This window comes from Pelecanus crispus, chromosome 1, assembly GCF_030463565.1.
Source record: "Pelecanus crispus isolate bPelCri1 chromosome 1, bPelCri1.pri, whole genome shotgun sequence".
Lineage (NCBI taxonomy): Eukaryota > Metazoa > Chordata > Aves > Pelecaniformes > Pelecanidae > Pelecanus > Pelecanus crispus.
Window position 1 is genome coordinate 11,053 of NC_134643.1, and position 105,935 is coordinate 116,987.

The window sequence follows — 105,935 nt, forward strand, 5'->3', positions numbered from 1 at the left end:
GTCATAGAAAACAAGTTAAACCTTCACACAACTATGCATACTTGATATCTGCCTGGGAGCCAGAAATGCGCATCCTTTCTTTTAACCTTGCAATGGCTACATTTCTCTATAGGAATCGACAACTCTCCCTCTGACACCTACTTCTCCTGTAAATTATCATTTACAAACTGTATTGCAACAATAGTCCCCAGGTGACAGCCTTCAATGCTGGTAACAGTATTCTTTTTTCCCCCCCTCTAAAGAGCTACCTGTACATCTAGGTGCTAAAAGACCCGCTTATCTTTGCGCTTTCGCTTTCTGTGACCGCAGTTCTGACACAAATACCTTATGGCTTCTTTTTTTTTAAACATACATTACATTTAAATTGGTCCATTGCTCACTCCAAGTAAGCTGTCTACTCTCATTTTTTACGTTTCAGCCCTATAATGTACTTACACTACAAATATGACTTACTCTCCAGTTGACCAAATGCTTGCTACAATTACCTTTACTCACTTTGGACTCATTGGTTTTTTACGCATAGTTGACCTCTAAAAATTCACCACTACCTTAACATTGCAACTACTTAGTGCCTCTAACTCTCTACCTAGTAATATTTTCCACATTTCTCACTCCCATTAGGTACTCAGTCTATTGCTTTACATGTCTCACTTTTTCTCTTTACAGTGACACCATCTCTGCAATTTCTATTCCTGGGCACAAAGCGACCCAGCTCGGCTCCTCTCAGACTCTATGCTTCCAGGCCACCACACAACACAAAAATAAAAATCAAACGATATCATTACATCAGAAACTAAAGCCCCTCATAACAGCTTACACTCCTACCAATACACAATACAGCTAAGCCCACCTGGTTCGCAAGCTGTCCCTCTTCAACACTATTGACCTACTCCAATTCCACACACCCTTCAGCTGCAAGATTGTCAATAATCTTCCCATCACCACTGGCTAGATGACATACCTCTTGGCAATACCAGGCAAACATCACATTGCAGGACGGTGCTCCCCAGGAACGCTGTTCCCAGGGGCCTCAAAAATCGCCCTCCCTGCAAAAACCCCGGCCCAAGCCTGACCTCCGCCCAAACATTGGCAATGACCATCGCCTCGCAGAGCGGCCGGGACTGGGGAAAAAAAACCCAGCCGGGGGAGAAAAAAAAATCCCCCAGCTTGGGTTTTTTTATTATAATTTCTTGTAAATGCCTGCAAAATATTCACAACTCCACATGCAACCTGCAAACAAACAGCAAAAAATCCCCACCACACAACCATACAAGGTTAGGTACATTCTAAACACACCACTCACCTAGCACACCAGCCAACCCTCCCTCTTAACACATGCACTCCACCACCAGCCTGCAGTGCTCCCCAGGAACGCCGTTCCCAGGGGCCTCAAAAATTGCCCTCCCTGCAAAAACCCTGGCCCAAGCCTGACCTCCGCCCAAACATTGGCGATGACCATCGCCTTGCAGAGCGGCCGGGACCAGGGAAAAAAAACCCAGCTGGGGGAGAAAAAAAATCCCCCGGCTGGGTTTTTTTTATTATAATTTCTAGTAAATGCCTGCAAAACTATTTCACAACTCCACACGCAACGTGCCAAACAATAATAAAACCCCACCACAAAACCATACAATGTTAGATACATTCTAAACACACCACTCAGCTACCACACCAACTAACCCTCCCTCTCAACACGTGCAACTCTACCACTGGCCTGTGGTGCTCCCCAGGAGTGCCATTCCCAGGGGCCTCAAAAATTGCCCTCCCTGCTAAAACCCTGTCCCGAGCCTGACCACCACCAAAACATTGGAAATAAACATCACCTCAGAGAGCACGCAGGACCTCGGGGGGAAAAAAACACAGCCAGGGGACGAAAGACAAAAATCCCCCACCTGAGGTTTTTTTTATTAGTGACTTAAAATTACTTTCAACATTCAATGCAACCTGCAATAAACTACTTCACACTTGCAACATTATATACTTTCAGAAACTAATGCTCCTTCAACAACCGCTCACTCCACCTATTACTCAAAATGCATTTGTTTCACGACCCACCTGCCACAATGGCAGAGCGCCCCAGGTCTAAAGGCCATCCCCGGAACCGTCTCACCGTGCATCTTCGTCACGACACATTCCGGTCCTGCTCCTTCTTTGCCTCAATTTGTATGCTCTGGTAATGCACTCTTTGGGATTTTCTCTGGGGATCCCAATCGCCCAGGGGCACGTGCAAAACGCAACAAAAGCGACTGCACACCCTTGCTTGCTGATACCTACTGGCTATCCCAAAACCCAGCCTGGACAAGCTCTGCCCAAACGAGCCATGCTAATTGAACCATGTAAATCAAGTCACCTGAATGCTGACCAACAGCTTAACAAGACTAAAAGTCTGTCTTACTTTTGCATACATCTTCCAACCACAGCTAAAAATAAACAAAGCCCACACCCAGATATTTAGCCCTGCATATACATGAATCAAAATTCAACCCACTCAGCTACTGGGAAAACTGCCACTCCCCAAAGTCCAGACTCCTACCTTGAGCTCCCGCAAAACACAATGGAAGTAACTGGGGCAGCTGACAGCGGCCACTGACCCATAAACAGACTTTACAGCCTTTGCCTGAAGACTATTGCCAGATCAACATGTAACCTTATCGCCATAAGCTATTCTACCAGGCAGGGTGGCTCTGACCCCAGCACGCAGACACATAACACACAGACACCACCACCAACGTGACCGTGATACGCAACAGGAAAGAAAGCATGATGCCCATAGGAAATAAGCCTCCGGCAGAGAAGTCCCACGGTGCTGCGATGGCACAAATGCTCTATAGCATCCCTGGAAAGGAGAGGCAACAGCCCCAGCCCATGACATAAAGCTAGTATCAAAACCAGACCACTAGATGGATGAGAAGATGGCAGGCAAGACCTAAGACCGGCAGGGATGCAGGCAAGACCTAAGACCGGCAGGGATGCAAGGACAGAACCCCTAAAGACAACTGTGGAAACAGAACTCGCAAGAGCAGAGCTACGGGCGCCACCCGGCTTGCCACCACAATAGATGAGCGCTCACAACCATCTATGATGGAATGCTTGCCAGACTTGTCCACACTTTAATGGCAAGATAAGAAGCACTCAACTGCTGCTACCCTGGTGAGTCAATCCATTTGAGACACATGTAAGTGCTATGGAGGTGCCTACTGATCAAACACCTAGAGACATCAATACCCAAAGCTATGGTATAATACACAGAAAACAGACTTACAGAAAATACACAACAGGACAGACACAGGCTGCAACCGCCCTGCCCGGCGCACGCAAGTCTCATGCTGACACGTAACCTGCGCCAATTACCTGCCCAAAGGGGACTATTCCTGGACGGCCCCTTCTCCTATGTTAACTTTAGAACCCCTCCCTGCAATTCCCAACCTTGTTCCCTCCCTGGGTCTGGTCCCTTGGTTTATCTTCCAGAGGGCCAGAGCTCTGAATCCATCCACAAACAAAAAAACCAAACCACACTTATGCAACAGCCCCATGCTCTTCTGCGGTATGACCCAGATCACCTGAACTGCTCATCCAATTGTAAAGGCAGCCGGCACAGCTCCCAAAAAACCAAAAGGGAAATTCCTAACTGAGATGCCATATAATATTTTGCTATTACATGGTGACCCAGTCAACAACCGCCTCACCACCTCCTACCACTCCTTACCTGCTGGTACGCCCCTCCAACGCTGTCTGCCGGACATGGAAAAAACCAAAGTGACAGGCACGTGCGGAGATGCTTCACAAAACCACAGCCTGCCTGTGGGGATTCCCATCTGCTGTTCCTTTACCATGTCCAGTCACACACCTGGCCTCTGTTGTTCGCGGCAGCCACGTCGAAGCTCGTGTACCACGTGTCAAACCATAACAACGGGCTACACTTAGAACTTCTGACAACAGAACACCTGAAAAATAATTGCTACTTCAGCCTGCTAATCATTACTCACCTTGCCTGAGTCAGCTCCCGTGTCCATGTTACAAATACACATATATGAATCGTGATAATTATGTGACATTATCTAGAATGAGTAACATCACACACATACAGTAACAGATGAGATTTTAACTGTAACACATTGCAATATTTGATGGGAATGTCTTAATAGCACTCAGTCGTCAGTGATTAACAAAGCGATTAGACAAAATTGATCGAAACAGGGACTTTGTTACAGAGTCAAAGATGGCAAGGTTCACTCTATTACTACATGTAAGAATTGCATAAAGGCAAATTAAGTTACACGGACTTGTAATGATTCACAGAGGGACTGTGGGTGTGGGCGATAAGGAGGACCCTCCCGTTGAGTCACAAGGTTCAGAATGGACCCCCTTGCTTTCTAAACTCCTCCTCGGAGAGGAGTCTAGGGGCGGCTCAGTCCAGTCTTAGTCTCAGACTTGGTCAACAGTTTACAAGAACAAGGATAATATATATACACGTATATCTAGTACAAGGAATAAGTGCATAAAAGACAGTTAGGTAACACCAGAATGAGAGACATTCTGTATGCAGGGAATAAGGAGGACCCTCCTGTTGAGTCACGAGGTTCAGAATAGACCCCCTTGCTTTCTAAACTCCTCCTCGGAGAGGAGCCTAGGTGTGGCTAGGTCCAGTGTTAGTCTCAGACGTGGTCAACGGTTTATAGCAATAAGGATAAGGCAGCAGTATGTCAATCCCTTTGTAGTTAAATCATACATCTACAGACAACTGATTCACACATGCATACACATAGACATGATTACATGTATATATACACATACATATACATATAAGCTAAACCTGTTAAGAATTCCCCTCCAGTTCAGTAAAGTATTCACATCAAATGTCTTGGCATTTCTCAATGGTCGAGTGTTGAGCCTCGAGGAGTGAAGGGTTTCAATCTGGGCTCCACCAGCAGTCTTCGAGGATACACCTCTGATGGTAGCAAACTCTTAGTTTGCTGGTGCCAAGAGGCATCCCGCTCAGAGGGAATGCTGGTGAGGGACGCTGCGGTCCAGGACAGCTCAAAGGAACTCACCTAGGACTGCTGTTTTAGAGGACCTTGAGATGATTAGCTTTAGTCTTTCCAAGTCTCCATCTGACCCTCCATCCAGGTCAGTCATTACTACAATTCCACTAATCAGGATATCGCACTGCTTCAAGTCTGTTAGGGGGAACCGATTGTTCTCGCTCCCCTGATGAACCATAATACACAGTTTCTGATAAGGACAGGGCTGGTCTCTGCATCAGCCACATCGAAGTTTCTGATACAATTAAGGGACACCCCAACTGAACAACTCACTACACAAGGCCATGATCAGGCAGTAATATATGAGGTGATAAAGCATTCAAAGAGAAAAAAGTCTGAGGGGCACACACCACCACAGTCCACACCCTGCTTTGCTCATTGCTTTGCAGACTCAAAAAACAGCCCACCAAAAAAAAAACTCCCAGGCACCAACCTTCATGTGGTCACCTACCGACAAGACTCCTCTTCCCTCTGATGCTGCAGTATGACCTACCTTAATTGTAGAATACCAGCTGGTGAAGCATGTCAAGGATCATCTGGTACTGCCTTTCTTTGCAAAATAAAGTCTAGACAGGACGGCCCAGCACCCTGTCCGGCCAAATCTTAACTGTCCAGTGTTGGGAAATCCACTGCTTCCCTATGGAGATTATTCCAATGGCCAATTGTACTCACTGTGAAAATTGAGGCGGCAGCTGTGGAAAATGTATCAAAAACCATGGAGAAATCAAGGTACACAACAGCCGCTGCTGGCTGCAAATCAAGTGAGCGGGTTACTTGGAGAAAGCCATCGGCTTTGTCAAGAAATATTTGCCATTGGTGAATCTGTGCTGCCTTTTCCATTCATGTACTTCATTTGACTTGCAATAGCCCCCAGAAGCATTCATTCCAAAGTTCCAAGGGACTAAAATACAACTGATGATCCCATAATTTCCTGGATCCTGCTTAAGGCCGTCCATATAGATAGCAGCAACAACAGCATTCTTCAGACCTTCTAGGATATCAGCAATTCCCAACAACTTGTCAGAACTTCTGAAGAGCAGCCTCAAACCAAGATTAAGTGACTCTGCTAACCTCCACTGTCACTCACCAGTACGCGACTCATGCATCTGCAAAAATAAAAATATCGGATGAATCACCCAGATGCAGAGCAATACCTTGACAATTCCAGAGGTCTCCTTCCCATTTACAAATACAATCTACAGCCCAACCACATCCTGCCAGTATAAAAAAACCCACCCCAAAAAAAAAACATTTAAGCACCACATGAAAACTATGCCATAACACCTTTGAGATGGCATCAGCTTCACTACCCCTGAAGTGCCCCTCCCACATAACTCAGCTCAGGCCCAAGAAACACTATTCAGAGAGCTGACCACCCAAGCTTCTGACAGCTACTCCATCCGAGATGACCATACAACTTCTGCCTCAACAGCCTAGGCATAATGACATATTAACCCTGCACTCTTACAGCTATTCCACCTGCCCCTGATGCCACACCCCCAGGCAGGGCAGCTCCAAGCCAAACACACACAGACTGACATTCCAAAGAACACTAAAAGCGATGGTCCACAAGGGTGAGAGAAAACTCTCAGAGAGAAGGATGACACCTGAACAGAAGACGCCAACACGCAAGATGACCTGATGGACCATAACGCAGGGAATATATATGGCAACTTCAAAAAAGACTAGATCGTCACATCCTTTAAAAAGAGGTTACTCACAGAAGTACTGAGATGGACACGCAAGAAGCCCGGCATCAAGACCTAAGAACATAACGACACAGGGAAGAAATCCCACTCCACAGAAACAGGTACCTGGGGAACAGAAGTACTCACGCAGCCGGGAACGACACCACAGAAGAGGACCATCCGGAAACTTCCAAGATGCAAGACCGATCCACGCCTTAAGCTCATAGTGCATTAAAAGAAGCACCAGATGGGTGCTATGCCAATGACTGCAGGGGTTCAAAACCCCTCTAATGCAGGGGTTCTAGACCCTAGGGGTGGCTTCTAAGGGGTGTGCCACACCCCTTGATCACAAACAGGATGCCAGGAGGCAACACAAGTCTAAGACACAGAAAACAGACCACAGAAATGACACAGACAGGCTGGAGCCGCCCTGCCCAGCACACCCTAACATCATGCTGTCATAGAAGCCACTGCTCCCTTGACCTGCCCAAAGGGGACCATCCTTGGACGGACCCCTCCCGTACGCTCTCTTTGAAACCCCTCCCTGCAATTGCCAACCTCACCACATCTCCCCCCACTGACCCCTCTTCTCCAGCCCCGGTGCCTCTACTTAGCTTTCAGACGGCCAGGAGTCCGCATCCATCCTCAACAGCAACAGCCACAGTCAGCCCACTGGATTAATCTGCCTGTTGCCAGGTTCCTCTCCATCTTCTGCAAGACAAAACCAAGCCACGCACACAAACGGTGCCGGTCAGCCAGCATCACATGGGTCAACGCGGACCTTTCCCACAACATCCCCCAACTCTGACGCACCGTGGTGTTCCGCTCCCATGCTCCACACCAATTCCAGAGTCGAAGGCTCCCGCTGTCATCGCTTGAGGCACCTAGGATACCAAGAGACACAGATACCATTACGCTTGTGAGAAGTCACTGGCCCTGGGCTCCTCCTCTCTACTACCCAGCTCACCTCAAATGCTCCTCCAGTCCAAAGGCAGTCCCCACAGAACCTGCAAAATGAAAAACAGAAACACTTCAACCGACTTGCCATATAACACCATGCCATCAGAGTCCACCCCGGCCCACGACCGCCTCACCTTCTCAGACCGCTCGTCGGCATGTGGTGTCACCCCTCCGAGCCTGCGTGCTGCACCTGCAAAAAGCCAAGCAAAAAGGAACCTGCTGAGACACCACTCAAAACATGAGCCTTCCAGCACCAATCCCCATCTCAGCCTCCTTTATCACCACGGCTTGCCAGCCCAGGCTCCATCAGGTTGGGTGACCACATCGAGGCTTTCATACCACCTGCAAGACCCAAACAACAGGGGTTGCTGAGAACTTCAGCGGGAATACAACACCTGGAAAAACAGCCACCACTTTACACCACGAATCGCCGCTCACCTCGCCCAAGTCTGCTCCGGTGCCCTCGTCACACCTCACTTTGGACCTGCAAGTAAGAAAAAAATATCCATCCTGTAGTCCCATAGCCAGCAGTCACCTCCGCCCTCTAATACCATGCACTGACCCACCTTCTTACAGCACATTGCTCGGCTCTCCTGCATCGCCCCTTGGTGCACACCTCATCGCTCTGCATCTGCAAAGCCAAGAATATATGAAACAAGTCACCCAGATGCAGAGCAATACCTTGACCGTTCCAGAGGTCTTGTTCCCATTTCAAAATGCCATCTAGAGCCCAACTAGAGCCTGACATTAAACAAACCAAAACAAAACCCTCGTTTAGGCACAACACAGAAAAATGCCTTACCACCTTTGAGGTGGCACCTACTTCACTAGCCCCAAACAGCCCCTCCCCACATGGCTCTCTAAAGAGCTGTCCGCACAAGCTGCTAATGGTTACTCGATCCTAGATGACCATACACCCTTTGCCTCAACAGTCTTGGCAAAGTGACATACTAATCCTCGACTCCCACGGCTATTCCACCTGCCCCTGACTCTGCACCCCCGGGCAGGGCAGCTCCAAGCCAAACACACACACACACAACCCCGACTGACACTCCACGGAACACTACAAGCAACACGGCTCAAGGGCAAGAGACAACTCTCAGCGAGAAGGATGACAACCGAATGGAAGATGCCGTCAGGCAAGGTGAACTGCGGGACCTTTTGCGAGGAGGCTCTACGGCAAGCCCCCACAGAGAGTAGAATGTCACGTCCTGTGACAACAAGGTACTCCCAGAAGTACTGAGAAGATGGACATGCAATAAGCCTGGCATCAAGACCTAGGAACATAACGACACAGGGAACAAATCGCACTCCGCAGACATGGGTGCCTGCGGAGCAGAACTGCTCACGCAGCCGCGAACGAAGCCATAGAAGATGACCATCCAGAAACTTCCAACACGCAAGAGCAACCCTTGTTTTAACCTCGTAGTGCAGGAAAAGCGGCACCGGATGGGTGCTATGCCAATAACTGCACGGCTTCAAGACCCTAGGGGTGGCTTCTGAGGGGTGTGCCACACCCCTCGAGCACAAACAGGTCCAAAGCAAGGTGCGATGAGGGCACTGGAGCAGACTCGGGCAAGGTGAGCAGCGATTGGTGATGTAAAGTGGTGGCTGTTTTTCCAGGTGTTGTATTCCCACTGAAGTTCTCAGCAACCCCTGTTGTTTGGGTCTTGCAGGTGGTGCGCAAGCCTCAATGCGGCCAGCCAACCTGACGGAGGCCGGGTGAGCTGTGGAGGTAAAGGAGGCCAAGACGGGGTTCGGTGCGGGCGGGCTCATATTTTGAGCGGTGTCTCGGCATGTTCCTTTTTGCTTGGCTTTTTGCAGGTGCAGCACGCCAGCTCAGAGGGGTGACACCACATGCTGACAAGCGGTCCAAGAAGGTGAGGCGGTCGTGGGCCAGGGTGGACTCTGATGGCATGGTGTTATTATATGGCAAGTCAGTTGAAGTGTTTCTGGTTTTCATTTTGCAGGTTCTGTGGGGGCTCCCGTACGCTCTCTTTGAAACCCCTCCCTGCTATTGCCAACCTCACCACTTCCCCCCACTGACCCCTCTTCTCCAGCCCCGATGCCTCTACTTAGCTTTCAGACAGCCAGGAGTCTGCATCCATCCTCGACAGCAACAGCCACAGTCAGCCCACTGGATTAATCTGCCCGTTGCCAGGTTCCTCTCCATCTTCTGCAAGACAAAACCAAGCCACGCACACAAACGGTGCCGGTCAGCCAGCATCACATGGGTCAACACGGACCTTTCCCACAACATCCCCCAACTCTGACGCACCGTGGTGTTCCGCTCCCATGCTCCACACCAATTCCAGAGTCGAAGGCTCCCGCTGTCATCGCTTGAGGCACCTAGGATACCAAGAGACACAGATACCATTACGCTTGTGAGAAGTCACTGGCCCTGGCCTCTTCCTCTCTACTACCCAGCTCACCTCAAACACTCATCCAATTGCAAAGGCAGTCCCCATAGAACCTGCAAAATCAAGAGAAATACTTGAACCAAGCTGCCATGTAATGCTTTCTTGTTCAAAGCCAAGGAAGGCTCACCTTCTGATACAGCTTGTCAGCCTGCAGCATGACCCCTCTGACCCTGCATCCACCAACTGCAAACACCCAACAGAAGATACATGCTGATATACTGCCCAAAACAAGAGCCTGCCTGCACCCATCACAGTCCCCACACCAGTTCACCTTGGCCAGTTGCATGCACTTCCTCTGCTGTTTTCAGGTTGCCATGTCAATACTTGCACAGCACCTGTAAGACCCAGACAAGGGATGATTCTAACTTGAACCAGCAGTACAACCCATGAGAAATAGCCACTGCCTCAGCCCACTGGTCACTGCTCACCTTGCCTAGAGACAGCTCCTGTGCCCATATGCCACATTGCTCCTCCCTTCAGACCTTCAAATAAAAAAACAAACTACCACCAACCAAGTAACATCTAGAGCATAGCTAGATAGCCACCAACCAGATATTCCTTTTAATACCATGCACCAACCCACCTTCTTACAGTGCTCCGCTCGGCTCTCCTACATCACCCTTTGGAATGCCGCTTGTCACCCTGCAAAAGCAATATTATCAACAAGTCACCTGGATGCAGAGCCATACCTTAATTCCAGAGGGGTGGTTCCCATTTAGGAATACCATTGAGACACCAATTAGGGCCTGCCATTAAAGAAAAAAGCCTCAACAACCTAGGCATATCGACACACTAACCATAGACTACTAAACACTATGCCACATGACCCTAGCTGCACACCCCTGGGGCAGGGCAGCTCCAACCCACACATGCAGACAGACACCACATGGAACTGCATGAACGACACGCCTCAAACATGGCGAGAACAACACCTTGACAGAAAACACCATCGAGCAAGACAACCTGGAGGACTGTGATGGGAGGAGGATCTACAGCAAGTCCAAAGGAAAAAAGCCTCACAGCCCATGACAAGAAGTTTCTTGCAAAACTGAGAAGATGAACGCTCAAGAAGCCTGGCTTCAAGACCTATGAAGGTAAGGACGCAGGGAAGAAATCCCAGTCCGCAAAAAGGGACAGCTAGAGAGCAGAGCTGCTCAAAGCAAGGAACAACACAGCAAAAGAATGCCATCCAGAAACTTCCGAGATGCAACACCAATCCACGCTGCAAGTTGGTAACGCAAGACAAGAAGCACCCAACTGGGACTGAGCCGATGAGTCCAGATATTCAAAACCCTAGTGATAGTGCCCAAGGCACATGCCACACTCCTTGACAGCAAACGTGACATCAAGAGCCAAGAGAAGTCTGATACACAGAAGACAAACCAACCAAACAACACAGCAACAGACACAGGATGGAGCCACCCTGCCTGCCACAGGCTAGTATCACACTATTATGTAACCTTCTCCCATTACCTGCCCAAAGGGTTCCCTTCCTGGACAGCCCCCTCCCCTACACTGTCTTTTAAGCCCCTTCCTGCAACTGCCACCCTTGCCTCCTCCCTCCACAGACCCTTCTCCAGCACCCAGTCTTCAACTTAGCTTTCAGGGGGCCTGGAGTCTGAATCCATCCTTGAGAAGAAAATCCACACTCAGTTCACAGGATTGATCCTGCAGTCGCCAGGGTCCTCTTCATCATCTGCAAAGAAAAAAACACAAAAAAGAACAAACCCAAACCAAAAACCCACCCACAGACAGCACCACCAGCAGTCAGCATTGCTTACATCAGTACTGACCTTGCCCACAACATCTCCCACACCTCTGACACATCGGGATGGTCCTGCTCACCTGCTTTGCGCTGATTCCACACTCAGATGCTGTTGCTGTCATCACTTGGGACACCTAGAATACCAAGAGACAAAATTACAGTTCCCCTTGTAAGAAAAATCACCAGCCCCATGCTCTTCCTCTCTGCCACCCAGCTCACCTCAAATGCTCATCCAGTTCCAAACACAGCTCCCACACAATCTGCAAATTCAGACACAAACGCTTCAACTGACTTGCAACATAATGCTTTGCTCTTAAATGCCGAGCCAGGCTCACCTGCGCAAACTGCTCATCTGCCTGTGGCATCACCCCTCCCAGCCTGCATGTGGCACCTGCAAGAGCCCAAGCAAAGAAGCACACACTGAGGTAATGCCCACAACAAGAGCCTGCCCGCACCTATTCCCACCCCATGCCGCTTCACCTTTGCCATTTGACTGCGCTTCCTCTACTGTTGTCAGGGTGCCACATTCATGCTTGCACACCACCTGTAAGACCCAAACAACAAGGGATGATTGTAACTCCAACCAGCAATACAACCCCTCAGAAATAGCCACTACTGCAGCCTAGCAATCACTGCTCACCTTGCCCAAAACAGCTCTGGTGCCCATATGCCACATTGCTCCTCCCTTCAGACCTTCAAATCAAAAATAAAAACACCAAGTAACATCTAGAGGGCAGTCAGATATCCATCAGTCACATCTGCCCTCTAATACCATGCACCGACTCACCTTCTTACAGAGCTCCACTCTATGACAGCTATTGGGGCACCACTCGTCACCCTGCAAAAATAATATTATCAGTGATGTCACCCAGATCCAGAGTGATGCATGAACAATTCCAGAAGGCTTGTTCCCATTTAGGAATACCATCAAGAGACCAAGTAGGGCCTGCCATTAAAAAAACAACTCCAAAACCATGAGACCAAACCTTTGAGCCCCCCATAAAAAAAGCCTGCACACCTTGAGATGCAATCTGCTTCACTACCACTGAACACACCCTCCCACATGGCCCTGCTCATCCCCATAAAACACTATTGAAATGAGCAGTCTGCACAAACTGAGGATGTCTGCTCGATCCCAGAGTAGCACACGACCTTCGCCTCAACAGCCTTGGCATATCAACATACAAACCATAGACTACTAACACTATGCCACATGACCCCAGCTGCACACCCCCAGGGGCAGGGCAGCTCCAACCCCCACAAACATGCACGTAGACAGACACCGCATGGAACTGCGTGAATGATGCGCCTCAAAGGCAAGAGAAAACTCTCGGCAAGAAGAGCGACACTGCAACACGAGATTCAATCAAGCAAGACGACCTGCGGGAACATGATGGGTGGAGTATCTACAGCAAGTCCAAAGGAAAAAAAACCATCACAACCTGCAACAAGGAGTTTCTTGCAAAACTGAGGAGATGAACGCTCAAGAAGGCTGGCTTCCAGACCTACAAAGGAAAGGATGTAGGGAAGAAATCCCAGTCTGTGAAAAGGGACAGCTAGAGAGCAGAGCCGCTCAAAGCCACAAACACCACCACAAGATAAGATCATCTGGAAACTTCTGAGATGCAACACCGATCCACACTTCAAGCTGGGAATGCAAGACAAGGAGTGCCCAGTTTGCACCATACTGATGAGTCTAGGCATTTGAGACTCTAGGGATAGTGCCCGAGGCATGTGCCATGCTCCTTGAGCACAGATACAGCTTCGAGACCCAAGGAAGTTCTAAGATGCAAAGGACAGACTGCACAAACAACACAACAGACAAAGGATGGAGCCACCCTGCCCGGCACATGCTACCGTCACAATCAAGAATAACCTGCTCCTGTTACCTGGCCAAAGGGTTCGCTTCCTGGACAGCCCCCTCCCCCCTACACTGTCTTTTAAGCCCCTTCCTGCAACTGCCAACTTGGTGCCACCCCCTCCACAGACCCTTCTCCAGCACCCAGTCTTCAACTTAGCTTTCGGGGGCCAGGAGCCTGTATCCATCCTGAACAAGATAAATCACACTCAGTCCACAGGATGGATCCTGCAGTCGCCAGGGTCCTCTATCATCTGCAAAAGAAAACCCAATGACCTAACAAACCCAAACCAAAAACCAATCCGCAGACACCACCACCAGCAGTCAGCATTGCATCAGCCAATACAGACTTTCCCACAACGTCTCCCACCTCGGACATGCCAGGATGGTCCTGCTCACATGCTCCATGCCAATTCCAAACTCTGATGCTGTTGCTGTGGTCACTTGAGGTGCCTAGGATACCAAGAGACACAAAATTACCTTTCCATTTGTGAGAAAAATCACTGGCCCCGTGCTCTTCCTCTCTGCTACCCACCTCACCTCAAATGGTCATCCAGTTCCAAACACAGCCCCCATTGAACCTGCAAATACAAAAGAGAAATACTTCAATCAAACTGCCACATGATGCTTTGCTGTTAAATGCCAAGACAGGCACACCTCCTAGGCCATCTTGTCAGCCTGCAGCATCACCCCTCTGAGCATGCTTGGGGCACCTGCAAAAACCCAAGCAAAAAGGCGCATGCTGAAGTATTACCTAAAAGGAGAGCCTGCCCACACCTATCCCTGGCCCTGCTGCTTCACCCTGGCCGGTTGCCTGCACTTCATGTGCTGCTGTCAGGGTGCCACGATGACAATAGCATACCACCTGTAAGACTCAAACAACAAGGGATAATTTTAACTTCAAGCAGCAATACAACCCCTCAGAAATAGCCACTACTTCAGCCCACCGATCACCTTGCCTAAAATAACTCTGGTGCCCATATGCCATGTCACTCCTCCCTTCAGACCATGAAATAAAATAAATACCATCCATAGTAAATATATAGCCACTAGTCACATCTTCCCTCTAATACAATGCACCAACCCACCTTCTTACACCACTCCGCTCAGCTCTCCTACATCACCCTTTGGTAGGCTGGTCATGCCTCTGCATCTGCAAAAACCATATTATCCAAGAATCCACCATGATGCAGACTGATACCTTATCAATTCCAGAGGGCTTCTTCCCAATTGGAAATACCATTGAGACACCAGCTACAGCCTACCAGAAAAAAACCCAAAACACTAACATGAAAACCAACCCCCCCCCCCAAACCTTTAAGCCCACTACTGCCGATCGCTACAGGCATTCGAGACCCTAGGATAGAAACCAAGGCACATGCCATGCTCCTTGAGCTCTGAAAGAACATCAAGAGCTAAGTAAGTCTTCAACACAGAAGACATACTATACAAACAACACAACAGGTTGGAACCGCCCTGTCCAACACATTAGCTTCATGCTGAAGACTAACCCACTTGCTTTCCCTGCCCAAAGGGGACCATTCCTGCACAGTCCTCTCCCCTACGCTGTATTTGAAACCCCTTCCTGCAACTGCCAACCTCATCCCCTCCCTCCACAGACCCCTCTCCAGCACCCATGCTTTGACTTGGCTCTCAAACAACCAAGAGCCTAAATTGATCCTCAACAAGAAAACCAACACTCAATGCACAGGATTAATCTGGCAGTTGCAAGGTTTGTCTTCATCATCTGCCAAAAAACCCACAGAAAAAACAAAAAACCACCCCAAACCAAAAACCAATCCACAGACACCACCACCAGCAGTCAGCATCGCAAACGTCAATACGGGCCTTTGCCGCAACATCCCACACCTCAGACGCACCTTGGATCTCCACTCCAATTCCAGAGTTGGACACTGTTGCTGTTGTCGCTTGAGGTGCCTAGGATACCAAGAGACAAAATCAACTTTGTGCTTGCAGTAAGTCACCAGCCCCCTGCTCCTCGTCACTACTACACAGCTCACCTCACAGGCTCACCCATTTCCAAAGGCAGCTCCCAAAGAACCTGCAAAACCAGAGACAAACTCTTCAACCAAAAGCCCTAATTACCTACAAAGTCCCTTATGGAATTACCGAGCCTGTCATCCAACAGAAAAATCACCATGGCATGACATGTGGGCTTAAATATCTAAGATAGACACCTTACAACTACAAAAACTGACAATAAAACACAATAGAGGAACAAGGACCATAGAACATAACTGCCATTACTGACACTAGAGCAGACCTCATGGGGCACTTGGAGAGAAAAAAATGTCAGGGTAATAGAAAAAGCTCACGTGCCCAGGACTGTAATAAGAGATGAACCCCTGGGTGGAGACTGTTACAAGGGCACTTAAGACGCATCTTCTTAGAGAAATACCAGGTAAGACAGTGACAGAAGCCTGCACAGAAAAAATATGCCTAGTCAATGCCTGTAAGTAGCAATGACCGTGACACAGGGACCAACAGTGAAGGGATGGACAGGAAAATTAAATCAGGAAATGAAATAGCCAAGAGGCAGAGAAACATAGACCTCAGTTCTGGAGAATATATCTTAACATACCTTAATGCAGCTAATGCTTTCCGAGATGAGCCTCATCCAACACTCAGAGCCACGTGAAGCTATGCAGTGGCCCAGGCAGTTCACACCGTGTCTCATGTGAATGCGGTCACACCTCCCATCGGCTGTGGCAAGACTGAAATAGAACAGGCCTCACTGACACCCAAAACTAACTGTGAAACTCATCCAAGAAATGCTGATGAACCCACCTCCCTTTCCCAACTATCCCCTGGTCCCAAAACTTTAGAAGCCCCTTCTCCTCTCCTGAACTGTCAAGGAAGGAAGGCCGCTCCTGCCCGACAACTCCTGCCCTGTATTTGCACCCCTAAACCCCCTTTATCAACTGCTCCTTAGGAGCTGTTCTTCAAATCCCTATCCCGCATGCTGTGACCACCTCCCATCTTATGTCTTCCCATAGACTCTGGGTTCTGTCACAAGCCTGCAAAATAAGCAAAGTCCCAACACCTACAATATAAGTAAAATCTACTATGAACCATAAAGATTCCAACAGTCAATTAGTACTCTGTGGACAATTGGGAAAGATAGCAAGCTGTTCCATATGCTGAAAAGTGTTATGGCTTACATCCCTGCTGCTTTCCTGAGAAATGCTTAAACTCTATATAAAGATATGTCTAAGAGGCTCATCTGAACCCATAACTAAATCATTTCACTAACAGTCTTATTAAGACATAGTATCAGTAACTTACATGGTATACAGCAAAGCCAATTAATTAATAAAGTTATGCCTTGAACAAAGTCAGGAAGTCCAGCAAAACACAAAGTACTTACAATTAGAAAAAAATAATTACTGTTAAGCCAACTGGCCACCCCTAAAAACCTGATACAAAATTATCAAACTGAGAAAGAAAAGAGAGACAGATGTAAACATACTTTCTATTACATGTGAAGCTGAACATCAACAGGCCCTGAATTCATTACCTCAAACAAACACCTCTGCTTCTTTAAACCTCAAAAGATACCTGCCCAAACACATAAAAAAAGCCCAAAAACTCCTATTAACTGAAAAAACAGGGGAATGTTGATACTGCAGAAGCCCAGGAACAGAATGAGCTCCCTGAGCCGAGGCTGTGGCTTAAATACCCCAGGCCCCGCCCACCACCCCACCCACAATCACCTGGGAGAGGGGAGGGGCAAAACACCAGAAGGCATAAAGGCTGTCAGAGGAGCAACAGGGATTGCCTTACCTGCCACAAGATAACAGCGTGCAAAGCGCTGAAGAGAGGAAGCGGCCCTCGCCAGAAACAACAATATCTGCTGTTTTACCACATCTACGGCATCAGCAATGTGACCGGGTAGGAAATTAAACTTCATTTATCTGGAGTATAAATAGAAAATGATAGGTGCTATACTAAGCTATGTAGGAAAACAGCTCATTACATGCAATAACAGTGTTGCTAATGAAAATTATGTGCTTTAGCGTCCTATCAAAAAAGACCAAAATACTATAGGGTTGGGCTTCATTTCTAGCAATACCACAGGTGCTACCTAACTGTCCTGGTTTCACTAGTATAGCAAAATCTACTAGCAAAATCTACTACTTGAAGGCAACATTTCCCCCCCTTTGGAAGTTTCAACATCTTCTTTTGAGACTTCCACCTCTCCTACAAAACCCAACTACACAATGAATAATAACATAAATGCACACTAACAAAATCACTACAACTATTATTAATCCACTTATTTTCTTAATTAACAAAGATAAATCCGGAATCCAGGAAGTTAACCATTTCCAAACTTACGCAAACCCTAAGGACGTGTCGTCTTTCTGAATTTCATGAAAAAGCCGAGTTTGTTCCCAAATCTTATTCAAATCCATGGTTATCCTTCCCAATTGGTTGATATAGGTACAACAACTGCTGTTAATAATGGTACATGCTCCTCCTTGAGAGGCTAATATCATATCTAGTACCGTTCTATTCTGTGTTGTAATAGTAGCTAGGCCTAAGGTAACCCAAGTTTGTTTACAGTCTGGTTCAAAGTAAAATACCCACAAACTCCATGTTCGCTTCATGAATTGTTCTTTTTAAATGTTAACTGCAGAGAGCTTTCACTTGGTTTTTCCACAGTCCACTTATCTGGTGGAAGTCCCTTCTTAATCCAGGTGTAATGAATGCATGGTCCTATTCCATCAGGCTTGACTGCAGTATATGTAGTCGGGAGCACTTGAAAGGGTCCTTTCCAATGTTCTTTTAAAGGTTCATCATTCCAGGTTCTCAGATAGACCCAGTCTCCTGGTTGAATCTTATGGACTGCAGTATCTAAGTTCAAAGTTGTTCTCGACTGTAGGTACCTGTAGAGAGAAGACAAAACCTTTCCTAGAGAGATCAAATATTCCTTAAGGTACTATTTTCCCATTAATTCTATAGATCCTGGCTCATGGTTTATACTTTGGTAAGGTTTCCCATATAATATTTCAAAAGGGCTAACCTTTTCTCTAGATTTTGGTGTAATCCTTGCTCTCAACAATGCCAATGGGGGAGCATCTGGCCACTTCAGTTGTGCCTCCTGACAAATTTTATTGAGTTGTCTTTTAATTGTTTGATTCATTCTTTCTACCTTTCCGCTAGACTGCGGCCTCCATGGTGTATGTAAATCCCATTTTATTTCTAATATTTTTGCTAATGTTTGAAGTACCTTTGCTACAAAATGTGGTCCTCAATCTGAGGACATTCCAATTGGAATCCCAAAACCAGGTATTGTTTCTTTCAATAATACATTAACTACCTCTCTAACCTGGTTGGTGGGACAGGGAAAAGCTTCTGGCCACCTGGAAAACGTATCCACCGATACCAATAGATACCGATACCCGCTTTGCCTGGGAAGTTCTGAGAAATCTATTTGCCAATACTTGCCTGGTGTATTTCCCTTTTTAGTTTTCCCAGGCAGAGGTCTAAGTTGTGTTTGTGGATTGTTTCGCTGACAGATTTCACACTTCTGAATGGTGCTCTTGGCTACATTTTCCATCCCTATGCTTAGAACATAAAGTTTAACGTCCATAACAGCTTCTATTCCCCAACGTGTTTTCTTATGCTCTTCTTCCATGAATCCTCTCATAACAGTTGGGGTCGCTACCGCTCAGTCATCATTTGTAATCCCCAATCTGTCTCAATTCTTTTCTGCATTAAGCAATTTAGCTAACTGATTGTTCTCCTTATTATAGTTCAGTGGTCCCTTCAGGTTTTCGTATTTTTCAGGCCATATCCCAAGGACCTGTTCTGCTGCTGCTCTCTTAGCCGCCAAATCCGCTTGTCAATTTCCAACTGCTGCAGGAGCATTCCCAAATTGATGAGCTTTACAATGCGTAACTGCCACTCGCTTGGGCAGTTTGATAACTGGCAACAATTTTCCTATTAAGTATCCATAATTAACGGGTGTACCTTGTGATGAAAGGAGACCTCTCTCTTTCCATATGGCCCCATGTGCATGAACAACCCCAAATGCATACTTAGAGTCTGTCCATATATTCACAATCTTTCCTTCAGCAAGTTCTAGGGCTCTTACTAGGGCTACTAGCTCCGCCTTCTGGGCTGATGTATTAGCCGGGAGAGCTTTAGCTTCTAATTCTTGTATTTCCTTTCCTCCAATCATGACAGCATATCCTGCTCTCCGAACTCCATCGATAGCTTGACTGCTTCCATCTATGAACAGATTTAGTTCGGCCTGTTCCAGCAGGGTATCTTTCAAGTCCACCCTGCTGGAATAGACCCGTTCGACTGTTTGTAGGCAATCGTGTTCTAATTCTGTTTCTCCAGGCAGCGGTATTGGGGTGGCTGGATTCAGAGTTGTAGTCCCTTTTAGCTCCACATCATCTCGTTCTAGCAGCACGGCCTGATATTTTATCATCCGGCTAGGGGACAGCCAATGTCCCCCCTTTTGTTCCAAAATGGTCGTAACTGCATGTGGTACTTGTGCTGTTATCTGTTGTCCCAAAGTCAGTTTCCTAGCCTCTTGAATAAGTAGCACTGTCGCAGCAACAGCTCGTAGACATGAAGGCTGACCCTTACTCGCTCGATCCAGTCGTTTAGAAAAATATCCCACAGGGCGTTTCCAGGATCCAGCTTTTTGAACTAAAACACCCAACCCGACACGCTGCCTCTCACCTACAAACAGCTCGAATGGCTTCTCCAAATTTGCAAGTCCCAAGGCCGGTGCTGACATCAAATCTCGTTTTAGTTGACGGAAGGCTTTGCGGCACTCGGGTGTCCATTCCAGGATTTCTCCCGTTCCTTTCGCTGCTTCATAGAAAGGTTTAGCGGTCAGTCCAAAATTAATAATCCATAATCGACACCCCCCCTGCCATTCCAAGAAAGGCCCTCAGTTCTCGTTTTGATCTGGGTTCTGGTATCTGACAAATCGCTTCTTTCCTCTCAGTCCCCAAACTTTGCTGTCCTTTGGTAATGGTGAAACCCAGATAGGTGACTGTTTGTTGGGCAATTGGTGCCTTCTGTTTTGACACTCTATATCCCATTGTTCCCAAGAAGTTCAAAAGATCAACAGTATATTGTACAGATTCCTCCTGTGTTTGAGTTCCCAGGAGGATGTCATCTATGTATTACAGTAAAGTCACTCCCTTATTGTCCTGCCAGGTTTCCAATTCCTTAGCCAATTGATTCCCAAAGATTGTTGGGCTATTCTTGAACCCTTTGAGGGAGGACAGTCCAGCATAATTGAGTTTTTTGACTCGTTTTAGGGTTTTCTCACTCAAAGGCAAATAATTTTTGGCTTTCAAATTCCAAGGGTATACAAAAGAAGGCATCTTTTAGATCCAATACTGTGACCCACTGATCAATCTCTTTAATGGCAGTCAGTAAGGTATATGGATTTGCTACCACTGGGTGGACGTCTTGCACTGTTTGATTAATTGCCCTCAAATCCTGTACTAACCGATACTCATCTGAGTGTGGCTTTTTTCACTGGTAAAATTGGGGTATTATATTCCGACTGACTTTCCCGTAATAATCCATGGGTTACAAATGTCTCTATTAGATGTTCCAAACCTTTTCTACTTTCCAATTTTACAGGATACTGTTTTCACCTTACTGGTCGTGCCCCTGGCTTTCATATGACATTCACTGGTTCTGCAGCACGGGATTGTCCTTGTATCCCGGAGGCCCGTACCGAGGGGGTTACTGCATTCAGTAGTTCTTCCGGAACAGTGTCGGGTTCCGAGTTCTCTCGTATTTCTTCCTGTAACAGAAACAATTGCACCCCCAAGGCTTTTTCTTCAAGTATTTGTACTTGTATATTATCACCTTCAAACACAATCTGGGCATTCAATTTACTAAGTATGTCTCTTCCCAGCAAAGGCATGGGGTAATTGGGAATATACAAGAATTTGTGAGTAAAAATTCGATTACCAATTCCACACTTAATTGGTTGAAAGAAAGGCCTTACTTCCCTTTTTCCTGTTGCCCCAATAATAGGCATACTTTGCTTACTTATTTTACCTTTACAGGTGTTTAACATTGAGTATGCTGCCTCCATGTCAACTAAGAAATTTATTTTATCATTCCCCAACTTCAGGGTAACCAGGGGTTCTGTTGGGAGTACTTTTGAGTCATCCCCTGGTCCCCTTCAGTCGGAATCTTGACCTAAAGTAAGCAATTCCTCTACCCGAGGAGTCTCTTTCTGGAAGGGGTTTCGATTTTGATTTAGAGGGCACTCCCTTTTCCAGTGCCCCCTCTGCCTGCAGAGAGCACACTCATCTCTACCTAAAAATTGGTGTTCCCTCGGCCCCCTGGGAAGTTTTGTATTTCCTTTTAAGGGGGGCCTCTTGATCCCTACCCATTATTTCTCCAATTACCATTCTGATTGCCTTTTGATATTGCAGCAGCTAGCAATTGAGCCTTGCGACTCTCCTTTCTCACTTGATCTTCCTCCTGTCTTTTCCTTTCCTCCTCATCCCTATTATTGTATACCTTCCAGGCCACTTCCAATAACCTGTCTATAGATCTAGCAGCTGCTCCTTCTACCTTCTGCAACTTCCTTCTCATATCCGGGTTTGACTGACCCACAAACAAAGTAACTAATGTCAAAGCATCAATTTCCTTTTCTGGATCTAAATCAGTCCATTTTCTAGCCACTTCACATAATCGCTCAAAAAAGGCCAATGGAGTCTCATCTTTCCCTTGCACCACCTGATACAGTTTTGACACATTCTTTGGTTTTGGAATAGCATTCCTTATTCCAAACAATATTAACCTTTGGTATTCGGTTAGTAGCAGTCTTTGTGCCCGATTATTAGGATCCCAATTTGGGTCGGTGTCTGGGAAGTGATCCTCCAATCTCCCTGCCTGAGCATCCCGGGCATGCACCTTTTCTGCTTCTTCCCTAGCTTTGACCAACACGGTCCTCCGTTCCTCATATGTCAGTATAGTACTTAACAATACCTGAATATCTCTCCAGTCTGGATTATGATTTTCCGCAATAGTTTCCAATACTTTTGCCACCTTTTCCGGATCTTCTCTATAAGTTCCAGCCATCTCCTTCCAAGCCATTAGATCAGCTACTGAGAAGGGTACTTTGACACAAACGGGTTCTCCCTCTGGACCCACTGCCTGTGTTAAGGGTGCTTGCAATGCCGCTCCCCTCCTTCTAGTTTGCCCTGCTACCGGGCTGAAATTCTCTCCTCCGTTTTCATTCTCACTTAGATTTCTACTCGAATTTCCTTGCCCTGGTGCCATCAATAACCACAGCTCATCATCCTCCTCGTTTTCCGATTCCTTATACTTCTTATTATACCGCTTTCTGACGCTACACGCTGGGCAGCATCATTTTGGTCCCTTATTTTTCACTTGCTCTAAAGCGAGACTATTAGAGTCCTTAACAACTAACCCACATTCCTTCCAACTTTTCCAATCATTTCTTAGGGTAAAGAACAAATCCACATATGGCACTTCATCCCATTTTCCTTCTCATCTACAAAACAGCATCAACTGTAATACAGTGCTATATTTCAAAGTTCCATTCTTTGGCCACTTTTCCTGATCCTCTAGCACATAGGCAGGCCACCACTGATTACAATATTCTATCAATTTCTTTCGTGTCAGCGGATCCCTTCCAAACTTGTTCCAATTCTTTAAAATACAACCTAATGGGGAAGCCTTAGGTATTCCCCCTTCCTGGGAGGATATCACATTTCCCATTCTTACAAATAGTATAACACAACTTTAACCAAAATTACACAAAGTTACACAAAAGAGCTCTTACTTATTCAATTATATACGATAATACAACCAATACCAATGCCACTGTGCACAGTAATACAACCAATACCAGCGCCGCTCGCTCCGGTCATCACCGTATTAACGCAAATAGCCTTATGCAGCTGCAATACCAATAAAACCAATACCACTATTCCACCGACACATGCTCCGATCATCACGATTTACTTGGGGAACTTTTCAATATTAAGCAATATCTCTTAATTTCGGCTACGGCGTATTACTCACCACTCCGGGGAATCGCTCGGGGGAGTCCCTGGATAAACAGTTCCGGTGCGCGCCGGAGTTCCCGCTGCAATCCCCGGTCGTGGGTGCGAGCCGCAGAAGTCGAAAACTCAGGGTCCCATCTGGGTTGCCAAAACCGTTACCTGGAAATAAAGCTCCCAAAACCAAAAATGGTTTTGAAAGGAGATATTGCTTTATTCTGCGCAGGGTGCAAGGTGGAAGAATTCCACAAATCAAGCACACCAAGTTTGGATTCTATGCCCTTACTTATACATTGAATATACAATCTACACTCCTTTCTAATACATAATCATTAACCTGTCTTTGTGCGCTCATCTTCATTGGTTAACAGTTTTCTCGCATAGTCTTTAAAGCTATAGTGTCTTTTTAATTCACCGCGCTTGCGCAGGAGGAGTATGTTGGGGGGTACTTGCTTCAGTCCTTAATTGGGTCGGTGGTCATGATCTCTCCCCTGCCCGAATTACCTCTTAGCCAGTTTCTCCTATTTTGTGCATGCCCATTTGTTCTGCCTTCCCCTTATCTTTATCTTTGAAGGTCAGCAACCAGCTGCTTAGCCATCCTCCCTTCCTCCTTCAGTGTAGCAAAATATGCATTACTTCACTACTACTGTGGTGGTACATCCCCCCCCTCTATTCTGTTCTGTTTTTCCTCCTCACTTCGGCCGCTTTACAATCTCAGGAACTCCAGGCCGCAGCTTTTGTGTAGCAAGTTGGTCAGTTAATTGTACCAGAAACTCCTACATGGCTGAAGCAGAGAGCGTCCCTGTCCCTATCAAGATCTTCATATTATGGCTAACGAGGGGAACGAGAACAGCTACCCCAGACAACCTTGAAACAGAGTGGTATCGTCGCTGCTGGAATTCCAACAACAAGCCAACCCGAATTGTGGCTCGGATGGAAATTTACTGGTGATTAAAGTCAATCATCTCACAATCCTATAAACAGTAGTCCTAAGCGAGGCCCTTTGAGGTGTCCTGGACTGCCGCGGGCTGCACCAGCATCTCCCTCCGATCAAAACGTCTCTCAGAGTCAGCGAAAACTAGCAGACTCCGAAAGTCTGCTGCAAGCAGAACGCCATTGCTGAAGGTCAACAACGGAGCCTGGGTTGCTGAAATCCTTCACTCCTCGAGGCTCTACTCTCGCCCATTGAGAAATGCCAAGGCATTAGACATGAGTATTCCACTAAACTCGAGGAGAATTTTGAACAGGTATACCATTTTCATATATACATTCATATTTGTGAGTGTGCATGCGTGAATCAATTTAAGTAGTCTGTAGATGTATGATTTAATTTTAAAGGGAGTTGTATACTGCTGCATTATTCTTATAGCATTACTGTCATAAACCATTGACCAAGTCTGAGACTGAGTGGGCCCAGCCGCACCTAGACCTCCTCTCTGAGAAGGAGTTTAGAAAGCAAGGGGGTCTATTTTGAACCTCGTGACTCAACGGGAGGGTTTCTGTATCCCCTACATACGATTTCTCCCCCCCCCCCCCTCTTGTGCAACCCAATTTCCTTTATACACTTTCCCTATGTACTAGATATACATATATATATATTATCCTTATTCCTATAAACCGTTGACCAAGTCTGAGACTAAGATTAGACCTAGCCACACCTAGACTCCTCTCTGAGAAGGAGAATAGAAAGCAAGGGGGTCTATTCTGAACCTCGTGACTCAACGGGAGGGTCCTCCTTATTCCCTATATATGCAATCCCTTTATGAATCATTCTAACTCAGTGTGATTTAATTTTCTTTTATGCGCTTCCATGTAGTAATAGAGTGAACATTGCCATCTTCGAATCTGTAACTAAGTCACTGTTTTCATCAATTTTGTCTAATCACTTTATGAATCATTGATGATTGAGTGCTATTAAAAATCTTATAATCAAATTCTGCTATTTGCTACAAGTAAATTCTAACTGTTACTAAATCAAACCAGATTTTTTGGGGTGCCGTAGAGACTAAACAAGTCTCTGGGAGGCAATGAGCTCAAAAGGGAATTGAACAAAGCACAGATGTCCTCAGGGCACTGGGGACTGAACAGAGGTGCACCGAATGGGTGAGAGGACAGAAAGACCAACTGAGGTAACAGATGCAGACTCAGGAAGGGTTCTGAGGGGAAAAGAGGACTGCAAAGTGAGCTGAGCTCCTGAGGTAGAACGGGGCTCTGAGGCATAGTGGGTGTCTCGCGAGAGCTCAGCAAGGGGAGCGCACGAGTTCTGAGGGGGCCTGAGAGACTAAAGAAGCCTCAGAGATAACAATGAGGAACTCCAAAGGGGATTTCAACAATGTACAGGTATGGTCAGGGGGCCGGGGGCTGAATGAAACTTTAAAAGTAACAGTGATTAAAGAAATAAGGAAAAAAATTAAAAAGTAGTGATGGTGAACTAAAACAAAGATGTAGAAACAAAATTTTATAAGCAAAGGGATTAAGAACAGAGAGGAAAAAAGTTACAATGAGGGTCACCAAACTAAATAAATGAAGACATTGAAACAAAATTTAAAAAGTGATGAAGTAGAGGACAGGGAGGATAAAACCATGGAACTGGATAAATGGAGACACAGAGAAAATTTAGAAAGCAATGGGGTACTGGCCATACGGGTAAGAAGTTATCTCTCAGGAGAGGGAGACTGATGGACAGCCACAGGCAAAGGACATTGGAAGAGCGACGGGTGCAGAGCAGAGGGAGTAACCGAAAAGAGAGACAAGTCGCTGGGTAGAGGGAGACCTAGAAATACAATTTTCACAAGCAACAGGGACAACGGCAGTGCGGGAAGAATGAAATAACAGAGGGTGGGGAGCCAGAAAGAGAGAGGCACAGAAAGGAAACGTAGGAGGTGACTGTGTACAGGGCAGTGCTAGCAGAAGAGCAAAAAGCTTTGGGGAGCTGGGCAGCCTGAAAGGGAAATGGAAGCAGGCGGAGATCTGAAGAAGCACAGCAGGATGGGCGCGGACACACGGAAGGGGACGTGTGACTCACCGCAGCTCCTGGTGCCATCGGAAGACCTTCGCTGCCCCAAGGCTTCTCTCTCTGTCTCTGTACCTTCCTCCTCCGCAGTGCCAGCTGTCGGACCCTCGCCTGCTCAGGAGCGGGCGGCGGGTGCCTCGATGCTCCTCTCCCAGCGAGGCTTCCCGGATGCACGGCGGCTCACATGTGCGGCCAACTGAGGCACTGGGCTCCCGGTGCCGTGTGCTGGTGGTGCGCTCTGTCTGGGATGGCCGGGAGGGATCCTTCCTCGCTGTGGGGACCGGCCATTCCTTGCTGGAGGCAGCAGCCTGTGGAAGTTCCTTTGTCTCACTCCTCAGCCAGCTCCAGCAGGCAGGCATGTTCAGGCAGCCCCCTCCCCAGCTAGAGCCCCTTGGTGCAGCAGGGCAATCTTCATCCTCAACAGTTGCACCTGGGGCTGCCCAGACCTGCAGCCTTTTTAAAGCCTTGTCCCAGCCCCATCCTGACCTCACGAGTCCCACCTGGGCTGCCCCAGCCCACAGCTGGAGCCCACTGGGAACAGAGAGCCATCACCCCAGCCCCACATCAACATCACTCCCTCCCCTGGTAGTGTAGGTTAATGGTTGGACTGGATGATCTTAAAGGTCTTTTCCAACCTAAATGATTCTATGATTCTATTCTATGATTCTATAACTGCATCTTAGCTGGGAACTGTTCCAGCATCATGACAATGCTGGCAATGACAGCTAAGCAAGAACCAGTTTTCTGTAATGTCTATTAAAAAAAAAAATTAAACTCTGCTTACAAATATTCAGGATTTTTATTGAGAAAGTACTGTGTACATGCCCTTCTCCTTTATGTACATCAAGAAGATTCTGTACAGTGTGTATAGCAGCTTGCTGCAACACTGCTGGCAGCTACAACTTCTTGGTGATTTCTTTAATACATCAGCTGCACTTACAGAAATTCTTTACTTTCCTAAGAACTAAAAATAGGGTTTTTTCTGTATGTCAAATGATAATAAAAATGCAGTTTTATGTATAACTGGCCCACAAAACTGCACGAGACTAGAGGACTTGTAACAGGTACAGGACAGGTTCAACAGAGTCTTGAAAAAAACCCTCTGCCTTCCTCAGTCCAAAGGGACAGCAAAGTTCAACAGCATACACTCACAATAATCCTCTGGAGAATGGAGCAATGTTTGCCAATACCCAGGTTGTGATTCCTCTCAGAAGCTCCAAGACTGCAGATGTGTATATGCCAGTGGGACCTGGACTATGAGCCTGCCTGGCAAAATGTTGGCACCCACTCTAAACATGATCACTCACTCTCTCAAGCTCCAGTGACAATACTGATTAAACGTCCCTTGACTTAGATGAAAGCCTAGACACTTTGTTCAGTGTACATATGTACATCACTGTCATGGTTTAGCCCCAGCCAGTAACTAAGCACCACGCAGCCGCTCGCTCACTCCCCCTGCCCTGGTGGGATGGGGGGAGAATCGGAAGAGTAAGAGTGACAAAACTCCTGCGTTGAGATAAGAACAGTTTAATATTTGAAATAAAATAAAGTAAAATAGTAGTAGTAATAATAACAATATAATAATAATAGTAATAACAATATACAAAACAAGTGATGCACAATGCAATTGCTCACCACCCGCCGACCAATACCCAGACAGTTCCCGAGCAGCGATTGCTGCTCCCCAGCCAGCTCCCTGCAGCTTATATACTGAGCATGACATCATATGGTATGGAATAGCCCTTTGGTCACTTTGGGTCAACTATTCTGGCTGTGCCCCCTCCCAGTTTCTTGTGCACCTGGCAGAGCATGAGAAGCTGTAGTCTTTGACTAGTGTAAGCACTACTTAGCAACAACTAAACCATCAGTGTGTTATCATCATTATTCTCATACTAAATCCAAAACCCAGCACTATGCCAGCTACTGGGCAGAAAATTAACTCTATCCCCGCCGAAACCAGGACAGAAGCTTAAATATAAGCAAGATTAAGTCCATTCTGAACTCTTCTTGTTACAGATCTGCAAGTTCTTCCTCCTGCACAAGAAAAACATGCCCAGCTATGGCACAGGCACTCTGCTGAACTTTTCCTGCATTGTTCTTACGTTCTGGCTCTCTCTCCGGATTCAGAGGAGCTTCTGACTGTGACCTTACCTAATGTTAGTGAACAAGACACAGTTTGCTCAGTTTCTATCTATGCTACATCACTCTTCCCATTGTGTACAAAGACACAGAGTGATTTGTGGCAGCACTGATCTAGAGTATCAACTTCACTCCAGTATCCACATGAGCAGCAGAATTCGCAAGTCACCTTGCTGAATTGTTTGGTTTGCTTCTTAGGTTTTCTTCCCAAGAATAGAAAGAAAGAACAATAAAGGATGTGTGAAGCAACAATATTAGGATCATCTTCACATACTTCATTTATTCAGTTGTATGAGAGGAGAGTAGTAGGACAACGAGTGTAAAAAACATTCGATCTGTCAGGTAATTCTTCTGCTTTGGGAAACTGAGTAGCATATTTTCTCTGGCTACAGAAGCTGCTCCTAAACTGTTGAATTATTTGGTAAAGAGTTCTTTGATCACAGAAAGCTGCAAACAGCAGCATTACTGACAGTGCAGCTGGGAACAGATTTGTCACTATCAGCCTTAAAGACTGATTTTTTTCTTTCAGCTCTTGAGATCTTACAAATCAAGCTACTTCCGTAGAGACTACCAAATCCAAGCACATCTGGTACAGACAAACATGCTGGTGTTTATGATCTAATACCATGACAAGAACAGCAGAAGTTACATTCTTTTGATAGTTCTCTACATTGATAACAGTTTGAAGCTCTTTTGTATGCATCAGAAATTCTCCACACTCCATCATCCAGTTCTACTAGTGCTCTTCACAAACTTAGTGTTACTTTTAGTCCATTGCAAAGTGACAATCTGGGACACAGAATAAGGAGGAAATTTGTGCCCTGAAACTCGGCCTTTAAATTTTAGTCAACTCAAATACTGCTACCCAGATCCAGTTTTTCTGAACCTGCCCTGCATGTATGTGGCCGAGCTTCAATATTTGTACAGGAACATGCACTCAGATACACAAATATAGCAGTGTCTTTCTGTTCCTACTTCCATACGTGTGTTTATGGAAATTTTGTTTGTTTTAAAAAATGCTGTCTCTCCTTTCTGGTGTGTGTGCACACTTCTGTCTATTGGCACGGCATTTTCTCCCAGCTTGATTTATATGCTATGCCGACGGTTGTTGATCATGGCCACAATGTGTGACAGGTCCAAACTTTTCATCATAACCTCCATGAACTCCTCGTCTTTCCTTGCTCCCTCCACAAATTCATCCAGAGAAAGTTCACCTGTGTCAGACACAGACAGAAGGCATCAGAATCACACCGATCCACATTTGAACAGGAAAAGGAGTACAGTAATGTAAGTTTAGAGACCACTTAGTATACATGCATTGTTCTAAAGCACCAAGAGGCCTTAGAGAGTCTTTTTAAGCTTAAGTGAAACTTCCCTGATATCCAGGCAACTCCATCTTCCTTCCCCACCCCCCACGCACACAAGGGAAAGGGTACATAAGAAAGAATGGAGGAAGTGCGTAGCTAAGGAGTGGGATCATAGCTTCCTATAAATAAGGCTGGATTATCTGCCTCCTTTTTGGCCTAACCTGTCATAGTCCTAACCTGCCCCATACTTGCTGGTTTTCATGTTTAAAAGAAGTGACAGAAGGAAGCTGTGACAGGCAGAAATAGGTTCTCTGTCCTAGGCCAAAAAGCCCTTGTGCACGGAAGCAGCTCGGCAGAGTTCTTCTGGAATAACAAAAAAACATGTCAGAAGGTAATGAGCCCATGAGGTAGCAAGGAAAGAAATACCTCTCAGGGACATACAGCGACTACAGTGGCATTGACCAAATTTTGACTGACTGGTCCATAGTGCTTCATGTGCTTGTTGTACTGCCTGTAGCAGACCCAGTGAAGAAACTCTGAACTTCAGCATTAAAGTCCAGTTCTTCCTTTCCCTGCTGCTGAAATATTTAGGAGCAGCAGGGGGCATCTGTTAATATTTCCCGCTTCTAACTCTGACATAAGCTACACAGCAACATACAAAAAGGCAAAACTAAACGCCACTCCAAAATCCAACTACCAAACTCATGTGGACAGAACATGGCTGAGACTTAGTACAGGGAACAAATCCCATCATACTGATTATGTATGATGCAAGGAGAAAAATGCCTCAGCAAAATTAATGGAGAACGCATTGCTGGATGAGAATTCATATAACAAGCAAATATAAAATGAAAAGGCATAAAGTTCAATCAAGAAGGGAAGACATGGATGTCTCTTTGTAGCACAGAGACCATCTGAGTTGGATGAGAAAGACAGGAATCTTACCATCTCCATTCACATCAATTTTATTGAAGACTCGGTTGGTGAACTCTTCTGCACTAGTTTCATGGTCACCACCATTAATAGCTCGAATAGCCTAAAAGAAAAGAGGAAGAATAGGAAGCTGCCTAATGGCTCCCAAAATGATAGACAGATTCCATTGCAGCCTGTCAGCGTAGATTCAGAACAAGACAGTCCTGCCTGGTATCTTCCCCATACAAATGAACCAGCATCATAGGAAAACACAGAAGAAATCATCAGGCCTTATCATTGGCACTGAAGGGTGCAAAGGGAACATGGTTCTGGAGCACGGAATGAGCAGTGATGAAACCCAGAAGATCATCCTAAACCCGCTTAGGTAGAGGTTAAGCACCACAGAAATGGCAGAATCAGGATCCACCTAATTGATCCACATTCTATTACCCTATGGTCCACCAAGCCCAATAAACACTGTAAAACACCCTCTGCATTTGACATTATGAAATTTCTTTTTTATATGCTGTGGTCATTTATTCCTATTCTTGCTTTCCCTGTTTCCATTTATATACTGCTTCCTGTGTGTCCTGCTTCTCCCTAAAGCTCACTGAAAATTCATTTTCAGCTTCAGAAAGTTCAAGCATTATTCACTACTGTTTACTAAAATTCATCTTATTCATAACCATATAGTGCAGGGTCCTCTTTTCCTTCCATGCCTAATTGTTTCCTTTGTTTAAGGCTGTCCATGAAATATGTGATTCCAGAGCCTTCATACTGATTCTAAGACTATTCATTTTGTAGTATTTACCTTCTGATATTTGGTAAGTTTCTTCATTCTTTTTCAAATGCCATTTTACTAAAACTCAGCAACTTCCTAAGGCTGCCAAAAAAGACACTGAACTACACCCACAAAATTCAAAGGGCAGTAAATCAGTTGCCACCAATGATTGCCCACGGGACTTGTTTCTCAAGAGGTCTGTGTTAAACAATTACTACCTGTTGCTTCACTGTGATGTCTGAGTATTTCTATTGCAAGTTATTAGTAGGAGGCTGTATATTATTACAGTTATTGATTTGGTTTGGTCTCTTCAATGCCCAGCAGTAAAATTCATATCCAGATGAGAATGCATTACTAACATCTTATCAGTGGGTTTATTTGTGAACAGCTCAGATTTCAAATCTTTATCAAATCCATTTCCTGACCTTTCTTATTCAGAACTGTAAATTATTTAGGGCCATTGAATCTTTTCTGCATCTTTCCAGTTTCCCACTCTCTACAGAATAATCTGAATTTCCAGCATAATTCATTCTGAGATATTCATAAGGTCATGTATACACCTGTAATTTCCAACACCTTCCACAACAGCTATTTGCATACAATTTTTTCCATTGACAGTCATTCTTCTTCAAACTATTTGCCAGAGTCAGAAATGTTTTATTACATTGACATTTAGGAGCTGGTTCTAAAAAGCAAACTGGGAGTAACTCTCCAACTACTATTTGCATGGGGAAAAGGACATATGAAGGACACATTACAGAGACCGCAACTGACAATCACAGAGTCTGAAGTCTTGGAAAGTACAATTTAGGTCCTAGGCAGCTAAAACAATTTTATGGAGTTAGCTATGCTGTAACATATGCTGTGGTGGTAAAGAAGAGTCTGTCAAGTCTGCTTACTGGACTATGAGATTGTGGGGAATTCCGCTAAAAGAAAGGATGCTGTTAAAGAAGGTCTCATCCATGATCATCCTATGGGGAATAACAAAAGTCTTACTTGTGTGGTGGAATTTGTCTTTGAGGAAAGAGGAAAGAACACAGACCCCCTGGAGACTCACCTTAATGATGTTGAGCAGTTCATGTCGATCAATGCAGCCATTGCCATCTACATCATAGAGCTTGAAATACCACCGCAATTTCTGCTCCATCTTCCCACGGAGAACGAGGCTGAGGGCAGCCACATATTCCATGAAGTCAATATATCCATCCTGTTGGAAAACGAAAACCAAACTGTGACGGGAACAAACCGAGGGAGTTGTGGCTCTGGAGCTGTTTTACCTTATTGCTCTTCAGATTCACAGCTAAAAGAGAAAGAAAAACAAATGGCACAGTGACTTGGACTGAGGAAAAAGCTTTAGTACACACACACACACACAGACACACACATGTGCACGCACTATTTCTCTGGCCACCTTTAAGATCTCCTAAATACCTGGATTCCTAAAGTTATGATATATTACATGTCTAGGCTGCTCTGTGCTCGCCACCTGCAGAGATGGAACCTGTCACTCCTCATGGCCAGGGTGAACGAACCCCTCTCTGTCCACCAGAGTTGACTGCCTGTGGCCTGCTGGGAGGGAAAATTGATCCAGAGCCCTGGCCGCAAGAAAAGTGGAAGGTAATTCTACCTTAGGTTTTCTGTACCAGTCTGCTTTGTCTTTGTGGGAAACTACTGCTATTTCAGTAAGCCATAGATGTCTTCTCCATTCTCTGAAAAAAAAAAGTGACTGAAGATATTTTTTAAAATACATAGAACATGATTTGACAGCTGGAAAAATTGTTCTGTATTTAGGTTTTTAAACATTCTATTTCTTGAATCTACAAAGAAACTCAAAAAGCTCTTGCTTCCTCTGCAAGAAAAATGCCAGACAGTAAAGGTTCATAATCCTTAGATTTAACACTGACTAAAATTTGAAGTTGTTAAAAAGAAACAACAAATGAAGAGTGTATCTCTGCCAAAGATTCTGAATAAATACTTCAACAAATTACAGAGCAAAAAAATTAAACTTTCATTTATTGAAGTATTTAAACAAAGTCAGATACCTTTCTGGAATGGATGTAAATAAAAATATGTAAAAGGCGAATGTAGGTGGACTAGCAGAGCACTGCTGTTTTACAGCAAGGATCACAACATTTTACAATATTCGTTCAGGATCATTGTAGTACTCCCCTTATGTGAGTTTTTCATAACTTCATTGAGCAAAGTCACAGAAAACAAAGGTAACCAGCTCTAAAGGAGGGCGTGATTGCAATTTATAAAATAACTCTATTGAAAATTTATCCTCTTTGTCCTCAGCAGAGTTCTCAGAATCTGAAGGTCCAGAGGGAAGATGATTCCATCCACCATCAATGTCTGCATTACTACAGGGTGGCTCTTCCTCTGGGTCCTCTTGTTCGTTGCCCTTGTTTATAAAAGGAGCTTAGATTAAGTGGCTAACTATTAACAGGCTAAGATTAACTCATGTAGGTCCATCTCCACTAGTTGCCACACTCTTACTTCATTCCCCTTGAGACCACTATCACTTTATTTAGAAGATACCTTTTTATCTTTGTATTACCAAATTTGAATTTGAGAGTCGTCTTAAAAAATTGTTCACTGCGTAACATGGGGCCCACAGGAGAACTCTGGAATGAGTAATATCTTTGAACAAATTTTAAAGTCCTTAAACATCCCCAGAAATGACAGAGGTAAAGGGATAGACTTGTGCAAGAACTGTAAACGTGTTGGTTTAGTTTATAAAACTGCATCTCATCACTATCATCATCCTGGGCACAGAGAACTTCAGGATGACAAAGGATATACTTTGAGATTTGCAGTCATTTCTAGTTATTACATCCACCACAAGACCTCAGCTACCCTAACGGAGCCTGGCTGCTCCTCTCTTACCTTTAAGAATTTTGTAATATTCCTTAGCATTCCTTAGCTCCTTATGCCTTCTCACATGTTGTCCAAACCAATGTCCTTTGCTTAGTCCCTAGGCTTTCCTTCTTCAAAACTGACCCTGTGATTTCCCACCTGTTTCACATGTCTCTGTGACTAGTTCCTCCTTGACTCACAAACGTTTGCTCCAGCCATTTGAGAACCTTGGAGCAGAGAGCAAAGCTGAATTTTCCCAGGCTGCCATAAAACCATATTTCTCTGTCATTGAGATTACAGGCCTACAAGCATAGGCTTAAGTATATATGGATAAAAAACAGGCAAAAGTGAGGGGCATTGCATGCTTAAAGGAATTATGGGGGCCACTGTTTCTTACCTTAGAGACAGCCAGTGGTTGCCTGTCACAGTGAGCAATACTACCTAGCCCCCAGCTACAGCTATATGCTATACCTCCTAGCACTGAGGAGAGCCACATAGATTGTCTGTCCATGCAGCATTAATTTCAGCTGCCCGATACCTGGAAATTAGTTCTTCTGTGAATGTTATAATGGTTTCTATTGTGTTTGATTCCTGTAGTCTCTACTATTTAATACATTTTTGAATAATAAGAATAAGAACATACAAGAATAATAATGAAATCTCCTTTCATTAGTATTTTGCTAGTCAGACAAGGTCATGTCAATTAATACACAAATAAAGAATTCTCAAAATTCAAAGATGAACTTGCACAAGGTAGTTAGATAATAAGGTGTCATTACCTATGGTTATGCAATCCATGTCATGATCTATGCACATTAATTTGCTCCTTGCATTTACCTACTTTATATTAGTGTCCCTCAGCAGCTTTCCACACAAATGTTTGCAAGAGAAAACCAAGGACTCTAAAAGTGCACGAGTTGGTTTGCTTTTAAGCAGTACGAGGCAGTTAATTTGCTTGCTAGAGAACTCACCTTGTTCATATCAAATGTGCGGAACATCTGTTCAATGTACTCATTGGCCTCTGGATCCAGCCCTCGAAGCCCAAAGAACTGTTTAAATTCATGCTCCGTCAGCTGTCCAGAAGGACATTCCGTCATGAACTTTTTGTACCAGTGGTGGATCTCAACAGCCTGCAGATCATCCACTGTGGAGCTGCTATTGTTCCCCATGCATATATGTGGTCAGCAGAATGATGCTACAGGAATGATCCTCTTCCTCCTGTTGCTCTCACAGCACTACCCGTCTGCTCCAGTCCACGTTCGACATTAATGTCAGTTAAGTGAGGGATCTAACTTTCCACAAGCCAATTATAAATGTTAATCTGCTTAGAGGCTGATTTACAAACCTGAAAATTTCAATGATGCAAACAGTCATCTTGGAATGGAAAGGAGGTGCAAGATAATCTAGCAAATCACTGCTATTTCAGGAGCCAAATCAGAAAGGGTGAGAAGGTTAATCAGACACTGGCATCAGGAGCTATACTGGTTTGGTACACTACCCTATTTTTAACCTTGATATAATTATATATGAAGATAAGAGGAAAAAGCTACAGGATGTAGGATTTGAGGTGAATTAAAGATCTGCTTCTCTAACTGGATCTGGGAGTCTGTTTTCTCAAATAGAAATGTTGGATAACTTAGTGTATGGGACCAGAAAGTGTTACAGAAGTAGCACATCATAAATGTTAGGCTATGTGGGAAAAAGCTCATCTCCACACACACAAAGGGGCACAGAGGAACAACGGCAGGTGAGGGAACCCAAATAATCCCCTGACCTGGCTAATCCCAGAACCACCACAGAAGTGCAATCGACCCATGAAAGACTCATCTGCACAAACAGGAAGGAGCAAAAAGAGACAAATGCAGGCTGGGGAACCCAAACAACCCAATAAGAGAAATGAAGCCCCTGTCCCAGCTCCTTCTAAGGCTATCAAAGGGGAGCCATCAGCCCCATGAGCCTGGAGGTGACACCCACCACAATGAGTCAATGGGAGAAGTTGTCAAAGTGCCTTACAGACTGAGTGAGGTTACTGCCTAGGGGTATGGAGAACATTGTGGGGTGCAGGGGAAGAGCATTTGGGGATTGCACAAGACTTACAATGGGATATTTAGGGGAGGAGCCAAAGGTGGGGAAAGGAATGGGTCTAGGTGTTTTGGGGATGAACAAGCATGGGAAAACGGAGGGAAAGGGGATACAAGGGGCTGGCTGCATGTAAAATGGTTGCTAGTCAGTATGAGTGTCTAGCCATGCCCAGTTCCTGATTGGCACAGTCTTTCCTGTCTTCTAACATTTGTAACTCTTTTTCTGGCCATGCAGCTCTGTTCTCTGTATATGTGTGTGCACGGGGATTTGAGTGCCCACATCCGGAGTGGGGACCGTGGGTCACAGCAGCCTGCATGTATTTGGTGCCAGCAACTGGAATCAGTGAGGATCTAAGTGCCAGCAGCTGGTGTCAGACAATGGATCACGGGGTCCCGCATGTCTTGGGTGCTAGCAACTGAAGCGAGTGAGAGTATGTACGTCAGTATATGATCACTAGTGAATATCAAGCCAGACTAGCCAGCAAAGAGGTTAAGTGGTTTGGGAATCAAGTGGGTGTATGTCTCTGTTAGTGAGACAACTGGAGGAGTTCGCTATCGGAAGGACCAGGGGTCCAGCCCAACTGCTGGAGAGACTGTACACTGTGGGGTTGAGGGAGACCCACTTGCCTGTGTGTGTTTCTTTGTGCAGGAGACAGACAGCTGGAGAAAGCAAGGATCCTGTGAGTCTCATCACAGTTACCGGAGGGACCCACAGTGTACGTGTCTGTGTGTATGTTGGTGTGTGCAAGGGGATCTGTACCAGCAACTGTAGTGGGGCTGTGGGCCTTGGGGGTCTGGCACATCCAGGTGCCAGCAGCTGGGGAGACTGGGCATCCAGAGCCAGCTACTGGGTAGACTGAGTGTCTAAGCCCAGCTACTGGAGCGATCTGCATTGTGCATATGTGTGTATTTCCCACTGATGGATCTTCATCCTGATAAGCCAGAGAGGTGGACAGGATGCAGCCATTGGTGCTGTTTGTGTTTGTGTGAGTGCTGGGTGCTTCTGTCTGTGTTGCTGGCTGGGTGCATATGTATGTATGAGTTGTATACATGTGTTTGTGTGTGTGCCTACTAAGAATACATGCCCAGCTTTGCAACTCATTGGACCTGGCGGCATGGAACTGTAGCAGCCTCACCTCTATCAGGCAACCAGATGTGGCAACTCATAACAATAGCACAGACAAATCAGAGGCAATCACTATCTTTTCTTAGCAATGGTTATCATTCCAACGTTTTATCCTCACAAACCTGTAGCTGTTAAAACACAGTGATAGCATACTTTAAAAAAAAAAACCTTCCAAACCCATAAACATCTAATAATAAAACAAAGAGAAGTAATTTTAGATCCTGAAACAATGAACAGTGCTGAGCAGCCCATGTGCTTATCTTTTGTGGCCAGCATCATATAACAATGTAAGTAGTACCACCTCAAATTCACTTTCTCAAGAGCATACTAAATCAATGCAACAAGACTATGCATCACAAATGTTTCAGCTACTTATACTGAAGCTGCAGATAAGCATTATTAAGACCATTAAAAAATCGTTTGTGTTACTGAAATGTAGTGAGATACTGGTGTAACTGAGCCTTCAAAATTATCACCAGTAATCCATTTAAGAAGGACAGTATCTAAAGGAGATGGAGGATTTCTATCTGTTAGATACCATTACTAAACATTCTTAAACTAAGAACTCAGTGATACATTCAAAATCTTGTTTATGAACAAAGAGGAAGTATACCTTATGTATAGAATCATAGCTCATAGATCATAGAATGGTTTGGGTTGGAAGAGACCTTTAAGATCATCTGGTTCCACCCTCCTGCCCCTCACCATGGGCAGGGATACCTTCCACTAGATCAGGTTGTTCAAAGCCCCATCCAACCTGGCCTTGAACACTTCCAGGGATGGGGCATCCACAACTCCTCTGGGCAACGTGTTCCAGTGCCTCACCACTCTCACAGTAAAGAATTTCTTCCTAATATCTAATCTAAATCTACCCTCTTTCAATTTAAAACTGTTACCCTTCATCCTATCACTACACTCCCTAAAAAGAAGTCCCTCCCCATCTTTTCTGTAGGCCCCCTTGAAATACTGGAAGGCTGCTATAAGGTGACCCCAGAGCCTTCTCTTCTCTAGGCTAAACAACCCCAGCTCTCTCAGCCTGTCCTCACAGGGGAGGTGCTCCAGCCCCATGTTCATCTTCATGGCCCTCCTCTGGAGCTGCTTGAGCAGGTCCATGTCTTTCTTATGCTGGGGCCCCCAGAGCTGAACACAGTACTCCACGTGGGGTCTCACCAGAGTGGAGAAGAGGGCGATAATCACCTCCCTCGCCCTGCTGGCCACACTTCTTTTGACGCAGCCCAGGATACGGTTGGCTTTCTGGGCTGTGAGTGCACATTGTGGGCTCATAGTCAGTTTTTCATCCACCAATACCCCCAAGTCCTTCTCTGCAGGGCTGCTCTCAATCGACTCATCGCCGAGCCTGTATCTATGTTTGGGATTGCCCCAACCCAGGTGTAGAATCTTGCACTTGGCCTTGCTGAACTTCATGACGTTCGCACAGGCCCACCTCTCTAGCCTGTCAAGGTCCTTCTGGATGGCATCCCTTCCCTCTAGAGTATCAGTCACATCACTTTACATGTATATGTAAAGCCAAGAATTTATTGTTAGTATAATAGAAATTTTAACAGTCTAGTTCAAGAGTCATAATTAGTCTTGATCTAATTACAGAAAAGCAAAGGAAAATAATGTAGGTCGAGTACTTATATACAGGAAAAAGGTTGCACTAATAGCAGTAATACAATTAAAATTGCAACACACACACTTAGTTTCTATGACTTTTCTGCTGTTACACTCACCTGACTGCTGCTCCTCTAGATATTAAGATCTGTGTTTCTCTCTGATGTTTGTAGTGGTACGGTGTCATGACAAATTGTCAGCATCTGGAGTCCTTCACCGGGAGGAATGCGATGTTCTTGTTAATGGTTTCCTCATTCTCTCCTTTTTGTTTTTTTCTCCTTTCTTCTCTTTCCTTCTACTTAGGTTCATCTATATATGTTTGCTAACATAAATTTACACCTTTCTCTTTCTTTTTTGTCCTCGTTTCGGCTGGGATAGAGTTAATTTTCTTCTTAGTAGCTGCTATAGTGCTTTGGTTTGGATTTAGTATGAGAATAATGTTGATAACATGCTGATGTTGTAGTTGTTGCTAGGTAATGCTTACACTAGTCAAGGACTTTTTCAGCTTCCCATACTCTGCCAGGTGCACAAGAAGCTGGGAGGGGGCACAGCCAAGGCAGCTGACCCAAACTGGCCAAAGGGCTATTCCATACCATATGACATCATGCTCAGTATATAAACTGGGGGGAGTTGGCGGGGAGGCAGAAAACCGCTGCTCAGGCACTGGCTGGGCATTGGTTGGCAGGTGGTAAGCAATTGCATTGTGCATCACTTATTTTGTATATTATTATTATTATTATTATTATTTTTCCCGTCCTTTTATGTCCTATTAAGCTGTCTTTATCTCAACCCATGAATTTTACTTCTTTTTTTTTCCCCCTGATTCTGTCCCCCATCCCACTGGGAAGGGGCGGGAGTGAGTGAATGGGTTTGTGGTGTTTAGCTGCCTACCGGGTTAAGCCACAACATTTGTACATTTACCTTTGAATTTACTCTATATGGTGCTCTGTACATATCTTAGATCTGTTTACTTTGTTACCCCTAAAACCAGTTTTGTCCAGCTCTGGGTCTGCATTTTTTTAACTAATCATCAGTTAGTTGTTTATAGCCATGGGGTCTCCAGCACAAAGCCTGTACCCCATCTCTTATCATCCCATGTCTGTTTTCCTCTATGTTAAATCCTGCATCTCCAGTTCTAAGACCTCAGCTGTTTTACCAGGCCTGTATTTCTCTACACTACATCATTGTGTTAAGAGTTGTAAATATCTCATTCTTCCTAGAATAACTACTTGCTAATACTACCTATATAAACCCTTGGTTGTACCACACAAGGATAAGTAAGTAAAATAAATTAGCCATAGAAACATGATAATTAGAGAAATTGCTCTCACAGCTAAACCAAGTGAAACAAAGCTGCAGGCAGGTTATGGAAAATTCAGAGCAGGCCTGGCAAGCCTTAGTCCCGAGGCATTGCAAACTCAGTACAGAGCCTACGGCAATACCCTATGACAGGACTACATGCTCACATCAGAAGCAGGAATACGAGTGCATTCAAATGTATATGCTAACAGATGATGAAGACAGATGAGAGGTGAGGGAGACTGCACTGCTGGGACTTCATGAAGTTCCAAAAAGCCAAGTGCAAGGCCCTACACCTGGATTGGGGCAATCCCCAGTATCAATACAGACTAGGAGAGGTGAATGGATTGAGAGGAGGCCTGAGGAGAGTGACTTGGGGATATTGGTAAATGAAAAATTGGACAGGAGCTGGCAATGTGGGGTTGCAGCCCAGAAAGCCAATCATATCCTGGGCTGCATCAAAAGAAGCGTGGCCAGCAGGTCGAGGGAGGTGATTCTGCCCCTCTACTCCGCTCTGGTGACACCCCACCTGGAGTACTGTGTCCAGCTCTGGGGCCCTCAGCACAAGAAGGACACGGACCTGTTGGAGCGGGTCCAGAGGAGGGCCACCAAAATGATCTGAGGGCTGGAGCACCTCTCCTATGAGGCCAGGCTGAGGGAGTTGGGGTTGTTCAGCCTGGAGAAGAGGAGGCTGCAGGGAGACCTTATTGCAGCCTTTCAGTACCTAAAGGGGGCCTACAGGAAGGATGGGGACAATCTTTTTAGCAAGGCCTGTTGTGACAGGACAAGGAGTAATGGTTTTAAACTAAAGAAGAATAGATTTAGACTAGACATGAGGAAGAAATTTTTTACAATGAGGGTGGTGAAGCACTGGCACAGGTTGCCCAAAGAGGCAGTGGAGGCCCCATCCCTAGAACCATTGAAGGTCAGGTTGGACGGGGGTCTGAGTAACCTGATCTGGTTGAAGATGTCCATGCTCACTGCAGGGAGGTTGGGCTAGATGATCTCTAAAGGTCCCTTCCAACCCAAAGCATTCTATGATATCCTGGGCCACATCAAAAGAAGGGTGGCCAGCAGGCTGAGGGGGACGATTCTTGCCCTCTGCTCTGCTCTGCTGAGACCCTACCTGGAGTACGGTGTCCAGTTCTGGGACCCCCAGTATGAGAAAGACATGGACCTGTTAGAATTGGGTCCAGAGGAAGACACAGAAACAGCCAGAGGGCTGGAACATGTCTCCTGTGAAGAGAGGCTGGGGTTATTCAGCCTGGAGAAGGCTCCAGAAGACCTTATTGCAGCCTTTCAATATATAAAGGGAGTCTGTAAGAAAGATGGAGAAGGACTTTTTACCAAGTGCTGTAGTGACAGGACAAGGGGCAACAGTTTTAAACTGAAAGAGGGGAGGTTTAGATTAGACATCTCTGTAAGTGTTCAAGGTCAGGTTGGACTGGGCTTTGAGCAACCTGATCTAGTGAAAGATGTCCCTGCCATGGCAGGGAGGTTGGACTCGATGGTCCTTAAAGGTCCCTTCCTGCCCAAACCACTCGGTGACTCTGCAGCACTTACGGCGCTCCCCGACAATGCCACAGGCCCGCCCACGCGCACCGCCAAGACACGCGGTCCCAGCCACGGTCTCGCCACACCTCTATATATGCTTCAGAAAGCCTTGGCTGATTGGTTGCTTCCTTGTTATTGGGCGGGTCCCCAAGCCCTACTTGGGATTGGTGATTTTGTGCCATGTGTCAGGATAACCGTGGCGCCGAGGCGGCTGCTTCGCCGCAATTAGCTGATGATCACATCTATCCTCGTATCTCCATAGCTGACTGGCTGTTCTCCTGCGGGGAGGCGGGGCCCTCTGAAGGCGGAAGCTGCCGTGGCGTGTTCCGGTGCTGAGGTGGCTGGGGGCGGGACTGGCTTTACACTGCGGAGCTGTGGCAGGGGTCGCCAGGTGCGGGCTGTCGGCAGGTCAGTGCCTCTCCTCTCCTCACCTCTCGCTCTTTTCCTTCCGCTGTGGTGCGGTCTGCGGGGTCGCTGCTATCGCTCGGCTCTCGGTGGTGGTCCTGGACCCGGCTCCTTCCGCTGTGCAGCGCTGGGACACCGCTGCCGGTCCCGCTGGGAGTGGCCCTGCCGGATCGCAGGGCCCAAGGAACCGGGGCGCGTTCGCAGTCTGTTGGCATCCAGGGCCGTGAGGAACAGCGGGGCGGGCTGGGCCGGCGGCCGTTCTCTCTCCCCCGGGCTCCGTGGTCCGGCCCGGCCCCACCATGCCGCTGCCTGCGCTGCGACCGTGCTGCCTTTCGCCGGCTGTCTGACCGCCATGCCCAGATGTAACCGGCAGCGGAGCCCGTCCTGGGAAGGTTTCTGCTGTGAGGCCCGCCGGAGGCATTGCGGTCAGCTTCGCTCTCGTCGGTAAATCTGCGGGACCGGTGGGCAGCCGTGCGTTCCTGTAGCTGCGTCGGTGCTGGTTTCCCCTTCCCATGGTGGAAGGTTGTTGCTAGCTCCTGAGGCCTGGGATCGCAGGTGACAGCAGTGGTCAAGATCTGTTGCTCTCCTTCGATCCTTCTCCTTTTCAGAGCCCCTCTGCACAGTGTGAGAGGTTTCGTCTGGGGCTTGTGTACAGCAGCAGTACCTTCCATGCCTGTTTGCCTTCAAGAGAAGGGAAATGCAAAGAATTAGACTTAATTTATGTATAACAAACTTAGAATAAATTGGGGAAAAGCACTGTCAAGTCTTTCTTCCCTATGGCTGATGCCTAGACATACAAATGCATGGATTCATGCGCTGCTTGTGACTTGTATTCAGACTGTCCTATGACTAGTAATGGACTTAGGCTGTTTGGGTCAGTAAAGGAAGTATATTTCAGAGTAAAGGAGCCTTTTCTAGAATACCACTGGTAGTCCCAGTGTTCAAAGTAAAGTCTCACGAGCAAAAGTTCATTAGTCATTGGAATGCTGAGCGAAACATTATTTTCAACTACAGCCAGAATACAAACTATACTGGCTTACATCATGAACACAGTGCAGGTCTTTTGTGTTCTGCTATTAATTACAAAAATGGAAATCCACACCAAAGTCAGTATGACCCTGGAAGAGCAATAGTCTCTCTCTGAGAGCTGTACTGTTTACTTTATTTGGGTGAGGCAGTGGAACACAGAATAACCTCTGTCCTTTTGTGTTTGTCTACTTCTGTTTAAGAGGAAATGGCCAGCATTGTATAATGCTTTCCTGCTATAAGCTCAAAAGTAAATACAAAGCACAAGCACCAGCGTATTCCTGCCACAAGTCCTTGAGGCTGATGCATAAGACAGCTACCACCTTGTGTGTGGACTGTTGGCTTTGGGACAGTATTTAAAGCCATGTTATGCTTGTTCCTGGTTTTATTCTGGGGGAAGGCTCAAAGATGACTGAGCCAGGCTCTTTACAGTGGTGTCCAGTGACAGGATGAGAGGCAAGACACACAAACTGAAACATAGGAGGTTCCCTCTGAACATCAGGAAATGCTTTTTTTTTTTTTTTGCTGTGTGGGTTACTGAGTGCTGGCACAGGTTGCCCAGGGAGGTTGTGGGGCCTCTGTCCTTGGAGATACTCAAAAGCTGTCTGGACACAGTCCTGGGCAACTGGCTCTGGGTGGCCCTGTTAGAGCAGGTAGGTTGGACCAGGTGACCTCTGGAGGTTTCTTCTAACCTCACCCATTCTGTGATAAGATCCTCCCTGAGCCTTCTCTTTGTTGTCCTTCACTGAATTTGCTCCAACAAGTTCCCACCTCTCTTGTTCTGGGAGCCCAGAACTGGACACAGGACTCCAGGTGTGGCCTCACAAGTGCTGAGTAGACAGGAAGGATCACCTTCCTCCTGGCAATGCTCCTAATGCAGCCCAGGATGCTGTTGGCCTGTGCCGTGAAGGTGCATTGATGGCTTATGGTCAGCTTGTTGTCCACCATGATCCCCAGGTCCTTCTCTGCAGAGCTGCATTCCAGCTGGTCTGCCTCCAGCATGTGCTGGTGCATGGGGTTATACTTCCCCAGGTGCAGGAGTTTGCATTTCCCTTTGTTGAACTTCATGAGGTTCCTGTTGGCCCATTTTCCCAGCCTGTCCAGGTCCCTCTGGATGGCAGCACACCCATTTATTGGGTATCAGCCACTCCTTCCAGTTTTGTGTCAGCTGCAAAGTTGCTGAGTGATATCAGCCAGCCACCTCTGCACGTCTGCGTGCATCCTATAAGGCCCTGTGGACTTGCGTATGACCAGTTTGTGCTCTCTGGCCTGGTCCTCTTCCACATAAGGTAAGTATTCTTTGCTCCAGACTTTCCATCAGGTGTTGGTGGACTGGGATTCCCGAAGCCTGGTCTTGCCACTAAAAACTGAGGGAAAGATGACAGTGAGTACCTCAGCCTCTTCTGTGATCAGGGCCCCTGCCACATTTAGCAGTGGGGCCCATGTTTTCCCTGGGCTTCCTTTTGCTGTTTCTATAATTGGCAGAATCACTATTAATTCCCCTTCACATCCCTTGCCATATTCAGCTCACCTGAGAATGTAATTTAAAAGTGAGTTCAAAAGATGTGAATCTATGGGACTTGAGTTCAGGTTATTAAACACAGGCCTGTGCAAATGGGTGCAGACAGGCCTCAGTTCCTCTGTTTGCGTTTTGAGGAGGCCAACAGTGAGCCAAGCCCAGCAAGGCATATTAGCTTGAGTTCAGTATCAGGTTAATGGAGCCAGCCTGGACAAAGGCCAGGGAATCTTTTCTCAACATAGTCCCTATAAACATGTTCAAAATTGTAATGCCTGTAGCATGCAGGTATGTGCTGAGCCCCATACATATTTCTCATTACAATGGATGTCTGCAGATGCCTCGATTCTACTTTTTTCCGTATTTCTAATACCGCTTCTAATAATTCATTTATTAGTTCTATCAGTTGTAAATCATGTTATCTTATATTACCTCATGTCACATCTCAACCACATATTGTGCATTTGTGACTTTAAGAAGCTGTGGCCTAATGCTCAATAGGAAGATCAGATCCATCCTCTTCAACTATTGGTGACAGTCAGAAAGAGGCATTTTTGCATTTGGATGACTTTTTTAAAATGTGCTTTTACCACTGCCAAGGCAGCAGGTTCTGTTCCTCATTGGAGCATTGTGTGCGGGTGGGGGTCGTTTACAAAACTGTAAATACTTTATTATTCCTATAATGAACCAGGGATTCCAGGTCTTTAAATGAATCTTCCATATTGCCAGCTTGGTGAACAGTTGATGTTGACAGAAGAAATTTCTCTAGCAGGAACTGTAAAACTATCTTATTCTGGAATTCCATGCCTCAGTCTCACCCAGGGCCAGCTGAGAAGTAAGCAAAGTACTAGTACTTTTTTCACTGGCTATTGTGTTGATACAGAATGTTTCTGACAGTATGCTTCTTGAGTAGTTTCATCCTCTAGACTGTCTTGAGGCCTGGCTTCTTGCCTCATGTCTTTTTGCTTCACTAACTGCTTCTCGAGCATTTTATTCTGTAGGTTGAAGAGACTAAGCTCATGCTATACAGCGTAAAAAACCAGGGTATGTCTCTGCAAGAACAGGAGAAATCCAGTTTCCCGAACAGGGAAGACCTTTCACTTTTTATGCTTATTGCAAATGACTGACTGTAATAATCCCAAAGTGTACTGTGTAGGATGAAGAATGGGCTTATTTCTTTACTGTTGGATAAATTATTTTCTTTTTTTTTTCCTTCCCCCCACCCCCCCTCTCCATCAAGAGTCTTGGTTCATGCAACTTGTCAGTACCCAAGAGATAAAAAAGAATGGTGTGAAGGACCTCCGTATGACTGCTCTGCCTTGGAAACCTCTGTACTACTGATTAAGCAGACCTATGAGCTACTTGGTGCATAAAAGAGGTTGGTGTTCACATGCCCTTTTCTGCTATTGATACTCTAATGTGCACTGTGACATTTTCTACTTCTGCAAAATCAGATGGTTAGAAGGTGTACTGCTACAGAAAAATTATGCACTACTGTTCTCTCCATTGTCAATATTTGCACACTTCAAGTGGCAATCTAAGAGCAAAGATTTGCTTACTAAGATAAAGGAGGTCAGGAATGAGTGGATCACTGTAGCCAGCTGTAGAAGCCTACTTCTAGCTAAACAGAGACATCTTTTCATATTAAAAGATTCCATTTGATGGAGATAATTATTGTAATGTAAACTTGATCTTATGGCTAATGCAAGTTTGCCTAGTTTCAGTTTGCACTGTTGGAGCTGCTTCTATCTTTGTACAAACTATTTTACCATTTGCAGGCATCGACTTACAGTTGGGACAGATCTATAGCTTTTCTATTAAGACGTATGTCAAGTGTCACATGTGACCTTTCTTCACAGATGTCGTGGTTTAGCCCCAGCCAGCAACTAAGCACCACGCAGCTGCTCGCTCACTCCCCCTACCCCGATGGGATGGGGGAGAGAATCGGAGGAGTAAGAGTGAGAAACACTCCTGGGTTGAGATAAGAACAGTTTAATAATTGAAATAAAGTAAAATAGTAATGCTAATAGTAACAGTATAATAATGATATACAAAGCAAGTGATGCACAATGCAATTGCTCACCACCCACCGACCAATACCCAGACAGTTCCCAAGCAGCGATCGCGGCTCCCCGGCCAACCCCCCCCAGTTTATATACTGAGCATGACGTCACATGGTATGGAATAGCCCTTTGGTCGGTTTGGATCAACTATTCTGGCTGTGCCCCCTCCCAGTTTCTTGTGTACCTGGCAGAGCATGGGAAGCTGAAAAGTCCTTGACTGGCATAAGCACTACTTAGCAACAACTAAAACATCAGCGTGTTATCAGCATTCTTCTCCTACTAAATCCAAAACCCAGCACTATGCCTGCTACTAGGAAGAAAATTAACTCTATCCCAGCCGAAACCAGGACAACAGAATACTAGAATGATTTAGGTCTGAGGGACCTTGGGAGTTTATTTGGTCAAACCCTCTGCTCTTATCAAGGCTAACTTCAAAGTCAGATCAGGTTGCTACGAGCCTATTCCAGTATTTTTTTTTATTTTCCCTGTGCATATTTTTTTTTTCTGATTGAAATTTCTTATGCTGCAGCTTGTGTCCACTGCCTCATGTCCATCTGCTGTGCACCTCGTAAGAAGTGTCTGGCCCTATCTTTAATAGGCAATTATAGGGAAGACAGCAATTATACTCCCCCTCCTTACCTGCTGTTCTCCAGGCTGAACAAGCCCAGCATTCTTAGCTTCTCTTTATGTCTTGTAATCCAACCCCCAATCGTCCTGCGGGTTTTCTGCTATACTTGCTTCAGATTGTCCCTGTCATTTTTGTGTATCAGGGAGCTTGACAGTGGACACTGTACTTCAAATGTAGTCTTACAAGTGCTGAATAGAAGGGAGTAATTTCTTCCCTCAGCCGGCTGGCTGCAGTCTTACTAATACAACTCAGTATATAGTTGACCTTCTCTGCTGTGAGAGCACACTGCTGACTCATGTTGAGCTTATCTACCAGCATCCGTAGGTTGTCTTCTGCAACACGGTTTGTCCTGGTTTCGGCTGGGATAGAGTCAATTTTCTTCCTAGTAGCAGGCATAGTGCTGTGTTTTGGATTTAGTAGGAGAAGAATGTTGATAACACGCTGATGGTTTTAGTTGTTGCTAAGTACTGCTTATGCTAGTCAAGGACTTTTCAGCTTCCCATTCTCTGCCAGGTGCACAAGAAGCTGGGAGGGGGCACAGCCAGAATAGTTGATTCAAGCTGCCCCAAGGGCTATTCCATACCACATGACGTCATGCTTAGTATAGAAACTGGGGGGGGGTTGGCCAGGGAGCAGTGATCACTGCTCAGGAACTGTCTGGGTATTGGTCGGTGGGTGGTGAGCAATTGCATTGTGCATCACTTGCTTTGTATATTGTTGTTATTATTATCATTATTATATTATTATCATTTTACCTTATTTCAATTATTGAACTGTTCTTATCTCAACCCAGGAGTGGGGTTTTTTTTCCACTCTTACTCCTCCGATTCTCTCCCCCATCCCATCGGGGTAGGGGGGAGCGAGTGAGCGGCTGCGTGGTGCTTAGTTGCTGGCTGGGGCTAAACCACAACACAGTTTTACAGCCAGTTGGTCCCCAGCCTGTACTACTGCATATGTTTGTTCCATTCCAGGTGTACGAGTCAGTGTTTGCCTTTTCTGAAATTCATGATGTTTCTATCCATCTATTTCTCCAGCCTGTTGAGATCCCTCTGGTTGGCAGCTCTATACTTTGGCTGATCAACTGCTCACTAGAGTTTGGTGAACTTATTGAGGTGGATTGTATCCCGTTGTCTGGGTTAATAATGGAGAACTTAATCAGCCACTCTCCCCAAAATGGCAAATTACGTATTGCTGGTTGGTCCTGCTGCATTTTTCTGGTTCTTGACCTCCACTTGCTGGATCAGTTTGGCTCCTGAATTTCAAGAAAAGGAAAGAAGGTATGCTAAACAGCAGCCAGGGAACATATGCCTTCTCCAGACTATTTCCCTATGTCAAGGTCCTGTCCTGTCATATCACATATGTGACATGCAGAGGTTTCATCATTTCTCTAATGTGACACACTTGCATCTACTTAGCAAATGTCAAGGCTGAGTTCACCATTCACACCACTTATTAACAGAAGGCTTCTTTTATGTATTTACAGGTCATGTTTGGCCTGTAAAGAAGTGACTTCATTTAAAAATCACTCTTCTTTTGAGTAAACTGAACAGATCATGGTTCTGTAGTGTCATTGTTAAGAAAGATCAAGAATGAACTATCAGGGTGAATTGAAATCTGGTATAAAAATGTATTTTTCAGTCATACATGTAGAGTGGTGAAGGTATCTTTGCATGTCTTACACACCCTCTGCTTTTATGTTCAGAGAATCTGGCTGCTTTTGTTAACACGATCATTTCTTTATTCCTGAGGTTTTACTTTGACTTTTCTCTCTTGGCAGGGGAGATGTGTGCCCTGTAAGCCTGGTCATCTCTATGACATTAGAAATCATCATGAAGCGATGCTTATTCTTAGCAGTTTTGACTCTGTAACTGTATTCTGACTCTTTGTTTTGTTTTAGGCTGAAAATGCTGAGCCGTTTGTCAGGTTTAGCAAGTACTGTTTTACAAGAGTTGTCAGGTGATGATGGAGACGCAGTTACTGAATCCTCTATTGCTGTAAGTACAGTGTTATCTAAAGTCTTTCAGATCTTATTGAGAGTTATTTTGGGGATTGTGAATCATTTGACTGCAGTGAGAACTGTTTCCTGCTTCTTCATTGCGGAGCACTAGGCTGAGCCGTCATTCCACTCTGCTTCTCCTATATTTCTGACCTCTTAAGTCAGCACTTTGTGGGGCAGACCATAGTCTCCTTAGTTTCCACATCTCAAGGTGATCCTAGAAAACAAACTAGAATTAGGGTGAAGAAAGACTTTCAAGAGTACTAATGATTCTGTGTAGCAGAAAGGGGAGCTCTGCATGATTGGGTGACAGTGGAAGGCTTGATCTGTATGTTGCCCTTTGATACTTGAGACAGTGGATGGTGTGTGAGTGGTAGAGTCTTTCCAGTGCCACTCATTTCAGATTTGCTGGTGTTGTGTTCAGCAAAGGTGCTCTTTTTTTTGTGTGTTGGCTCATGGGTATCCTGAGCTTTCCTCCTGGTTTCACCTAATTGTGGTTAGTTCTATAGGCTACACGAAATGCTTGCAAGGAACAGAGTGCAGCATTTAGGATCGGAGCTGAAGATATGATTTGGATGCTATGCTGCAGTCTGTTTGGACTTTTCTCCTCCAGAGCACTCGTTTCACTGTTTCAGGTACAAGCTTTAGAGCCAGAAGCAGAGCGCATGGAGGAGGCACCTGAGGAGCTATTGGAGCGCCTAGCCCAAACAGAAAAACTAGTTGTTCAGCTGAAGGATTTGATCCGAGAGAAGGATGACCTGCTCCAGCAAAAAGAAACACTACTCAAGGTATCATTTCTTTCACTGGGGACCTGGGAACAAGAGTAAAATGCTGCTTGAGCTTTCTGTGCAAGCCAGTCTCTGGTTTCTTTTTGAACATTTGAGACACCTGCACTACTAAATGCATCAATTCCAGAGAACTGATCTGAAGAATCCAAAGAATGGACCGTAACCCAAGAGGTGTAGGATAGCTTCTGTTCATTTTGCTTAGGGGTAATTCCTTCTAGAGTAGATAAGTTATATCCAAGCTATGTAGCATTTTGTCTTGGAGCTCTTCAAGGCCCGTGCAGATTCCTGGTGGCTCTAATAAGTACTAATATTTTTTGTGTGAGATTTTTCTTTCCCCACTTCAGAGTGTTTGAGACAAAGAGTAGGCTGTGCTGCAGTCACCCAGCAGTCCAGTGGTTTTATGGCACGTAACCAAAGATACATATTGCATACCTTGAGGCATGACATGAGAGAAAGTGCAGTTACTTGAGACAGTGTTGAGGGACTGCATATAGTAGAGGAAGTTGAACTGAGTTTGTACTAACTGCTAGGAGAGGTTCCTTGAGTGATCTATCCCTTGAAGAGGAAGTACTAGAGCAGAATCTAACTATTTTGCTGTGTATAGTGTTTTGGAGCAAATTTGTTTCCTGGATGTGTTTTAATTAGCACTGTTACTGGGGAGGCAGGTCTGGGCAAAGAACGGCAGACTGACAAATTATGTAACTTTTCCAAGTGGTGCTTTCAGGGTGATAGCACTGGAATTTTAAGTGCATTCAGTTTGTATCCTTCTTTTACAGGAAGAGCGAGAGGCTGCAGATGCTAAGCTGATGAAGCTTAAACTTCAGGCCAAAGCCAGACTGACCTCTCTGAACAAACGCATTGAGGAGCTGACAGAGAAGGGATCACCATTGCCTGCACAGACCTTATCAGAAGAGCAAGTGTATCCCAAGGTAGGGAGAACAGGGCTACTTAAAAGATGTTAGCTTCTACTGATAATCTGGTGCCGCCCTACATTTTAGGTCCCAGTGAGCTAGCAGGTCCTATCTCTTTTGTTAGCAGGACATTCATAGTGAACAACTTGATCTCCTCAAGGGTATGGGCCAGTTTCACTTTGCATATCTTCATTAATCTGCTATAGCTAAGTTCTTTCCTGCAGAAATCACATGTCTATCTGAGCTGTAAGTTTCAAAACGTTATCTGTCATGTGAGTACAGCAAAGGAGAGGGAAGGTTGGCTAAATACAAGAACAAGGAGGTAGGGAGGTCATTAAAATTGAAAGGCAGTAACTTAAATATTTAAAAAAAAAAAAAATCCAGCCATGTAGCTTCCTGTGCCACCACAAAGTTTTATGGTTAACAAGCCATAATTATGTAAAGCTAGGTAAAAAAATGAGGGGAAAGTGTCCTGTACCAAGACATTAAGTAAGCTATTAGCTACTAGCTAGAAAGTCCCATTGGAGCTGGTAATTTTTGAAAATTTAAAATTGTTCTGCTGACCACATAGTTTTCTTTAAAAAGGTAGTAATATTAGGCAACGGATATTGTGATAGAAGTCCAAACAGATTGCAGGACATCAGATGATGTTCATTAAATCAGAGAAGATAAGGATTATTTGAAACATGGAAAAAAAAATTTAAAAGATTATAGGAAACATTAAAGGGTGAGTGTGAGAGCTGTCAGGTGAGAGGTGACTACTAATGGAGTAAAGACTGGTTCTGAGACTTGTGCTTACTATTTTTGATTGATGGCATCATAAGATCATAGAAATGTGCTACTGTAATTCACTTTACAGTACAATCTTGAGAATCTTTCTCAATGCAAAGCAGCATTTGGTTTTCATACAGGAAGAATCGGATGATCTTGAGGATTGATATAATAGAAAATTAAAGAAAAATTTACAAGTGCAAAATCAAGCACTTGTGGTATACTGCCACTGTATGCTGCAAGGCCATGAAAAAAATCCTCTGGCTGCAGAGGACAGAAAAGGCTCTGGAGGCTGTTTAGCTATGTCACTTTGCATTGTTGTCCTGCTGCTGAGGGTTTTTTTAGCTTATTTATATGTAGCGTGTGTAGGCCTGTGTGCTGTTATGTTACTTTGTAGAAACTTGCTGTTATGGACTAATGAGTGTTCTTGCTTCCAAAATTCAGATTTATCAGTTGAAGAAGGCAAAATGAGAGAAAGCTCATCATAAGTTAATCAGTGTGATGTAGATTTTTTTTACGTAAGGCAAACAGTTATCCTTCCAACTATTGTACTAAGAGTGGCAAGACCTCATGTGGAGTGTTGTCATGTTCAGTTCACTTGGAATTAGGAAAGATAAATTCTGAGAGCAGCAAAAGACTTTCCATTCTCCCATCATGTTAGTAGCTGTTTTTACTAGACACTCAAAATAGCTTGGTCAACCAGAGGTGGAGAGGAAACATAATTTCTTTCTATAGTTGTATGAGGAAGGTAAGCACCAAGAAAGTGGGAGTACTTTTAAAGTGAAAGGACAGTACTGACAGGTGAATGGATGAGTGTAAATTAGCCATTAAGAAAAATGGCCTTCTAATTAGAGGAATGAGGTCTTGATACAGTGTCCAGTGGAAATGGTGTGGACCAGAGCCTTATTTGTTTTGGGTTAGAACATCGTTTAAGAGAAATTATGTTAGGGCAGTTACCTGCAATATTATGTATTTGACCTAGAAAGCACTTTCTAGATACTTTCTTGTAAGGTTAGACCTACTGAGAAGCTACAGATTCCTTTATTTATAATTATTTCCCCAAGTAGATGCTGTCTTGAGTAATGGTGATATTTCGTAGACAGATACGCTGCCATTTGAAGATGAAAAATTTAGGTTAGGGTTGTATGTTGTGTGGAGGTATTGAACGTTAGTTTAATAGTTCCCTTTTGGAAATCACAAAGGATAAATATAGCAAAGGGTTTTTATTCCTCAACATGAAATTGCTACTCTACCCTTAATTGGTTTAGTGGTGGACTTGGTAATGTTAGGTTAATGGTTGGACTGGATGATCTAAAGGTCTTTTCCAACCTAAATGATTCTATGATTCTATGATGGGCGCCCCATGGGAAGGCTGTATTTTAAGTTTCTAATTGGTACTATTACTTTCTGGGCTTTTAAGAGAGTGCCTCATTTTCAGGAGAATAGAAATATTAGCTTCTATCTTTCTGTTAAGTAGTTGGTATTTGTTTACAGAACAATTGAGGCTCCTCTTAAACTTTTAAAGTGGGTAAACACAAAATATGTTCAGATATAAAATGCAGACATTTTGGAAAAATGTGATATTTGAAAGCTTGAGCTCTGGGAACTTGTGGCTGTGCTACTGTCCTTAATTGTGTCCTCCATGTAGTGGCCAGTGTGCAAGGACTCTGTCAGAAGCTTTTCCAAATCCAACTGTAAATATCAATCCTGAAAGCTAATCCCAAGTAAGCAACCTAATCCACCCATCTTTCCTCCCTAGCAACTGCTTTGCCCCAGCCTTAGAAATTATGTATGTCCCTGGCTTCTTAAAGCTTCCTGCACTTCTGTTGTTTCTTTTTTCTTCCCTGTTCTACTTCTAAGCTTAAGGGCAGTTAAAGCTTTTCTTGTCTGTCTATTCTACCTGCTTCCAAAGAGCTTCTCTGTAGGTGACACATCTTTTGAGGAAGAGTAGCTTCTTACTTATTCTTATTAGACTGACTTAAGTCCTTCTAAAAGCCTTCATCAATTTTTCAGAATGGGTTTAAAGGACATAAATACTCTGTAGACTCCATATGTTATTGGTGATCTTTGATCCAATAACTCTAACAAGGAAAAGGAAAGAGACGTTTTGTATATATTCAGTCAAAAATCTCCAGCACTAAGTGCTTGATGTAGTTGGGAGTGCTGAGACGGTAACAATAGAAGGGTGGTTTTCCTGCTTCTGAGTGACAGTGTTGATATGCTGGACCTAATATGTGACTGTCTTAAGTAGGTGCATAACTGGTATTAGAGAATTGCCTGCCATACAGATGGTCTTTAAGAGACAAAAGAAGAGTGCAGGTGTAGTGTGCTAGTCTGTCTGAGTAGACATGGCCTAAGCACATGTTTTATGTGAAATGTTGTCTCAGTTTAAATTTCATGGTCATAAACAGAGGATTTTAGTGCCTCAGAGTGGAGTAGAACTGATAATTGTTTGCATGTTCCCTTTGCTTGTTTCTAACAGCTTCAATGCTATAAATCTCTTTAGTCTAAAGAGATTCCCATGGGCATTTTCTGTAGTCTAGAATGTTTAATGTCTGCCCCTTTGTCATGTGGAGAATATTCTTCTATTGCTAATTAAAAAATGTTTCATTTCTGGTATTAGAGAAATCTGTGAAATTAAAAAGCATCACAAATCAAGGTGGTCATATCATAGATTATGTATTATATTTTACTTAATAATATGATTTACCTTAGTTTCTGTCATAATCATTCATGGATAATTAGCCATTCCAAAGTGATTTGACACTTCCCCAATTAAAGACATCTTGTGCATAACTACATAGAAATAGGGAGAATAGTTACTTAATGTAGGACAACTTCATGTAAAGAAACAAAGAAAATGTAAAGTTAAGAAATTAAGAAATGTAGTAGAAATAAGTATCTGGTTAGGAGTCAAGAGTGCAGCAACATTCTAATTTTTTTTAATTGACTAGTAATACTGATCAGTTTACTTTCTTTTGTTTCTTTTCTTCCCACTTCTTTCCTCTTGCAATGTCAGAATAACCAAAATACAAGTGAAGGACATAGAGAGGAAGCCAGAGCATTAAAAGAGCAGCTGAGGGAGCGAGAGGAGACTGTTCAGGATCTGAAGGAACAGCTGGCTCTCACCAAAGTGAATATGAAAGATGCTGAAATCAAGTATGCAACACAGGTACAGAAAAATTTTTCTGTTCATCCGTGTGTGTGTGTGTGTTTCCCACCCCACCACTTACACGAGCATGATAGAATAGAATAGTTCAGTTGGAAGGGACCTACAATGATCATATAGTCTAACTATCTTACAATTGCAGGGCTGACCAAAAGTTAAAGCATGTTATTAAGGGCATTGTCCAAATGCCTCTTAAACACTGGCAGGCTTGGGGCATCGACCACCTCTCCAGGAAGCCTCTTCCAGTGTTTGACCACCCTCTTGGTAAAGAAATAATGTTGTCTGAACCTCCCCTGACGCAGCTTTGAACCATTCCCACATGTCTTGTCAATGGATAATTTAAGAGAGACAGTTGTTCCTGAGGCTCTCTGATCTGTGGTCCCACTGCAGTTGCTGGCACTTAAGTTCACTTGCTCTAATCTCTTCAGTTGCTGGTACCATGGACACACAGGCCTTTTGACCCACAGCCTGATTCCAGTTTACTAGCACTTAGACACCACCACCACCCCCCAAATGCACACGGAATAAAGACCCTCTCCCACAATTAAAGAGTTAGAAATGGTGTTTAGTAAGAAGACAGGACAGACTGCTGATCAGGTGTAGGGCATGGCCAGACAAGCATATTGAGCAGCCACTGTTTACACAACTGGCCTTTTTTGATTCCCTTACGCTCTTGTTTTTTCATTTTTGTTCCTCCCCAAATCACCTAGATCCATCCATTTCCCTGCCTTTGGTTCCTCCTCTACACATTCCATAAGTCTTTTGCAATGCCCAAATGCTCTTCACCTGCATCTCATAATATATCCTATACCCCTAGGCAGTAACCACCCTTGGTGCAAAAGGTGGTCCGCAGTTAAATCATCTTAATGCGTTTCATACTTGGACAATGGGACTGATGGCTCTCTGAGGAGCGGGGGAACAGCCCCTGGAAGGCCCCGGACAGGGTGTCCCTTCCTCCGAGTCAGAATTCAGGTTCTTTCCTGCCTGCCATTGCTGTTCTGTGGTGGGCTTTGGAATAGCTGGGGCAGAGTATTCTTTCAGCTCCCAGTTGTGCCATTGCCTCTCTGCATTCTGCTGTGGATGTGCAGAGGAGCTTTCTGTCACATAATGTAACAGCTGTTATGTTACATTGTATTTACTTATGGAAAGATTTTTGTGAATAGTCTGAATTGCAGGTTTAGCTTTTGATCTGGGAATTGGGCTGCATCCTATACAAATGAAAACCCAGATGTTTTATGAACTTGTAATTATATAGTAATCATATATTTTATCATTATGCATATTTGTAGATTAGATTCTGTGGGTTTTGCTTTCTGGGATCTGAAATATTATCGGTTAATATATACCTATTAGTAGGATAAAGATACCATTTGACCAAGGTGACATACAGGATTATCAAGCTGAAGACTTCATCACACACATGCTGGTGCATGTTGAAAGCAAGTCTGCATGTCTGTCAAGCTCATAACCTTCTTGGTTTTTTTTATTTTGTGGCTTATGTTTTCAGCTGAGCGCTCTGCAAGAAGTAATTCAGGAGAAGGAAGCTCTGCTAGCAGAGCAGATTCACCAGCACCAAGCGGAATTGCTCAAGATAGTGGCACAGTCAGATCTGGAAGTAGAGATGCAACAGGTATATTTGATATAATAATCTTATTATGGGAGGAGAAAGGAAAAGAAATTTTACCAGTCTGAAGATACCCTGAGAGAGCAGTTCTCATCAAAGTAACTCAGAAGGGGTGAGAAGAGATATGATTTGATTGTTTGGGCAGTTTTGGGATGCTAGTTTGGACTTTTAGAGTCCTAGCTTCAATCTGCTGATTTGCTATCAGTTGAAAAGAAAGAACAGTTAAAAAGAAGTATTAAATTATTGTGCTCCAGTTGCCTATTTGTGAAACAATGGTGAGCTCTTCCTACTGTACCGGGACTCCAGAATAAGTGTCAACAAAAATGAAGTTATTCAGGCTATTAAAGTAACTGTGTTATGAAAACTTGGTGTATGGATGAAACCATGAAATCTAGCCGCCTTATGTTAGCCTCCCAGATACTGGTATAGCACTGTCTCTCTCGCAGAACCTGCGTACACTTCAGAGAAAGCTAGAGGAGCAGGAAGCAGCTCTGCTAGGACGAACTCAGGTGGTAGAATTGCTGCAGCAGGAATTACGTACTGCTGAACAACAAAACCAGGTACCTTTTTGTGTTTTGCTTATTGCCTTACTCTCCTGTGCAAGTGGTGGATGGGGCCTTTGTCAGTAGCTCAGAAGTTACCAGATTAACTTGTTTCTGGCACCAGGTTTTGAGCATGAAATCAGCTGGGGGGCTCCCTCAGGTCAGGCTTTAGAGCTGCAGGTCTGTATGCATAGTTTATAGTAGGTCCAGCCAAACAACAGGGATAGGGACGCTGCAGCAGCCATCTCTAGTGACCCAGATTCTGGGCAGGTGGACAGGGACAAAATCTATCCATACTCCACACTGCTGACTGATATATTCAAAGCCATCAAATTACACAATGCTTTGCCTAAGGCAAAAGTGCCTAACATGGTGCTGCTGTAGCTACGCTGTTTCTGGACTGCAGTATCCAGGCCAGATCAGAGCACATAAAGATATTCTTTGGTATGTCTTGCTGAGAATTTGCTAATATGGTGACACAGCTTCTGGAGTGGTATTGGCTCTCACTTAATCATTTTGGAGTGTGAAGAGAATGAGATCAAGTTTGTGCATATATGACTATATATACATGTGCCCCTTGAGACAGGGTTTAGTATGCAATACCTTAAAGGGCTTGTTTGCAGATACAGGATGAGTGTATTTTTTCTTTCCAATATCTGAATTTCTGAAAATAATTCTCCATCCCTTTAAAAGAGATTTATACTGTATCAGTCTCATGTTAGTAGGCTGGACAATCTACAGCCAATCTAGTGCTGAACCTTGCTTTGTTAAGTTTTACACACATATGCATCACTCTGTCTTCTTTTCCCATGTGTCCCAGCCAGGCACAGTGGTGGGACTTCTTATTACCAGGAAGAGGTGAAGAACCTCAGTGAGCTGACTTGTACTCGCTACTGATTACATTAAACACCAGGGTGTTTCATGGAATGGTGGCACGGATATCTTCATGGCATGGTTGTTGGGGTCCCCTGACCCCTCCTCTGTGTCTTTGACTCCCCTCATGCACATTATATGGTCGGAGGGAGACCTTGGTACATGTATAAACCTGAGGCCATGTGGCTGAAGCTTCTCTTCCTACCCATAAAGAAAAGGGAGCTCCTCATCAGGCTCCTCCTGAAACTAGCTATGCTGACCATCCACAGGTCCAGGAGGAGGAAGTTTGAGAAAAGAATTCTGGCAAGTGTAGGGCCTGTTTCGGTTTCTTGGTTGTCTTAAATCTCTAGTCAGCATTGACCAGCTTTCTGGGATCTTTCTTGAAGCAGTGGGCACTGTGTGGAGCACTCTGTTAGCTCCAGTTTCCTATTTCAGCATTTTTTGACCCCCTTTCGCATACACACTTTTGTTCTGTTTTTTAATTGTACTCTGTAATTGTTGAGTTCCCCTCTTTCGTTGTAGTTCTTCCTCCCCTTTTTGTGAAGCTTTCTCTCCTCTAAAAGGGAACTCAGGGTCACTGTTCTATTGTTTCCTTCCTCTACGTTCCCCTGCTCTAAATTAAGACTTTTCTTTAAGACTCTTTGCTTTACCAAAATTGAAAGTTCTTATTTCTCCCAGCATTGCTTTCTCGCAATTGGCAAATAGTAGGGCAGTTTCTTTCTAACAAATTGAGATTTCATAGAATCATAGAATTGTTTAGGTTGGAAAAGACCTCTAAGATCATCCAGTCCAACCATTAACCTAACATTACCAAGTCCACACTAAACCAATTAAGGGTAGACTAGACTAAACCATGTCACAAAGTGCCACGTCTGCCTGTTTTTTGAACTCTTCCAGGGATGGTGACTGCACCACCTCTCTGGGCAGCCTGTTCCAATGCTTGACTACCCTTTCCCTGAAGAAATTTTTCCTAATATCCAATCTAAACCTCCCCTGGCGCAGCTTGAGCCCATTTCCTCTTGTCCTATCGCTAACTACTTGGGAGAAAAGACCAACACCCACCTCACTACAACCTCCTTTCAGGGAGTTGTAGAGAGCGATAAGGTCTCCCCTCAGCCTCCTCTTCTCCAGACTAAACAACCCCAGTTCCCTTAGCCACTCCTCATAAGACCTGTGCTCCAGACCCTTCCCCAGCTCCGTTGCCCTTCTCTGGACACGCTCCAGCACCTCAATGTCTGTCTTGTATTGAGGGGCCCAAAACTGGACACAGTATTCCAGGTGTGGCCTCACCAGTGCCGAGTACAGGGGGACAATCACCTCCCTGCTCCTGCTGGCCACACCATTCCTGATACAGGATTTCTGCCATGTTTATTTCCTCCTTTCTGCTACTTAGGTATTTGAAAAGGATTTAATGGTGTCGTGGTTTAGCCCCAGCCAGCAACTAAGCACCACGCAGCTGCTCGCTTGCTCCCCCTGCCCTGGTGGGATGGGGGAGAGAATTGGAGGAGTAAGAGTGAGAAACACTCCTGGGTTGAGATAAGAACAGTTCAATAATTGAAATAAGGTAAAATGATAATAATATAATAATGATAATAATAACAACAATATACAAAGCAAGTGATGCACAATGCAATTGCTCACCACCCACCGACCAATACCCAGACAGTTCCTGAGCAGTGATCACTGCTCCCCGGCCAACCCCCCCCCAGTTTCTATACTAAGCATGACGTCATGTGGTATGGAATAGCCCTTGGGGCAGCTTGAATCAACTATTCTGGCTGTGCCCCCTCCCAGTTTCTTGTGCACCTGGCAGAGCATGGGAAGCTAAAAAGTCCTTGACTGGCATAAGCAGTGCTTAGCAACAACTAAAACATCAGCGTGTTATCAACATTCTTCTCCTACTAAATCCAAAACACAGCACTATGCCTGCTACTAGGAAGAAAATTAACTCTATCCCAGCTGAAACCAGGACAAATGGCAATTTGAAAATATAATTCAGGTACTTTGGTTTGGCAATGTATTGAATTAGTTGAGAGTGAAATTCATTTCTATATGCTTTTACAGACACTCCTAGATCAGTGCCAGAAGATGGAAGTGGATCTAAGCTCCCTGAGGGATGTGCTAGATGCAGAGAGACGAGAGTTTCAGAATCTCAGAGAGAAGATGGAGCTGGAACTCGCTGAGAGGAAGCTGTCTTCCCATCGCTTGCAGGAGGAGGTGCAGTGTCTCTCAGAACAGCTGGAAGAGGCAAGAAGAGCACAAGCTGAATTAGAGGTGAAGTATAAAGACCTGGAGCAGGAACAAAGGCTGGAGGTGGAAGAGAAGAACCTGCAGATCAGTTGCCTTAAGGTGGCTGAGCAAGAGCTGCAATCTAGCTGTGCTGCCCTTGTAGCTGAAAATGATCAGCTGAAACAGGATGTTGACCGGCTGTTGGTGTTGTCTGCCGAAAACAGTGCTACAATACAGAAACTACAGGGTGAGCAAGCGCTGCAGAACCAACGAAGCAGGTTCTCAAGAGCCTAAGGATCATTGGGTTGCCTTCTATTTGGCTTTGTTTTTATAACAGCTCATAAGAAAGTCTCGGTGTAACAATTCCTAATTGCATAGGAACATAGGAGTGGTTGTACTGTATCAAACTAAAGGTGTCTCTAGTGCGATCTCACCTTTCTGTCTTTGGCAGTGACCAAAGCCAGTTGCAAGAGGAGGAGTATGAGTAGGGTAGCATATATGGTGCTTTCCTTGTGTACTGTCCCAGCCTATAATCTTTTGAGGCTTACGGATTTATTGAGCCAGATGTATTTTTTTAATTAATTTTTATAACTTGCTGGATTTTTTCCATCAACTTATGGAAGTTCTTTTTAGATGTGCCACATTCTTCAGAGTCTGAATTTCTACTGAAATTAGAAGTAAAACAACCAAGGAAAGCAAATTGTACCATTTTCTCTGTAGTCTTGCATTAGAACTAATAACATTGATCTTGCCTCAAGCTATTATTTCGAAGTGATATTCTTCCAGCTCCTTTATGGCCCAAAACTGAAGCAGTGACTGAGAGATAAGGGATCTGATATACTATTGTGCATACGTGTAAACTAGGTATATTTCAGCAAAAAAAGGCAAGAACAGACCTTAACTCCCTTTTTTCCCCCTCCATTAGATGAACTTGTACAGAAATCTGAAGAATTTGTCTGTTGTCAGAATGAGCTGAACTCCCAGTCAGTAGTGCAGGTCTCTGAATTGAAGAAACAGGTATGATCTTTTCATGAGTCTCCTGAAGCTTTCCCATATGTTGAGGAACTGAAACCGAATGAAATGTCTGGAATTTCTTTCTTTATGATGTATTGCTTGAGAGGCACTTACGCGTTCTCTCAGCTGATGGGCAGACATGTTACGACTGTGGAAGCCTGGGAAGAAATAGGAGTCAATCTGAGTAATTTAAAAGTTGCCAATTGATTTGTAAAAAGTTAACTGAAAGATCAAAGACTAATGTGTACTATAAACTGTATTGAAATTTATCTTTCTCCCCTCCATCCTATGTTTAAACAGGATGAAACAACTTCACAGGAAAAAATAATAGATCAGGAAGATCAGAATGGGACTTCACTCCTACCTACAGAAAACTTGGAAAGACAGAAGACTGAAAGTGGTACGATTGTCTTACCTATTTTAATATTCTTAAAATATTTAAGAATTATTCTTGCCTATTTTTAGATAATAAACATGTCCATGGTTACTGGTTCATTATGCTTTCATTGCCAGGATCTTTAAAAATACTATATAATTCTTTCCAGTGGGTAAAGTAGAATTTAATTCTAAAGAGAAGAGGAACTATTTGAATCTCAGACAGTGAACAGACTGACAGAAACCAATAAGTAGACCATCTGGAATTATTACAACGACTGGGCTGTGCATCATAGGCCTGCCTGCATGGTGTTGTCTTGTGATATGAAGTGATGGTTGGTGTTTTGGCCATGAGACAGAGCGGGTAGGACTTGTTACCTATATGGTTCATGTGCTTCATGTTCCTGCATGTATGATCTGTGGTGATAGGTGCAAAGAACATGGAGAAGACATGAAAAAGCTAGGATGAAGGCAAGGATGGTAATATTGTGTGATTGCAAGCTTTTCCAGAAAAGGGTGCCAAGATTAGCTTTATTGTGATAAGGCATATTAAGTTCAATGAATAGTTTTGGTTTATTGGGTTTTTTGTTCCATTAATGTCAGTTATGCGCAAGGATGGTAGAATAAATTTTGTATTCCAAGACGCTGTGCACACGCACATTCTTAGATTGTACAAAATAAGAAGTAAATTAAGTAGTAGCTCCTCCCTGATACAAAATGCTGACAATCTGCAGGTGGTGCTTCGGGGGGGCGGTTCTTTTTGATAGCTTTTGCTGAAACAGTAAAGGGCCCATACATATGCCACATTAAAAAAAAAAACAACAAAAAAAACAAAACAAAAAAAACCCAACAAAAAAACCAGACAGACAATTAATTTGGTTTTGAGTGTCTAGGCATGTAGACTGGTAGCAGTAATATCACCACTCTATCAGAATTATAGTATACAAAGATGGGTTCCCACAGTTTTTTACTTTAGGGTATGGTGTGTTATGGCAGTAGGCTGTCTTGATTTTTGCAGAAATAGATTCCTTTTGCTTCCTGTCATTCAGGGATATACCCTCTTCGTAAGAATCCTGATGGGGGAATAATCACCCATAAACCAGATTCCTGCAGTCCTAGAACATCTCCCTTCTCTTTTTATTCCATGAACTCAGAAATGCAGGTCTTTAACAGACTTCAAGACACCATTTAGAATCATAGAATGGCTTGGGTTGGAAGGGAGTTTTAAATATCATCTAGTTCAACCCCCCTGCCCTGGGCAGGGACATCCTTCACTAGATCAGGTTGCTCAAAGCCCCATCCAACCTGACCTTGACCATGTCTAATGACGGGGCAACCGACAACTTCTCTGGACAACACAAAGAGAAGCCCTCTCAAAAGGCTGCAATAAGGCCTCCCTGGAGCCTTCTCTTCTCCAGGCTTAACAACCCCAACTCTCTCAGCCTTTCTTTATAGGAGAGACATTCCAGCCCTCTGATCATTTTCCTGGCCTTCCTCTGGACTCATTCTAACACATCCATGTCTGTCTTGTACTAGGGGACCCCAGAACAGGACACAGTACTTCAGGTGGGGTCTCATGAGAGCAGAGTAGAGGGCGAGAATCGTCTCCCTCAACCTGCTGGCCACGTTTCTTTTGATGCAGCCCAGGATATGATTGGCTTTCTGGGCTGCAAGCACATATTGCCACCTCCTGTCCAATTTTTCTTTTACCAATACCCCCAAATCCTTCTCTGCAGGCTTCCTCTCAATCCATTCACCTCCTAGTCTGTGTTGATACTGGGGATTGCTCCAATCCAGGTGCAGGACCTTGCACTTGGCCTTGTTGAACTTCATGAGGTCCACACAGGCCCATTCCTCAAGCTTGTCAAGGTCCCTCTGGATGGCATCCCATCCCTCTAGTGAATCAACTGCACCACTCAGCTTGGTGTCAGGCTTGCTGAGGGTGCACTCAATCCCACTATGTCATGAATGAAGATAATAAATAGTATTGATCCTGGTATGGACCCTTGTCATGATCCAAACTGGGCTGCCCAGGGGGGATCGTGGCAGTTCTGTGATTCCTTTGGGCTAAATTAAGGTGAAATAACACCAAACAATCGATTAAACACTTTATTGGTGGCAAAAAACAACCTGAACTTGGAAAGCGTAACGGTAGGCAGTGTGGGTTCTAATTGGAATACTTACAAGAAGAAAGGGAAAAAAAGAGGAAATGGGGGGGGGGGGGGCGGGGAGAGATCACCACCATTGGATCCCGCAGTGTCAATGGTAAACCTGGCAGTCCTCTGGTAGTGGGCGTGCACATGGCTCCTTGGAGTTATGTGTTTTATAGGCTAGTCTATGGGGTTGTTCCTCCCCAGGTGGAGAACTTTGCGCTTCTCCTTGTTGAACCTCATGAGGTTCCTGTCAGTCCATTTCTCCAACCTGTCCAGGTCCCTCTGGATGACAGCACAACCCTCTGGTGTACCAGGAACTTCTCCCAGTTTTGTGTCATCTGCAAGCTTGCTGAGGGTGCAATCTTCCCTACCATCCAGATCATTCATGAAAATGTTGAACAGGATTGGACCCATTATTGACCCCTGGGGTACACTGCTAAGTTACTGGCCTCCAACTAGACTTCATGCCGCTGGTCACCACCCTCTTGGCTGGCCATTCAGCCAGTTTTCAATCCACCTCGCTGTCTGCTCATCCAGCCCATACATCAACAGCTTCTCTGTGAGGCTTTTATGGGAGACAGTGCTTACTGTCTCCCAAAGCCTTATGAGGCTTTTCATAGAATCATAGAATCATTTAGGTTGGAAAAGACCTTTAAGATCATCCACTCCAGCCATTAACCTAACATTGCCATGTCCACCACTAAACCAATTAAGGGTAGAGTAGCAACCCCATGCCTCCTGGCTTGGTGGCTGGATAATTTATAATGCAAGTAAAAACTAGGAACCATTAAGATTGGAAAGGATCTCTAAGATCATCATTCCAGTCATCAACCCAACACCACCATGCCCACTAAACCATGTCACAAAGTGCCACGTTTGCCTGTTTTTTGAACTCTTCCAGGGATGGTGACTGCACCACCTCTCTGGGCAGCCTGTTCCAATGCTTGACTACCCTTTCCCTGAAGAAATTTTTCCTAATATCCAATCTAAACCTCCCCTGGCGCAGCTTGAGCCCATTTCCTCTTGTCCTATCGCTAACTACGTGGGAGAAGAGACCAACACCCACCTCGCAACAACATCCTTTCAGGTAGTTGTACAGAGCAGTAGGGTCACCCCTCAGCCTCCTCTTCTCCAGACTAAACAACCCCAGTTCCCTCAGCCGCTCCTCATAAGGCCTGTGCTCCAGACCCTTCCCCAGCTCTGTTGCCCTTCTCTGAACACGCTCCAGCACCTCAATGTCTGTCTTGTGCTGAGGGGCACAAAACTGGACACAGTATTCCAGGTGTGGCCTCACCAGTGCCGAGTACAGGGGGACAATCACCTCCCTGCTCCTGCTGGCCACACTATTCCTGATACAAGCCAGGATGCTGTTGGCCTTCTTGACCACTTGGGCACACTGCTGGCCTCATACAGCTGGCCTCGGCCCATCAGTCCAGCCTGTCCAGGTCCCTCTGCAGGGCCATCCTACCCTCCAGCAGATCGACACTCCCACCCAGTTTGGTGTCATCTACAAACTTACTGAGGGTGCACTCAATCCCCTCATCCAGATCGTTGATAAAGATATTGAACAAGACTGGCCCCAAAACAGAGCCGTGGGGAACACTGCTTGTGATCGGCTGCCAACTAGACTTAACTCGGTTCACCACTACTCTCTGGGCTCGGCCACCGAGCCAGTTTTTTACCCAGTGAATAGTACGCCTGTACAAGCCATGGGCTGCCAGCTTCCCAAGGAGAATGCTAAGGGAGACAAGCCTTACTGAAGGCCTTCATGATATCCACTGCTCTCCCCTCATCTACCAAGCCAGTCATTTCATCATATACAGTGACACACCTATGATAAATGGGATTTATATGCCAGTTTACAGAAATAACAGGTGTAAAAATATCCAGTCAAACAGCAGCTGAGTTCTTGTACCAATCTTGACTTGGACCGCGGCCCTTGAATATTTTATTCTTCTCTAATTTTAACGATTTCTCATTTCATTTTTATCCAAATGAAATTTGAAACATTTTGCTACCGTAGTTCGTTCTTTTCCCTTCTTTATAAAAATGTTTCTTAAAACTTGAAACTGTCAGCTGTCCTTTAATCTTAGTCTGTATAACAACACTTGTTCTTTTCTAAAAGGTGCTTAAAACAGCATGTTGTTTTCGTGGTTTGCCTATAAAAAAACCCAAAACATATCCAGTGACAATGTTGTATATCTCCACTACATAAATGTTACTAACAGCCATGTGCCCTGTTCTCTAAAGCTCCTGGAAGAATACCCCGTTAGTCTCTAAATCAGAGTTTTAATTTTCAAAGAAATTGTTTGTATTTGAATGTTTCAGAAATACCACACTTGCAACTTGTTCTCCAGGAGCCTCAACAGGAAGCTGTGATGGTTGCAGAAAATGCGAAGCAGGTAATGATTAAGCAGCTGAAATAAACTAAAATAGGTCAAGCAGTGGCCTTAAAACAGCTAAGCTGTTACGGCCTTTTTTAACAATCCTCTTTGGAAGGTTATTATTAACTGGATTAATGATGAAAGACAGAAATAGCTTCCAGATACTGCTTGTACTGTGTTCTTATCGGACTGTATTTCCTTTTGCTGGCTGTGGGGCATTCTTGTGTCCTTCATCCACCCAATCCATATTTGTACTATTTTCTGCCTCTTGTGAGTTAGTTCTTCAGCAAAACCGTAAGCTAAACTAAGGCAAGTCTCAGGCAATACAATTCCAAAGGCTCAGCTGTCATTATAGGATGCCTTTCAAACCAACCCCATCCATTCCCACTGAGCTGATGGGGATTTGGCAGACTAACTGGAGGAAGCTGAGTTCTCTTTGTTAAGTGGGAGACAAGCAGACTCTATCCTTGTACTTTTCCACTGTGAACAGCTGCAGTTACAATTGCAGTCAGTCAGTCTATTGGTGAGAAGAGTGCAGGATTAGATACCTGCTGCTTTACTTTATACTCAGTCAGCAAGGTGATGGAGGTGACCGCCTCTGTATATCTGTACTAAGAATTTGTTGTAGAATTGTTTGTTGGCTTAGAGCAAGGTCTGGGCTCTTTCCAGACTGCTGCACTCTGTTCCAACCTGCCAGCAGGGGGAAGAAGATGATGCTGTGTTTTATCTAATACATTCCTCTCCAACAGAGAGAGTGTATAGTATATATATTACTGTGAAGCATTAGGGCAAAAGTTGACATTTGGGACTCTTGTTGGAACTGGAGAAAGCATTTTGAGTCAGCTCATCCTGCTTGACTTCAGACCCTTACATTCCACCTGCCTGTAGTTAAGGTGTAAGCCAGTAGATGAATGAGTACACACACACACACAGAGTCTTTTCAAGGGCAGATATAAGCCTTTGAGCTATTTTCTAGAGCCCCTTTATAGACAGTGGAGATAACAGGTTCTTTAGCATATGATTCACCTGGACCAAGGTGGATGTTGAAAATGAGTCAATGAATCCAACCCTGGAATTGTCTGTTTCAATGTCTTAATTATAAAAAGAGTCTAGCTAAATAGCTCGCATGTAAGTTTTTACAGTTGGACAGCTATGTCCTGCCATTTGTGCATCTGACCCATGACTTTAGGCCAAGATATGTGTGAATCCAAACCCAGTTCAGGGGTTTGGGTCATGTGCACAAGTGACTTGGATGCATGCCGTGCATCCATTTTGGTGCTTGGAGCTTGCAAAGGCAAAGTGCTCTGGATCTTGGGGCTGGAGATCATCTCCTTATGATTGTGTGACCTGTTAGTGCCCTGTGCTTGCATTCTACGTAGTTACAGCAAATGTTAATTCTGAACACTTCATTTTGTTTTCAGTCTTTCCAATGCTGGGTTGGGGTTTTTTTACTTGCTTTTTTGGGGGTGGGAGGGAGTAGCTTTTTTTAGAGCACTTTACTTAGTTCTGACTCATAGTCTCTTTGTACTCTAGCTCAAACCTTTTCCCACAGAAGTAGTACTAACAGTGCCAATTGTTTGTCGTGGTGAAAGACAACATGTGTTGGGAACTAGTCAGAAATACTGCCATTCATTTTAGGTGCATGTTAACTTGTAAATGGACTTTTCAGAATGAAGAAATGAGTAGATGAAATCATAGCTCTTGTATGGATGTCAACAGCAAAGCTAACCAATTTCCTGGGCTTTATTCAGCATCTTTGTGTGGGCAAAAAGAGTTTGTGTCTGTGAAATTGCAAAATCTCCTCCCTCTTTCCAGTGCATTCCATCATCTTCAACAGTCAGGTTCTGTCCTGTCTGACAGAGAAGCAGGAGACATAGAGCAGTAAATAGATTGTTGTGGGGCAGTTTGTTTCTCTGTGTGGTGGAGCCTAGTGTAACTTTCCTGGGAAGATTGCGGGTTCTTTATCTGCTGGAGTACCGAGGCATACAGTGACAAACACATGACTTCTCACCTTCTCTGCTTGGGTGGCTCAGTGAAAGATTATGAATCTATAGTTCGAAGCAGTGAAGATGGAAGAGGAAGCATCTCAAGGTGGGAAGGAAGTTATTAATCACTGTATTCATTGGTATCCTAATCTGCTGAGATACGTCTTAGTCTCTTGCTTAACATCAAAACCAATCTACCTTTTTTAAAATTTATTTTCATTGGGCATCAGAGCTGCATCTAAAGTTGGGACTGATAGTTTTTACTTAAAGCTTGGCAGAGCAGTACGCAGCTAAGATAGCTGTCTTCTAATGCAAAGATCGTGGCTCAAAACTAAGTATTTTTTCTTCAACCGATAGAATAAGAACGTTGGACCTCAGGTGAAATTGCAAAACTTGCAGACTCTGGAAGCTCCAGCCTCTTATGCAGACTGCTCCTCTACTTCTACAGGTGAGGACACAGAATAAGGCATGTGACAAGAAAATTGTGGAAATTTGAGAAGTTTCAGGGACAAATCTAAGGTAATTTGGAAAGAGGAGCTTTGAGGTCAGAATCTAAAGATGTACAAGAGATAGAAAAGATGCACACGAGATAGAAGAGAATGTTCTAATGTGGGATGGATAGGATTATCAGAAGAGAAGAAAGAAGTGGTTCCTAAGATGAGAAAGGTTTGAAGGAGAGTGTGTTTGTAGAGGCAAATGCTGATGTGTAAGACACAGAAGAGAATTAAGATAAGATAAAGAACTGGGTTCTTCTCTGCAAGCTAGTAAGTTTCTTTTTGTGTCTGGAATTACCGCCACCACCCCTGCCCCCAAATAACAATAATAATAATAAAAAAAAACCCACAAAAAAACCCAACCCAAAAACCCCCACCACAAACCCAAAACAAAACAACCTGTTACCTAGTTCATTTGTCTCTTTGCCTCCTCATTCTTCTGTAGAGGTTAGATACAGTGTAAACTTAGGTGATGCCAGCATGCAGCAAATGCAGGAGGTTTTGCATGTGCAGAGCTGTTGGGGATGTCTGGGTGCAATGCATAGGCTCAAACTCTTTTTTGTCTTTCTCATCTTGGAAACTAGAGAAGCTCCAGTCCCACATATTGTCTCTCCATTTACCTACTGACTTTACATGCAACTTGTTATTCTGATGGTGACAAGTGTACCTTTTATCACTAGGTGTGTCAGGAGAGCTGGTGAATTCTGAAGTGCAAAAACCTTTTGATGACACTTTGGTGCTCCCCGAGGTACAAATTTAGTCTGGCACTTTTTTTTCCTCTCAGTATTGTATGCATCTGTGGATATGAAAACTTTAATTTAGTTTAAAAGCCCCAAAGAGTTGGGTTTTTTTAACATCCAGTAACATAAAGTGGTTGTTGCAACACTGCAACAGACTTTAAGAGATAGCTCTCCTTTAATGGTTCCCCGTAAATTGTTTCTGCTCTCCAAACTGATGAATGGACAGCCTTTACAACACAAGGTGTTGACTTATTGGTGGGCTGCTGATCCATGCTTTCTGGGAAGGATTTGCGACTGCTTTTCTTCTGTAATCTGTTTTTGGGGGTGGGAGGAAACCTTAAGATATTTATTTGGAAAAAGCCAAACACTTTGGTTGAGATGCTTTGTCTAGTGCTCTCACTTTGGAGATGGACACAGACTGGAATATGGGCTTCTACACTGTTTCTTTGCCATGTTAAATGGACAGATAGAGTAGGGGACAAAACCTCCTCATTCAGAGAGGAATGCCAGGAAAATGTGGCTGGATAAGTACACTGGAGAGCTTGTGAGAATCACAGGAGCACCGAAACACTTCAGAATCATACTGTCTTGTAATCAAGAGAGAATGGGAAATAAGGGAATAGGAAGTTACATTTATGGTCTAATCCTAAAGTTAGAATCTTTCATGTTGCAACTTCAGAAACTGAAATGAACAGCAATGACCTGAGGAGTCCTCCTGTTACTAGTGAGGCTACTATTTACTGCAGTAGTCACCTCAAGAAAGGGTATCCTTGAACTACAAAATGTGGAAAGCAGATACTTCCAAAGGTGGCCCTTCCATAAGATTCAAAGGAAAATTGAAACCTATTATTTCCTTTTAGGCAAGAACAGATGACTTTCCCAATGGAAGTGAGCAGTTTACTGAGGAAGGTTGTCCACCTGGAATTCTAGAATATCTTGCTGCAGAGAAACAGAAAGAGCTGTCAGTTTTGCTGCTGGAACTGAAAGAAGCCCAAGAAGAAATAACTTTTCTGAAAAGGCAGCTTAAGGGCCCAAATGGCCAAACTTCTACAGGTATCCAAACAGGAGAAGCAGCTAACCAGCTGGAAGATAATTCCCAGATATGTTTTCTTGAGAGGGAAGAGCAAAAGGCTTCAGATACACAAAATGAGTTGGGCAGCAGCTCTTTACTGAGAGAAATAGAAATGCAGCAAATTGATGTGCTTCAGGAAAACAGAATCGGTCTTCAAGAAGTGCCCCAGGAGAGCACTGTTCCCTGCAGAGGGGAGATGGAGGCAATGCAAGAAGTCTCTACAGCAGATCCAGAGCCTGGCACCTCTCAATCTCAAGAACTGATAAAGTTACAAAACCAAATTACAGAACTGCAAATAATTCTGCAGAAATCAGAAGAATCCTATGAGAAAGATCTAGGAAAAAAAGGTGCAGAAATAAATAGGCTAAACCAGTTGGCTGAGGAATACAGAAAAAAAATAGAAGATTCTGACAGTGCGTTTTGTGTTTTGACTGAAGAACGAGATCAGCTTTTGTGTCAGATGAAGGAACTTTCTACCATAACAGAACTGAAAGAGCAAGTGAAGCAACTTGAGGAAAATCTAGCTCTTTCAGAAAAGCAGAGACTGTCAGACAGTCAAAGCAGTCTTCTGAGAGAACAAATCCAGAGCCTTAAAAATGAATTTAAATCCAAGGAGATGAAAATTGAAGCTTTGCAAAAGGACTTGGATGAAGCACAACTTCAGCTTTCTGACCAGGACATGCAACTAAAAGATCTGAGAAGTCAGATCGAGAAGAAGGAATGTGAAGTACTTGATCTAGAACAACTTTTGAGGAAGAATACAGCTGAGGTAGAAGAGCTTTCCCAAAACTTAGCCACAAAGGGATGCGAAGCAGCAAGCCTGGAGCAGCTTGTTGCTGAACATGCCAGGTCTATAGAGAGCCTGCAACAAACCTTGCTGGAGAAAGACCAACAGATGACAGAGATCAGTGTCAGCATGTCTGAGAAAATGGTCCTGCTGAATGAAGAGAAATTTTCTCTAGCAAATGAGCTTAAGAGTCTTAAAGAGCAAACCAGTCTATTATTAAAAGCCCAGGAAGAAAAAGACCAAAACATACAAGCAAAAGATACATGTCTGAAATGTGGGGCATCTGAGCAGCAGTATGAGACACAGGCAGCATGTAAAGAAAGTGAGGTATCAGTAAATAAACTTGAACTTCTGAAAAAAGAAAACGAGCAAGTAAAGCGGAAGCTGCAAGCAGCACTTGTTAACAGGAAGGAGCTCCTGAAGAAGGTTAGCAAATTGGAGAATGAACTAGTACAACTGAGAAGAGAACATGAATCAGAAACTTCAGTGGCTCAAGAAGCTGAAGGGGAAGAAAATACGACAAGCATGATAAGCAGAGAAGTGAATCTTGAAAGCCAGCCCAGCGAGGAGTATCTAATTCAACTGCTGTCTGAAAAGGAATCTGAGTTGCAGAGCATCCGAAAGGCCCTGCTGGATAAAGAAACTACTGAAGCACAATTACAGGCAGTGATTGAGGAAATGAGGCGAAGCTTGCAAGGTAAGACAAACGTTTCGATTAAAGATGAAATCATGGAGAGTCAGACAATTGCTGACAAAGTAACTGAAACCAATAAAAGCCCAAAAGATTGTGAAGAAAATGAAAAAAATAGTTCAGCAGCTACAAATCCTGAAGAAAACCAAAAGTCTGCTCTGAAAGAGAGGATTTCAACTCTTGAACAAGAAAAAGAACAACTTCAAAAAAAACTTCAGGAAGCCCTGATATCTCGCAAAGACACTATAAAAAAGGCTCAAGAAAAAGACAGGCATCACAGAGAACAGCTGAAACAGCAGAAAGATGATTACAACATCCTACAAGAACAATTTGATAAGCAAAGCAAAGAGAAGGAGAGCATCCAAGCTCAGCTCAGACAACTCCAAGAACAGAAAGGATCAACAGAGAGTGTTCTTGAGAATCAAGGTGGGTTCTGCATGGAAGCAGAAAATACAACAAACAACAAGCTTGTACAAGTTGCAGATGTTTCTGGGGAAGAGTTTAAGAAAAAACTTGAAAAATTGCAGATGGAGAAAGAGGAATTGCAATATAGCGTTAGCCATATGCAAAGTGAACTTGCTTGCAAATCAGAATTAGTCTTTCATTTGCAAGAGCACATAGCACAGTTGTTTCGGGAGATAGAAGGGCTGAAAAGAACCTCTGACCAAGCTGAAGCTAAGGCAGCGAGTCTTCAGACAGAATTGGAGGAGAGTCAAGCAAAAATTTCTAGAGAGGGCAGTCTGGAAGACCTGAAAACACTTATGCACCGAAAGGATGAAGAAATGGAATTTCTTATTTTGCAGTTAAGGGAGAAAAGTGAAGCTCTCGATAATGTGCAGGCACAGTTGCTGGAAAAAGAGGATTCAGTCAAGAGACTATGTAGTCAGTTGGAAACTCAAGCTCAGGTACATGAGGAACAAAGCAAGCGGCTACAAACAGAGTTGCTTGAAATTCAGGAGAAGCAAGATGACGGTGCAGAAGCAGCTAAACAAAAGAATCAAATGCAGAGGAAGTTGCAAGCTGCACTTATCTCTAGAAAAGAGGCACTAAATGAGAGCAAATCTCTAAAAGAGGAGCTGGCTAATGCTAAAACTACTATTGAAAATCTTTGTGTCAAGTTGACAAATATGGAAAGCCAAATATGTGGCCATGTTAAAGAAACAGATACTTTAACAGAAAAGTTAGTGGGCCTCACTGAAGAGCGAGAAAAACTTATTGCAGAAGTTGATAAAGTACTTACAGAAAACCAGAATCTTGATGGATGCTGTAAAAACCTGACATTTACGCTAGATAGAGTTGTTCTAGAGAAGGAGAAGCTGGAGAAGGAGATGGAATCCTTGAAATGCTTTCAAGCCACTGAGAGTTCTGAGTGGCATGAGAAATACAGGGAGCTTCAGAAAGAATATGAAACTCTCCTGCAGTCATATGAGAATGTGAGTAATGAGGCTGAACGGATTCAGCGTGTTTTGGAAACTGTTAGGCAGGAAAAGCAGGAAATTTTCATTAAGCTGAAAAGTGTTGAAGCAAAAAAAGAGGAAACAGATAAGCAGCTACAGGAAGCTGGACAGGAAATTGATGGAATGAAAGAGAAAATGAGGAAATTTGCAAAATCAAAGCAACAAAAGATCCTGGAACTAGAGGAGGAGAATGAGAAGCTTAGAGCAGAGGTGCATTTTACAGATGGAGACCTACACAGGACTGGAGATGTCTTTACAAATACTAACCTGAAAGAAGATTTGGAGAGCTCTAGGAGGGATTGCCAGTCTCTTTCTATTCAGCTTGAGACAGTAATGGCTGAAAAGGAGTCTCTTAATCAGGAGATCACAGGCTTAAAGTGTTGTTTGGAGTTAACAGAATCTAAGCTGAAGGAAAGCAGAGAACTGGTAGACAAGTATGTTGCTCAGAAGACAACAAGGGAAGGGGAAGAAACAAATCAGGCAGTTGCAACACCACCACCAATGGAGAAGACTGAAAATCAAGTGGACATAAGCTTTAGACCAGAGTCTCCTACTGCAGAGCTGGAACAAAAAGCATTTGAAGGTAGTAGCCCTTGTGAAGATCTTTGTACCTACATGCAGCAGATAGCTGAACTCACAGAGCGGATCACAGAACTAGAAGATAATAGGAGGGCTTCAGAGCAACAGCTGGGTGACATCCGCATGTGTGTTGAGACTTTAGCAGGTGAGAAGAGGGATTTAGAGACCCAAATGGAAGAGAAAGTCCATGAATTGAGTGCTCTTCAGGACACAGTAGCGAAGATGGAACAAACAGTCCAAAAAACCAAAGATGATCTCATCAGAATGACAGAACTGAAGGACACACTAGTGGCTGAGAAGGATGATTTGGAAGAAGGGCTCATGAATCAGCTGGCAGAACTTAATGGGAGTATTGGAAACTATCAGCAAGATGCAACAGACCTCCAGATCAAAAATGAGCAACTGAAACATGAGCTTCAGAGTTTGCAGAGAATGATGCATGAACTGGAGGAGGAGAAATGTCAGATGGCAAAGGAGAAAAGTAAAGCAAGTTCAGAAAAGCAAAAGGAATTTGCAGAAAAGCTAAAATGCAGTTGGAGGGGAGACAGCAGCACACATGTAAAGGAGCTTCAGGAACTGCTCAGACAGAAACAGCAGGAGATTAAGCAGCTGCAGAAGGACTGTATTAAAAGCCAGGAAAAGAACAGTAGTTTAGAAAGAACTGTTAAAGCTCTGGAATTTCTGCAGAGTGAGTCTCAGAAAGAGGTAGAAACAGCCAAAGAGACTTTAGCTAAAGCAATTGAAGACACCAAGAAAGCCCAAGCAGAGCTTGCTCTCTGCAGAGTAGTATTGGATGACACTCAGAGTGAGGCAGCAAGGGTTCTAGCAGAGAGTGTCAAAGTGAAAGAAGAGTTGCAGGCAAGCAAAGAGAATATTAAAATTCAAATGAAGAAAAAAGATGAGGACTTTGAGAGAAGACTGGAACAGGAAAAAGACAAGCACTCAAAGGAAATTAAAAACATGGAAGAAAAGCTGGCAACTTTGCAGAGGGAGAAAGACTGTATGGAAACAACTGTTGGTGATCTTCAAGACTGCTTGAAAACAAAGGATCAAGAAGCCAAGCAATTGGAAGGCAACCTAAACAAAACACTAGCCCAGCTTGCAGCCTTCACCAGGAGTATGTCTTCCCTTCAGGATGACAGGGATAGAGTCATAGGTGAATCAAAAACATGGGAGAAGAAATTCACTGAATCTATTCAAAAGAAGGAGGAAGAAATACGTTCAAAAGAGGAAACTTGTGTTGTGCTAAAGGACCAGATGAAGCAGATGACCATACATGTGGAAGAACTTCAGGCTCATATATCCAGGTAAAGAAGGTGATAATAACTCAGCTGGTATTCTTATATTTCCTTTTGACAAGGCAGCAGCCATAGGTGAGGTAGGATTCCCCTTTCCTGTTGCAGTATACCAGAAAGAAAGAATTTTGAGTATGTAAATATGCTAAATGTGACATGTGATTGGCAAAACTAATGAATGCCTAAGATGGAGACCAAAATTAGTACTCCTAATAAAGCCATAAATATAATAAGGCTTATCTCCTGGATCACTTATGCTTGGATGGAAAAGAGGTTTGGAGTTATGTTGTAGGGAGTTACTATGTATTTGTTGTCTGCACAAGGATACAAGGAGATTAACACTGCAAAAATATTCCTTCTTCTCATGGTTAGGGTACCCATGTTAAACCTATTCTCTGTGACAAGCAGTAGCCATCTGAGTACTATCTAGAGTCTTTATTAATCTGAAATTTGAAATAGATTCTTTTGCATAGAGTTATTGCATTCAGAGATTAAACTTGGCATGTCAAGAGAGCACTGGGATACATCATTCCAGTTTAATCCCAAAATAGATTTTGAGGGAAAGATGGAGCTATGGAAACATACCAAAATGTACATCTGGGAATTTCCAAAATTCAAACCCAAACTGTTCTTACATGAGTAAAATTGTTTTATAAAGTTTGTAATCAAAATGCTGTATCTTTGCATGCTGGAATGTGAAATGAGCATCAAGCATATGAGAACAGCGATTTCATTGATTTTTTTTGTTTGTTTGGTTGGTTTGGGGTTTTTTTGTTAGCTACAATGGTTGAGAGAAAGAAGCATTTTAATGAAAAGGAGGTGATAACATTCAGTGTTTAACCTCCTCCATTTTTTCAATATTAACATAAAGATTTATCTCACTGGACAACTTTTAAAAAATATTCCCCAGCACCAGCCCCTTCAGACAGTACTGCAGTCAGAACTTTAAAAGATGCCTTGAATTTTAAATTGAGGGAAAACTAATCATCTGGATATTTCCAGCTTGCTTTCTTAAAGTAAAACTGATTTTGTGGCTTTTCTAAATTAGTATAATCAATTAAAACTATTACTGTGGTTTTGGATACTGAGATACTTGATTGATTTGGGACTGACTTTCCCTTCTCTGTTTTCAGGCTGGAACGCAACAAGAAAGACTGGGAGTCTGAATCCAGGAAGGAGATTCAGCATCATCAAAAGACATGTGAAATGTTGCAGGAGGAAAAAAAGGAGCTTTTGACTCAGCTTGAAGGGTCTCAGAAACTGTACAGGAAGTCTCAGAATGAACAGCAGAAACTGGAGTCAGAAATCTGCAGCCTCAGAGATCAGCTTGCTGACTTACAGAGTTCCTTTACCAAATGTGAATTGGTCAGAGAAGAGCTGGGCAGTATAGTCAAACACCAAGAGACCAGTATCCAGAATTTTAAATTCAGCTGTGAACAGCTTGAGGCTGATCTGCAAGCTTCCAAGGACCTAACAAATAAACTGCATGAAGAAACTAGTGCCAAGGATCAAAAGATCATTAGTTTGCTGTCTGCTAAGGAAGAAGCAGTTATGGCTGCTCTATCTGAATTACAGCAGCAACATTCTGAAGAGATGAAAGAGTTGGAGCATAGACTAAGTAAGGAGAAAGAAGATAAAAAAGCCTTGGAAAATGAGAAGAACAAATTTCTTGACAAACTTGATCATCTCACCGAAAAGATGAAGGTAAGCAGAGAAGAAAGTAAGCAGCAGAAGGCACAACTGGACTCCTTCACCAAGTCCATGTCATCTTTGCAAGATGACAGAGACCGCATACTGAGAGACTACAAGCAACTTGAGGAACGTCATCTTGTTATAATCTTGGAAAAAGACCAGCTAATTCAAGAGGCTGCTGCTGAAAATAATAAGCTCAAGGAAGAAATCAGAGGTTTTCATAGCCGGATGGATGACCTCAACTCTGAGAATGCCAAGCTGAATGCAGAGTTGGTGCGATATAGAGAAGACCTGAACCAAGTGATTTCAATAAAGGACTCCCAACAGAAACAACTTCTCAAAACACAGCTTCAGCGGATCCAAACTCTGGAAAAGGAGAAGGCAATCATAGAAACACAGCTGAAAGAGTCCGAGCATACTCAGGATGATCTTAGGAAGTGCATGGAGGCCTTGAGAGAGGATAAAGTCAGTATGTCTCAAGAGATTGAAACCCTTACATCCTCTCTGTCTCGGGTGCAGAGTGAGATGACAGCATTACGTGAGGGGGGTCCTGTCATGGAGTGTCAAGCACAACTGAAGGCCCAAGAAGAAGAGACACAAGAACTGAGTCATAAGCTTTCCCTCTCACAGAAAAGGATAACAGAACTTGAAGGGGAACTAGTATGTGTTCAAAGGGATGCAGCCAAGAGAGTGGGAGAGGCTGAGGACAGGCTTCGAAAGGAATTGAAGCACCTACATCATGATGCAGGGGTAATGAGGAATGAAACAGAAACAGCAGAAGAGAGAGTAGCAGAGTTGGCACGGGACTTGATGGAAATGGAACAGAAATTTCTGGCAGTCACAGATGAAAACAAAGATCTCAGAGCTCAAATTCAGTCGTTTGGGAAGTCCATGAGCTCTCTTCAGGATAGCCGGGACCAGGCCAATGAAGAACTTCATGTTTTGAAACAGAAATACTCTGCAGACTTAGAGGAACAAAAGAGTCTAGTGCAGAATCTTCAGAAACAGATGGTTCAGCTACAAAAGGAGCAATATTCTACTGCCAGGGACCGAGATACAGTGAAGTCTGAGCTGACAGAACTGCAGAAAGCCACTGATGAAAGAGGTCTCTTGGCCCAGATTGAGAAACTTAATCAGAAGCTCAGAGCCAAAGATGATGAGCTTCTGCATTTGTCTTCGGAACTGGAAGGCTCTTCCAACCAAGTCAAATCTTTCTCCAAGGCTATGGCAAGCCTGCAGAATGAGCGAGACCGTCTGCTGAATGAACTGGGCAAAACATGTAAGATCGAAGAAGTAAAGCAACAAGCAGAAGGGAGCACTTCCACCACTCCTTCAGAAGTGCAGAGTCTTAAGAAGGCACTGTCCTCCTTGCAGAATGACAGAGACAGAGTAGTAAGTCCTTGTTCTCTCTTCCTGCTCTTACTTAAAGCCCCATAGGAGATTTGGATCTTCAGATCTTAAAAATCAGCACGCATAGATCTGGTATTTGCAATGTGAAACACAGATCATTGTCTTCACAGAATCACAGAATAGGTGAGGTTGGAAGGGACTTCTGGAGATCTTCTAGTCCAACCCCCCTGCTCAAACAAGGTCAGCTGGAATAGGTTGCCCAAGACAGTGTCCAGTCAGATTTTGAATATCTCCACTGATGGATATTCCACAACTTCTCTGGGCAATCTGTTTTTTCATGTATCTGGAAGTAATGGTTTCCAGAATTAGTTGCTCCATCACCTTCTCAGGGATGAAGATGAGGCTGACTAGCCTGCAGTTCCCCAGTTCCTCCTTCTTGCCCTTCTTGTAGATAGACATTTGCTTTCTTCCAGTCTTCAGGAACCTCTCCCAGTCACCATGACCTTTCAAAGGTAATTGAGTTGCCCTCCAGTGACTTTAGCACTTGTGGGCATGCTCCATCAGATCCCATGGATTTAGTATGTGCCATCTATGTTATCTTCTCTGACATATGAAAGCTGTGATTTCATTGTTAACTTTGCGGGGTGGTTTCTCTTGTTAGCTTGATTTAAAATATGGTGTCGTGGTTTAGCCCCAGCCAGCAACTAAGCACCACGCAGCCGCTCGCTCACTCCCCCTACCCCGATGGGATGGGGGAGAGAATTGGAGGAGTAAGAGTGAGAAACACTCCTGGGCTGAGATAAGAACAGTTTAATAATTGAAATAAAGTAAAATAGTAATGCTAATAGTAACAGTATAATAATGATAATAATAATAATGATACACGAAGCAAGTGATGCACAATGCAATTGCTCACCACCCGCCGACCGATACCCAGACAGTTCCCGAGCAGCGATCGCTGCTCCCCGGCCAACCCCCCCCAGTTTATATACTGAGCATGACGTCATATGGTATGGAATAGCCCTTTGGTCAGTTTGGATCAACTATTCTGGCTGTGCCCCCTCCCAGTTTCTTGTGCGCCTGGCAGAGCATGGGAAGCTGAAAAAGTCCTTGACTAGCATAAGCAGTACTCAGCAACAACTACAAACATCAGCCTGTTATCAACATTCTTCTCCTACTAAATCCAAAACACAGCACTATGCCTGCTGTTAGGAAGAAAATTAACTCTATCCCAGCCGAAACCAGGACAGTATCCACCCCTTATTCTATACCATCTACGTCATGCACAGGCCCTCCCCTTTCCAATGTGTTCCAATTAATCACCACCCCTTTCCCTATCTTGATATACACACAGATATCATTCCCTTCGTCTATGGCCCATCCCTCTAAAATGTCCATTGAGTTCATTTAGCCCATGACTTTGGGTTCCATCTGTCATCACAGTCTTTCAGAGCAGGACAGGTGGTGTGCAGTGTTGGACTGTTGCATGCTGAAGTCAGTTCTCATTCCAACATGGTTTCATCAAAGTTCATTTTCCTTAGGCTGGGCAATTCTTACTGCAATACCATTGATGCGGCATATAGCAATCATAATATATAGTATTATATACTTAATATTAACCTACTATATTATTATATTAACATGCAGTTAAGAGATAACATATAGTTAAGAGATAACATACAGTATTATAAAGCAATTAATATTATACAATTCAGTTCATTGGCTATTTTCACCCAAAATCAGATTCCCTTGAGGTACACATTGGGCTTCCCCATCCTTTCGCATCACCCACCAAGTGCACCCAGGTCCTTGAGCAAAAGCAATCCCACGAATGGGTTTGCCTTTGCCAGAGGGGGAAGTAACCCAGACTGTCTTCCCCAGCATATTTTTCATGTGCACTACAGGAACTTTATCTCCTTCTACAGTACGTAAAAGTTTTGATTGGGCAGGGCCAGCTCGATTGGCAGATCCCCTGCTGTTGACTAACCAGGTGGCTTTTGCTAAATGCGTATCCCAATGTTTAAACGTCCCACCACCCATTGCTCTCAGGGTAGTCTTTAACAATCCATTGTATCGCTCAATTTTCCCGGAGGCTGGTGCATGGTAAGGGATGTGATATACCCACTCAATGCCGTGCTCTTTGGCCCAGGTGTCTATGAGGTTGTTTCGGAAATGAGTCCCGTTGTCTGACTCAATTCTTTCTGGGGTGCCATGTCGCCACAGGACTTGCTTTTCAAGGCCCAGGATGGTGTTCCGGGCGGTGGCATGGGGCACGGGATATGTTTCCAGCCATCCAGTGGTTGCTTCCACCATGGTGAGCACATAGCGCTTGCCCTGGCGGGTCTGTGGGAGCGTGATGTAATCAATCTGCCAGGCCTCCCCATATTTATATTTTAGCCATCGTTCACTATACCCAAGGGGCTTGAACTGCTTGGCTTGCTTGATTGCAGCGCATGTTTCACACTCATGAATAACCTGTGCAATACTGTCCATAGTTAAGTCCACCCCTCGATCACGAGCCCATTTATACGTTGCATCCCTTCCTTGATGGCCTGAGGCATCATGGGCCCACCGAGCTATAAATAATTCACCCTTATGTTGCCAGTCCAAATCCACCTGAGCCACTTCAATCTTAGCAGCCTGATCTACTTGCTGGTTGTTTTGATGTTCTTCAGTGGCCCGACTCTTAGGTACATGAGCATCTACATGACGAACTTTTACAACCAGGTTCTCTACCCGGGCAGCAATATCTTGCCACAATGCGGCAGCCCAGATTGGTTTGCCTCTGCGCTGCCAGTTGCTCTGCTTCCATTGCTGCAGCCACCCCCACAGGGCATTTGCCACCATCCATGAGTCAGTATAGAGATAAAGGACTGGCCACTTTTCTCTTTCAGCAATATCTAAAGCCAGCTGGATGGCTTTCACCTCTGCAAACTGACTCGACTCCCCTTCTCCTTCAGCAGTTTCTGCGACTTGTCGTATAGGACTCCATACAGCAGCTTTCCACCTCCGATGCTTTCCCACAAGACGACAGGACCCATCAGTGAACAGGGCATATTGCTTTTCATTTTCTGGCAATTTATTATACAGTGGGGCCTCTTCAGCACGTGTCACCTCCTCCTCTGGTGATATTCTAATGTTTTTTCCTTCTGGCCAGTCCATGATCACTTCCAGGATTCCTGGGCGACTGGGGTTTCCTATTCGAGCCCGTTGTGTGATCAATGCAACCCACTTACTCCATGTAGCATCAGTTGCATGATGTGTAGAGGGGACCCTCCCTTTGAACATCCAGCCCAACACCGGCAGTCGGGGTGCCAGCAGGAGCTGTGCTTCAGTACCAACCACTTCTGAAGCAGCTCGAACCCCTTCATATGCTGCCAGTATCTCTTTCTCAGTTGGAGTGTAGCGGGCTTCGGATCCTCTGTATCCCCGACTCCAAAACCCTAGGGGTCGACCTCGAGTCTCCCCTGGTGCTTTCTGCCAGAGGCTCCAGGTAGGGCCATTCTCCCCGGCTGCGGTGTAGAGCACATTTTTAATATCCTGCCCTGCCCGGACTGGCCCAAGGGCTACTGCATGAACTATCTCACGTTTAATTTGTTCAAAGGCTTGTTGTTGCTCAGGGCCCCATTTGAATTCGTTCTTCTTCCGGGTCACTTGATAGAGAGGGCTTACGATCTGGCTGTAATTTGGAATATGCATTCTCCAAAACCCCACAACGCCTAAGAAAGCTTGTGTTTCCTTTTTGCTAGTTGGTGGGGACATAGCTGTTATTTTGTTGATCACATCCATTGGGATCTGACGACGTCCATCTTGCCATTTTATTCCTAAAAACTGGATCTCCTGTGCAGGCCCCTTGACCTTACTCTGTTTTATGGCAAAACCAGCCTTCAGAAGGATTTGGACTATTTTCTTTCCCTTCTCAAAAACTTCTTCTGCTGTATTGCCCCACACAATGATGTCATCAATGTACTGCAGATGTTCTGGAGCTTCACCCTGTTCCAGTGCTGTCTGGATCAGTTCATGGCAAATGGTGGGGCTGTGCTTCCACCCCTGGGGCAGTCGGTTCCAGGTGTACTGAACACCCCTCCAGGTAAAAGCAAACTGGGGTCTGCACTCTGCTGCCAAAGGGATGGAGAAAAATGCATTAGCAATATCAATTGTGGCATACCACTTAGCTGCCTTTGACTCCAGTTCATATTGAAGTTCTAGCATGTCTGGCACGGCAGCACTCAGCGGCGGTGTAACTTCGTTCAGGCCACGATAGTCCACTGTTAGTCTCCACTCCCCATTAGACTTTCGCACTGGCCATATGGGACTGTTAAAGGGTGAGCGAGTCTTGCTGATCACTCCCTGGCTCTCCAGTCGACGAATCAGGTTATGGATGGGAATCAGGGAGTCTCGGTTGGTGCGATATTGCCGCCTGTGCACAGTTGTGGTAGCAATCGGCACCTGTTGTTCCTCAACCTTCAGCAACCCTACAATTGAAGGGTCCTCTGAGAGACCGGGCAAGGTGGACAACTGTTTAATTTCCTCTGTCTCCAAAGCAGCTATACCAAAAGCCCACCGGTACCCTTTTGGGTCCTTGAAATACCCTCTCCTGAGGTAGTCTATGCCAAGGATGCACGGAGCATCTGGGCCAGTCACAATGGGGTGCTTTTGCCACTCATTCCCAGTTAGGCTCACTTCAGCTTCCAGTACAGTGAGCTGTTGGGATCCCCCTGTCACTCCAGAAATACAAATGGGTTCTGCCCCTCTATAGTTTGATGGCATTAGCGTGCACTGTGCACCAGTGTCCACTAGAGCCTTATACTCCTGTGGGTCTGACGTTCCAGGCCATCGAATCCACACAGTCCAGTAAACCCGGTTGTCCCTTTCCTCCACCTGGCTGGAGGCAGGGCCCCTCTAACACTGGTCACAGTATTCGCTGTTCACTTCCTGTAAATGTGAATCAAAAGTTCCCTGATCAAGGTCGGAAGTAAAATTAGCCCTCTTACTCTGTCTCGGGAACTGCTCACTGGAAACTGGAGCTGCAATTTTCCTGGGAGAACCGCCTTTTCTAATAGTTTTTCCTTGCAATTCACGCACCCGTGCCTCTAAGGTTGAGGTGGGTTTTCCATCCCACTTTCTCATGTCCTCTCCATAATCACGCAGGTAAAACCACAGGGTGCCCCGTGGTGTGTATCCTCTATATCCTCTCTCTTGAGCATAGGGACGTTGACTCCTAATGGCTGAGACACTGGTCCGTGCAGGTGGGGAGTAGGACAGATCCTCTCTGAGTTGTTGGAACTCTTGGCATATTTTTTCAGACAGTTTTTCCACAGCCGAGACACAGGCCCGTAGGGAGGAAGAGAGCTTTTCTTCGTAGTCCCGGAGTTGTCTAGCCACTTCATCCACCGTTGGTGCCTCGTCGTCTTTCCAGGCTAGTATTGCCAACGAGTTGGAATACGATGCTGGTGCGCTCCGTACCACCTTCCGCCACATGGATTGTGTGCACCTGACTTCATCTGGGTCTTTGGTTAACCGCTCATCATTCAGGTCACTGTAAATCACCTCCAGCACGCCTAATTCCCTCAGGTACTGGATACCTTTCTCTACGGTGGTCCATTTGCTTGGGCGGTATAAAACATCCTCCTTGAAGGGATACCTTTCCTTCACGCTTGACAGAAGTCGCCTCCAGAGGCTGAGCGGTTTTGCCCCTTTTCCAATTGCTTTGTCAATGCCCCCTTCCCTGGAAAGGGATCCCAGCTGCTTGGCTTCCCTACCCTCTAAATCCAGGCTACTGGCCCCGTTATCCCAGCATCGGAGCAGCCAGGTGATGATGTGCTCGCCTGGATGACGACCAAAATCTTTTCGCATATCTCGCAGCTCACTCAGGGATAGGGATCGGGTGGTCACCATCTCATTTATGGGTTCTTCCTCCTCTGGTTCTCGTGATGGCCCTGGTTCATCTTCATCCCTTACTAAACGAACTGATTTCCTCGTGTATTTTTTCTTCTGTATAGGGGCAACTGATACCGGCGCAGGTTGGTTCTCTGGTTTAGCCACAGTGTCTGTCACTGGGGTTTGAGTAGCCGCAGTGCTCATGGCTGTGGCTGGAGTAGCCACAGTGCCTGGGGCAGGGGTTTGAGTAGCTGCAAGGCCTGTAGTGGGGGTTGGAGTAGCCGCAGGGCCTGTAGTGGGGGTTTGAGTAGCCACAGTGCTTGTTGTTTTGTTATCAGGTCCAGAGACCTTCTCTTTCTTTTGAGGGTACTGATTAGCGTTGACCACGGCTCGATAGGCATGGGCCAGTCCCCAGCATGTTGCAATGATTTGTGTCTCTCTGGAGCTACCAGGGTGACAACATACTTCTTCCAAATACTTTACTAATTCTTCAGGATTCTGCACTTGTTCAGGGGTGAAGTTCCAAAACACTGGAGGTCCCCACTGCCCTAGGTACTTGCGCATACGATCCCACACACCCTGCCACTCATAACTATCCAGCCTTGGGGTAGATCTCTGGATGGTATTTTTAAACTGCTTACTGACCTTTATCAAAATGGAAACAACATTCCCAAGAATTATCAATAGAAGTATCTTAACTGCCCAGGGGTGTTCAAGATACAGGAAAGTTGTTGTAATGAAGGAGGAAACATCATAGAAGAAAGCAGCAAAGGTGCCATTCTGTATTTCCTCCACAACAAGCCTCTCAGAGTAAGAAGTATAATTGCTAACTCTCTCTATGAGGTAGTACCCGAAGTACAGTAGTGACTTCTGTATGAAACCCAAATACCAAAGAATGCTCAAGGTCAGGGTTTTGATAAGGAGCCTCCCAAGCAAAAGATCATGAATCACTGCAGAGCATAGCACACTACACAAACTGACAGCAAGCTTTAACGCGTGCTGCAAAAAAAAGAACATGGTGCAGATCAGAAGAACTAATATCGTGATCGGCAACTGTTAACAGACTCCTTAATACACTCTGATTAATCTGTTGTTATCTCAAGCCCCACGTTGGGCGCCAAAAAGGACTGTCGTGGTTTAGCCCCAGCCAGCAACTAAGCACCACGCAGCCGCTCGCTCACTCCCCCTACCCCGATGGGATGGGGGAGAGAATTGGAGGAGTAAGAGTGAGAAACACTCCTGGGCTGAGATAAGAACAGTTTAATAATTGAAATAAAGTAAAATAGTAATGCTAATAGTAACAGTATAATAATGATAATAATAATAATGATACACGAAGCAAGTGATGCACAATGCAATTGCTCACCACCCGCCGACCGATACCCAGACAGTTCCCGAGCAGCGATCGCTGCTCCCCGGCCAACCCCCCCCAGTTTATATACTGAGCATGACGTCATATGGTATGGAATAGCCCTTTGGTCAGTTTGGATCAACTATTCTGGCTGTGCCCCCTCCCAGTTTCTTGTGCGCCTGGCAGAGCATGGGAAGCTGAAAAAGTCCTTGACTAGCATAAGCAGTGCTCAGCAACAACTACAAACATCAGCCTGTTATCAACATTCTTCTCCTACTAAATCCAAAACACAGCACTATGCCTGCTGTTAGGAAGAAAATTAACTCTATCCCAGCCGAAACCAGGACATATGGAATCATAGAAATAAGATATGGGTTCCCCGTTAACCTGCTTAGTCCACATCCATGGAAGCTCATGTATTTGATTTGTCTTAGATTTCTAGACACTAGAGCAAAGACTTGGGTCTGTTTCTCTTCTTGGCAGCTGATTGTCAAGACAGGTACAAGGCATTGCAGCTTCATTTTGACATCCTTGCTTGCATACTTAATGTGTCTGTGTTTGTATATTCTCTGGCACAATGCGGTTCAGCGAGTTTCAGAGTTCTAGTTGCTGGTCAGATAACAGACTTTTACAATCATTTTCCACCATCACTTAGTCTGTCTTAGTTTTCCCTTCTGTTAAGTCACAATAGACTTTGTGGTACTGTCTTAAACACATCTTCCTTCTTGTCCATTTTATATCTCAGTTATTTGTAGATTTATGTCTCCTCTACTGCTCTTTTGTTGAACTTGCATATCTGTGTAGCACTGCTAATACTAAGATACATCCTTAGTAGAGGGATCTCCTGACTCATTAAGTACTTCCCTGTCTCCAGAGTCAGTCACATCTTCTGGTCTTCGAGTCTTCGAAAACTGATTGAAGTGATGGATGTGTAATGACAACTTATCTCTAACTACAGTCTGAGTAGACTGTCAAAAAGATTTTAGTTCCTCAGTTCCCTGGTTTACAGTAAATACCAATTTCAGGAGTTATTCTTAACCGGGTCTTTCTGTCTCACTTTGTCTTCCTCTGATTAAGGGAATTAATATCATAGTCCAAGGTCTTTTTGTTAATGTATGTCAGATCTTCATGGAAGGTCTCAAAACTCACTACTCTCATTAACAATAGAATTCTCTGAGGTTTTTTTTCTCAGCAGTTTTTACCAGACTGCTGTAATCACTTATTCAGTTTCTAGTGTCTCTGTCATCTGAATGTGACTTTTTTTCCTCCAGATGTCACAGTGAGAAATGCTCTTCAACATTTGTAAGTAGTAAACCTAGCTGCTTGCTCAGTTGTCACACACTCTGGTATTTCCCATTAAAGGTAAGAGAGCTGAAGAATCTGCAGCAGCAATACATACTAGTCGGGGTAGAATCAGCTGAAAATTCTCGTTTAAAAGCACGACTGCAGGAATATCAGCAAGATGCAGATAAACAGCAGCGTCTCCAAGAACAGCTGAAGCAAGAATGTGTTTTCTACCAGCAGGAGCTCCAGCAGTTTAGGTGAGAATTGTCTGTCTTCTCACTGTCTCAGAGATGCAAATGTGCCATTTCTTTCATTCAAAGAGCAACTGTGGGCAGAAGGCAAAGAAAGCACTGAGAACCTCAGCCTTACCCATGTCAGCTGTTACTAAATCACTTTGCCCTGTTCAGCAGTGGGCACATGTTTCCCTTGTTCAGCTTTTGCCTCAGACTTAGGGTGAAGGATTACAGCCCAATATGTTGGAAGGAAATGCCTGTGTGAAATAGATCGATGACCTTGTAATTTTTATTTCCTTCATCACTGGTGGCCAATATCATCTGTTTGAGAGGAAACTTAGGCTGTTTCTTGTATTGGAGCTTATGTATATAATTACAGAACTCTCCATTGCAAGCTGATGATGAACACCCTTTATTATCCCACTGATATAATTGTTTAGAAAATACTTATTTTGTATGACTGTCTAATCCTTTGTTTCACTTGCTTTATGTCTTCTATTTTTAAAAAAGTCTGTAATTCAAGTCTAGTAAACTGTCATCTCCAGCTGGACTAAAACTAGTCAGACAAATATCTTGTTCTAAAAATGGGGAAAAAATCCTTTTAGGTACTTCAGAGATCCATCTAAGAATGACTGAACCTGAAGTGAAATAGGTGGAGTTTTTTTGTGGAAAGATGTATGGCTTATCTTTGTCCAAAGTGATATAAAAACTTACAGTGCTCCTTCCCACTCCCCCTGTCCTCAGTCTGACCCTCAAACTAACACTTCAGATCTCATAAAGTTTGAAGCAGCTTACAAATTTTATTTATCTCCTGATAAAAGAAAAAGAGATTTATTTCCTGTCTAACTTCTACAGTGTAAATGAAGCTAAGGCCTCAAGTTTGCACGTTGGGATCAATGCTATGGTTCTGGTGCATATTTGACTGAGGCAGTGATTAATATTATGATGACAAGTGGTATTGTCAATGACTTGCTTGACAAAACTCTCTGTACAGCAAGATCAAACCAATGTCCAGGAACACCAAAAGTGTAAGCATTGAACAATCTGCAGCGTTGAGCCAAATACAGAATACTTCCTTAAACCTGCTTTTAAGGTTCCTGTACTTAAGTGGGTTGTTTTGTTTTGGTTTATTTATAAAATTTCTTTTCTGGCATGGGGTAATGATAGCAAATAGAATCATCCTCACCTCATTCTGAGCTGGATACCTGGATATCATAAGTGATACTGGTAACTTCCTGGTAATTTCCTTTGTGTCGTACTGGGCAGACAAGAGAAAGCTACCTGGGAAAAGCAGAACAGCAGCATAAAGGAGCAGTACCTGATGGTTATAGCAGAAAAAGACAAGCAACTAAGCCATTTACAAAGGATCATGCAAGAAATGAGATTGCCCCTCAGCAAGTCTCAAATCGTAGAGGAGCAGTACCAAACGAAGGTGGGTGGAAATACACAGATTCTTTATTGCATGGAAATGTGAGGCTTGAAATTCAGCCAAAGTAGCATGTGTTGCTTGTATTGAGCTCGTACAGACTGCAGTGTCGGATTTTGTTGCGTGGCCTCCAAGGACTACACCAACAATCCAACTTGGATCATTGAAAACCTTTAGAAATCTCTGGCATACCCATATGTGCTCTTCCCTTAGTTCATGGTTCCTAATGTTTCAAGAAAGGTAGTGAGAGAGACAGGGGCTCCTAGGCACCTTAGGTCCTTCTAAGCAGTATGGAACTTCTCAGGTCTTTCTGGCTATTTTAGAATTGCCTCTTATACTGTGTTTGAATCAAAGATCTTCCGCTGTAGTTCTCCTTTTAATGTCACATTCTAATTTTTAAGTTTCTTATTGAATTTTTATTGCTGTTTTTACCATGACAGGGATCTACAATCCTGACTCAAGCCCAGAAAAGCTGAGTGTTGAACATTGTACTTTCTGCCTTCTTTCCCCTGTATCACTCCTAACAGTGGAGTGGAATATGCTGAATATTTTGGTTGGTCTAGGGAAGGACGCTTGCCTGCTGCATGTACAATACCATTATGAGTAAGGAAAGAACTCTCCTGCCCACAGTGACTCCAGTGAGAAGCTTTCGTGTCAGTGGAGGAGGGAGGAAATCTCCCCTTAACCCTTTGACACACACGTGCATATATGCAAAGAAAAAGCTAGAACAATGTGCATGTGATGCTCTCCAGGAGAATGCTTCAATGCTAACCTTTTAGTCTGTGTTGAATGAGAGCAGTGTGAACATTGCTTTGGTTTTTTTGTTTGTTTTTCTTATCCTCATTCATACGCTTTTTTTCCCTTCCTGTATTGTAGACAGCTTTAAGACAGCTTTTGAGAAGGACCCATCATATGTGCAAGTTCAGTGATCTTTCCTAATTGTTTGGATTTTCAGATGGCTTTTAGGATATTTCTGTTTATTCCCCATTTGCTGTTTTGCTTGAACAGATCAAGTTCCAGGCCTAGGAATAATTTTGGGCTTTGACCTTGGAATACTAAACAGAGAGGACTGATATGAGTGGGTTGTCACAGGTGCAGTATATTTTTCATTGTTCTTTCCCTGGCAGATTTCTTCAGAAGTTTTGAGAGGGGACTTTTCAAGCCTAGAAACAGAGACAAAACATCTCCAGGCCCAGCTAAGTGACAGCCTGAAAGAACTGCACCAAAAAGAGCTCAGAATTCAGCAGTTAAACAGCAAGGTACTGATTATATCTTATACTTGCTTGCAGAGTCTGGGATGAGGAATGTGGGGAAGAGGGTAGGCTTGAATAGGGCTCAGGGAGCAGGAATGAATCTTTCTGTTCTTGTGGGCATTTAGTGAAGTAATGCAAAATCACAAATATTAGAAGAGACTTCTGGAGATGATCTAGTACATCCTTCTGCTGCTCAAAGCAGCACTGTCACCAACATTCGATCAGGTCAGCCATGACTTTGCCTAGCTGAGTGGTGAAAGAATAGAGATTCCAGAACCTCTCTGGGCCTTCGTCCAATGCTGCTCTACTCTACGCTTTTAATGTAAATGTTTTTTGTAATGTTTAGTCTGACTCTTCCAAGCCACAGTCTGTGGCTGTGGCCCCTTATTATATTTTCTGCCATTATCAAAAAGAGTTTGGCTCTGTCTACTTTATGACTCCCTTTAATTTCATTGTAAGCTATTGTAAAATGACCCTTTAGCCTCCTCTTTAGCAGGCTAAAGCAGCCCAGCTCTCACATGCATCATGTGCTCCAATCCCTCGATGATCTCAGCAGCCTTTTCCTGGACTCCTTCCCATTTCTCTATCCAGTTTAGAATTATTTATGTTGGAAAAGACCCTTAAGATTACTGAGTCCAACTGTTAACCTAGCACTGCCAAGTCCACTGCTAAGCCATGTCCCTAAGTGCCACAACTACACATCTTTTAAATACCTCCAGGGATGGTGACTTAACCACTTCCCTGGGCAGCCTGTTCCAATGCTTGACAACTCTTTCCCTGAAGAAATTTTTCCTAATATTGAATCTAAACTTCCCCTGGCGCAACTTGAGGCCCTTTCCTCTCCTTCTATCGCTTGTTACTTGGGAGAAGAGACTGACACCCACCTCACTACAACCTCCTTTTAGATAGTTGTAGAGAGCGATAAGGTCTCCCCTCAGCCTTCTTTTCTCCAGCCTAAACAACCCCAGTTCCCTCAGCTGCTCCTCATAAGACTTGTGCTCTAGACCCTTCACCAGCTTCACTGCCCTTCTTTGGACACGCTCCAGCAACTCAATGTCTTTCTTGTAGTCAGGAGCCCAAAACTGAACATTGTATTTGAGGTGTGGCTTCACCAGTGCTGAGTACAGGGGCACGATCGCTTCCCTAGTCCTGCTGGCCACACTGTTGCTGATACAAGCCAGGATGCTGTTGGCCTTCTTGGCTGACTGGGCAATACTGTCAGCTCATATTCAGCTGGCTGTCGACCAACAGCCCCAGGTCCTTTTCCACCTGGCAGCTTTCCAGCCACTCTTCCCCAAGCCTGTAGCGTTGCATGGGGTTGTTGTGACCCAAGTGCAGGACCCGGCACTGAGCCTTGTTGATCCTCATACAGTTGGCCTCGGCCCATCAATCCAGCCTATCTGGATCCCTCTGTTGGAGCTTTCTACCCTCAAGCAGATCAACAGTCCCACCAAACTTGGTGTCGTCTTCAGACTTACTGAGGTTGCGTTTGATCCCCTCATCCAGATCATTGATAAAGATATTAAACAGAACTGGTCCCAGTACTGAGCCCTGGGGAAACACCACTTGTGACCGGCCGCTGCTGGATTTAATTCCGTTCGCCACAACTCTTTGGGCTTGGCCATCCAGCCAGTTTTTTACAGTGAACAGTACACCCAGCCAAGCCATGAGCAGCCAGTTTCTCGAGGAGAATGCTGTGGGAAACGGTGTCAGAGGCTTTAGTAACGTGTAGGTAGACAACATCCATAGCCTTTCCCTCGTCTGCTAAGTGGGTCACCTTGTCATAGAAGGAGATCAGGTTAGTCAAGCAGGAGCTGCCTTTCATAAAACCCATGCTGACTGGGCCTGATTACCTGGTTGTCCTGTACGTGCTGTGTGATGGCACTCAAGACTATCTGCTCCATAACGTTCCCCAGCACCAAGGTCAGGCTGACAGGTCTGTAGTTCCCCAGATCCTCCTTCTGGTCCTCCTTGCAGATTGGTGTCACATTTGCTAACCTCCAGTCAACTGGGACCTCTCCAGGTGAAAATGAGTGACATAAAACCTGTCCCAGTATTCCAGGTACAGTCTTTTTGGTACCAAGCAGAGCAGGTAATAACTTCCCTCAATCCGCTGGCCTTGCTTCTCCTAATGTAGCCCCGTAGACAGTTTGCCTTGTTCACAATGAGGATGCACTTTTGGCTTGTATTCAGCTGGGCAGCTGCTGTAACTCCCTGGTCCTTTACAGCAGGGCTGTTGCCTTGGCTGTCTCTTTCCATCCTATACTGATGCATGGGTTTTGCCTCAGGTGCAGAAGTTTACACTTTTCCTTATTGAACTTGAGATTTATGTTGGCCCAATCCTCAAGTTTCTCAGGGTCCCTCAGATTGAAGTTTTGGTCTTTGTCATGTCAGCTACTCCCCAAAATTCAATATTGGCTGCAAATTTGCTGATGCTATACTCTGTCATAACTTATATTGCTGTCAGTGTTGAGCAATATGTGCCCCAGGTAGGCCCCAGGAGTATTCTGCTCATTGCTGGCTGTCAAGCCATTGATCATTGCCTTTGAGTCCAGTGGTCCAGCCAATTTTTGACTCGTAGCTCCTTAGTTTGCAAATGTGAATACTGTGGGTGGTGATGTTAAAAGCTCTGTGTACTGAAGCTGGCTGGGATGGAGTTAATTTTCTTCATAGCAGCCCCCAGGGTGCTGTATTACAGATTTGTGACTAAAGCAGTGTTGATAACACACCAATGTATTAGCTATTGCTGAACAGTTCTTGCACAACATTAAGGCCTTCTCCGTTTCTCACTCTGCTCTTCCTGCACTGAGTCAGGGGTGGCCAAGAGCTAGGGAGAGGTCACAACTGGGACAGCTGACCTGGATGGACCAGAGGGATATTCCAGGCCATATATAGGTCACATTCAGGAGGATCAGTGACAGTAGTATCTGAATCAGCAACTTCTCTGCCACTGAATTTTAGTGCCCTTTCTCTAAAGTGACCAGAAGGAGAAAGGAGGAGGGAGGAGAGAAGGGGAGAGGGGAGGAAGAGGACAGATTGGCAGGGGGACAGTGGGGGCAGGATGGAGGGATGGGGGAGAGAGGGAGACCAGACAGAGGGACCAGAGAGTAAGATTATGGGAAGTTGTTTCCAGGTTCCATTTCTATTGTCAGGAGTTCTTTCTAGCCTCCTGCTTTCTAGACTCCTGAAGGAAGTCCCTCCTTCGGAAGGCATGCTTGTGATCTTCAGTGCTGCCTGCGATCTTGAAAAAGTTTCGGTATTTCAGTGCAGAATCACAAGCAGTCTGATTCCCACATTGAAATGGAAGACTCAGAGTTTAGCAATCTTCAGAAAGACAGTTGTATTCAAGGAGACAGCAAAAATATAAAATCATAATTTATTGGTGATATTTCTGAAAGGTTTAGGTCAATCTCGGCACTTTAGAAATCTTGTTTTGGAGGCGTGTTACTCTGTACATCATGTTGATGTTTTGGGACTCCTGTTCTGGAAACCTTAGCCACAAGCTACTGTTGGAGATTATCAGTGGTCTTTGGACCCTAGTAACATGCAGTGTGGCAGTTCCCATGTTCTCAATCGAATTCTTACCCTCAGTTACACAGAGAACAATTTTGCTCTTGCAAAAATATGAGTTCTTTACTTAGCAGTTGTGTTCTCTTCTCAGCTATCTCAGGTCTTTGAGGAGAAGAATGCCCTCTCCCTCCAGCTGCGCGGTAGCAGTCGGAACATCTGTGAGAGCCATCAGCACTACAATGAGGTTCTGAACCGCTGCTTGGTGCTTGAGAGGCAGCTCCAGGAGCTGCAGTCTGCAGACAAGGGCATGGTAAGGGTGGTCTTCTTGGTGCAAGGGAGGGAAAAGATTATTGCAGATGGCTCTACTAACTGCAGCATTGTAGCTACTTTCTATCCTCTTCTTTCAGTGCTATCTGCCATATATTCATGCTTTCTTTCAGGAGTTGTTTGCAACAGACGCTGCTCCAGGAGCACCCCAAGAAAAGAATGAGCCTCAGAGAGGCAGTTACACACCAGAACTGCAGGAGTTGCAGCTGAGGTAAAGAAAGCCTGAGAAAACAGGTGTAGGGATTTTAGTGGGCTAGTGATGAGTCTATTTCTGTTACTCTCTGTCAGAGTGTTGGAAAAACTCAGTTCCACACTAGGACCTTGTGGAAGTGGAGGAACTGTTATATGCACTTGACAGCTGTTGTTAGTTATCTCTTTGGGTAGAATTTAAAAAAATGAAGAGACAACATGCAGCAGCAATTCCAGTTGACCATCACTAGCCAAACTAGCATCTTTGATTTGATGGGCTGGGTCCTCAGTAACTGCTTAAGTATATCAGTGGCCCTGGTCTCAAGGCTGTTAGCCTGAAGGTGTTTGAAATTGAGACATAGCACATGATTCCTTGTAACCTTCTGGAACTAAGATCTAGGACATGATTCCTCATACCCTTTCAAAATAATTTTCAGAAGGTGGGACCATGGACAACAGAGCCAAGGAACTCCTTCCTGATGTGACACAGAAGCTTTAAGAGATTTATCTTCTCTCTTGCTTTCCAAATAATTTAAATATATTAATAAAAGATAACTAAGGGTTCTGTGTGAAGTGGAAGGGAATTGGAGTCTATTCACGTACTGCATCAGTAAATACAATAGAAACAGAACAGTCCATGGATTAGCCCTTTTTTGGCATATGCTTGGTTATTTTCTGACAGGTTGTCCGAAACAGAACATTTACATAGCAGCACAAAGCAGGATCTGAGGTATTTAGAGGAGCAGCTGGAGGAAGAACGGGACCGTCGTCTTGCTGTAGAGGAGGCGCTCTCTGCAGCACAGGATCAGATCAGGAGGTGAGGGAGCTTGAGCACAGGCAGTATCACCATAGAAATATGGTGACCCTAGCTCTGTGTTCATCTGCACTTCATTACATCCTTCTGTCAAATGTCACTGGGGGTATAGAAATGACTGTTCCATGTCTATCATAGAATCACAGAATGGTTGAGGTTAGAAGGGACCTCTGGAGGTCATCTGGTCCAGTGCCCCCGCTCAAGCAGGGCTACCTAGAGCCAATTGCCCAGGACCATGTCCAGATGGTTTTTGAATATCTCCAAGGATGAAGACTTCACAACCTCCCTGGGCAACCTGTGCCAATCCTCAGTCACCCTTACAGTAAAAGTGTTTCCTGATGTTCAGGCTATCCTTCAGTTGTAGACAAAGGTAGAATGAGACAACTGACTAGACATTAAGACAAATTCTGATTAGAAATGAGATGCCAGCTTTCTCAATGAGTTAAATTAACTACTGGAAAATATAATTCGGAGACTGGGAATTGGGTGAAGGCAGAAGAGGAGTTTTCATACTTCCAGGGGATTTGTCTCCTCAGTAAGCACCTGTCTATCACGGGCAAAACAGTCTTGACTTGAAAAATGCCACTCAATTTTAATATATTGCCAATTAACATAAACTTCTAATTATTTTGGGTATTGAGAAACAATTAAACACTTAGGGAAAACACTTCCCCCCACCTTTCCCAGGCTCAACTTCAATCTAGACACCTCTCCTCCCCACTTTCTAGTATCCAGTCCTGTTGTTTGCACCGCACATTACACTCAATCCCTTTGGTGATGCAAAGGGCAGTGTAGGAGGCTGGGGTCAGTATGTAGCAATTTCTCTCTTCTGCTCCTTGTTTCTTACTCATTTCCTCCTTCCCCTAATAGCTACCACCCTTTGTTAAATATGTTTGAGCAGAGGCACCATATGCTCTTCTGGTTGTAGTTTTGGCACACAGTGAGGCAGCTGTGACTGGTACAGGGCACTTCATGGCCTCCTGCCGCACAGCTCTCCCTTGCAACTCCCCATTACCAAAACCTTGCCGTTTATGCCTAATACACTGTGTATCTCAGGTTACTTGACAGACACCCTTATAGTCAGCAGAGAAAAGGAGGCTGACCTAGACTAGATGTTAGGATTAGGATGCAGTGAGTCGCATTTAAGAAATGCATGTTTCTCCTTGTTGACTATAAAAGTGCCTTTTATCATGTAACTTCGTTGTAGGCACTTGCACATTTGCGCTTGCATTTTCTGGTAATTAAAATAAACCTCACTACTGGAGTCTTTTACATGAAAACAATGCCTTTCTTCTGACGCACATGCTGATTCAGCAGAAGAATAATGGTCTGGATGAAGTTCCCTGGTAATTGCTACACAGACAACTGTAGCCCCTTCTAGCATTAAAGTCTATGAAAGCCTCTTACAACTGATTTCACTTCACTAATTAATGCTAGCCCGAAGATTTGACAGTGCTGCTTCTGCATTTCATTCTTTAATAGTATCTTATCAATCTTGAATATCTCTCACTAGAAAATTGTTAGCAAGAACCAGCACTATTGGGACCAAAGTTGGCTTCCAAAATAATTTCATAGAATTTAAAATATACAGTTAAATAATCTGCCCTGGCTTCTTTCAAGTCACGCACCATGAAATTTCAGTTGAAATTGTAGAACACTACTTGAAATGTAGAGCACAGGGACCTCAGTTAAGTTAAAGAGTTTGAAATTCCTGAAAGACAAAAGGCAAAAAACAGCACCAAAAAAATCATGAGTTTTGAAGTGACAGGGTATAAATTAGGTAAGAAAGGACTCCATTGCCAGCAGCAGAATTGTCCTCCCTACTGGAGAGGAATGGTAATCTGCACATCGTGCAGTATGGAGGTTTTACTTTTCTCCCTGACTATGTCAAGTGAGGCCACGGCTTGCTCGCAGTGGTTGATTACTTTTTGAAGAAATACCTCCTTTCCTAAGCTTGTCTACAGTGTTGGTTTGGGCCATCATAAGAAACTGAATTTAATTTCATGTTTTTTGCGGCAGGTTGCAGTCAAGTGAGTGGACATCTTCTTTAAGTGCTAGCATTGATATGACTCCAGATCATGAGCATTCCTTGCTGATTGACTCCATGGATAATAATTTCAGCAAAGTAAGAATTTACATTCACAGCTGTCAATGGTGTGAGCCCTGGCTGATGCAAGAAAATGTGAACTGAAAACTGTGAACCTATAGCAGCTAAATCCTTCTGTAGGCACATTTAAATCTGTTTGGGTTTGTGTAGGTTTCTGCTCTTGTCTGGTTCTGTTTTCCATGCCAAAAGCCACATATTGTTCTGATTGCAGCTCTGCTACAGTCTGCATAAGCAGACTAAATTTTAGAAGTCACTAAAATTAGGCCAGCATTGTCTGTGCCTAAAATGTCATCCCAGGTTCCTTGTGGAATATCCAAGGCCTCAGTGGTGAGCAAATAGGCAAAGTCTGTGCAAGCAATGTACAATCTCATGCATAAGAAGTATACGTGGTACTGACCCTAGCATCTGTGATGTCTGGAGAGTCGGCCCTTTCATTTAGCAACCATCTCAGTTTTTCCTCACTCGTCTTTTAAACCCGTGTCAGTCAGGCTGGGAGCCAAAGTGGAGAGCTGCTTTTTCACTGTACTGAATGACAGTCTGGCAGTCACCTGTCCTGTTTTGCTAACGATGAAGCCCTGCTGAAGAGTTTGCCCTCTGGTCTCTTCAAGACTTGGGGGTGGTGCTTTTAAAAGCAGCATCAGCAGAATTACGGCAAAAGCCATAACTAGATGCTACTCTGTGCTCATGCTTGGGGTTTGTTACTAGAATAGATGGGTTTTTCTTTCTACCCGAACTTTGCTGGTAGATGTTAAATTGTCTGAGGACTCCTGAAAGAGCTCCTGTAGAGTAAGGTCACTCTACAGCAGCTTGTTCAACAGCTTCAGAAGTCCTTCCAGCTACAAGGGTGAAAGAACACAACAAATACATAATAATTTTCTTGTTCTAGGTGAAAGAGTGAATCAGGATTCCTAGTAGCTCAAGGCTCTAGCAGAAAATTACCATTGATCCATTTGTTTATATTTCACTTGGAGGGGCTAGAAATTTGTAGGGACCAAATGTTAGAGGGAGATGTTCTGCATTGTGTTGCCCTTTTTCAAGAAGAATTGGAGAGACCTGGTTCATGAGAAACCTGCAGAGAGCACGGGAAGGGGAGTATTTCACTGAGGATTGGCTCTAGAGGTCGAATCTGACAGTGGAATGGGTTAGGGAAGGTTCATGCTCATTAGCTTAAATAAACTTCTTGGTCTTCATGGTCCGGAGAGCTCTGGGTGAAGGCAGCTGGGGACGTATCCATTCCTGGTACTGACTGGTCTCTCTTTTACTCTTCCAGACTCGGAATATCCTTGGACTACGACGCCTGTTACGCTCTCTCTTCCGTTCCCGGACGCACTTGCCTCTGCTAGTGGCCATGTATCTGCTTGCTCTCCATGTCCTGCTCTTCCTGTGCTTTACAGGCCACCTATGAACAGGAATAACAGCCCTTTCTTGAGCCACAGCCCTCTGTGCAATCCCTGGGCCTGCATTCCCTATCGACAGTGTAGCACTTCACCCAGCTGCCTCCTTTTTCCAAATCGGCCCTTAAGGAGCAGCTGCACGCAGCAACTTGCACCTAGGTTGCTTGCTGTCTAAGTATGCAGCAGACAGTGCCGATGCTTGGGATCTGTTTCCAGGACATCTGCCATTCCCTTAGTGTTTTTAAGTAAGTGGTACAGTTTCTGAGCCAGGGTCCTCACACTACAAGCTTCAAGGAGGGCATCTGTTCCTGTACCTGGAGGTAGCACCACTCATTTTATATAGTATTGTGCTGTGGTAGGAGTAAGAAAAATATTCTTGAGTTGCTGCAGTACTTCAACACTTCTCAGAACGGCAGGATCTTCCCCCTCTTAGAATGGATCACTGAGTTGGCTTGGGGAAACCCTGTAGCTAGACATAAGAAAGAGAAGCTGCTTCCCTTTCTTTCATCCTTTAGGTTTGCTCTGTGGCTCAGTGCTGTTTGAAATGCATATCCTAAGGAAGTTGTGGACACTTTAAGGGACGTGAATTGAATTTCGAAATCGTGTTTCCTGCTCAGTTGCATCTCCTGCTGAAGAAAGGCCAAAATTAGTATATCTGGACCTGCTGAGCATTCCATTTAAAAAACAGTTTTATGTCTGCCCTGACAAGCCTGTAAAATCATGTCAGTAATTTAGTTGTTGAAAAGGAATAGGAAACGAAACTTTTTAGCTCTAAGTTAATAACTTTGCTGTTTATAGCATTTGTGCCCCTCGCACAATGGAAGGTGTTTGCATACCTCTTGAAATAAGAGCAGTCACGCTCCTGCATTCTCGTCCACTGAACCCTTGTCACAAGATAAAACCTGTACATGCTGTGTTGAAGGTGGTACGTGGGCCCAAATCAAAGACAGAAGCTCCAGAAATAAGCTGTCCCCGCTATGGTGAGGAAGGGATTAGAGTTCTGAAACCTTCTGGCATCTCTGCTTTAGGAAAAGTCTGTTGTAGAAAGCTAGTGCTGGTCATTGGACTTGTTTGAATCTAAAGCAAACTGATGCAAATGGACTTGATCTTACAGGATATATGGAAAGCTGTGTTTTCTAAAGAACTCCTGAATATATCCTGGAATTGAGACTGCCCTCTTCCAAAGGGAGAATGCCGAATGCAAGGAAGATGGTTCCAGTCGAGTTCCCTGTCAGAGACCAAGTGGTCGTTCTGTTCAGAGTACTTGCCAGAAGGATTATATCTGCCTCTTGCTAGAGTATTAACAGTCACATTTTTCCCATGGGAAAGAGGTAGTTCTTTTGATATTGTTAGTAAACTTAAGATTCTCTAGCCAATGAATAAAGCCTGTTTGAGGATGGATTGATTTCATCATGGTAGCTAAAATAATGGGATCTCTGGCAGGTCCAGAACATTGGTACTATATATCCATTTGTGCACTACCCTCGATTATCTGTATGGACTTCCTCAACTATATAAAATTCAGTGACCAAATACTTTGCCTATAGCTTCCTGGGGCATGTGCTCCTGTATATATAATAAAGATTATTTTTCAGATGGAATTTGTGTAATGTTGTCATGTAAATGTCAGAGGTCTCTTGAGGGTATAGTGCTGCTGTATCATACCTTTTACAGGACCACCATGGGACTGTAGGTCACTTTTCTGTACACTTCCTTGTATTTTGATTGCAGAAGCTCTGTTTCTTCATATTATTTGAATACCTATGGAGATGACCTTTTTCCCCTCACTCACTCTCTCAGCCTTTTTCAGCTTTTGCTGCAATGACAAAAGAAGGAAATAGCACTTTAGTAGTGAAAGCAATTCCAATAAAACAAGATCTTCTTGCATTTACTTTTCTTTGCATTTAGGCACATTTGACTGAACGCTGCACCCTGTTAAGAGTTGTGCAACCCCAGGAAAGACACAGGAGTTAGCAACAGCAAGCTGGAAGCATGCTACTAACTTAGATGGGACTAGTTAAAACATACTGTCCTCTTCAGAAAAGATTCAGGAGCACAGGTAGTGTTTTCCTCAATCCTCCCAGTAATGGGGAGAGACACTGGAAGAAACAGGCATGCCCAAGACATCAATACCTGCCTCCAGGACTGGTGCCTCCACCAGAACTTTGTTTTTTATAACCCTGGGAGACTTTAAAACATAAGGTATGCTGGCGCCTGCCGGGATCCACCTGTCCTGATGGGGGAAATGTCTCTTTGCTTGTAAACTGGCGGGACTCATTGAGCGGGCATTAAACTAGAATCAGTGGGGGAAGGGGATACCAATAGAAGAGCTGAAGGTAAGCCAAGGGTTTGCATGTCATTGCCCGAGGGTGGCAATGCTAATGGGAGCATTCGCTGCTCCAGGGAGCACCGAGGGCTTAGGAGGACATCTGAAATGCTTGTACATGAACGCATGCAGTATGAGAAACAAACAGGATGAACTGGAAGTGTTGGTCAGTTCCCAGAGCTATGATATCATTGGTATTAGTGAGACTTGGTGGAATGAGTCCCACAACTGGAGTACTGGGATGGAGGGCTCCAGGCTGCTCAGGACGGGTAGGCAGGGCAGGCCCGGTGGAGGAGTTGTACTATATGTACAGGAGAGGTTTGACTGTACAGACCTTACAGTTAGGGATGATGTGGTTGAGAGCCTCTGGGTGAGGATTAGGGGGATGGAAAACAAAGCGGATGTCGTACTGGCTGTCTACTATAGATTGCCCAGCCAGGATGATAGCACTGATAAGTTATTCTATAGGCAATTAGGAGAAATCTCTGGATCTGTAGCCCTTGTCCTTATGGGAGATTTCAACTTCCCAGACATCAACTGGGAATTCCATACTGCTGTGATGAGCAAGTCTGGGAAATTCCTGAAGTTTGTGGAAGATAACTTCTTGTCACAAGTACTCAGTGAGCAAAGTAGGAAAGATGCTCTCCTAGACTCATTATGAATAGAGAAGGGCTCATGGGAGATGTGATGGTGGGTGGCTGTCTTGGTCACAGTGATCATGAAATGGTTGAGCTTAATGAGAAAAAAGGTCAGCAGAGTTGCTACCCTAGATTTCAAGAGAGCAAACTTTAAGCTATTCAGGGAGATACTAAGCAGTGTCGTGTCTCCTGAGAATCTGCTTTTGAGTGCTTAGGAGTCGGTGAGCGCTGGTCAGTTTTTAAGAAGCACTTTCAGATGCACAGGAGCAGGCAATTCCACTGTGTCAAAAGTGATGCAAGCAGGGCAGAAGACCAGCTTGGCTGAACAGGGAACTCCTCATGGAGCTGAAGAAGAAAAAGGAATTGTACAATCTCTGGAAGCAAGATCAGGCTTCGCAGGAAGATTACAGAGCCATGGTTTGCATATGCAGGGAGAAAACACGAAAGGCGAAATCTCAGAGTTGGAACTGGTCAGTGTTTTCAGACAACAAGAAAGGGTTTTTTAACTACATTAATAGCAACAGACAGTGTAAAGAAAACATTGGAGCAATCATTGTTGAAGATGGTCACCTGACTAATAGGGATGAAAAAGTGGAGGCGCTCAATGCTATTTTTGCCTCAGTCTCTAATAATATTGATAGACCTTGGGCTGCCCAGTCCCCTGGGTCAGAGGCCCACTAGTGAGGGAACAGTGACTTTCCATTTGTGCACAGTGAATTTGTAAGGGACCAGCTGTATCAGCTGAATGTTCAGTTTTGGGCCCCTCAATACAAGAAAGACATTGAGGTGCTGGAGCGTGTTCAGAGAAGGGCAGTGAAGCTGGTGAAGGGTCTGGAGCACAGGCCTTATGAGGAGCAGCTGAGAGAGCTGGGGTTGTTTAGTCTGGAGAAGAGGAGGCTGAGGGGAGACCTTATCGCGCTCTACAACTACCTGAAAGGAGGTTGTAGTGAGGTGGGTGTTGGTCTCTTCTCCCACGTAGTTAGCGATAGGACGAGAGGAAATGGGCTCAAGCTGCGCCAGGGGAGGTTTAGGTTGGATATTAGGAAAAATTTCTTCAGGGAAAGGGTAGTCAAGCATTGGAACAGGCTGCCCAGAGAGGTGGTGCAGTCACCATCCCTGAAAGTGTTCAAAAAACAGGTAGACATAGCACTTTGTGACATGGTTTAGTCTAGTCTACCCTTGATTGGTTTAGTGTGGACTTGGTAATGTTAGGTTAATGGTTGGACTGGATGATCTTAAAGGTCTTTTCCAACCTAAACGATTCTATGATTCTATAATTCACAAGTCCGTGGGGCCTGATGGGATTCGCCCCAGAGTACTGAAGGAGCTAGCAGATATTACAGCAGGATCCATCTCGATCACCTACCAAAGGTCTTGGGAGTCTGGGGAGGTCCTCTGTGACTGGAAGCTAGCCAATGGTATTCCAGTTTACAAGAAGGGTGTGAGGGAAGACCCAGGAAACTATCGACCTGTTAGTCTAACCTCAGTTCCTGGAAAAATTATGGAGAAGATCAGACTGGGTGCTACTGAAAGAGAGTGAAAGAAAAATGCTATCATCAGGCACAGTCAACATGGACTCAGAAAGGGAAAGTCCTGTTTAAGTAATTTGATATCCTTCTATGATAAGGTCACGCACCTAGTGGATCAAGGGAAGGTGGTGGATGTAGTTTTTCTCGATTTTACTGTCCCTCACAGCATTCTTCTGGACAAGTTGCCCAACTGTGACATGATCAGGTACGCAGTGCATTGAGTGAAGAACTCTAAATTGGGGAGATATGGATTTGATGGGTGGACTGTTCGGTGGATAAAGAATTGGTTGGATGGTCACATCCAGAAGATAGTGGTCAACAGCTCGATGACCAAGTGGAGACCAGTGACAAGTGGTGTCCCTCAGGGGTCTGTACTGGGACCAGTGCTGTTTAACATCTTCATCAATGACATAGACAATGGGATTGAGTGCACCCTCAGCAAGTTTGCAGATGACACCAAGCTGAGCAGTGCAGTTGACATGCCAGAAGGATGAGATGTCATCCAAAGGGATCTGGGCAAGCTGGAGAGGTGGGCCTGTGTGAACTTCATGAGGTTCAACAAGGCCAAGCGCAAGGTCCTGCACCTGGAACACGGCAAGCCCCGATATCAGTACAAGCTGGAGGATGAAGGGATTGAGAGCAGCCCTGTGGAGAAGGACTTGGGGGTACTGGTGTATGAAAAGCTGGCCATGAGCCAAAAATGTGCGCTCCCAGCCCCGAAAGCCAACCGTATCCTGGGCTGCATCAAAAGAAGCATGGCCAGCAGGTCAAGGGAGGTGATTCTGCCCCTCTACTCCGCTCTGGTGACACCCCACCTGGAGTACTGTGTCCAGCTCTGGGGCCCTCGGCACAAGAAGGACACGGACCTGTTGGAGCAGGTCCAGAGGAGGGCCCCAAAAATGATCCGAGGGCTGGAGCACCTCTCCTACGAGTATAGGCTGAGGGAGTTGGGGTTGTTCAGCCTGGAGAAGAGAAGGCTGCAGGGAGACCTTATTGCGGCCTTTCAGTACCTAAAGGGGGCCTATAGGCAGGATGGGGACAATCTTTTTAGCAAGGCCTGTTGTGACAGGACAAGGAGTAATGGTTTTAAACTAAAGGAAGATAGATTTAGACTAGACATGAGGAAGAAATTTTTTACAATGAGGGTGGTGAAGCACTGGATTGGGTTGCCCAAAGAGGCAGTGGAGGCCCCATCCCTAGAAACATTGAAGGTCAGGTTGGACAGGGCTCTGAGCACCCTGATCTAGTTAAAGATGTCCGTACTCACTGCAGGGGGGTTGGGCTAGATGATCTCTAAAGGTCCCTTCCAACCCAAAGCATTCTATGATTCTCCAAGAACTGGCTGAACGGCAGGGCTCAAAGGGTTGTAGTGAATGGAGCTACACCTAGCTGGCAACGAGTCATCAGTGGTGTTCCTTAGGGCTCAGTTCTAGGGCCAGTTCTCTTCAATATTTTTATCAGTGATCTGGATGCAGGAGTTTGCTGCTGATAATAAACTAGGAGGTGCTGTTGACTCTTTCGAGGAACAAGAGGCCTTGCAGAGGGATCTAGATAGATTGGAGCATTGGGCAATCATTAATGGCATGAAATTTAGCAAGACCAAATTCTTGTTAGAATTTGAAGAAGAATCTGCATCTGGGACAGAGTAACGCCGGGCACAAATATAAATTGGGAGAGGAGTGGCTGGAGAGCAGCCCTTCAGGAAGGGATCTGGGAGTGCTGGTTGGCAGCAGGTTCAATAGGAGTCAGCAGTGTTCCCTGACAGCCAAGAGAGCAAACCACATCCTGAGGTGCATCAAACACAGCATGACCGGCCGGTCAAGAGAGGGGATTATCCTGCTGCATTTAGCATTGGTGCGGTCTCATCTTGAATACTGTGTGCAGTTCTGGGCCCCACCATTTTAAAAGGATGCTAAGGTCCTTGAATGCGTCCAGAGGAGCGCAACAAAGCTGGTGCCTGGGCTGGAAGGCATGTCCTCTGGGGAGCAGCTGAGGACTCTGGGTTTGTCTAGTTCGGAGAAAAGGAAGCTGAGGAGCGACCTCATTGCTCTCTGTGGCTGCCTGAGGAGGGGATGTGGAGAGGGGGGGTGCTGATCTCTTCTCCCTGGGATCCAGGGATAGGACTCCTGGGAATGGTTCAAAGCTGCATCAGGGGAGGTTCAGACTTGACATCAGGAAGCATTTCTTTACCAAGAGAGTGGTCAAACCCTGGGAGAGGCTTTCTGGAGAGGTGGTAAATGCCCCAAGCCTGTCAGTGTTTAAGAGGCATTTGGACAATGCCCTTAATAACATGCTCTAACTTGAAGTGGTCAGGCAGTTGGACGAGATGATCATTGTAGGTCCCTTCCAACTGAACTATTCTACTCTGTTCTATTCTAAGCCCTGTATATCTTGCCATTGTGTCAAATAGAAATGACTACTCTAGGAGCTTTTGCTTCACTTGACTCATTCAGAAAGGAAGTTATTTTGGTTTGAGATGTTTATCTAGTGTCAAACTAGTGCGAGTCATGCTACTTATTCCAAAATTGTGCACTTCCCACCAGTAAGCAGTATACCAAAGAGTCTGATCTGTAAGTGCTTAGGATTCTTTAACTACATGCTTTC

At 44.6% G+C, this 105,935-nt stretch overlaps 2 protein-coding genes across 2 annotated transcripts; one reads left to right on the forward strand and one right to left on the reverse strand.

Annotated features, from left to right (window-relative positions):
• Positions 1–30,017: 30,017 nt before the first annotated feature.
• On the reverse strand, positions 30,018–35,956 carry LOC104031401 (guanylyl cyclase-activating protein 1-like). The gene is made up of 4 exons (XM_009483393.2): positions 35,759–35,956; positions 32,989–33,138; positions 31,184–31,274; positions 30,018–30,145 (listed from the first exon to the last, which is right to left on the reverse strand). Exons 1-4 carry the CDS (start codon positions 35,954–35,956, stop codon positions 30,018–30,020), a joined length of 567 nt encoding a protein of 188 aa, XP_009481668.1.
• A 10,740-nt stretch (positions 35,957–46,696) lies between these two features.
• On the forward strand, positions 46,697–98,993 carry GOLGB1 (golgin B1). The gene is made up of 23 exons (XM_075706590.1): positions 46,697–46,786; positions 49,997–50,093; positions 50,731–50,883; positions 51,660–51,812; positions 55,585–55,737; positions 57,242–57,364; positions 57,805–57,918; positions 60,838–61,249; positions 61,928–62,019; positions 62,317–62,416; positions 66,873–66,946; positions 69,271–69,361; positions 70,088–70,155; positions 71,008–76,040; positions 77,162–79,112; positions 87,664–87,842; positions 89,085–89,250; positions 90,372–90,503; positions 94,159–94,317; positions 94,448–94,545; positions 95,206–95,340; positions 97,357–97,462; positions 98,715–98,993. Exons 2-23 carry the CDS (start codon positions 50,004–50,006, stop codon positions 98,847–98,849), a joined length of 9,717 nt encoding a protein of 3,238 aa, XP_075562705.1. The 5' UTR covers positions 46,697–46,786; positions 49,997–50,003; the 3' UTR covers positions 98,850–98,993.
• Positions 98,994–105,935: the final 6,942 nt, after the last annotated feature.

Excerpts from the sequence above, each read along its gene's own strand:
- LOC104031401 (XM_009483393.2), bottom strand. The coding sequence starts at position 35,956 with ATGGGGAACAATAGCAGCTCCACAGTGGATGATCTGCAGGCTGTTGAG. Across the intron at positions 33,139-35,758 it reads GCACATTTGATATGAACAAG|GATGGATATATTGACTTCAT; the intron begins GTGAGTTCTCTA and ends GTTTTCCAACAG. Across the intron at positions 30,146-31,183 it reads AATTGATGTGAATGGAGATG|GTGAACTTTCTCTGGATGAA; the intron begins GTAAGATTCCTG and ends TGTCTGACACAG.
- GOLGB1 (XM_075706590.1), top strand. The coding sequence starts at position 50,004 with ATGCTGAGCCGTTTGTCAGGTTTAGCAAGTACTGTTTTACAAGAGTTG. Across the intron at positions 57,365-57,804 it reads TGGAAGTAGAGATGCAACAG|AACCTGCGTACACTTCAGAG; the intron begins GTATATTTGATA and ends TCTCTCTCGCAG. Across the intron at positions 62,417-66,872 it reads AAGACAGAAGACTGAAAGTG|AAATACCACACTTGCAACTT; the intron begins GTACGATTGTCT and ends TGAATGTTTCAG.